At 41.1% G+C, this 141,875-nt stretch overlaps 6 protein-coding genes across 26 annotated transcripts; 3 read left to right on the top strand and 3 right to left on the bottom strand.

The window, feature by feature from the left end:
- The first annotated feature begins 52,254 nt into the window (after positions 1–52,254).
- On the top strand, positions 52,255–58,147 carry KRR1 (KRR1 small subunit processome component homolog). Of its 2 annotated transcripts, XM_030479813.1 has the most exons (10): positions 52,255–52,363; positions 52,789–52,967; positions 53,792–53,926; positions 54,141–54,266; positions 54,363–54,446; positions 55,051–55,107; positions 55,551–55,721; positions 55,893–55,970; positions 56,107–56,200; positions 57,495–58,147. In XM_030479813.1, the coding sequence occupies exons 1-10, from the start codon at positions 52,282–52,284 to the stop codon at positions 57,632–57,634; spliced, it is 1,146 nt and encodes a 381-aa protein (XP_030335673.1). In that variant the 5' UTR covers positions 52,255–52,281; the 3' UTR covers positions 57,635–58,147. The 2 variants fall into 2 exon arrangements, with proteins under 2 accessions (XP_030335673.1, XP_030335674.1); XM_030479814.1 differs by lacking the exon at positions 55,551–55,721.
- Positions 58,148–61,699: 3,552 nt separating this feature from the next.
- Positions 61,700–70,919, bottom strand: LOC115605649 (glioma pathogenesis-related protein 1-like). The gene is made up of 6 exons (XM_030480403.1): positions 70,618–70,919; positions 67,068–67,313; positions 64,930–65,039; positions 63,858–63,940; positions 62,715–62,741; positions 61,700–62,631 (listed from the first exon to the last, which is right to left on the bottom strand). The coding sequence occupies exons 1-6, from the start codon at positions 70,795–70,797 to the stop codon at positions 62,483–62,485; spliced, it is 795 nt and encodes a 264-aa protein (XP_030336263.1). The 5' UTR covers positions 70,798–70,919; the 3' UTR covers positions 61,700–62,482.
- A 2,122-nt stretch (positions 70,920–73,041) lies between these two features.
- On the bottom strand, positions 73,042–79,265 carry LOC115605648 (glioma pathogenesis-related protein 1-like). 2 transcript variants are annotated; one of them, XM_030480401.1, is made up of 6 exons: positions 78,972–79,265; positions 76,590–76,835; positions 76,048–76,160; positions 75,190–75,272; positions 73,878–73,904; positions 73,042–73,790 (listed from the first exon to the last, which is right to left on the bottom strand). In XM_030480401.1, exons 1-6 carry the CDS (start codon positions 79,149–79,151, stop codon positions 73,564–73,566), a joined length of 876 nt encoding a protein of 291 aa, XP_030336261.1. In that variant the 5' UTR covers positions 79,152–79,265; the 3' UTR covers positions 73,042–73,563. The 2 variants fall into 2 exon arrangements, with proteins under 2 accessions (XP_030336261.1, XP_030336262.1); XM_030480402.1 differs by lacking the exon at positions 73,878–73,904 and having other exon boundaries at positions 78,972–79,251.
- A 6,817-nt stretch (positions 79,266–86,082) lies between these two features.
- Positions 86,083–97,306, bottom strand: LOC115604884 (GLIPR1-like protein 1). Its single transcript, XM_030478435.1, has 6 exons — positions 97,136–97,306; positions 95,025–95,270; positions 92,446–92,549; positions 87,996–88,081; positions 86,428–86,454; positions 86,083–86,334 (listed from the first exon to the last, which is right to left on the bottom strand). Exons 1-6 carry the CDS (start codon positions 97,304–97,306, stop codon positions 86,180–86,182), a joined length of 789 nt encoding a protein of 262 aa, XP_030334295.1. The 3' UTR covers positions 86,083–86,179.
- A 136-nt stretch (positions 97,307–97,442) lies between these two features.
- On the top strand, positions 97,443–105,578 carry CCDC107 (coiled-coil domain containing 107). The gene is made up of 6 exons (XM_030478971.1): positions 97,443–97,699; positions 100,588–100,793; positions 102,040–102,106; positions 103,355–103,445; positions 104,160–104,269; positions 104,909–105,578. Exons 1-6 carry the CDS (start codon positions 97,531–97,533, stop codon positions 105,172–105,174), a joined length of 909 nt encoding a protein of 302 aa, XP_030334831.1. The 5' UTR covers positions 97,443–97,530; the 3' UTR covers positions 105,175–105,578.
- A 789-nt stretch (positions 105,579–106,367) lies between these two features.
- On the top strand, positions 106,368–138,600 carry CAPS2 (calcyphosine 2). 19 transcript variants are annotated; one of them, XM_030478954.1, is made up of 19 exons: positions 106,381–106,402; positions 108,232–108,338; positions 110,721–110,767; positions 112,073–112,118; positions 112,236–112,355; positions 115,478–115,651; positions 116,351–116,479; positions 118,122–118,241; positions 121,770–121,837; positions 124,197–124,316; positions 125,430–125,504; positions 127,014–127,109; positions 127,205–127,316; positions 129,262–129,377; positions 132,726–132,799; positions 134,268–134,422; positions 134,667–134,786; positions 135,827–135,923; positions 137,217–138,600. In XM_030478954.1, exons 2-19 carry the CDS (start codon positions 108,261–108,263, stop codon positions 137,390–137,392), a joined length of 1,923 nt encoding a protein of 640 aa, XP_030334814.1. In that variant the 5' UTR covers positions 106,381–106,402; positions 108,232–108,260; the 3' UTR covers positions 137,393–138,600. The 19 variants fall into 19 exon arrangements, with proteins under 19 accessions (XP_030334825.1, XP_030334830.1, XP_030334814.1 ...); XM_030478959.1 differs by lacking the exon at positions 106,381–106,402 and adding an exon at positions 107,317–107,738 and having other exon boundaries at positions 127,068–127,109; positions 127,223–127,316; XM_030478957.1 differs by lacking the exon at positions 106,381–106,402 and adding an exon at positions 107,317–107,738 and having other exon boundaries at positions 127,068–127,109.
- The last annotated feature ends 3,275 nt before the right edge of the window (positions 138,601–141,875 follow it).

Below are 141,875 nucleotides of genomic sequence, written 5' to 3'. Positions count from 1 at the left end.
AATACATGGTGGGAGAGAAAGAAGATGAAGGAGCCAGACTCTTCTCAGCCCCGCCCAGTAACAGGGCAAGAGACAATGTGCTGAAATTACATGTGAAATTCTATGTGAACAAGAATCATAGAATCATAGAATCATAGAACTGTAAGGGTTGGAAAGGACCTGAAGATCATCTAGTTCCAACCCCCCTGCCATGGGCAGGGACATCTTGCCCTAAACCACCTGGTCTAAGGCTCTGTCCAACCTGGCCTTGAACACCGCCAGGGATGGAGCATCCACAACCTCCCTGGGCAACCCATTCCAGTGCTTCACCACTCTCACTGTAAAGAACTTCTTCCTTATAGCTAATCTAAACTTCCCCTGTTTAAGTTTGAAGCCATTACCCCTTGTCCTACCACTACAGTCCCTAAGGAAGAGTCCCTCCCCAGCATCCTTGTAGACCCCCTTCAGATACTGGAAGGCTGCTATGAGGTCACCATGCAGCCTTCTCTTCTCCAGGCCGAACAGGCCCAACTCTCTCAGCCTGTCTTCATATGGGAGGTGCTCCAGCCCTCTTATCATCCTTGTGGCCCTCCTCTGGACTCGCTCCAACAGCTCCATGTCCTTTTTATGTTGAGGACACCAGAACTGTACACAGTACTCCAAGTGAGGTCTCACAAGAGCAGAGTAGAGGGGCAGGATCACCTCCTTCGACCTGCTGGTCACGCTTCTTTTGATGCAGCCCAGGATACGGTTGGCTTTCTGGGCTGCAAGCGCACACTGCCGGCTCATGTTAAGCTTCTCGTCAACCAACACCCCCAAGTCCTTCTCTGCAGGGCTGCTCTGAATCTCTTCTCTGCCCAACCTGTAGCTGTGCCTGGGATTGCCCTGACCCAGGTGTAGGACCTTACACTTGGCTTGGTTAAACTTCATAAGGTTGGCGTAGGCCCACCTCACAAGCATGTCAAGGTCCCTCTGGATGGCATCCCTTCCCTCCAGCGTATCAACCGAACCACACAGCTTGGTGTCATCGGCAAACTTGCTGAGGGCGCACTCAATCCCACTGTCCATGTCGCCGACAAAGATGTTGAACAGGACCGGACCCAACACCGATCCCTGAGGGACACCACTCGCTACAGGTTTCCAACTGGACATCAAGCCATTTACCACAACTCTTTGCGTGCGGCCATCGAGCCAGTTGAAAACACTTTATTTACTGTGAGGGTGATCAAACACTGGCACAGGTTGCCCCTAAAGGTTGTGGAGTCTCCGTCCTTGGAGAAATTCAAAACCCAGCTGGACATGTCCCTGAGCAAGCTGTTCCTGCTTGAGGAAGCGGTTGGACCAGGTGACCTCCAGAGGCCCTTACAATGGTCCTCAACCATTCTGATGCTCTGATTCTACCTGGTTACCACAAGTGTCCTGTGGCACATGCCCTAGAAGGAGATTTCACTTTTTTACACAAATCACTTCTTTCCCTATGTTCATGTAATCTCTCCCTTCTTTTACGTTTTCTCTCAGTTTGCAATCGGCTTGGTTGGTAGCAAGGTGCTTTAAAAAAGCTCTCCACTGATAAAGGGAAAAAAGTACACATCTCTGTAAGTATTGTTTCTCTCACAGGATAATCAAAAATGCCATATTCTGAGGGCATGCTTAGAAAATGTGAGGGCAGAAAGTGCTATTGTATGAATTGCGCAGGCCAAGCACACCTCACTGACAGCCAGCACGTCTACTTTGCAGAGCTTATTTGAGCAATGACCATGCCCAAATCAGTGGCATTTTGCTAGAACAAGGAGCAGGTCCTTGCAATTGCTTTTCAGCATAGTCTGACACTAAACCTCGTTCATGAAACCAGTCTGGGCTGCTATGTCACTAGATATTGTGAACCAAAGAAGAAGTGGCTTTCATGTAATCAAATCCCATCGACTTCAATGACTTGGGGAAAAAAAAAAACCTGTTTCAGGGGCTTTGACTTGTTTTTCAGGCTGGAAGAACACAGGCACTGGTATTTTCTATACTTCAGGTGACTGTTAGAGAATGGACAGTGGTAGGATCTACCTTGAAAATGTCATTTCTCCTTATGCAACTGAAACACACCAAGCAGCAGCAGTGACTGCCCTGTTTAGCTTTGCGCTTGTGTGTGCTGTGGTTCTGTCCACCCTGTACACAACGTGTTTAATTGATTTGCAGGAGAAATTACACTTAAACAAGTGGGAGAACCAAGTTTTTAACAACAGATACAGCTCAGTTTTAGAAAGAACAAAAGGGAAGGGAACGAAGGGAAGGGAAAGGAAGGGAAGGGAAGGGATGGGAAGGGAAGGGAAGGGAAGGGAAGAGATGGGATGGGAAGGGAAGGGAAGGGAAGGGAAGAGAAGGAAGGGAAGGGAAGGAAAAAAGAAGAATCTCTTGAACCTCCGAAGAATAGCAAAATAGAAAAAATCGTAAATGACTATTAGAATAAGCTAAGGCAGATTCACAGTAGAAATTACTCTGGTACTATGATGGAAAAATTGTGAGTAAAATAGAAAAGAAAATCTAGGGGCCCTACTGGGTCTTGTCCTGAGTTTATTCCCAAATGTGTCAAATTATACGTTTAGTAAAGATTTTGAATTAAAAGATAACAAATATCTCAGTTTCTTTTCAAAGCTAAGCAGCGTTCTCTGCCGAGAAAGATAAAGAAGCATATACATTAAAGGGGTATATGTCTGGTGTCTGAGGTTTGGCAAAATGTAAGATTTTCTATGCTAGAGTTATTAAGGAGGAATATTTTTATATTATACATTAATATAATTTATTCTTTCAGAGAAATATTCCTTTCTAGGAGGATATTTTATCCTCTGGCATCCTCATTATGTCTTTTAGAAAAAAACAAACAAGCAATAAAAAAAGGGTAAGTGTACATGAAGTTAGCTAATGGCTTCTGTTAGTCAATATAAACATTCAGAAGTCTGAATATTTACCAGACTCTCCTTAGTCTGGGAAAAGGGACAAGAACCTGTAGAAGAAATATTTTCCAGACTCCATAATTAAATCAACTTTCTTGGCTAGAGCTGTGGCTGTTACTTGCTGCTGTATATAAGGGAGTTCATCACTTCACTGGTACCAAAGCTTGTTGTCAGACACATAAATGCACTATCTATAAAATAAGGTAAAGCCAGAGGAGAGGGGTTGAGCTACATCAGCAGCCTCTCTCCTTCAGAAGTCTAATTTATGTTGGCAGCTGGGAGCTCCTGCCAGTTGTGTCAAAGCCCTCGCCATGCTGGCTCTGCATAATGCAGGATTCATTCCCAGAAGGGCACAACAGTCCAGGCAGATGGCTCAGAGGTCAGCTGTACTGCGAGCTGTTAGGGTTAGAAACACACAAACGAGGAAGAGCTGGAATCCCTCTATTTCAGCGGGCACAAAGCGTTAGCAGTTATAGCATATTATCTAGCAGTTATAAAATATTGATGAGAGTACCTTTATTAAAAGAAGCTGAAAGATAGCAACAGTAGGACATAGGGTTCTGTATTCCACTATCTTTAGCTACTTTAAATCAGCAAGCATCTCCCCCCGGTTTTCCTCTGTCACTGATGATATACAGCCTTCACTGCAGCGGTTGCTAATGGTGACTGCTGTAGCTGGGGCAGATCAAGGCACCTCTAAGAGCTCTATCACTGCTGTACTCGTTCATCTGCTTCGGGGCTCACAGTTCACTAGCTGCTGGCTTTGAGGTCACCGAGAGAAATATTTGCTTTTCTTCCTTTGTTTTATCAAGATTATTTTCTGGCTCTTCCAGATGATTGCTACTCTTACAATGAAGCAGAACAAAATAAATATGTGACTTCAAGTGACTGCAGAGCTGCCTGTGTTCCTCCAGGGTGATTTAATAAGTGGTAGGAGCTCAAAATAACATGCAAAAAAAGAATTTTTGTGGTGTGGGAAAAGGCTGATAGTGGTGTTGCAGGGCAGTCCTACTTCCAGGGGAAAGAGGAGTCTTTTCTCAGCCTTGTCATCAGTTCCCTGCTTGATCATTGCCCTATATTCAGAGCTGCTATCAGACTAATATTTGTAAAATTGCTTTGGGTCCTTAATATTATTCCACAAATATAAAGTAATATTGCCTCTGTGTCATATATACAGAAAAACATAATGAAAGGAGAAGGTGGATGATGAATCCAGCAGCACAAATACTGTGTTGGACTTAGTATACCCTCAGTTCTGTGATCTTATTTTTTATAGTGGGTTTCTAAATGCTAGTGATGAAAAAAATTCTCTCTTCATTTTTTTTGCACTTACAGGACAAAATTCAAGATGTGCTTTCACTCAACCTTCCTTTCTTTCACATACACAGAGACAGGCACACCACAATCTGGAGGCTGAGGGAGGAGGCATTAGATGTTAATTAGATGTGCTATGTTTCACAGTATTGGCATAGTCTAAGAACCAGTACAGATGTGCTCTATTGACAGGAGAGATTTTTCTTACTTTGCATCAAAGACATTTACACCGGGGTTTACAGAAGGATTTAAGAGGTTTAGGTGCCCAAATCCCATTGCAGCTTAGGTAGAATTAGGGCCCTTGCTACCTCCGGTTCTGTTGCGTATAATGGTACACGCACGAGTGCACTGTACTGGTATTACCAGGCATAATGTGTCCCTGGGATTAATGACAGAGCTTGAAATAGTGGACTGACCTCTTCTCGATCCAGAGCTTTTTTGCTCCAGTGAGTTTTTCTGATGTGCCCAGCCTGACATAAATCATCTGTAGTGCCTTTGCACTGCTGCTTGCAGCTCTTTTTTTTCCAGTGTACATGTATGTGAGAGAGGAGGAGAGACAGGGAGACTAAAGGATTCACGGAGGGTGGCTGCCTGAGCTAAGGATAGACAGAACACGGGAGAGCTCTGCAAGGCAGATCTGGGAAGGCTGGGGTAAAACATGATTTTGGAGCCAGGTAAATGAATATTTTATGAAGGCACTGATCCTTCCACTGCAGGGATAGGGATTTCATAACACGGCAAGGTACAGTTCACTCTCCACACACCAGCAGGCTCCTGCGTGAGAAAGCAACCCCCTTCACCATGCTTAATAGAATATAGGGGGGCATTTGGGAGAGAATGAAGAACATTTTCAAACTGATACAGTCTGAAAGATGCATCCAGTTGACACTAACGTCTGCATCTTCTGCCTCAAATTGCTTAAAATGTAGTAAAGGAAAAGCAGACTGAAGTGTGGAGGGAATGCAATTAAGGGAAGTGAAGTGCGGTGCCCATTGGGTTGTACCATGCCCCTCTTTCTGCCAGAACCTTCAAGATAAGTTAATGTCCTCGGGCTCATGTTCAGCTACAGCAGAGCTGAATGATGCCCGTGGTATTCCACCAGCCTCCTGCATCTACAACTACTTTAATTTCAGTGTTGCTTTGTGATTTCTTTGGCCTTCACATGCTCACTTCCACATGCAGAGCACATGGTCTTCTGTTGCTTTGCAGGTTGGAGGTTATTTCAAGAGCTGCCTGAAGGGCTCAGGCCCCCAAACGTAGCCCAAAGCTACATTTGCCCTTGTGCAAACTTACTTATTCTTAGCACAGCTTGTGATTACATCTATATGTGCTTGTATATGTGTGTAAAACTGAAATACAAAAAGTCACTATTTTCAGATGAATTGACATCAGCCTGGCATGCCTGGCAGTCAGTGTCTGAGGTTAAATACCCCTTTCTAATCACAGGGGCTAATTCCATCAGGCAGGCAGCCTTCTTTCCACAGGAGGCTCTGGCTCCTGCTTCTTAGGCTCTCTTCCCAAATTAGTGGTCTGTACCTAGATCACATTACAAACTGTCAGGCACACCCTGAGGATGGCAGGGAAATGGGGACGGAGCTGACACTCCGAGCACATGCAGGGAGGGATGCCCCTAGCTGCTGTCCACAGAGAAGCCCAAAATCTTATGTCCGACCCTAACCATATCTTTAACAGGGTACAACTGTGGGGCTGGTGCACTGCGGAGTGGGCTAGTGGCCAAACACCTCCAAGGGCAGAGACCTGGTGTGTAAGTGACCCTTAGCCCAGTGAGGACCTGAAATGAGAATCTCCACAGCTCAGCATCTGGACAGCTGTGGCCCTGCTGGCTCCTGGGTGGGATGTTAAGAACTGGGCAGTGGAGGCAGGAAGGAGACTGCAGGGTAGGGACCCCAGTGATCTCTGTTTACAACTTGCTTTATATCATCTGTGTTTTACAACATATTCTTGATCTCAAATACAACCCACTTGAAAAGCTAAAGAGAAGCTCTGCAAGCACAGATCAATACCTACGCTACTGCTTCATATTTTACTGCTCATGTGTAATCATCAAATTACTCGAGTGCTGAGTCAGACACAGTTTAGGCCAACACTGCTAAGCCTTTTCTGTTTTTCTCTGCAATTCCAATGGTCTTCTGGCCTGACATGCAGAATCTCTCTATCAGGCTATCACACAGTCTCTGGAACAGATTTTGTTACCTGTGCCAGCCCATACCCTGGCCACTTATGATTCTCTCTGTCAGAAATGGTGTTTCCATTACAAAGTAGAGTTTTCATGTGAAAATGTGTCATCTTCCATATCTGCAGATGTAGAAGTTATGTCTTCATGAATAATTCAAACATACAATGAGACTGGAGGGAATACACCTTAATAATGTGCATAAGCACAGAGCCCTGAAGCACACTGAACTTCAGTTTTGGTATTAGGAAAGCATCAACTGATTTGATTTTGATTTGATAGTAAGGGAATGTTTTATTTGTTCAAACACTAAGGCAATTCAAGACTTGAAGCGCCTGAAGCACCTCCCAGTGTGCAGGACTTTGAGCATAAGCCTCCCCAGGGGCACAGAACTTACACAGCACTGCCACGATGCTGAGAGGAGTTTGTGAGGCTGGGGAAATGGCTGAATGCAGAAACAGCTCCTCTCCTTTACAGAGGTTGTTGGTTGTTCAGAAAACTTCCTTTTGAAGAGTAATTTGGCCATGTAAATGTGTCATGTCTAACAAGGTTGAAATCACACATTTCTTGATGAGTATTTCCAGAGCCACATTCTAATTGTTGTTTTTTTCAAAGGTAGAGGTCATCCTAGCTCCTTATGCTATGCTGTAAGACTGACGTGTGGCCACTTACTCTTCCTGTTTGCAGATAGCCACACCAGATATGCCAAGGACAGTCATGGCTGTCATGACTAGAGGAAAAACAGGGACATAACCCATCATGCAGAGGGAGTCTTTCATTGATTACAGATACTTCAGATCACTTCCTAATACACTTGCCCTTTGTCATAGTTTCACATTTTGTGTTCCATGTTTTGGTTTTGGAAATCTTTTTATATTCTACATGTTGTCAAATGCTTTGAAAGCTCAGTCATTATTGCAGAAACACAGGTCTCTCAGCTCTGCCCTCCTAACTTTCTCATTTTGCAGCGTCACCAGTTTTGCTAGAAGTAATGCATTTGCTCACCTCTTTCATACCTGTAAAATTTGCAACAGCTAGGACATACTTTGGTAAGATTAGCTTTCTGTTTCTATGCAGGCATCTGCTTAGCTTATCTGGCGGGGCACTGGATGCAGACTTCCCAATATCACACGGCTTTATTTGTCCTGACCACCAAGGCCTTCTCAACAGGGTACAGAAGACCAGCACAGTGAGCTCAAGGCCAGAACAGGGAGCTCATGTTGTCTCATTTTGAACAATTTGTAAATAACGAAGGACAAAACTCAAGAGATGAAAACTGTATTGTTCTTTATTAACATGAGTCTACCACATCCATTCTCTTTTTTTTATCTGCTTGCTACTCCCTAGAAGTATGAATTATAAAACATTTTAGCAATGCAGTAATATTAATTTTCTCCATAGCCAGAACACTGCAAGCAACCAGCAGAACAATATTAGTCATGCCTTCATGACCAAAATAAATCACCATGTAAGTAGCCATACAACCAGAAGCTTTGAGAATATATTTAAGTTTTGACATTAAATTTAATCACACGTCTTATCCAGAGAGCAATACCTCGAAGATCAGATTTACATAACATGAAAATCAGTCATACCTCAAAACTGTATATGAATGCTTGCATTAGAAATCACTTCCTTCTCCAGTTACAGTATCTGACTGCATATTTACACAGTTAAATCAAATTTCTCACACTTCTTGTTGAACTGAGGAAATGTGCTATTAAGTATTTGTTTAGACACTTATACCTAAACCTGTGTACACAGCCAGCCCATGGCAACCATGCCAGCCTCATTCTGCTTCTTCCTTTGTATTGGTCATGTTTTCCCCTCTCTTATTTCTCAGCTTAATCTAAAGTTGTAATCTTGTGGGCAGATGAGTACCTTTAACACCTACTACCTCTAGCACAGTAGTCCTGGCATAATTTAGGTCTTTATGACTATGGTAGCACAAACATTTAAAGAACAAGACCTAGATTAAGAGTGCTAGGAAATTATTTCCCCCCTCAAAGATAACCACAGCAAGAAGTAGAAGGATTTGGCTTTCCCTAGCTGGTCTGACCTTAAAGAAAAGAGCCTTTCAGGGGACGATTATGTTTAATCTGGTTTGCCTGGCACTCTTCTGCTAAGGAAGGTCTTTCCAGTGGCCCTGGAGAAGCAGCTGGTCCCTGGAAGAACAAGCTCATGACAACCATCTTGAATTGCTCAGTGCAATTGCAATTTGTTAAGATGAAGTTCAGTGGAGTACTTTCATATAGCTCAAGGAGAATGACATCTTTGGAAAACTACATTAGGAACCTAAATAAGTGTGTGATCTTCAAGGCTTCAGGTTGCCTGCCACTCAGAGTAAATTTAGATAGTGTTAGGCAGGCCTCGCCATGTCTGAAAATTAAATCTGGGCTCATAGATATGGTTTGAGAAACTGAAAGGAGGCTCTATGACTTAGAAATGTCATCCAGTCTTCCTTAATTGTTTCTGGAGCTGTTTCCAAGAACTTACCAAAAAGATAGCTTCTTCTAACCAGAAGTGTAGGGTTGTTAGTTTTGTTTGTTTGTTTGTTTGTTTGTAAGTGCTTTTGGTTATTTTTTCTTCAAAAAACCCCTTTTTTCCATGCATCCATCCACAGCATCAAATTGAAATCCACCATCACTGGACAGCAACCCCGAAATCTGCCAAGCGGTATGACCCTGTAACAGGTCCAAACCTAGCTGGCTTCCCTCTGTGTGGAGGACACGAGGTCTGAGAACAGGGAGAGCCCCTTCTCCCGCTGCTTCTCCATGCAGGGCTGGCTGACAGAGGGAACAGAGTGTACCAGGAAGCAAGGGGAAGCCAGACTATTCTATAGCTGTGCCTCTATGTTTCTTGGCTGTAGCCAGTGTGGAGCAAGGGGATAGAACAAGCAAATGTAGCAGCTCCCAAAATTTCATCCACTTACCCACTATATTTTCCCAGTGCGACACGCACAGGCTGAGGCTTTAGAGAACATGCAGATATGAGAACTACCTCCTTTAAGGACGTATTTGTGCTATTTCTCTGGCTCCCTGGGCGGCAATAGCAATTCAGTAATGCTAAGTTACATTGCTGATGACAGTTGAGGGAAGGAGCTACAGAAGCCAGGTATCAATTATATGCAGGCATCAAGGGCATGACCCCAAGTGAACCCCATTCATTTTCTCAGCAGCTCAAATGTCATCAGTCTTAAAAATCAATATGTAGCACTGAATTATGAAGAGTTTTCAGGTGGAAAGTTTGAGAAATATTGATGTGGCTCTTGAGCAGTTGGTACCACAATATTAATGTGACTTATGAATCTAATTAGAGCTACACACATAGCAGAATATTGACAAAGACAAGGTTAAAGTATTGCCTGCTGCCTTTCAGAAAGAATTGGGTGATTTGCTTTAAATTTCAGATTTGATTTTCTCTAGGTAGGTTAAAAATGCAATTACAAAATAAACTAATAAATCCAAACCCAAAAAGCTGTGGTCAGAGAAGGTACCCTTTTCTTCTCCACAAGAACAAAGCATTTATAAGATTAAATTTGATTTTTCTTTTCTCTTGATACTCTCCATGGCCTTCCATCAATTGAAGTGACTTTGCTTTTTCATGTCTCTATTCAGACTTCTATCTGGTCCACAATTATATTTTCTTTTCTTTCAGTCCTGAGTGCATTTATACTTTCTCAATCTTTCAATATCTCTATCTTGACCATATATATGTATGTATAGCCCCACTGTTAAAGAATAAATATCATGCATCACCACCCCAAATAATACAGGAGAGGCAGGAGAGGAGCTTCTTGTTTAAAACACTTTAGAGCAGAGAAGTAAATGACAAGTAATTGTTGTACTTGGTCCTTTCAGTTGCTGGTGGACAGTGGGAGAGGCTTTTCCTGGATGGCACAATTACTGGCACAACATAGCACAAGTCCTACCAGCTGTGGTGTGGTCCTGCTGTGTTGTGAGAACAAAGATGTGTGCAGGCACTGTACATGCCCCAGCCCATGAATACCTTAGGCTGTTACAGCAAATGGGATAGGAGGAAATTCACTTATAAATGGAGACTTGTTTTCTTACCATTGTCCACAATAAACATTTTTGTAATTCAGTGGTGTAAGAAATCACAGATATTCAAGAAAAGCCTGTTTGTATCTCAAACATGGTGGACAATGGGTGAAATTCAGTGCTAAACACATTGGAGTCAGTGGCGCTTCTTCTTCTTTGGGCTATTATTTATGGCCAGTTGCCTTGTCTTTACCTCCAGATCACTGCTGTGGAGCAGGCTGTGATCAGCACGCTGTTGGCTCAGTGGCCATGCTGGTCCTGCTTTGCCTGGCGTGGCACAGCTCGCAGCACCCACTGCAGCAGGGACACTCTGATGGCATCTTTCTGTGTCGTACCCCCACCCTGCAAGGGCTCGCTTGCCTCTCAGGACAGTTTGACCCAGGAGCTGCTAAGTATGACCTGGAGGTGCGTGTACATAGAAGGGAAGTCCTGTTTTAATGCAACCACCAAGTGCCTTTGCAGGGCTTGTTTGGTTGGAGGCAGGCAGTGCTTGTGCCCTGCAGGGAACAGGAGGGTAAAAAGTCCCTTATCGGGATCAAACTGCTATCTATGCCACTTTCTATGCCACAGCTCCTTCTGCTTTGGCTGCTTCATTCCAGGAGCTGAGCTTTGTCAGAGCTACGAATCACCCTGCAGCCAGCGTAGGGATGTCCTGCATCTGCTCACAGGAATACCTAGATGCTCACATCTCCAAATAATGCCTAAAGTCCCTGCAGGACTACTGTTGGAGGCCTGTGCCCACGCTCTGTCGCAGTGGAGGTACTGTATCCTTTGTAATGGACGTGGCACGAGCTGATATCCAGTTTGCCAAGCATAGATATTGTCATTGTAACAGTGCTCTATATTACCCTGTGCAATTTAGCCTGATCCTATTTTGCATCACTCACTCTGCCTCCTTTGTTACCTGGCCACTTACTTGAATGGCAGACACTCAGGTGTCCAGGAGCCATCAGAGGAGACAAGCCAACACATTCAATTGAAACACCAATCTCAATATTAATGGAGTCAACAAGATTTCTCTTTTATTTTTCTTTATATATTTCCATGCAGCAGAACCCAATAGATGTCAGCACACGCAATACCTACTTTCATGGCTGTGGAATCACAAAAGGCCATAACTCTGGGTTTCAGGTTCACGGACAGTGCACCTGAGAATTCATAGCTGGCAGCAGTTCGGAAGAGTGGGGAGCTGCAGACAGCTACATTACAATTACTACTGAGACAGAATTATTTTAACAAGGTAGAAACACAGCTCTTAAAGTCCAACAGCAAATATTAATATCTCCAGAGAGAATGGCAGGGGAAAAATGATTAGTGATGTTGTGACTGCAGTTGTGCATCTGCTTTGTTCCCCAGTTTAAGTTTGCCTGAAGTGTGATAAAATATTTGTAAAATCTTGCTTTAAAAATCAGCGTAATACATTATTTTCCCCAAGTCAAGCAGTGTGAAATGATCTTCACCACTCAGGTGTGCAGCTTTGGTGGGGTTAGTACTAAGTTCACAACACAGATGGGCTGTCTCATATAGAACAAATGGGAATTGTCTTTATTACAGTATTTAATTGGCCATCCCCAGATAATATGAGTTAGGGCAAGGCGTGCTCCTCCATAATAAATATTGATGCTGGAGAATGATTGCCAAGCTTTCTAAGAGCTTTCCTTTTGTCTGAGGACTGGCTCTTCTTGATGGAATATGCTCTGCTCTCACCCTTTACCGCTTCAAAGAGAGCAGCTTCCCCTCCCCTCCGTCTCCCTCTCACATGCTTTCACCAGTGTTTGATATCACTGACCACTAATTCTGCACAATGTTGAGTGCAGAAGATGTCAGATCTGCAAATAAGCCAAGAAGGAAAAGCATTCTCCCCATTCCCTAGAACACTGTTGTTTTCTGACCCTTATCTTCTTTATTCAACTCAGCCAGCATGGGGGAGCCACCTGCTCACAATCCACCCTCTGCTGAGCCCTCAGCACAGCTGTGCTTAAACTCTGCTGTTTCCAGAGCCCCAGATCACTCCTTCCTCCTCAGATGACCTGCTTTCACTGGGAGGACAAAAGCATCCCATGCCTCCTGCCAGGGCAACATGGAGGTACAGGCAGTTGCATGCGAGGCAGTGGGAGGTTTTGATGTTCCTAAGGGAGAAGAGGGAGCTCAACCCATGCACTTTAGGCAGGCTGCCCTGCACCATCCAACCCTGGAGGTTCCCAGCACAGGAGCAGTTCCTGGGACTTTCCTTTTTAAAGAAAAAAAGCCAAATGCTGGGGGATGCTGGCACTGCCAGCACTAGGCAGCAGCTGCCATCTGGCATTGTGATTTTGGACTTCTGTGCCTGCAACTCCCTTGCAGCCCTCAGCTGAGTGCAGTTTTTGGTTGCTCTTACACAGTTGCACCCTCTGAGCAACTCATGATAGTCCTTTCAGACATACCTGTGCTTTGTTTTCAGTCCTTGTCTGAAGGAGTATGCATAGGGGCAAGAGGGCCACTGTCACAGGGAGATACTGCTGCTCATTGCCTGCTACTGCTCAACACTGGAGCGCAGCCTGGCAGAATTAACCTAAGAGATCGCAAATTATGCACATTGCAGCTAGGAGTATAATTGCACTACTATTATGTACATGATTTCTGTAAAATACCATTATTTTACTACTTAGAAATGTGCCCTTAGCAGCAGCTATAAATATGCCTGCATTCCACAGCGGGTTAATTAAGCATCAATTACAATTGATTGAATAACTTATTAATTGATTATAACTACCATGTAATATAAAAACTTGTTTAGAGATGTGAAATTAAATCTTAGACTTGTGCAGTTAGGGATGATGAAACTGGAATTTAATATGGTACGTTGAGACGAAGGAATCATACACATTTTTTAAGCTGCCTAATTTCTAAGCCCTGCTACCTTATGAAACATGAAGACCTGTTTAGATGGTATTTAAAAATATAGATGACAAATTAAAATGCTGCATAAGCATTTTCCAGTTTACTTTTTGAAGCAGCAGAGGTAAAGCAGGAGGTGCAGTATCTTGATGCATTAGAGTGCTATATCTGCTTTTGTGGGGGAATTGTTTGGTATGCACGACATACTAAGGTGCAAATTACAGAGAGGAATCTCTAGCAGCAGGACTCATAAATTGCGTTGCCAAACCCCTCCTTGATTGACATCCTCTCAATCAAGCTGGCCCTGCTTTCATTGCGGAGGTGGGAAGTATCCTCAGGGTTGCATGGCTTTTGGCTCCCAGCCTCCTCGTCTCCTTCTCTCACCTCAGCATCACTCCAGAATACCCTTTCCTATCCACATCTCCTCTGTTTTTCACCTTTTCTGTTTTTTATCCTGCCATATGACTCTCCTAACCAAACTTAACTTATCGACAGTGATCATAAAAATTAAAGCAGCACAAAAAAAAATATCACCATCTGTGCCAAAACAGTCGGCAGGTAGTTGAGCTGGAGACTAGCTCCTTCTGCTATTCCCCCTGCTTTGTTTGACAGAACTGTATTTTCAGATGTGTAACGCACAGGCTACTTCTGCAAAGAAACACAAAAGCAATAAAATCTGTGAATACTGCAATTCAACAGCCATGCGAGTAATTACTTCTGTAAGGTTAGACCTTTTCCTTTCCACCTCCAAGCACAGAATTATTCTGCTCTTGGTGCTGGTCCAGATTTCTAGCGTTTATTTTGAAAGCATTACTGAGAATTATCTTGTGTACATGTTGCTGTTTATCAGCTGCCACACTTTTAACGGTGAGGGATGTCCACAGGAATTAACACCATTTGCACAGAAGCAGCATGGGCACCACATTTGCAGCTTGCCAAGCTGCACCAGATTGCATGTGAGCGGTGACGTTCTCCAGAGACACACACGCAACCTCTCCCGCCTGTAAAAGATGTCAGTACCTCTCTGCAAAACTCAAACCAGAGCATTTTGCTTGCCTCTGGCTTGGGATTCCCCCCCTGCCCCTCCCAACAGCATCAAGGCAAACAATGAAATGACCTTTATAATGAGAAAAAAATGACAGGCAATTTTCCCTAGAAGGGAAAATATGATGCTATTACTGTTTCTTTCTTGTTATGCTTAATAGATTAACTATGCCTGTAATTTAGTAAAAGGCTGTTTGTGGAGGGCATGTGACAGGGAACAGATGCAGTGAATACTGGTTTTAAATTCTCTTCTTTATTCGGTTACGGAGACTGAGACTCTGAAAGAGATTTCCCCCCAGACCTCCACGGGTTTGATTACTGCATTCTGCTATTTTCACATGCTTTAGGCTGTAGTCACACTACTGTGCAGATTTTGGTGAAAATCCCCCTTTTTATTAGACTTTTTCCATTACTTAATATGAAGGCCCCTTTCCCGCTAACGTTGTGTCACAAACTGGGGGCAGAGACAGATTTCCTCATGTTTGGCTTGTACTTCTGCAAGTGCCTCCAGAATATTTAGAAACTGAATTTGGGTAAGTGAGCATCAAGCCTCCCAACTTTTATTGAAATCTTGCTGCCTTTGAGGTCAATGGAAATTCCCTTTTCCATTTCCAAAGCAGAGCTGAGGGTTTGTCCTTAGATCTTTTTGGCTATCAGAAAGTGTGAGGTTGGCTGCCAGCAGCTCTGGATTTTTCAACAGTACTTTTTGTGACGTGTGCTTTATTTTTTGAAGGTCCGTGCCTGTCTGATCCCATGATGCATATTTCCATTCCAGTCGAATGACCCTCACCCAAGCAGCTCATCAAAAGGCTTCCCCCGCTGCCTGGTTCCACCCAAATTTAAGGGCAGGAAAGTATCAGCATGTCTCTGACTAGATGCGAGAGCTGTTTGGTGGGAAAGACTTTGGTGTGGGAAGTACTGAGAGCCCCTGATGAGTAACTTGATCTTCTTCACACCAGATCAAGAGAGGAAGAAGGGAATCATTAGAACTGCAAGTAAGTGCCATTGGTTTAAGAAGTTATTACATGCTACTTGAGCACTGTGAGAAGGAAAGTGTATCTGCCTTCCATGCACACATGCAGAATTGCTTGTGAGGGTCCCCATGCGGCTGTGGTTTTGCTTGTGCAGTGGTCAGTGAGCAAGAGCTGGGTATTCCATTCCTGGGCTGAGCAGCATCCTTGGGAGCCAGCTGGGAAAGGGAAAACTCATCCGAGCTACTCTCTCCTGACCTCGTTTCAGCTTTACGATCCATGGGGGGTGATGGATGGCTTTCTGGAGCTGCAGGAACCATGACAAGCAATTTAGACAGATGAACAGTAACTCCTTTTCTCCTCAGATGCCTTGTCAGAGAGGTCCTGGTCCAAAACAGGCCCTCTGCAATAGTCTCGGAGAGCCAGGAACTTGGGGTGGACCTGGGGGGACCTGGAGGTCACAGCTTACCCACCTGCCACAAGCATAGCTGCCATCTAGAGCTAGGATGCAGTGTTTGTGGCTAAAGCTGACCCTGCTTCACCCATCTAACTGAGGTACAAGCAGCAGGACGGTGTGGAGACTCCTTGTGTTTTGCAGCAAAGTGAGAGTTGTCTTTTTCATCTGTTCCCAACCAGAGAGAGGAAAGCAAGAGGCATGAGGAGCCTGAAAAATGAGCCCTTTAGCTGCATCATGGGGACCGAAAGCTTTCGTATCCTCCTAATCCAAATGAGGAGTGAAACTGGAGACTTCCAGTTGTGGAAACCAAGCAACAATGACATGGTATAGCTGCCTGATCCCTGGAGAATCTGTCTTTGTCAGGGACTGGAGGCCGACTGTTTTCTAGCTCCAGCTTATGTTTCTACCAGGTATTGTCAATGGGTATTGTCAATGGGTATTGCCAACTGGGGGTCTGATGGTGGGCTCTCTCGTCTGCACTGAGCTGGGGAAAGCCAAGATCCCAACTAAACCTGCCAGAATAGAGCACCTACTTGCACACAGGTGTGGCTGGGTTTCTTCCTCCTCCCTTCTCCAACATCTCCTGCCTTCCAGCACCACGTTCTCAAGCCCTCTTCTAGTAAGGCTCCCCGGCATGGACACACCTAGGGTGGACATGGCTCAGCCCAATGTGGGATCCTCTAGATCCTCTCAGGGGAGAGGGTAGTACAGCAGTCCTTGAAGACCTACTGCCAATCTATTTCCTTTTCAGTACAGCTTTCCTGAGAATGGACAACCTGCTAGCTTGGACCCTGTTTCCAGGCCGCTCAGGATTTCCCAGCTCTGGTTTGTGGGGTCTGTGGCATTGCCTCATGCATCATTGCTATTCTCCCCTGACCAGAGCTTCTTCACTTGATGCTTCCTTGTGAGAACCAAGTTCTAATTGGTTTTCACAGCAAATTAGGAGAATAGAAAAAATAATTGCCTTTGCCTTCGCCTTCTCTTAAAGATGCTATTTGACAAGACCACGGCACAGGTGACTGTCTCTCTTGAGAACTAGAAACAGGAAACATCATTTTTGGTTCTCTGCTGTGTTTAGATCTTGCAGTAACCTCTTCTATTGCACTGGGATTTTCTTCTGAAAAAGAAACTGGTGGTATTAAGCAGGGAAGTTTACTGTTCTCAGAAGAGATCAGGTTAAGAAGTATCAATGTTTTAAGATCAGACAAAAAGGCAGGAAAGGGGCACCTGCATGGTAACTCTCATCCCTTCGTTTGAGCTTGACGTATGTCTGAGGGATGCAGTAGATAGCAGAGCTCTGTTTTTCAGTCCTATGTGGTATCACTTGGAGGACCAGCAGCTGCAAGTCCTGAGGTGTGCAGTGATCAGCAGAGTGCATCCCGCTTTCATAAGCACTTCATTAGCTTGGGCTCTGCACCAGGGCCTCCAGAGAAGTTCCAGGTGAGAGGAAGAGGGCAAGAAGCAGGCAATAAAGTCAGGTTTGAGGAGAGGTGGGGAAGGGATATGGGGGCAGCAGCAGGAGTTTGGCAGTGCTGGGGAGAGGTGGAGAGGAGTAAGAGGCCCAGAAGAGCAAGACTTTCCCTGTGCTTTGGTGTGCTGAACTAAGCATGCCATGGTTTATGCTGGTGGGGTAATGTCAGTTCATTTACAAGATCTGCTGACTGAAGGATTCTGCATGTATATATAGATATAGCTTTTGGCTTCTGGGGTGTTTTTCCCAAATAGCTGAATGGACAGAAAAGCCCTATCACAAAGGGGTATTTACACATTCAGATGTGCCCACTGATGGTTTCCTAATCGTAATCTGGAACTCTGCATATTTGTGTGGTATTTATGGACAGGAATCAGTTACGTTTCGGGAAAAGGGAACTACTAGCGCAGGAAGAATAACCACAAAAGGGGAAAACATAACAAAGGGGGGAAAATCAGAAGGAAAATGTGCACCATATTGACACAGTAGCTAACAGCTTTATCACACATGCTGGTAAAAAGAGTTTAAAAAGCAAAGCAGCCTTACTTCCAGGGTCTTACAATCCCCTGGTTTTGCTGGGATGGGGCTGGAATGCAAAAGTGAAAATAGGAAGAGGCTGTTTTGTCCCAGACCTCTGTCTTGTCCTTGTGGACAAGACAGGTCATGCCATATCACCCAGCAGAAGCAGCATGTCCCTGTCAAATCTTTCCTCTGGTTGCCCTTTCTTAACTCCTTCATCTGCATTGCCTTTTCCAATGAGTGGGTAATACTTGGTCTTCTTATCCCACAGGAAATCCTGTCATCCCAGCTCAGGGAGCGAAGCGTACATCCTTAAGTAAAGAGATAATGTACTTAGATAATATTGGTACACTTTAAAAGAAAAATTGAGGTGCCAGTCTCAGTCCTCCTGTCCTTGTGCTATCTACATCCTGCATGAATCACACACAGCACAAAAGGGCCCCTGTCTGATTTTCCTTGGCTCTGTCATAATAGAAGGTTAATGACAGTGGAAAACATGAACCTAAAAATCTTGCTAGCTAATGACATGTAAGTATTTATCTCAGAAAAATAGCAATGTACCTTTCTAAGCAAATGCAAATGAGCTTGATTAAAAAATCCTGCAGAAGGCTGGCATGTTTGTTCAGGCCAATGAAATTCAAAGTATTGCCATAATACCTGCCTTATAAAAATGCATGTATTTCTTCAGCTGTGTGTATTTAAACCTTTTAGCAGTTCTAATGAGCTTTCAGAATGAAGCTACTACAGCAATCAGCTTCTGTGTAACAAGCAACATTTAAATATTAAAAACGTAAATTAGCTAAGCTGGTTAATTACAATTTTCCAAATATTGCAAAAGTGCAAGTAAGACTATTAACTGCTTTGAAATTCAGATATCAGTTCCTCCCACTCAGGGAACATCTAGTTCAGTAGCGAAGATGAAGTTACAGAACAGTCTCCTGAGCTAGCCAAAACAGTATCTGCTTACCGGAACTAAAAGCCCTTCATTTCAGATGCTATTCAGAGATGGCAGAACTACACAAAAGGTTCTGAGAAAGCTTTAGGTTCTGAGAAAGCATTTTGAGTTTTTGGTTTGGCTTGAGTTTTTTTGGTTTTTTTGTTTTGTTTTGTTTTGTTTTTTGTGTGCGTGTGCTGTTGTGTTGTTTTGGTGGAAGTAGAAATGTCTTCCAGGAAACATCATTTCGGGGGAAACACAAGCAGATTTCTTCCAGAAAAGCTGGCTGTTTTCCTTCTTGCTCCCTGTGCCCATGACTAAGGATGCTCTGAGACAGGCCACTAGGGCTGGTCATGCTGGGAGCTGGGCTGGCTAGGTCCCACCTCCACAGCCTCCCACGACCATGAGGACCTTTCCCTCACTGAACACACAGAGAAGAAGCCATTTGTTTGGGTTTATTCACAGCTATAAACGGGGCAGCAGGCAGCACCCGCAGCAGAGTTTCTGTCCCACAACTTCTTCATAAAAGTTACCCTGGCAGCAAATTTGTACCAGCAGAATATTTACAAAAGCCAGTTGGTGAGGACAATCTCTTCATTTTCTTTTAGACAGCACAGGTGATTGTAGGCTAGCACTCAAACCCATCCTGTGAACTCATGTTTCCAGCTTCTTGCTGGAAAACAAAGAAAGGGCACAGAAAATTCCTCCTCCTCAGTCCTCACTAAACTGACCAAAGCCACAAGGAAGTCGTCCCTCCTAAAAGAGCTCTGAATGGTTTTAGTTTCAATACTGTGAAAAAAACCATATTATTTTCTAATTTTTTACTTTACACATTGTTACCATTCAAAAGATCATAAAAGATAATTTCTCAGAAAAACAAGGAAAATGTCTGATTACTTTATACTTCTTCACAGGAGTAAATGAGTGGTTTTTATTGTTGCTCGAGGAAATGTTTTCAGTGCTAGCTCTGCTGTTGTTATGCGAGCATTTATGTTTCTAAGGTATCTCAAGATTTTGTATAATCTTAATTTAAGTAATTTGTAATTTTCCATCTGTTTCTGACCCATCCTCATTTTGGCTAAAATTCTGGCTGGTTTGTTCAGCTTAAAGGTATAAATGAAAGTCCAAGCTATTTCTGGAAGACATCGTGTATAGAAGCTATCAACACTTGGTGGTATCTTTTCACTTGTAAGCCCCTTGTTGGCTTAATTTCGAGGTAACTCCGGGCAAACAGCTCTCAAAAGTAAGTGAGAAAATAAGAAGGTTTGCTCAATTGACTTTCAACTACTTTTAATAAGAATTGAACTGAGTAACACTTGTGTCACTCAAGCGTACTGTAGACTAGGACAGTTGTTACCATTAACATCTAAAAACCACATAATAAATACTTCAGCCAACAGAATAGCTACATTATACTAGCCTGAGTAATATTTCAGCTGAATTTACAGCAAGTTAGTCATTGCAATGATAATCTTTTATTTATGTTAGCTTAGTGTCTGAGGGTTTCCAGTCTTGGAAGACCCCCTGGTTCTTGGCATTGCACATAGAGTAAGAGACTATCTTCCCAATAAAGGTTATAAACTCTTTGGGAGTAGGATAAGCAAAGGAATTATTATTGTTTCCTTTTTACAGATGGGAAAATGAGACTTAATGGTATGAGACAATTTTAACAAGAAAGCCTGATTCAGACCTGGAGGCAACCTAGTTCTCTTGAATTATACTATCCTAAGCACCCCTCATCTCCACATGTCTGCTAGACATTACCTTGCTAGTGTATGGAAATAAAGATACGTGTGAAATTCTGTAAAATTTTTATTTTGCCTTAAGAATGCTTTTGTCATGGTATGATTTTTTTGTTGTTCTTGGGCGCTTGAGAAAAGAACATACTGATTGTAAAATACCACTGTTGAGACACTGGATCAGCTTTAAATTCACAGCATTTACAATAAGGTTGTCCTAGGCAGTAGAAGGGAATTTGGTATCTGTCACCTGCATGGAAGTGATTTTAAAGATTATCTTTGTGGTTATTTTAAACCATGAGGCAAGAAGGCCTGTTACTGAAGTCAAGTTCAAAAGGACTAGACTCAAAAAAGAAATAATTGGGCTCTATGAAAGCAAGAGCTGCAAGAGTCATGTTGATTTCTCTGCAGAACAGATTGTATCTAGTCTTCCTAGTCATTTCCCTTTAAAAGGATAATTTCAAAGATGTTTTCTGCAATGACAGTACTTCTGTGCCAAACTGCAGCAGCAAGGAGGTATCAACAAGTTCTTTATAGGCTGGAGAGGTATTTGTACGAAAGCATCCCCCACTCAATGTTTAAGAGAAGTCCTTAAAAAACATCCATCACTTTATTTGTTCTCAGATGTTGGCATCCTAATGGTGCTCTTTGTGCCTTAAGGCTCAGTAGCAGGCATAAAAGCCACAAAACTTTAAATAAACCCATCAGTGGGATGGAGAAATGCAGAGATGGACACTTGATGGCTCTTTGAAGCACTCCATGAGCAAACTAACCTCCTGACCAGTGCTAATTAAAATTGTTGTGGTTCTCCTTCCTTTCTCTCCACTGTCTTGACCATGATTTCTTTTTCTAGGACAGACAACTGAGTGGATCCATAACTATTTGCTATATAACTCATATTCGTGATTCTTGGCCAAGACCAAAATTGTGGCTTCATCAAGATACCTCTGGATTTTTTCATGCCTGCATTAGGTTAGATGCTCTTTCACTTTCTGCTTGAGGAAAGCATTTCATGTCTAAAATTACAAATCAACACGAAGTTCTTTGGGACAATTCCTGTATGATCATGAGCAGTGAGCAGTTTAAGTTCATTTTTTTCAGGGGTGGAGGGGGCAAAGGGGGAATTGCTGGTTAAGTTGGTTAATACTTGCTGTAGTTGTATGTTTACAGCAAAAAGTGGTGTTTCTCTGCCCAGAGGATGTCTCTGCCTGGAGAAGCCACCCTTCAACACACCTGCATGAAGCATTTCACAGCTTCAGCAGAACAGCTGCCTTTGAAGGATTTTGTGTTTTTGCAGGGGTGACTGAGTGTGACTAATAACAGCCTCTTAATCATCAGGCCTGATGATCAGAGCACAAACACCTCAAACCCTATTTGTTACCATTGTTTTTTCTCTGGTAGCAGTTCCAAGTCAGCAATCTGCAAGGAGAGCCCTTAATTTTCCTGAGCCTGATTGATGGCCCACTGTCAGTGTGCTCAGGGTGTTTACATTCTGTTTGCTATTCAGGTCTTTTGAGTCACAAACAAAAGTACAGGCTAGCTCCAAACACCATTGTCTTATGCCTTGTTTAAGACTGTGCTTATGATGCTTGTGCTATCTTTCTTCTCTCTGCTGAACAGAGGGTAGGACCAATGTACAAACCCAGTGCTATCTTAATGAGATATTTAAATTACTTTGAATGAGATCAAGCACAGTGTGTGGGATTGATCCCCTGCACCCTGAAAGAAAGAAACCACCCACCTGGGTGGGTGGAAGAGATGTCCCCAGCATAAGGCTGGCAGAGGACATAGCTTAGTGGCTCTCAGGGAAGATTATTTCCTCTCTTTTGTCATCTTGGGAAGCAAGGGAAACCCTTGCAAGTTGGCTGCTTTATGCTCTTTGGGAAGGAACCTGGAGGTGCCTATGTTGAAACAAGAATGAAGGGAGAGCACTGGGGACCTCCATCCTCACCAGCACCCTAGGGACTGCAGTGGCAGTGCTCGTGTGCCCCTCACAATCCCGTGCCAGGGAGTATAGCTGTGCTGTGCAGCTGAAGCAGAGCAAGTGGAAGGCGTCCAGCATCACATTGTGGGCATGGGTCAGCTCTGCAGCATGCCCAAGCTCTTTTCTCCAACTGTTGGGACTCCATCATAGTAAGAATGGCATCACTAAAGGGATTAAATACTTCCAAATCATGTCAGCGGTGCCTGACATCGCTTCCCAACCCACGGCAGCACAGTGCTCTCAGAGCATGGGAGAAAGGAGAAGGCAACTGTGAACAGAGTATTAAAATCTCCCGTTACATGCTGTTGTGCCTAGTTGGTGAATGCACTGTGGAAATGGTGGGGAGAGAAATTTCAGAAACAAAAAGGAGAGCATAGAGAAGGAATGACGTTACAATTATTTTGTTAGGTGCTTTAAGACCCAACAGAAGATCTGAGATGTGCAGTAGCAACCAGATCATTGAGGAAATAAATAGGATGCTGTGGAAATATATTAAGAGTACAGAGAAGAGAGGAATTGGTTTTGTATGTTGTAGATAAACTTGAATAATGGGGTCACATGCTGCAAGCTTTGTAGTACAATTTAATTTCCTTCACACGTCATTCAGTTGTGTAAAACCTATTCATCTAGTTATCTCATTCTAAATTTCCTTCTACTCTGCTGCAGCCATTGACAGCTTTTATCTCATTACCATATGCTTTTCTTCGTCAGGAAGGATTCTTTGTGGGCAAGATTACCCTGGTAACAAAACAAAACCGAGATGTATCATTCAATGTTGCTGTTTCAAAGATAATACTTGATTTTTTGAATATTTCCCCCCCCAGAACAGTTTTCATTCTCTGCAGTGAAGAAGGTAGCTTGCAGTTGGGATTTGGTACATGGTACATTCCCAAACAAATATTCACAGAAAAAAGTGGGTTTGTTTCAGTAAGAGCAGGAAATGAAACCTTGACTTTTCTGATGATTTTTCTTTTCTCCCCATGCATCTTGATATCAAAGGAATAATAAAAAAGAGGCTCCAGCACCAATTCCTGTAACTACATAAAACATCAAGTTAATGCCACAACCCCTTTTTTTTTTTCCCTACTTTTTTCTGCAGAAAACCTGAGTTTATTATGTTACAGTGTGAGGAATGTTTACGCTGGTAGCAGTTCTCCAAGGAAGGAAAAATATTAGTTCATTTATAGCCCAGGTAATAAGTGAAACCTGAATCTGAGCTATGTTTGGCTAAACATCTATCCCATAAAAATAAAATATCTTCAAATTTTAAGACAGCAAGCTTTCAAAATACAAACAAAGGAAATGTCTTGAGTGTCCTTTTAACTAACCTTCAGAACTGAGAGCACCATTTCTGAAAATCTATTTAAATTCCTGTAAGCATTCAAGTGACCAAGGGTAGACCAGGCAGAGGGACAGATAACAAAAATCAATACAGGCTTTTAATAAATGACAGTGGCAAAGGAGAAAGAATGTAAAAAAATCGTAAGGACAGGAAGCTTTCACCTGGTTGAACCTGCTGTTCAACCTCCCCTAATTAAGACAGAGGATTATTAAACCTCTTTCCAGTCAAGGAAAGTAGCTGAGTAGAGATGGAAGAAAGCAGCCTGCCTTCTTCTGTGGGCTTTTTAAAAGGCGGAGAACAATTACATTAAAACACTTTGTCATGGTTTAAACCAGGACACACTTCCTGCCCTTTTCAGGTTTTGAACAGAGGCTTACTGGGAGCGTCTGTGGCTCTTTAGCATGAGAAGGCCAGCAGTTAAAAATTACTGTATATGTAGAGCAATGCATTCACCTTGTGAGGGCAAAATATAACTAGTGGCTTCATGGCATCCTTTACACTGTCACTAACTGGAGCAGCCATTCTTGTCAGGACTTCCCGAGCATTGATCTCAGAGCTAATGACAACAGAGGCTCGCTTAAATACTTTAAATATTAATAATTCAGACCAAGCAGGACAGAAATGTGAGGAAGGTGCAGACATCTTGGCTTCTGAAAGCCCCCACGGATGAACTCAGCGCCATAGGCTTCTGCAGCTCTAGGCTGCTGAAACCCAGCCAAGCCCTGCTTGGGTTCAGGTGTCCATGGAGAAGACCATAAGTTGCATTTATGCTGCTCCAGAATCTGCCTCATCTTGGGATCAGATGGAGATGGCCATAATCTTGGTGCTGCCAGTGAAGCAGACCTCTGGACTGACCACAGTCAGCCACCGCTGCAGAGGTCCTGTGCGATGCAGCTCCCCACTGAGCATCCTCCATGCTGGAGTGGGACGAGATCATGCGCAGGCTGTGTGGAGTCACGCAGAGTGCATAAATCCACTGCCTGGCTTGAGATGAATTTGTGTATTTCTTCTACTGCCAGGTTGGAGCAATAGCCCAGCAATAGCCTCCTGCTCTACTTCCCTAGGCTGCATGGGGGCTGCTTCACTGTCATGGCTGCAGAGTTTTGAGCCCACCTCTGGAACCTGCTCCTACCCCATGCTCAGTGTTGGTGCCCCAGCACTTCCCATGAGCATCACCTCCAGGTCTGCACTGTGCTGGCTTCCACTGGAGCATGAAACCAGACTCGTTTTTTTTCCACAGGAATCAGTAGCTTAAAATCCTGTATGATGTGTGTGGGGTAGGGCAGGAAGGGTGGGCTCCAGGGATGTGGATTTTGTCTGAATGTGCAAGGAAGAAAAACATTTTGCTCCATTAGTCATCCCATAATGAAATGCCTGGCCTCCAGAGGCATTGAGGATGTCATGATCTCATCAGAGTTGCAAGGTGGGCTTCTCCAAAGACAGTTAATAGGATCAGCACCAGCTGGAAAAATCTTACTGTACAGCCTGGAGAGCAAAGGCACCACAGCAACTCAGGGGGATGTGATGCACCACTGCTGCCTAAATATGTGATATAAATTGTCCCCAACACTAACCAGCCCTTCTGCTCACTGTCAGTCAGCCAAATAGAGAAAGAAATAATTGATTCTGGGCACAGCTCCTTGGTGGGCTGGGGGAGCTGACCTCCACGCTGCTCATGGCCATGGCTGCGTGCAGCGAGCCTCCCTGCGTGTTTCCAATGCGGGCCTTGGGAGCAAGGTCCTGCCAGTACCTCTCTCCTGCCCACACTGCTGTGGGTGCTGTGTCCTACCTGTAAGCACTGGGCAAGCTTCAGCAGGGACTCCCTTTTGGCATGTCACAGCGAATTGTTCTTTTCATATCACTGTTATTGATTTATTCTCACTAACTGTACTGAGAGCTGCAGCCCATGGGGTTCATCCCTCTCCATAACACTTCTCGTGTCTCCAGCTGGAGGGGCAGCAGGCAAATTCCAAGTTTTAAACTGCTCTTCGCAGTTTGGAAAGCCACAGTTTTCAAGGTCATAGAAAGTGCCAGAAGGATAAGAAGTAACCAGAAGAAAGTAACTATTACCAAGCATATGCAGTCTCATTTGCTGCATTCACACTTGGGGGCTATAACAGTGCTTTCCCATGAAACATCAGTAAGTGGTCAACATCCCTTGAGGAACAAAGTGATAGGGTGGTTTTATGCTTCAACTTCCCTTCCAATGATTCCTAAACATTTCTCTGTGATTAAGCATTCTCATTAACTAGAATCGACCCTTTGCAGATCTAAACCTAATCTGTATGTAACCTGGTGCATTTGCTTATTACCACTCAGTGACAGTATATAGTTCAGTGGCAATGGATCTGCGGTTAGACAGAAGAGAAATTGGGAAAGAAGAGATCCCTGAACAAAGAGCCTGTGCTTGTGCCTCTAACAGAAATATGATCTTTTGCTTCAAAGGAACATGAAATAGATCTTAAAGCTTTGTCATCTTCCTGAAGGTTGCCAGTGATGTACAGATAGGAGAAACAGCAAACGGGGCACAGACAGCTCAGTGGCAGACAGCAGACTGAATCACCTGATAGTCTGGCTGCTGTTAAAAACCATGCACTTAATGCAGCCAAGCTCAAATCTAGACACCTGAGGAGATAGGTGCAGAGCACCCTTCTGGGGGAAGGGCAGCACCTCCTCCCAGGAAACTGCGGCAGGCTGGAAAAGAGCTGGGAGCCATGCTGAGCATGAGCTGCTAACCCAGCCCCTTCTGCCAAGTGATTAAAGGCAAGGGAATACTGAGTAAGCAGGATATACTACCTCCATGTTTGGCAGCAGCACACTGGCCAAGTCAGTCCATTTCTGGTGTCAGCAATTCAAAGAGGATATTGAAAAATTGGAGTGAATTCAAAAAAAAAAACCAAAACACCAGGATGACAAAAAAATGGAAAACATGAGAAAGCCTCAAGGAGAGGAGTCTGTTTATCTGACCAAAAGCAAGGCTAGTGCACTCTGTGAATGTCTACAGAGGAAATAAAAACTTATTAGCAGATAATTCTTCAGCCTAAAGGCGAAATATACAGCATCATCCGCCCAAAAGAGCCAAAGACAGAAGCACTTCAGATTAAAAATAAGGTGCAAGTGTCTAACAAAAAGAGCAATAAACGATTAACCTCATTAATAACTTCTGTAGATTGCAATTTTTTTCCTGCTGAAAGAGATGCTCTGGTTCCAACAGGGGTTAACATAGAAAACTGAAGTCCATGTTCTGCAAAATGTCAAACCAAATGATCTCGTTCATGTCTTATAGCTCTGCCTCTGAATCTTGTAACATATTCTGTTCCTAATTCAATATAGGAAAAAGGTTTCATTTCAGTATCTTTAATTTCTACCAAATGCTTTTTGCATTAATCTTCAGTATTTTCGATTTCCTGTAATGAAATTTTGGCTGATCTTTAGCTGTGTGTATAAACATTGCTGGTAGATAATGGGTAAGGACTTCTTTTGCAATCGGGCTGCAACATCCAAAGCTTCATAGGAGCACTCCATAACATCGCAGGCAATTATGAAAATAAATAATTAGATGATGAATCTGCTTCTGTGCCCTGAGGGAATTTCAGCCAAAATCCCATCCTTTTTAAAAAAGAACAGTCAGGCCTTTTACTAAGGGCTTGCAAAGTGGGGATTGGAAAAACAACTGGTTCAGCCCCATATATCACCTATTACTGTATTTTATCGTACTTACCTATTGCAGATGTGTAATGAGGAGTGCATACTTTAAAAAATAAATCTTTCGTTAATAGTTTGTGTGAGATTTTAATTTTCAAAGCCTTTAAGTCCATTTCTTCCAGCAGCCATGCTGTTACAGTGCTGGGAGTTCAACATAGCTTTCAAAAGCTGCAGGATCCAGACTGCTACCTGGTACTGCAATGAACTGAAAGAGGGGTGAGTGGCATGAGGAGAGAGAGGAGCTAGAAAGAGCAAGAGGGGATGATGGTAACAGCTGTGCTGGCTACTGGTTTGCACACTGGAGCACCAGTCCTAAAGGCACTGCACGGGTACACTGCGATGGTTTCTACAGCTGCAGGAGGGATGCAGGCATGCAGCAGCTCACAAAGGCATGTTGACTCACAGTGAAGCTGTTCTGGGCATCAAGGCCTGGTGGCATTTTTTGACGTGATGTGACACTCGTTTAAAAGCTGCGCTTGCTGAAATGCATCTCTCTAACCTGGTTTAGCATAGCCTTGTATGCTGGAAACTCCACGCCAGGTGAATGTTAAAAGCTACTGAGCTACAGAATGAATATTTTACATTTTTTTTCTGGGAGAGAAAGAACAGGGCAAGTATCTGAGCTCAGTTATTCTACTGTTTGTCACACTTTGTGTATGCCTTCTGCTTAAGAGAACTAAAATTCCCTTTTTTGAGGGATTTCTGGGTTGGGTCATTCACTGGATTTAGTGCATAATTGTCACTGTTTTATTACAATGATATTTTAATAATTACTATTGTTGGTGTTACCCAAAGAGTTTACAAGGCCATGACATGTGGACACATAATATATAGCGTTTATATTACCATTCATTTATGAACTGACCATGTGCACATTCTAAAGCAATAATAAAAAAGCAGCTATGTTTAAGGAGATAATGTGGCCAGATGCTGCATGTAAAATTTGAGGAAAGAAGATTTTTATTAGCATTAATTCGGGGTGTTTGATTGGTTTAAGATGTCTGGTTGTGAATGACTTGTACGACTCACTTTTCTGCTTCTGAGGCAGAGCAGTCAGAAGCTCTTCTACTTTCCATTTTTAAACAGTCTGGTATGTGTAGACACACATTAATAACTGAGATCAGGCTGATGAATTGGGGCATTGAACTCAAATGAACATATTTTCTCCATGAATTTGGATAGGGCAGGCACACTTGTTTGACCTGTTAACTTTGTATTTTTTTCAATGAAAATGGAAGTGAAAATCCAATGCAAACAGCACGGATTACTGTCTAGACTTTGAGGGCACCCACGAAAGGATTTGCTATTTACAGGGTTTTAGATTCAGCACTTCGGTGCTATCAGCTCCATCATTAAAGTCAAACTTTGGTTTTGGATTTACCATGCACAAACATGCAGTTAATACAAACCCTCTGTGTTTAAATAACAATAATTTGAGGCACTGATAAGCACAGACAAATTCTACTGAAAAACTCTCAGACCCTTTTTCCATACTTGCTTTAGAAATCACCCAGAAGCCTTGGCTCAGACTTGCATTTCTGCTCTTCTGAGAAGCCTAAAACACCATGAGCTCAAAACATGAACACCCTAAAATCAGAATTTGAGGCAAATTTGGTCTACAGACAGGGGGCTGAGGTTGAGTCTCCTGCCAGAAAAAGACAAGTCAGTTTGGCTTTGTTAGGTCAGTAGCCAGTCCGTTTTGGGTTCCCTCAATCCTGTCATATGAAGGCAGATGTGATTTTGGTGTTGCTTCCATTTCCTTATTTTTTTTTTTCTTTTTCTCCTTCCTGTTTCGTACAAGGTGCCTCATGCCCACGTCTATACTTCAAAGCAACACTCCCCACTATAGGTCGTCAGTGAGAAAGAGGAAAAGCCGTGGCCCTAATGTCAGGAAGGCAGATAATGATCTGGAATTTTTCATCAAATGCTCTTTCCCCTGATACAACTGACCCACTGGGAACTTAAATTAGACAATTCTGTGCTCTTACAAATTCACAAGCAAGCCCATTTAGTAGTAAACTTTTTCTAGGTTTAACCCTTAAATGTTTTTGAATTTCTGAGACTAAGTTAATGCTAAGCTTTGGATGAACAAGTGTACGCTGCAGAATTAACAGGGATAAGAGATAAATTAAATAGCTGCCTGTGTTCATTCTGCAATTTATGAAATACTAAATTCTGAGCTCTGCAGGAGAAGCTGTTCCTATTTCTGAATATGAAACTTCGGGGGGTGTAAGTTCATTCTCAGCCTGCCTTCCAGCTGGCCTCCCTGGTCTGACCCTGAGCACTTTCAGTGTCCTTGTTACGGCAGGCAGCTTTACACAACTGATTTTATAACCTTCATAATGCAATGATAAGACCTGCTTTGAGCTTGAATGCATATGAGTCATTAGTCCAAAGCTAACAAGAGTTTGAAGGAAGAAGAAAATGCCGGAATGGGTTTTTGTATGCTACAGCCATTGAAATGTGAAAGCAGGAAGAATAGCAGGAGTAAACAAAAATGCTGTCCCAAGAAAGTCCAGTCTGAGAAACCCTTTCAGATAAAGAATGGGAGTATTAATGAATGTATGTTTGAAGTATGACTTTGCACAGGACTTTATTCTGCACATGTGCAAGTGACTGAAATTGCTCTTATCTAATTTCTGCTGGAGACGCTGTCATTTGCTGTGAAGGTACCTGGGAGGTAAGTATTTCAGCCTCTTTTGTTCACTTGTATCTTCCTAAAACTTGTTAATATTTCATTAGGAGTTAAATGCATACGCGATAGAAGTGGAATTATTTCATCAGGACTACTACTAAAACGTCCTCTAAGGTTCATTTAATGCTCCCTGGTGCTTCAAAAATCAGTATAGGAGTATGATAACCAAAGTAAAGATGTGGTGTCTGTAAAGACATGGCTAAGCTGTTACTAAGAGGGTTATATCTCTTAAAAACAGACAGAATTCAGAAACATGGCTTTGCTCTGTGTTCATGTTCATGTTGAAGGAGGCTGAGGTAATTCAGAAAGAGGCTTTATTTATCCAGTAATGGCTCAAGACTAAAGAAGGATCCTTTAATTACACCCCAGTGACAGAAAAGTATGAAAGCACTCTTCATGATACCCTGGAGACCACATGATATCTTGGTGGCAGTTGTTCTGTCCAAACAAAATTATATAAAGGAAACTGTTCACGTTCTGTCTAAATATGCTCCTCCAAGGATTAATATTTGCAGAGGATTTGGGAAAAATTGGTTTCATATCAACACAGATTGTTTAAATGAGAAACTGAACATTACAGTAAGGGACAAAGGATCCCAGAAAAACATATGACCAGTGGCTGTGTTTGCTAGGACAGAGAAATATATGCATTGGGATTCAGCCTGGAGACCTGACTCTCAGGGGCTGGGTTTTGGCTGACGCTGTCCCCGCTGAGGTTGCAGATGTGGCGTAAGCAAAGGTGGCTGTACTCTGGGGAGAAAAGGGGCTATGGCTACCCTCTTTGAAGGAGGATGATGCTGGGGTTTTTGCAGTTGCTAGTTTGGTGAAGTTGCCTCATTCCTTTGTTTGAGAGAAACAAAGACATTTTGAATGTATATACCTGAAATCCCATTGCTCAGAATTACTGGCCTGGCTGGCAGGGAGCTGCAGCAGCCCAGAGATGGGCATTTGTTTTGTCACAGGCAGTTTTGGTAAAACACAAAGCTGATTTTCATGAGAAAGAAAGGGAAAAAATGATCAGAGTCATCTTTTATGTTCCTCATCAGGTTTGCGCTCTGCCCTCTAGGGGTTTTGCATTTTTTTCATGGGGAAAGCTGGGACCAGCCCCTGCTGCAGGCAGGGCAGTGCTCTACAAGGAATAGAGGGGTGAGCTATTTCGGTCATTTCCCATATTTAAAATGTGTAGCTTTGTCCGGATGGGTTTTTCTGAAGCCAGGGGGAGGGGGAGTGAGACAACCGCAGCCTTTCAAGGATGGAAGGCCAGTGGGAATTTTTGGTGTGCTCCCAAGTCATTAATTAGTATCAGCTGATGAGTCAGAAAAATGTGGCTGTCTGCTGACTTGTAACGTGTCTTAGTAACAAAACAGGTTCCTGTAGCAGCAGTTCACCGTTACTAATGCAGAGCCAAGCCCTGTGTCAGCCCCACATCCAAATAAAGGGCTGCCTTTTGCTTCCTGTTTGCTTGCCTGATCTCTTGGTCCCCCTACCGACCTCTGCGGGCAGCCCTGCGAAAATACTGTTTCTATCAAATTCTGCAGCATGCTGTATGTAAATATACATATATTCAAAATGTGCCAATAAGGATACTAGATTGTGTCATATTCAGTTAATAAAATGGTATTCTCCGTGTTTGACCTTCAGTATTGAAAACTACAGGGGTTTTGCAAAGCAATTTCACACTAGTGGTGAAGCACTCAAGGCAGGCACTGAAGGCACCCCTTACCCTTGCACGATGTGTCCCCCAGCAACCTAGCACTGGTTCTCCCTGCCTGGAGAAGCAAGCAGCAGCACCGACTGGGATATGGCTCTGCAGGGACCTGGCTGTGTCTGCTGGGAGGCAATCTGCTCCTCAGGGTCAGCCTGAAGGAGCAGACCTAGGGAAGGGCAAAGGCAGATGGCAAACAGGCTGATTCTGCTCTGACCATGAGGCTGGGCTACAGCAATGACCTGCTAAGGTCCCTTCCCACCTTGAGTCACCCTGTGACCCTCTAACCCACATCAGGACTGCTCAGGATAAGATACCCTCGCACCCCCTTGCCTGTGTCAAATACTTGACTCTCTGGCCTGTTTCCAGCCTTGGCTTCTGGCCACATATTTGTACCTGTAGCATCGTTTTGTGACTTAAAATTCTGTGCCACTCCTCTACATCTTCTGCATGTGCACAAAAAGAAAAAGACAGAGCATTTTAGGTTAGGGAAATTATCCAAGGCTTTGTTTTCTGGCAGATTTTTATGGTCTGAGATCCAGATTTGCTATCTGCTACCAAAGCTGAGAGACAGGATTGCCCTAAGAAACCTTAGGAACCAGGGCAAGAGGCGTTCAGGGAGCCTGACCTGGCAGACGCTAGGGTATTTGTCCTCTATGCTGGAGTGTGCCACACTTTGGTGCCCAAGACACGAAGTGTTGTGGCTATACTGGTCAGAGCAACGCTGTGATAATGTCGCTGTGAGAGGTCGGGCACATAGGTCCTTGGGCTGACAGTGGAGCTCCCAGCCTGGGGGTTGGCAGCATCATAGCCTTCCTTCCAGAGTAGCTGGGAAGCTGTGCTGCATGCAGTGGCTGGAATCAGGGGAGCACACCCACTTCAGGTACAACTCAAATCCATCACTCCTTTTCCCATGTTCAAGTAAATTAAGCCAATGGCTTCTGCTTTGGTATTGCTTCCAGTGATCAGAGTTCAAAAAACCACTAGTGTTGTTTTTTCCTAGCAAACTGGGGACTGAAGGGGCTCAGAAAGGCACATCCAGGGACATCCTTGAAGCTGCTGATTCACCTTCTCTGCTCTTCACCCAGAAGTACCAGGATAGACCTTGTTGTGCAGATGGGCTGATGCATCTTGTGAGCCATCCCCTCAGCCCCAAAGTCTGCCAGCGGCTGAGCAGCTTGGACACCAAGAGCTCTGACTGCCGGTCTTTGGACCAGTGTAGCTGTTCCTCTTCCCAGTGGTCTCCCATGCCCCTTGGCTGCTGGTATGTTTGGTCCCTAGCACAGTGCCTGCTGTGGAGAAACAGCAGGCAGGGCTCAGTGGGAACAGCCCTTGTGGAAGTGGGCATCCCTGATCATGTGGCAGGTCCCAGTGCCCACATGAGTGGTGCTGTACGAAGAGTTGGCATCCACATCCAATGGCTGCTGCGCTGGGAGGAGGGTGAAAAACCAGCTTTTCCTTTGCAGGTGACTTTTAGACATATCAGCATCAGGTAGTGATGCTGGCCATTGAAGCCCCTTTTGAGGACAACCTCTGCAGGGCTCCCCACAGCTCGGGGAGGCAGCAGCTCTGCGCTCATCACCGGCTGCTGTGGGAAGGGCAAAGGGAAGGGGGACCACCATTCACCACCACCGCATGTGCCAGGAGGCATCTGAGCCGTCCCCTCCACTGCCTTCCTGTCCCAGACATGGCCCCACCAGTGACACAGGCTGCAGGCAGCTTCCTGTCCATCACCCCGTGCATGCCCACTGTGCCTCCTCCCAGCTACCAGCCCATGGCAGCCCAGTGAGCTTGTGTCAGGTGGGGAAGGCTTCGGCCGGTAGCTCATCTCTCTTAACCTAATCTGACCCATGTCCTCGTGGAACTGTGTTGCAACAGGAAACCACCTTGGCCACAGTTTGATGGGGGGACAAGGGAATTTCTAAATCTCTGCCAACACGGTATGACCAGTATTTCACCCTGGGATTTTGAGCTGCAGTGTCCCCAGCCAAACAAAGACGCTGGAAACATGCTCACTCCTTCATATAGAGTAATGACTGCACATGACTTATCTAAATTAGTTAATAGCACTGACCAAACATATTTATCTGCTAATGAAATAAACAATTGCTAGGCCACAGCACGGTATGACAGCTTAGCAAAGGTAGCTGGGTTTCAGGCACTTGCCAGACATTGCCAATAGTGTTTCAAGACCTAATTGGCAAATTAATTGTTTTTTTAATGTGAACTGCTTTTTGGTTTTTGCTTGTCTGATTAGTCTTATTTTCCTCCTGGCAAAGTTCTTGCTATATGAAAACCAGTTAAGCTAAAAATCAGCTTATGAGGCTGTTCTGTTTAGCTTCATAAGTTTCTATCTTGCCTTTTTCTAGCTAGCTGGATATTTCTAATTGCTCCTGTTTGACAAGCTCAAAGGTAAGGGCCTAACTGTCTTTTATTCACATTCAGCAGAAACTCAGGCACATCTCAGTTTAATCATGATCACTGAATCTGGTTTGGAGGAAAAAGGCTGTTCAGAATACATACAGCGTCATGATGCGTGGACTGTTTCCTGTAAATATAAAGTGAACTAGGGGAGAGGGCAGGAAGGACACAAATGTTTTGACACAAATAGACACACAAAACATTTTTTACTGGTAGCTAATTTTCAAAATAGAAATCCTGTGGGATTTCAAAACAGAAATCACTTCTACGTAATTAAATCTTTTGAGAGGTTCATCTGCATGCTTGTCCCTGCTGCAGGGCTGGTGTTTTGCTGTCCATAATTAGGCACAACTGGTCCCTCCTGCAGCTCCCCAGCGAATTGGTGGTTCAGCCAGCAGCTCCCAATGTGTTTGTGGAGGAGGTGGCCGCAGCTCCAAGCCTCCACGTGCTGGGGAGGGGAAGGGCATTGAAGAGGACCAGCTAAAATAATGACAGGAATTATTACATCCCCCAGGGCCAGGGTTTCAAAGATAAGCATGCAAGCCCTGTTTCCAGCAGTGTTTCACATCTAGCCAGTGTTGTCCACCCATCCTTTCAGCCTGGAAATACATTATCCTAATGTAAAGAAAATAGAAATGATGAGCTCTTACAGAGGTTTATCACCCTCTCTGCTTGTACTCAGGGTGGGAAAAAAATATATGCTTGCAAACGTGAGTAGTACTCTGCACTAAAAATAACAGGTTTTGAGTAGGCTGCTTTCATATGTGCATCTCCTCTTTCTTCCTGTTTCTGTCATTAGGCTCCATGGATTTCTCTGCACAGCAGAGAACAACAGCCTGTTTTCTTTTAGACTGCCCCTGAGTTTAAGACCTCAGTTGCAGGTATCTTGGGTATAAATTATTCCAATGCACTGTGCCCAAGCCTGTAGAAGCAATGCAAATGTCTCTAAGCCAAGCAGTCAGCATCAGGGTGATGTGGGAAGGCATTTGCTCCAATGGAGAGGGTGATTGCTGGCAGACAGCCCTCATCCCCTGTTCAGGGGGGGAATGTGGGCAAGATGCTTGCAGAGGGGTGGCAGGACCCTACACAGGCAGCTTCCTGGGTGCTCCAGCAAACATGTTCCATGCACTTGGAGATAGATCAGTGCTTGCAGGGAGGCTGCGGAGAGGCGAAGCAGCACCCATGCCCAGCACGCCCTCCTGAATGAGCCTCAGACTTGGGCTGAGCTACTGCAGGGATAGGTGGTGGCTTTAGGTATGCAAAAGTGCACTGAGTGCTTCCTAGTGTGCTGAGTGTTGCACCTTCCCAGGAGGAGAAGGAGGGCCCAGGTGCCACCAAAGCACTGATCTGTGCCAGTGCTGTGGAGAGGGAGAGCATCAGACAACCACAGTGTTGAAAGCTCATGGAAACTTTCCAACATGGGGTTGCTCTGCAACAGTCCTGGATCCTGCAGATATCATTATAGAATAGTTAGGGTTGGAAAGGACCTTAAGATCACCTAGTCCCAACCCCCCTGCCATGGGCAGGGACACCTCACACTAGACCATATTGCCCAAGGCTCTGTCCAACCTGGCCTTGAACACTGCCAGGGATGCAGCATTTACCACTTCTTTAGGCAACTTTTTCCAGTGCCTCACCACCCATCTTTCCTCAGGGCAGCTACACAGATGCAGCTCCTCACTAGCACCACCATACACTGGCTTTGTGCTCATGGGCAGGAAGGAGCCGCCTGAGCACCTCGTGTCGGGGCAGGGCTGATTTTCACTGGTGCCTTTTACATGATCCAGGATCTCAGGAGTAACAGATGGCAGTGTTTATGGCGTTGCAGTGGTGTTCCCTGCCAGCTTCACACTGATCCAAGCCCAGCAGGGCAGGACAATCTCTCCCATTCATAAAACCCTGGGATTTCTATTGTTTCCTTTGACATTTGGTTTTTGAATGATCCTGATTTATGCACATGAACGTCCTAGTGATCTTGTGAAAAATAACACGGTGGCATGGGGTCAGGGGCAGGCAAGCAAAACCATTTTTTTTTGCTGCAGTTCTCTCCCAGCCTGGGTTTGAACTATGGTCTGCAGTTAATGATGAAGTGCTGAGGCTGCCGGGACATTCTGCTTACCCAACAAAAGGAACAAAGCACATCTTTTAGCAAAAAGCAATATTTTTTCGTATCTGAAAGACCAATGGCACCTGCAAAGCACTAAGGCTTTGAAGCTGGTGTTCGGGGGGAGGTTAAATGCATGCAGCAGTAAAGCTAACTGACAGCTTTAGAAGTAAGGACACCTAAAACCATTCTCAAATAGAACAGCAATGCATATAAACTGTCCCGGGTGGGGCTTTCATCCCTTTATGCGCTATCTTTTTACTCTTGTATTTGGATTTGAAGCTTACAAGTAAGAAAATTACTTCTGCTGCCATTGCTTTTTTAGCAGAAGTTAAAGATTATATTAACCATGTGTACAAAATGTGAAAGCTCATTTCAAGTGTTTTCTCAGAGATTGCTTGAAACATCCTCTTTCATAGTGTGTAGGTCTGACTCCTTCTCATAGGTGTGATTACAGCTGAGAGTAAATGACTGTCAGAATAAAATCACTGTCCTATTATGGCACAGTGCTTAAATGATCCCTTATGCAGCTACAGCACAGTTATAACTTAAAGTCCTGGTGAAAAGGGGACTGTAAATGTCAAGACCAAAAGGGTAATATGACAATATAATACAATTGCTCAGTACAAAAGCTTTGAATCTGTCCTGGATTTCATAAACATATGAATTGGTATCTTCTGGCATGGTAATTCAGAGAAACCCTAGACCATCAGGCTTCCCGGTGGGTAGCAGTAGCCTTGGATGCAGTTAGTATCCCCTGTGCCAGCACCTCACAGGAAGTGAGTGTCTCACTTCCCCTGGGAAAGCTGCTTCTCCCCACAACATGATAAATACCATGTCCTCCTCATTCAGCATTCTACGTATGGTCCCTGCCGTTACTGCATATCCAAGCCCTGTCCTCCATTCCCTGATCATGCTGGGTCATGAATTTCATTACATGGCCTCAGGCAGATGCAGTGGAGATACACAGCACTGTAACATCTACCATGGAGGGATAATAAGTAAAATCGAATATGATTTATGATGTAAGCAAATATGGCATATTGTTTACCAGGTAGTATTGAACATAATTTTCAATTTACATATTTACAGTCTCATTTTTAACTTCAGTTTTTTGTTTTCTTAAAATCAGTGTAGATTTGAAATTTAATTCACAATCATGATAGCCTATTTTAAAGTTACCATAGGGTATTAAAATAGCATGAACTGGATAAATACTGATAGATAATATTCAAACAATACTTGCTTGCTCTCAAAGTCTTTGAGACAGCTGGAGCTCTAGAAGAAGGTCAGTCACAGCTGACCACTTTGAACCAAAGTTTTATTGAGAAGATGTACTAGCTTTTGGCAGCAGCAGCCTTTTATCCGGGTACAGAAGGAATATCTGCTTTGCTTTGCTTTAGGTCTTTAAAATCCTTGACTATGAACAAGGCTTTCAGTAACCAAGCCATTCATTTCCAGTGCATAATGTAATGTGAGAAGAGTAAATGATACATATAAAACAAATCTACCTTAGTTTTAAGTTTCTGCACTTCTATTAAATCTCACTTTCCATCCAAAAACAGCAAGATGCAAAACTGAGTTGGCTCTTTCAGTTCTCATTTGCTGTTCTCTGTTACACAAAACGAAGAACCCAAGCAGTGTATATTAAGTTGCGTAGTGGCTTAAATATGTCCACCACGTGTCCTCCTGGACAGCAAAAACAAATGCCAAATTCTGTGCAAAGACCATATACAACTCCAAATCAATACATCTTTGTGGATAGTAATCAGTGAGGTCCTGCTGCTAATTCATATTGCAATTAAAGCCACAGATTTTAACCACTTTGATTGAAATGAGTCTATTCATATGCCCTGCACTCTGAAGATGCCTTTCACTGTCTCTCACTGCTAGAAGTCACAGATTTGGGTGGACGGAAATTTTGAGGAAAAAACAATTGCCCTTGAGCCCTCCGATGCAAGTGGAATAAATCTGAAGACCAAATCTGAAGCAGGACCCACTGGCTAGGCAGGCAGCCAGACTGGTCCTCATGTCAGGAAATGTTCCTGCTATGGGAGTGGGCAGGCATAGTCACGCTCTCTTCTCCTACCTTAAGGACCCGGTAGGAAAATGTTCCTGTGCCAAAATGTTGTCCCATTGCAGCTGTTGATGACTTCTCTGAGGCAGAGATAAGAGCCTCTCTGGTCCCTCTGGAAGGGATCATTGAAAGGGTAACATAAAATATCCTTGCTGCTCCATCTCGCATGCTACAGGAATTATTCATGAAATGGTATCTGCTCTAAGGTTCCTCATTCCTCACAGAGATGTCACAGCCTGTTGTTACCAAACACAGTCTCATAAATTATAAAGAGAGAAGTTTCCTTCTGGAAGAGAAGGAATAAATGACGCATTGCAGTATTCAAAACATGTAACCATGCAGAGCTTTGTCAAATGGGATGATGTTGCCTCACTGAGATTTTATAAAATCCCTTTAGCAACCTGGGGTCCCTTTTCTGACTTTCATTGCTGTATGCAGAAACCAGCCCCATCCTGCTTTTTTGTTCACCAAGGGACCAAGAGATGCTGAAGTACTCCGGAGACTCAGAATACTGCTGGCTCTCGAGGATGCCATTTCACCTGGGCTGCCAGTATTTGCCATGGTGCTTATCCCCCTGATTCTGCAGTCTCACTGACTCCAAAGTCTCTGTGCATCACCCAGTGCCTGCCCTGAAACATGATGCTCTCTTGGACTTTTAGGTGTGATACTGAGAGCTTTGCAAAACTGTTCTAAATGTTGAACTGATCACATCTGAAACCAGGGGAATTTTGCTTTGGTGTGGGAAGTAGCAGGGGCTTGTGAACATTTTGGATAAGGCTGTACGTAGACAGCCGTGTTTCAGCCCAGCTACTGAAGGAGAACTAGAACTGAATTTTCCTTTTAAAACAGGTGAACTGAAATAGCTGTCACTTACAGTTCCTGGTTAACTGCTGTTTCTGATACTGAGGAAGCAGCAAGAAACTGCTGGAGTTTGTAACTTAATGGGAAGCATTGCTTGTTTGCTAGCAGCCAATAAGAGGATTCTTAAGATAAGGGAAGAGCATCAACCCTAAAGTAATACAATACATTTCCCTGTGCTACAATTTGGTTTTGACCATCCTTCACTCAATGCTAAGGATTCTAATCTAAATAAATCTAAATAAGTCTGATCTAAATAAACAGTTCAGATTCTTTCACATTTTTATCCCATTCCCATTTACTCTTTGGTATAAGATTTTACATATTTTAAATATTTTTTATCACTGCTATCTAGCCATTCAGCTCCTACAATCTTTTGACCACCACCCAATTACAGTCTATTAGATTCCTACAGGGTAGATTTTGCTAAGTATGTTTGATTTTTTTTTTCATTAGAAAAATGAACCTCTTTGTAATATTATCCTCCTTTTTTTATTATTTTTTATTTTGTGTATGTGTGTGATGAAGCAGCCTGTGGTGTCAATTCAAATGCTGTGACATTTATAGCAGTTCAGCTGGGAACATGCTGCCTGCCTGTTCCTTTTATACCTAATTTGCTGATGATTTCCAACAGGGTAAGAGCACAAGCAAGGTCTCTGTTTGATAGCAGTGTCTACCGGTGTCCTTTTCTTTTTTTTTTAACCTTTATCTAATTTTGGCAGGACCACAGTTCCTGCTCTTAAACTTGATAACGGGATCAGCACATAGCCCAATCCTACAGCAAAAGGCTTTGAGACCACTTAGGCAGGATGTCTCAGTCCAGCACATGCTTGAAACGGGGTTATCTGACTCAGGAGATTGGCAGTGTCTTTTGGTCCTGGTGAGCTTGCTGGGTGCCAACAGCCCTAATAATCCCAGCACTTACTATTGCTATTGGCATGTCTTGACTTTCTTGCTGATTCCTTTCATTTCCTCACTCCTGATTCGAAAATGGTCTCAAATCCTAAAAAAGAAGTGCTGCTTAACCACAGTGATTTACAAGGATATTTTCTACTCTGTGCAAGCATTAATGTGCAGAACAATGTGAGGAAAGAACTGGAAGGGTCATAGACCAGAAGGCAAGAAAGGACTATTAGACGTAGCACAATAACCTGCAAGGAACAGCTCATTAAATTTTGCTTAAATGTCCATATATGGAACTAAATAACTTGTGTTAGACTAAAGTATATCACCCAGAAATGCACCAAATCTTCAGCTGATGCTGTCAGAAATGTTGGAGAAACCATTTATATCTCAGCCCTTTGATAATCGTCCTTTCTGAAAAATGCACTTGTGTAAAAAAAAATGCATTTCTTATTACTGCTACCTAAAACTGGTAACTTTTATCTTGATATTGATTATGTTGATAATTTGAATATTACCACTGAATCCTTTATCTGGATTAGTACTTTCTTAATACTATGCATTTTGAGACCCTACAGAAGCATTCTCTACAGGTTTTGACAAGCAAATGCCTTTTTTTCCCTGAGCTTTTGGAAATTTCCCTGCTTTCCAATTCTTTGGTGGGTCTTTTCTGTAAGTTAATTTTATTCTGTAAGAAATGTAGTCGCTACCTTGACATAGGTTTCCAGGATCACCTCACCAATGTCATATACAAGCATTTGTATCACTGTGTTGCTCACTATTTTTTGTCTATATATCCATATATTTATATATCTTTTTGTTGTGTTTTGTTTTGTCACAGCATTTTTCAGAGCACTTCAGTTATATTGCTTGTCCTCTTTTAACTCCCAAATACTACAGAGTCCTTTCTTTCCAGCATCCTATTTCCTACCATGCAAATCCATCACTCCTCCTTCCTAGATGTGTGGTTTTGCATTGCCTTGTGTTAAAATCTTTCTTGTTTGGGCGACTTGAGCTGAGCAACTGCCTCAGCTCACTCCTCTTAACTGCCATATCATAGTATATTTCCTTTGCAACCTGGGCATCTTCCACACATTGGTTTTGTGGTGTTCTTGTAACTGCTTTCAGGTGCTGAACAAAAAAAAAAAACACTGCCTTGGTCCTACACTATTGAGTCAGAAATCTGGCAGCTCATTTCATGACTGTTCCTCATTGTTAATCAGCAAGATTTAATCCACTGGCTGTGTCCTGTATTATGTAGTGCAGATATTTTGTTGATGTTGGTGGGGGTTTTTTGCGATAACACCCAGATAGCCTGTTACAATGAGTATGGGTTAGAAGTCTGAGGTATGTCCACAATTGCTTTTCATCAGCCAAACTTGTAAACAGGAAAAGTGAAAGATAGGTTAAATAATGCCAGTTTGTTCTTACAAAACATTGGTGGCAGTGGTTAAATGTACATCTTCTCGACCAGTGAACTGCACATCAAGCTTGTCTACCTATTTCCATGATAGTTTCACCTATCATGGAAATCAGCCAGCCAGTTTATAGCTTTCAACCAGGGACCTCCTACTTGTCCTGTTCAATAAGCATGTCATCATCTTGCTTTAAATCTTCTGTAATTCTCCGGGCACTTAAGAAGCTACTGAAAATCCATTCCCTTCTCAGGCGGCTCCTCTGGGACATTTGCGATGCACAAGACACACTCTGCTCTTGTTACAGAAGCCAGCATCCTGCATCTTCCAAAAGCAGAGAAAAAGCACTTAACTGCATGTTTTTGCCCTTTTTTGTCTCATTTGGAATATTCTTCTATCCCCAGCTATTGGAGGTCCTCATTCATTTTCAGTTTGTTTTGAATATATTTACATTTAATAATTTTCCTTGAACAAATGGTAGATTTGCAAAGTAAGAAGATGTGTCTACCTGGCATTGGCCATGAGATGTACTACTGCTACCAGGATGTGCTGTCCTTCTCCAAGTTTCTGGAAAATCCCAGCATGTCACTCACGTGGCTGTGGAGTGACGGGACTAACTTTGTATTGTTTTGGGGTGGGTGCAGCTTTGATGGTCTGCATGGAAACCTGTGTAAAGTTCCCCTTTCCTTATAACCTACGGGCTGTGTTAAAGGAAGGCTGGAGTCCAGCACTCGCTGCCTGCCCCATGCCCGTCCGCTCACTCTACTTCTTACTTTTGTTTGGAAGCTGCAACAGCAACTTTGTGCTTTACAAGTGTGAGTTCATTTGAAAGATTTCCAAAGCACCCTGCAGCTTTTCCAACCTGCTCAGACTTGGAGTCTCCTTGTATGACAGCCTTTTGAAATGGCCACAAATATGTGTTCTCACTACCCATTCATGTATTAAATACTCATCTCAATGATGAAATGCTTGCCTGGGTCTAGCTTAATGAATAAGTGTCAGATGTTTAGCACCAGTAGACTTTACTGCTCAAAGGCAAAGGTTTCTTGGAGCTCCTCTCAGTCACTTCCAGCTCTGTCTGACTGAAATAATTGGGAGGGGGGCGAGGGAAAGGAAGAGGCTGTTCCTGTCAATGGGATTCCAGCTGGTTTGCATATAAAATCTTTCCAGGACACCCAAAATGCTTCATTCATCAGTTGGACGTCATATTCCAAATAAAACCAATTATTTGGTTGACATCTACAGCCCTGCTGAGGTATGTGATAATGGTGCCCCTTGTCTGCAAAGACAAACACACGCATTCTCCCCACAGCGAGCAGCCAAGCGGCCCTCGCCAGCCTCGGTGGCAGAAGAATGCGCCCCTATTCCCTGCCGCTTTCCCTCTCTGCCTGCCTATCCCGGCAAGCCAAGCCCGTGAGAATACCCTGGCATAAATCCTTGGTGAGGACCATCATTTTTATGTTGCTTTTGGGTAAACTTCAATGACTCATCTTGTATTCATGCTCATCTATGGTTGGCTTTTTTATTTATTTATTTTTTTCCTTTGAATGTTCTGATGTGCCAAGCTGCGAGCAGTTTGCTTGACAACGTGCAATGCTTGGGGAACAGATGGGCTCTTTTCTTCCACCAGGTGGCATGCAAAAATGAAATTTTATCAATCAAACTTCAGTCTGTGACATTTTATTTGGAATGGTTGTTTTAACACATACTCTGCCACCCACCAGTTCCGTTATATTTCCTTCCACATCGAATACAACTTTACGACAAACTCGGTGTTTGTCAACTCCAGCAGTCTGCATTGCAGCGGTGCCTTGCACAGGATCATCTCAAATTGCCCTCCTCTAGGAACACATACTTGGAGAAAGTTCCTGCTCTTGAAAATTTACAGTCTAGGCAAGGAAAGTGGTTTGCCAAGCTTCACAGCAGCTCTGGTAATGGATAGAGCTGACTACACTCTCTGACCTCGCCTTTGCCAGGGCTGGTGCAAACTCACTATTACTTAACCTACAAACTCTATCTAAACCCAGATGAAACGTTTGTAGGAAATAACGGTTGCTTTTTCATATGCCATTTCATGAACAGCTGAGCAAAAAGATGAGAAGGAATGTTTCATGCTCTGCTGCTCCACTTGTTCAGAGACGGCCTTTCCACAAGGTTGACTGGTATAATTTTTTCCACTGAAACTTTGCTTGCTGCCATTAGGAAGCAATAGGCACATCACTCAAATGCACACTTCTCATCTCCATGAAATCCCAAGGGGAACAGCTAGCCTAGGACATCACAACTACTCAGAAAGTCAGATCTGTGACTGCTGCAGTGACATACACTCAGTCCAAAGGCTACCTATGCAAGAAGAAAGGGTTCACTCCTTGGTTGACTGGAAGACTTATTTCCCTGTGGGTAAAAGAAAATGAATGTAACAGTTTGGACATTCCTATACGGAGCTGGTGGAGTTCAGCTTCTTGAAGCTGTTGATGACTGCCACAATGCTTGCCTAGAGCAAGATCAGCACATGGACATGTTAGGCTTTTGCAAGCTTTAAAGATGGATTAAAGCAGAATATTCACAAAGGCTAATTATGTGACAGCAGCTGCTCTTCACAGGTTGGTCTGCAGGCAGTGAAGGGAAGGAAGGTCCCCAGGGAGAGACTCAGAGCACTTCCCTTCATTAAACTCTTGTTCTGAATCACCTCCTGGGAGAGCCTCTGACCCCCTCACACATGCCCCTCTCCACCATTTCACATGGCTCGCCTTTCCAGCTGTGTCCCCTGGGCTCCTCTGCTGGCACTGGGGATACAGGCCAGGGGAAATTGCTGTAAAATCTGTTGCGGGTGGAAGGATAAGCATGTTGTAAATGACTCCACAGGCTCAAATGGGGCTTGATCTTTCCAGTTATAAAACACAGCTTGCTAAATTCTGAGGTTTGAAACTCACTGTTAATATTTTAAAGTGAAAAACAATAGCCACATGGGATTTAGCTAGTCACAAGCTGGGTTATGATGAGCTGCTTGGTTTGTAAGTTCCCAGCTGCTACTTTGATAAATCACTGGGGGATTTCCTCACTGGCTGTGCTGCCAGCTCTCCCAAGACGAATACAGCAAACAAGAAGTTTTGTATTAGATTTTATGGGCTGGAGCCTTCAGCATGCCGAGTTCCCTCTGAGCCACATGAGTGTGAACCAAGGACAAGCTGACTGTGCTGTATGTCTGTGTATATGGGGATACAGTTCCCCACAGGCACAAAACTGGTAGAAACGCTGCTCCAGCTCCAGATTTCAGACACACGTCCTCTGGCACAGAGAGGTAGGAGCAAGGGAGATATGTGGGAATAGGGGTCCTCTGTGCCCATCCTCTCCCTGCTGGTTTCCTCTGAGCCCGAGTTACAGCTGCAGCAGAAGCTGCAGGTTTACAGCTGCTCTTACCGCTCCTAGGGCCAGCTGGCCGGCACCTACAGCTACGCATAGGCACATTCACTGATACATACATCTAACCAAGACACGAACTGAGGTCTTATGTACTCTCTGGCACAGAAAGTGTGAGAGTGTTTCAGGGTGAGCCGGCTGATTGCTATCGTGCCCTTCGCACAAGAGAGCCTTATCAGACTTTGCCCCCTGAAGCATCTGGCATCGTCGATAGCAGTGAGCTCGCTGCAGAGCTCGGTTGGACTCAGTGCGAGGAGCAGCCCTGCAGTTGGCTGTAAAAAGCTCTGTATCTCAAAATTAATTTGCCTGTGGTTCTGCTGACACCTTCTGATTATGCTGCTCTCCCAGTAAAATAAAGGGCATGCTGAAATCAATCTCCCGCCCCCTACTCCACTGCAGATAGAAGACAAAAGATATATTGCTAATTAAAATGTTCTTATCTGCTGGAAAGCAGTTTTTAGGATTGATATGAATAAAACTGATGACGCAGCCCACTCAGATCACTGGGAAATGACCTCTCTATTATGAAGTCCCAGAATAACATAGCAAAGCAATCTTGATTTCCTAAAATCTGTCAAAGGAAGAACTTCTCAGTCAGTTACAGCATATAATGTGGATATTCCTGAAATGTCCTTTGCTTAATGAACAGCTGATATTGGCTAACCTCGTGGAAATAAGAGAGAATTAGTACCAGCTGCAAAATGTATTCACTGGATAGTGAAACTGGCAGTTGGTATTATGCCTGCTATAAATATTTTTAATTAAAAATTGTTTTCTGTCTCTTCAATTGGTATAATAACGATAATGCTTACTGAGAGTTACTGAAGATGTAATAGGATTCCCCTTCGTATACAGAAGAGCTATTTATTCTGCTGTAATATTGCTATAGTGGAAATCTGCATAATAATGTCCAGATTCTAGTACAAGAGAAAAATATACTGAGGGAGTGTTTTATCTGTGCATTTGAGAATAACACAGGAGCACCATTGTGAAATCCTAAAGAAAAGCTGTGCTCAAATGCTGGTTGTTCAGGTATGACTCTAAAATTATTTTAACAACCTTTTTGGAGAAATTCCAGCTTCAATCCACCACCCCACGGTGTCGTTGAGATGCCATTGAGAAAGGGTCTGCTCTTTACAGGTTTACAGGGAGCAGGACAGCAGATGTCCTTCTGCTGCTCTGGCAGGGCCCTGGCACAGGGTTGTGCCATGGAGGACAGGACTTGGGGGCACTTCTCCTGCCCTGATTCAGAGAGGGGCAGCCCCTTTCCCCAGGGCTCCCCAGGCAGCCACCCACTGCCGACGGGCTGGGAGAGGCACTGGCAGAGGGGACCCTGCAATGCTGCCGCAGACCTGAGCCTCCAGGCACCTCATCCCCATGTGGTGCTCTCTTGCCACAGGTATCCATGGGTGAGGAGGGACACCTTCTCCTCTGGGGAGCCGAGAGCCACTAGACCAGCTCCGCCCTGGCAGGCACAGCCCATGGTAGGCATTACCCATATAGGATGGAGACTGGGACAGATGGAGAAATCTCAGTTAGCCATCCCTGCTGGGCCCTTGGGAACGAGTGATTGCTTTCTGCACTATGTGGGAGACATCCTAAAGCAGACAAGAGCCTTCACTTTCTAATCCTCCCTTGATTCTCTTCCCCTCTGAGGCTTTGTACCAATATTCTGATTTAGGCATTTCCTCCCACCACCTTCCTCAGCTCCCTGCCTTCCTCCTCCCCGGCTTCTGATACACCTACCCCTGACCAGCACTCACCCTCACCCTCCCATTTTTAATCTCCTGTGTGTGGCACAGCTTCCTACGGTGTTTGTTTTCTGACAACTCAGAGAGTCAAGACAAAAGCCTCATTCTGTCAGTCACTGTATGAATACATGATTAGGCACATCCCCTGCTCCAAAGACCTTTTGATCAAAACCTGGTGCTTTGATTTCATAATGATACTAAATTCCTTTCCCAGTTTGGCTCTCATCCCTTTCTTGTCCCCAAATTGACAGCAATTTTATTGCAAGCCAGTCTTTCCCCAGACAAAGCTATCATTTTTTCTACCCATTGGTTCTTCCCTCTTATCCTGGGTTCTTCCTTCTGCGACAAATTATCTTTGTTTTGCTTTGCCAGCTAGCCCTTTGAGATGCTTTTTGGTTTGCAGTCCTCCCATTTTCCAGCTCCTTGTTCCTCTTATGGTTCAGCACATGCTTTCCTCTCTGCTCTCTTTCAAAGGAAAGCCCTTACTAACAGTGAAGGTGAGTTTTTCTTTGTCCATCATGTCCTTGTGGTAAGATGCAGATTTGTTATCTGGTTAAAAGATAGCCTGAAAGGATGGGAATTAGCATATGATCGATCCTGTGATGACCAGTAAGTCTCTTTCTTTCTTTTGAAATTCATGTTTTCGACTCCCACCTACCTGTTCTCACCTCTGATGAGATCTGCCTGCATGGGCATTTCCTGTTCTCCATGGAGAAGGCAGCAGCGCCACTGAGGTGTGGTTCTTGCCTGACTGGGTTTGCAATGGGCACTGTTACCTTCATCTATCAGCACCTCTGCACATCACTGGATTCAACAGCAAAGATGAGAACAAAACAAAGCCAGAAAAGTGACTTATACTGCTGCCCAGGGAGAGAAAGGGAGAGGGAAGGGAGGAGGGGCGAGAGAAATTAAGTGTGCCCCATCTACCTAAGGGCACAGAGGTCATGTTTGCCAGATGGGGAAGGAATCAAAAGGGACTTTTCTGGAGGTAGCTGGGCATGGGGAGCTTCTGTTTGATTACTTTCGTTCTGCCAGGCTACCTCCCAGTGTCAGGTCACTCACAGACATAATTTTGTTCCAATAATGAAAGAACTCTGTATTAACAGAAAAAAGGACAACACATCTGTGATGATTATTTTTTCTCCATCCAATCCAATTAATAGGTTTTGGTGGCCAGTGTCAACTATATTTTGATCACTTCAGAGGTTTTGTATGAAATAACTCATAATATAAGAGCCAGTCTCACCAGAGCAAGCTCTCATTTGCCCGTGTGCCTGTTTCCTGCCCTGTTGTAAACTAAAAGAATTAAGAACACCCTAAGCTAAGATAAATTTGAAATACAATTCTCCAGTTATTTGAATCGAAAGGCAGTATTGATTATTTAATTATGTAGAAATGATCCAGATGTTGAGCATTTACCACAGATTAATGACTGTCCCAGAGCAGTTAACAGCCCTTCTCGCTGCCATCAACACAAGCTGCTTATTAATCCCTGGAAAATGGCTTGCATAACAATCATAACCTGCTGTTAAAAGTTTATAAATAGATAAAAGTGTCACATGGATTTATGAGTGCTGAGGCTGAATGGGATCTGTGTGGCGTTTCTAGTGAATGAATGCCATGCACATGAGCTCATCTGATTGCTTGAATTATCACAAAATCCCAAGTTGCTCTTTCGGATTGGAAAATGGCACATAAGAAAGTGCCAAGTGGCTGGAGTCTTATCTACTGACTGGGAAATAATTACTTTGCTGCATAATAAAGAGGTACCTTCATTCTAACAGCAGTGCTCTGCCCTTTCTATCACATAGCTTGAAATGCAAGTAAGGGAAGACGTGTGGCTGTTTCACTCATTTGCTTTATTTTTAAGAGGAAAAAAACGCTTGCACGTATGCACACACACAGAGCTGATCCAGGTCCACCCAAAGCCCAGTGATGGGTTCAGCAGGCATAGGGGTTTTGCTAGGCTGGGATCTGTATTATTCAGACAAAGGTCATCAAAGGAGCCCTTCGCACCTGGGTGTCTCTATCCCATACTGAGCTGTCGTAAACGAACATGGTATGCGCTGCCAGTGAAAGCTGCTTACAGAAAACACATTGCCTCTCAGTGCTGGTAGAACTGGGAGGGCACACAGACCTCGGGGGCCGGGGTGGTGGAGGGCAGGGAATCACAGTGGCACTGTGTCACGCCGGCCGTGCGGTAGCTCTGCCCCACCACCACACTGGCGCTTGCACTTCCCCTTCTGCCTGGGAGCTCAGCTGCTGAACCAGCATGTGGGAAATGCCACCCCTGTGGGGCTGTCACAGCACAGCCCAGCCGGAGTCACCTGGGCAGCAGCCTTTAGTCCCCCATCTCCCCAGCATCCCCTATCCTTCAGCTAGCTGTCCTCACCCTCCTAATCCCACCAGACAAGCAGTGGCTGGTTATTGCATTTGAGTGGTGACTAATTAAAAGGCTATGAACATGCTGCTGGCTGAAGCCTGAGAAGGCTTGCCCAGAGGAGCAATGCAGATCTGGGGGAGCATCTTGCCGCTACCAGGAATTAGGGAAATGGCTTCCCCATACCCAACCAGGCCACACATCCTGAGGTAAGGGGAAAGATGAGCAATTACTGTCTCCTCCAAAGAATCAGACAGGAAGGGACATGAGGGACCTTCCTGAATCAGTCCCCAAGTCTGTCAGCACCACTGCCTCTGTTTTCTGTTACTTTTAGTGGATCTGTCTCAACTGGGCAAAGACATGCTTTAGTGCAGCACTGCACCAGAGAGGGTTGTCCATCCTTTGAATTGGAGAAATTGGGTGCCATGAGGTCCCAGTTCCTTGGTCTTTACGGTCTGCACAATGCACCTCTCTCCTTCTCCAGCACAGAGGCTTGGGGGGCTTGGTGACCCCCCCCCACAGCAGCAGCCAGCATAGAGACTGTAATGCATGAGAGGAGCAGGCACATGAGCAGGCTGTTGCTGCCACCCAGAGCTGTGAAATATATATCCAGAGCAGAGCACTGCCCAACAGGTCAGCAGGAGAAAAAAAATGATGTACCTCACCCGAGACCTTTCCTCTGACCTTCAAAACTGCTCACAGCCAGAGGGCACACTACTGCAGAAATCTTCTGCCTCACCGACTGCATTCGTCGTGCCACCTTCTCCCTGCACCTCTCCTAGGCTCCCTCTTCTCTCTAGTTGCAGCCTATAATTTGTCTTCTCGCTCTGACACTTCATGGCCTGCAGCCTCTCTACCTCTCTCCTCCCATTCCAGTCAGGAAGCTGATTTCCACTGCTGGGCGCTGCCAGCATGCCTCTTCCACAGCCCATTCCTGTGATTTTTTGGTGGGTCGCATCTTACTCATAGGAGGAGTCAGGCTATAAACAAGTACTGAACTAAACTAGTTATCCTCTCTCAGATCCTTCCCAAATCTGCTTTGCTGTGCTTCCACAATACTTGGCCAGTGTTCAGATGAGATTAGCGCTGTGCACTTAACATGTTTCCTCTCCGAGGAGAAACGCCTCCCTGCGTCGCCCATCCCTGCCTTCGCATTGACCGGGTGCCTACAACCGGGAAGGACCCTCATCCTGAGCTCGTAGGCTGTGCAGCGCTAGGGAATACCAGCCCAGGAAACAAGAGCTGAGAGAAGCAAATTTGCCTCCCTGTGCACACCCAGGGACACTGCACCTCACTGTCAATGGCATACGGCATGCAAAGCCCGATGTCGGCGAGGCAGGAGCAGGACCCCAGCCTCTCCACGCAAGGCAGAGCAGCGGGGGCACAGGGAGCACGTTCCCCATCGCCTCCATCTCTCCTCCTCTCCTCCTTCAAGCAGAAACCACAGGGCGGGCGGCAGCTCCGTTTGGGATGCGCCTCTTAGCGTAGCGGTCCTGCCATCTAGCGGGATCGGGGATGGATAACCCAAAACTGCCGGAGGGACTCATCAGCATCTCGCTGCTTTCCCCTTCCCGGTTTTTATCCTGTTGTCCTCAGAGCAGGTGAATCCTTGGAGTGCCGTTCCGGAGCAGAGCCGGTGCGCCCCGCCAGGCCCCTCGCAGCCCCACAGTGGGATGCTCCGACCTTCACAGGCCCACAAGCGCTCCCACAGCAGCCTCCCTGACTGAAGTACGTGGGCAGACAGAAATTGCAATAAATGACTAAAACCATGCATCAACTCGATGGCAAACTTGCACGTGTGAGGTTTCCTGGTGTCCCGTTCTCTGTGGGAGATGGTGCTGGGGCAGGGCTGGGAGATGAAGCAAGCAGGTTCAAAGACAAATTGGGGGGGGAGGAGGGTATCCAAAATGAGTTCTGAATTAATACTTTATTTATGTGTAGATCAGATGATATAAATTTCTTTCTAATTAAACGCCCTAGAGTGCAGGCTTTTATAAACAGTTCTGATGAACACCTGCCAAAGACAACGCGGTCCTGCTGCAGAGATGCAGGTGTTCTTGCTCTTAAAGGTCTCTTCCCAGTTCTTCACTCCATTGGCTTTTCATGGTCCCTGCAAAAGAGTGAAGGCGGCACACTCTCGCTTTTTTACTGAAGAAAATGCTCAGTTACATATACAGGAAGGGAGAGAGAGGAGGATGCAGAGCATCCCCTTGAGAACCTTAAATTATGTTATTCAACTGCATAATTAGGTCTCATCAGGAACATGTTTTCTTTAGTTATGAGCACTCAAGTATTCATATACTTCAAGTATTTATCACTGTGCTTCAGTGTATGTTTTGATGACGCTGAATCTTTTTTCCTTTACCTTGCATAATACTGATGGAAAATTGAAAGCTGAAGAATGTGGCTGGAAAAGATGTTTCACATGAAAGAGGAGGAAGGTAGGAAGAGCCTTCGTTCATGCCTCTCACCTCAACCAAGGCACTAAGTTTCTTATGGCCTGTGCCTGTAATCAGAGCAGAGGCAGAGTCCCAGAGGTGCTGCAGAGCTCCCCTGGGGCAGCGAGCGCGGTCTCCAGCAGTATCCCCCCTGACCAGACCCCGATGGCTGGACACAAGACCCCGCTGCGCCCACAGGAGCCGCTGCCGCCCGGGCCAGGCACACCTTGGGGTAAAGCGACCCCGAGGGGAGCTGCGGCAACCCTCTGTGCCCACAAGCAGCAGGGCGGCAGCGGCCGGCGCTGCCCCTCGCTGGGGACAGAGCGCATCCCTGCCTGTCCCCACCCGCTGTGTTTCCACTCTGGCTCCCAGGGAAGAACAGCCCGACAGGAAAACGCGCGGTGCTCTGAGTACAAATGGTAAAGCCGCTCTCAAAGACACAGCAGCTGCGGCTGAGCAGCCGATTCCCCTTTGGCCCGCCGGGACTACCGCTCCCGGCATGCAAGGCGGCCGCGGTGCCCGCCTCTTCCAGTGCGCGCTGCTTCCGGCGCCGGGTGAGGGGTGGCGGCGCGTGGTCAGAGATGGCGGATGATGAGCTTGAGGGGGCCGCGCCGAAGCAAAAGGGAAAGCCGAAACATAGAAGCAAAAAGAAAGCGGCCGCAGGTAGGAGCAGGGTCAGTGGCCGCGCAGGTGTCTCGCCGAGGAGCCCTCGGGCTGAGGGCCCCCCATCCCGCGGGCTTGTTGCCCTGTCCCGGCGGTCCACCCGGTTCCCCCACAGAACCGGGGGCTGTAGGGCTGAGCCGCCATCCCTTGTGAGCGGGGAGGCAGCGCGGGGAAGGCAGGCTGCTTCCCGCCCGCCGAGCTGGGTGGCGCTGAGGCGGCACGCAGCGGGGGGGCCTGTGGTGGTGTGCCCCGCCTCACAGTGCTCAGCCGGGGTCCGCGTCTTGCGTAACATGCTGTCCATAGCGTGCATCTCAGCTGAGAAACTTCCTTTTCTAAATAAATAGCTTGAAGCAGTAACTTTTTTAAGGTCAGAAGAGATGACTCTTTTTTTTTTTTTTTTTTTTTTTTTATTCCTATACCTATAGCAGTTGATGAGTCCGAACTTCTCACTGTGCCGGATGGATGGAAAGAGCCAGCCTTTACAAGAGAGGATAATCCCAAAGGGCTGCTGGAAGAAAGCAGTTTTGCAACATTATTCCCGAAGTACAGAGAAGCGTACTTGAAAGAGTGCTGGCCACTCGTCCAGAAAGCCTTGAGTGAACATGTATGAATACTTACTGATTGTGAGACTACGTTTTATCTTTTAGGAGATACAGGTCTTACTTAAGCTTATAAAAGCAGTGCAAGTTGCTTTTCTGATACTGTATTTGTGTATATTTCTACTGTGCTTGCATTTAGAATTGGCAGTGTAATTTTTTATTGGTATCAAAATCAGTGAAGGTCTGTGTAGCCAGACTTGCCGTTCTTTACACCTTTCCAGGTGCTGGCAGCAAGGCTCTCCGAAGCACCAAGCAAGTGTCTCAGCGTGCAGACACTGCCAACTTTGTTGTGCCTGAATTCAGGGAGGCAAGGGAGGTGGTGTTTTAGGCCTGTGACACATATGTTCGGTCTTTATTCATAGAATCACAGTTTCATAGAATCAACCAGGTTGGAAAAGACCTTTAAGATCAAGTCCAACCATTACCCCAGGACTGCCAACTCCACCACTAAACCGTGTCACTGAGGGCCTCATCCGCACAGTTTTTGAACACTTCCAGGGGTGGTGATTGCACCACTGCCCTGGGCAGCCTGTTCCCATGCCTGAGCACCCTCTCAGTGAAGAAATCTTTCTGAATATCCAACCTAAACTGCCCCTGGTGCAGCCTGGGGCAGTTACCTCATGTCCTGTTACTTTGGAGAAGAGACCATCCACCTCCTTTCTCAAGGAGTGTGTGTGAATTTCCTTAAGCTGAAAGTCACTCAAGGAATTTTGGAAAATGGATCAGTATTCAGTATGTAGCGTTCTGTTTGTGAGCTTCTTACTGACAAAGATGAATTCTGAGGTTCTTATTTAGAGGCTGAATCACTATTTCTGTTCAAATATTGCAGTATGTGAATGCAGCGCTGGATCTAATTGAAGGAAGCATGACTGTCACTACCACTAAGAAGACTTTTGATCCATATGCAATCATCAGGGCTAGAGATTTAATAAAACTTCTGGCAAGAAGCGTTCCATTTGAACAGGTCTGAGTTAAATCCTGGGAGGTTGTATCAAATTCTGTCATAATACTTATAGTATGTTTTCAAAATGTGGGATTTCCAAGTGAGTCAAGTAAAATAAAATATATATTTAAAGTAAATATATTTGAAAGCAAAGTGAGAAGAATAAACTGAAGTATTCTTTTGACTCCTCCGAATAGTACATTCGAATGATATTGCCTGCTGCTTGTCTCCTCAGGCAGTTCGTATCCTTCAGGATGATGTTGCATGTGACATCATAAAAATAGGCACTCTGGTGAGGAAGAGAGACACTTTTATAAAAAGAAGAGGACGACTTCTTGGACCAAAAGGATCTACTCTGAAGGTATTTCCTATAGGTGTAGTAACCAGATAATTCTTAGATGCAAATTTGAGTAAGGTTTTCAGTTTATACTTACTTAATTTCTTTTTTTTTTGGTAGGCCCTGGAGCTGTTAACAAACTGTTATATTATGGTGCAAGGCAACACTGTTTCAGCTCTTGGACCCTTCAGTGGGCTAAAAGAGGTAAGGGGAGACAGGTGAGCCGTTTGTGTAGCAGATTTCTGTTCCAGGCTCCAGGGCAAAATCTAGCAATCTTGGGAATATCTCACTGACTTTTCAGCTATGTGTGAAATACTTCTACATGAATGTGTGTAGTCTTAGCATCTTAGCTGCTGAATTTTGCTTGGACTCTGAGATCTTTCTGTCTTAGAAGTAAAAAAGTATTTGCGAGCTACTGTTTTGTGGGGGGTTTTTAGCAAGACTTTTGGTAGTTTTGGATAAGAGGTGTAGGAATGAAAATTCTGCAGACTTCATGATATATAACCTTAAAAAAATATATAATTCATTTTTAATAACTATGTAGGAGAAATATGCTCATCAAAACCAAGTTTCTCATGACACCATAAAATTCATGGTAACATGGAAGCGATGTTTGTGAGGTGTGCTGGAGTGTATTAAAAACATGACAAGATTATTGATATTTCTGAAGTGCTGTGCTTTCCGGTTAACCATGTGTCTCAGCTTTTTAAATCTACCTACTTTGAAGGTTAGGGGCTGGGAGAGGAAATTTAATGGATTAGAATATGAAATACTTGCTGAGTTTTCTGTTCTTTTTTATTAAATACAGGTCAGAAAAGTTGTTCTGGACACAATGAAGAATATACATCCCATATATAATATTAAGGTTAGCATGGTCCACTGTGCATCTTTGCTTACAAGAAAGTACTATTTTTTCTCAGAGAGTTGTATGTTGATAATTTCCATGTTGCTTTGTGGTAGTCTATTTTTTGAGACTTGTACCCAGATATATTGCCATAATATCATTAACAGCGTCTCAGAAAACATCAAAGGAATAGCATCTATAAACTTTCCTCCCTTTGATTGTTTGCTTGATACTTGCTCATTTAAACTGAGGCACTTTCTCCAACGTATTCTGTCCGTGCTTTGAGACATACCTATCTTTCTGGTTCTGCTGTTCATAATTAAACCCCTCTATTCCTACTGAAGTGAGAGATGGAAAGTTCGGATGTAGCATATTGACTGTAAGAAAGTTTAGTAAAACTTGTAGTTTGGAGCTCTTGGCTGCTATTTTTTTAATAACTTTGTGACATTCTAAAACTACTGAAGACTTTGATGATCAAAAGGGAATTAGCAAAAGATCCGGAACTGAGGTCACAAAGTTGGGAAAGATTTTTGCCGAAGTTCAAGCGGAAGAACTTGAAAAAGCGGAAGGAGCCGAAGAAGAAAAATACCAAGAAGGAGTACACGCCATTCCCACCTCCACAGCCAGAAAGCCAGGTCAGCTGAAACTTTATTTGGTTATGCAGGAATATAGTACAACTTTAAATCATGTTCTTGCTAACAAGATTGGGAGGCCTTTTCTGTCTAGTTCTAATTTCCTGATCCTGTTCATCTGGCTTATAATTATAGCATAATTACCCGAAACTTCCCGGTACTTGTCTTATGCAGGTTGATAAAGAATTGGCAAGTGGTGAATACTTCTTGAAAGAAAGACAGAAGAAACGGAAGCGAGTGGAAGAAATAAAGGTAAAGTTGTTCTAACCCACTGTTCAGTTAAAGAATATTTTACTGATGACTTGGTTTTGTTTTGTTTTATTTTATTTTTGAGTTTCCCTTTTGCCCTGCTTTACCGATAACTTGACCTTTTTATTGCTGACTTTAGGCAAAGCAAGCAGATGCACTCAAGAAAAGACAAGAGGAAAGAAATAAAGCGTTTATCCCACCAAAGGAAAAGCCAGCTGTGAAAACAAAGAAAGGTAACTGTTGATTTATATTTTTTTTAACCATGTTCTGTAACCTTCTGCTGTTGATTCCTAGGCTGAGTGATTTTTGCAGAGGTACAGCTGTAGGAAATAAGAAAGGTCATGCAAAAAAATCCTAGTGGTTAGATCCATGCCTGTAGTTGGCAGGGACAGAAGGTAGATCGTGCAGGCTATAATTCTCTATCTACAAAATGATAGTTCTCCATAGAACATTTTCCTGATGGAGATACTGGGATGGCCATCTCAGTTGTTCTGGTTACCTCAATTTTTTGCTTTCAGTCTTGTAGTGAAGCTGCCATAACTTCTGCATTTAAATAGCTTTTCTGTTAAGAAAAAGAAACCCAAAAGCAATACTTACTTGAAAACTTACGCCATTGGTAAGTATTGGTATAAGATAGCGTAAATAGCTTTTCTCAAAGTTAAGCTAAAACCACACTGTATGCAGAATGAGAACTTGTGTTCTCAAATTATTTGGGTTTTATGCACTAAAGAAACAAGTCTTTAGTTTTCCGGATTCATTAATTATATTACATATTCATTCATTGCATTAGATACACTATGTGTCTTTTGTATTAGCTATACTACGTACATATTCTTACAGTATGTATTACACAATTTCTTAAGAACTGAAAAGTTCATGTATCTCAAAAAGTCTGTGTTCTGCAGCATTGATACAGTACTGTTTTGTGATAGCAGTAAATTTTCAGTGATCCTGCTATTGACTGCACCGCATTTCAAATACTGTGCTTTTCTAGCTGCTGTGTGTTTTTATGTGAAATCCTTGAAACTTCCAAGAGCAAGTAGTTTGTAGAGAAGAACTGAGATCCAAAGACTCTGAGATAGGAGAGTTGGATCCAAGCTCATGACTTATGCCCTACAGAAAAAATGCCATTGCCTAAACATAGATTAGGTTATTCATGTTGCTTGGCATTAAGTGCTTAACTTAAGTCCTCTGGCACTCCTTGTAGAAGGCTCTTATAAAGGCATTCATGCGTCTGGCATGTGGCATTTGTGTTCAAATGCAGCTGTATAGGATTTTTTCTGACTTTTGATTTTTATGACTGTTCTCCTCTGAATCTGCTGAAAGAAAGGTTTGTGTATAATACTATTTTCAACAAAAATGATTATTAGAATAGTTTGTAAAACCAACAGTGAACATAAAATGAGTCCTGACCAATGCTACTGGATGCAGTTTACTGTGTTTGTATATGAAGTCATCTTGTAGACTGTTAAAATTTAGAGAAAAGTAAAATTCATGTCTGTTGTCCTTGTATTTTTTACTATGTAGCCTCCACTGAGAAAAAAATTGACATCGAAGCCATCAAGGAAAAGGTGAAGAATGCAAAGAAGAAGAAATTAGGAGCACTTCCTGTGGAAGAAGTCAAATTAAAAATGGCAGCAGATGAAAAGAAAAAAAAGAAAAAGTAATTCACCACCCAAGATTCTCACTTTTTTCCTATGTTAATGAACACTTTCACACTCAGAAGATTTGAGACTTCTTGCTATCAGTATAATCTGGACAGAAACGACTAGGTAGAAAGATCATTCTCTTTTCATAAGTACAGTTTAATTAGCGCACCTAAAGCAGCTATGCAGAATTGCCAAGGTTGGTGAAGAAAATCTGTACTGCTGTGTTGTTTGAGAAAATAAGAGAGTGTATTTGGGTAATACCCATCTGCCTTAAGGGAAGGTGTTGTAATAGAAACATTCAGGAGCTTGGTGCAGGATGTTAAAACATTAGGGTCAGAGAACTTGGTGGGAGTTTAAGGTATTTCTGTGAAAGACTACCAGACTATATGCAGCCTTGGTTATGGTGATAACTTTTGAAAATGGGCAAGATTTATTACTATATTAGGCTTTTTTTTCTGTAAAAGCTGGTTATTTTTGCGTGTCTTGTCTTGGTGTTAATAAATATTTTAATACATTGTTCTTAAATCCTTTCATTAGTCATCTGCTGCACAACCTACATGTTGTTTTCCAGGAAACAAGCTCACAGCTCCGTGTAAGAATTAGATAAACCATGATCTTAATTGAATGCCATTAATAAACTTCATTTATTAGCAGTATTCTGGAAGGTGTTAGACAGAATGTGGTACAAAGCAAAAGCAAGTGGTTTTCCACATGGAATGTGCTGCAGGGAAAGCACAAAGTCTTGTTGTCTTTCTTTAAATATATTCTTAGACTTTCTTGCAAGCAAGAAATAAATTAAGAAAGTCTTTCTCTTTTTTCTTTTTTTTTTTTTTTTTTTTTTATTGTGATTTTCTTGGGGGCCCTTCCCCTTTTTTAAAGGAAGTTTAGAGGTTTTTAGTTTCCTGAAAATGCAAATTGTGATGAAGTTCACCGGAAGAGCAGATATTGCTTCTGTCATACCTCTGAGATTAAAGAAGCAAATGTAATGATTAGGAGGTAGTAGAGCCACACCGATTTCATGATTATGTTGGAGTGTTTGTGCCAGGTTTTGGGATTTTGATCATCTGCACATGCAGTGGCAATGATTATACTAGAATGCTGCAGATCGCTGCTCTTAGATTGGTGACCTTTTATTTGAAACTAGTAAGTGAAAACACAGCTGTTTCCTTTAATAAATGTATAAATAAGAATTTAGAATACACGTGGTTAAATAGCCAGTACATGTGCCTTGAAAATAGCTGAGATGCTTGCCCTTTAGGGCAGGGGACAACATTAGCCTTAGTGTGCCTTTCAGTTACCTGATCATTTATTGGCACATAATTGTTGAGGGAAAAGATGCTCACATTGCTCTGCATTATTTGTAAATGACAGTTTATTTACTTGTGGAATCAGGAAAATACTACTTTAACAGATACTTCACTGAGAATATCGTATTTATAAGTCACAAACTGCTGAGCTGATGGTTTTCGTGATAACAGCGCTATGGAAAGCTTTTTAGAAACACCAACTAAGCAGTAGTTGACTGTGTACTGTGTAGAGGGGAGATGGAGGTTAAGTGTCAAGTTCATTAGTGCAGATCTCTCATACAGCAAAAGGACTAGTTTCAGCAGGAGGCACTGCAGTACTGGAGTTTAAATGCCTGTTCTCACAGTGTGAATGGGTGCTTCAATAGAAGAGTGCGGAGCTAGAAGCCAGTAAGGAAGAATCTGACTGTAGCCAGGGAAGGAGCATGAGTGTCTTAGAGGAAGGAGAGTCCTTGGGTTTCTAAATTGGACTGGAAGAGGCCCCTTTCACTGCAGAGGACTAGCACAGGTGTTCGCCTGTTTGTTGTTTAAAAAGTTGAAAGCAAGTGCAGGGCTGGTTGCAGGTTGGCATTTCATTTCAAGAACCTGATTTAGGTGAAAGTACCCTACAAAAATCTGCATCAGCTAGGTGCCTGCTTGTCTTGAGTTGCAGTGCAGGAAAAGATAGCTCAGCTTGGTGGCAGCCTAGCCTTAAATTATGTATACTTCCATGGAAGTCTGCTTTTTTAAGTTAGAACCCACAGCTGAGGCATCTGCGTAGCTTTTCCTTCAAATCCCATCTGTGGTAAAACTCTTAACAGACTTCAGGAAGTCTTGTCCTTCTGTTGTTAGGAGGTGAAATGGCTTCACATTGTGTTTAATCTTTTTCGGTTGCTATGGTTGACAGGTTTCAAGGATTGTTGGCTGGACGTTTCTTTACTTAAACTGGAAAATCAAGCAAGCTTCCTCATATTCCTCTAGGCAAGTTAAACCAAGCCTAAGAGTCCATATCTGAATGGTAACTGGCTGCATGGCCTCACCGTTGGTGCTTTTGCAACAACTGTGGCTATACAGTTCTAACACTTATATAAAAAGTAAAGAATAGAAAATAAAATGGATTTGGAAGGGTGAAAAGGTTTTATTGGTGTTTTCAGAACAGCTTGAACTGTTGCAAATTATCTCCTTAAACTGATTTTAGAGTTTACAGACTTACAAAAATGTACTCAAAGGCTGTATTTTGCATTTATCACATGGAATTCATGGGCACAAACCATAAGGTAGATATGAACAACTCAAAGTGGCTTGATCATCAGAGTTAAATATCTGGATTTTTGGATGTCCTTAAAATGAGATACAATACTTGTTTAGCTTTGGCTTCTTGACTTTCAGGCTTTTTTTGTGTGAAAGATACCATGTTGTAAAGTTTGGAGATTTTTTTCCCCTAAGCCCCAGTGATTTACAGGTTTCTTAGCAAAGCTTTTTCTGTGGTATTTTCTTAGAGCTGCTGAAGTATAGTTAAATGACAATGCTGTGAATGTTTTGAACTTTAAGGCCTTTGTGTTCATTCTGTTTGCTGTCTTGGAGACCAAGCATAGATTAAGCAGGGAAGATTCCTGCTGAGCTCACTTTTGGTCCCTGGACACAGCAGTGTACGCTCTTTCGTCTCCTGCGTTTCCCTTGGCAATAGTAGGCTCTAACTGCACATGGCTTCAGTGGGGCAGACACTGTGCCAGGCTCTGTGCTGGTGAGGGAGCCCTGGGCAACAGAGCATGCAGAGTAGGTCCTGCTGTGCCCGTGTGCTGCTTGCCATCCCGTTTTCAGATGAGACTTCGAAGTACATGGAGCTTGAGGCTTTGGTTGTGCACAAAAGAGTGGCAAAAAGACAAATGGGGAGGAAAATAGCTGCTCTTTTTAACAGATATACTGATGTTCTTGCTTTTGCAATGGGGATTTTGTTTTTTAAACACTCTAATCTGCCCAGTTTGGAAGACAAAACAGAGCTTGGCTCTTTCACAGATAGGTTATTATGGGTACTGCCACCCTGGTCACTGGAGTGTGGAAAAGAAACTGCTCATCTCCTGTCTGCTACTGTGATGTCTTGCCTATGGAGGCTCTGGTAGCCAACAACCCAAATATAAAGATATATGAAGGGCAAAACTTGTAATGTTTTTCCACAGTCATATCTGCATTTTGAAAAATGATACCTGTTTAAGGAATGCTGTGATGCTGAGATGATTCTAGTGCAAGCAGTTAACCTTGAAGAATAATGTGAGAAACTTTGGGACCCAGTTCCAGTGTTTTCAGTTAAGACCTACCCCAGTGGTGGGGTCAGGAGTGGGTGTGCAGAAACACTGAGAGGTATACTGCAAGGGCAGTACCCCAGACAGGAAGTGGCAAAGGGAACTTCTGGCTTCCTTTACAGCAGAGCAGGTCTGTTTCCTGCACGGGGACATGGTGCAGAAGCATCTAATCACATGGACATGGATCACTATGGTCCAGCTGTGAGGCTGTGCAGCTCTGCTCCTTCCAGCCTTCTTGCAGCCAGTAGAGGACATGCCCAGCTGAACGCAACCACTGTCCCCACCGCTTTCTGCCTTCTCCAGATGTGCAGCTTCCAGGAGCCTCATTCCTTGGCAGCAGTTGAACCAGAGGTGTGACTACAGGCACAGCATGATTTTATTTGTTTTATGCCATGGCAAGGGGGTTGGAAGTAGATGATCTTTAAGGTCCCTTCCAACCCAACCCGTTCTGTGATTCTATGCCATCTTTCCCAGCATTTTGTTTCTCAGAATTGTGCAGGTTGGAGCTGAATGTGTTTTTATTTTATGCACCAGCAGTTAAGCTTTAACTCATATTGCAAATACACAATTGCCATACCTGGGAAGCAGGAAATAACGATTTATTGTTCGAAACAGCAGTCAAAAACTATGCTCACAAAAAAAAAAAAAATCCAGACAGGAAAGATTGCAGTCATATCTGATCATGTGTAAACACGGGTGAAACCATGTCTTGGCACAGGTGATGTGTTAAAAACCAAATCCTAAGCAAAGAGAAGTGCCAGTGGCCCCAGTGCAGGGCAAAACTGGGAAACACATTGCCTGCCCCAGGATGCAAATGCCAGAGGTCTAAAAAGGTCTTTAAAAAGAAGTTTTAATAAAAACCTCTCCAGGCACCTCTGCATCTTGCTGGAGGAACGTCCGAGGAAAGAGGGCAAGAGGAATGAGGGAGGTGAGTGCTCTGCCTGGGGGCAGGCTCCTGAGCTGGGCACCCTCCAGCCCTCCCTAAGAGAGTGTGTCAGACATCTGCGTGTGCCACAGTGTGCTCCCTCACCCACCGGGTCCTGCTCACACCGCTCCACTAAATACATGAGTGATTTAAAACCAGTTCCTGGCTCTGAGCAGTGAGAAAGCTGCTTATCAGCTCTTCCAGCTGCTGCCTGTAATGAAGGAGGTATTTCTGTACCTCTAAATCACCTGTGGAGGCAAACAATGTCTCTACCAATCTTTGTGCTGCCAGTAACTTATGTGCATGGAAGGGATGAGTTGACTCAAGTGTTTTTGGGGTTTTCTTGCATGTGTGTCACTCATTGGCAGGTATTAAGAGACCAGTATTTTGGTAGGAGCCAGGTGGCCAGAATTGTCAGTATAAGGAGTAATGGCCTTAAAGCAATAACGACGATGCAGTACTCGTCACATGGAGATCTGTCCCACTCTGGATACCACTTGGAATCACCTATGGACAAAACAAGTTACTTGTTTTCAAGTATAACTGCACCAAGGGCAACAAATGGAAGTAGTAATTCTGGTGGTACTTACTAATGACTTTGTCACGCTCTGCATTTTCTGGAGAGAGAAAAGAAGTGAACGTAAGCAAGCTTACACATTAAAACCAGTTTGAGCCTGTGTTTCTTTCCAGGAAGAAGCAAAGACCCACTGACTTTGGGAGAGCTTTGCAGTGGCTCTTGGGCTTTGCTGAGGAGCACTTGATCACACCATGCTGACTTCTCCCGCCAGTGGCTGGCCTAGAGAGGACTTACTCCTCCAAGCGTGCTTCCCTGGATCACTTTGGCTTTTGCCCAGTGATCTTGCACAGTGGCTTTTGGCTTGCATATAAGATCCCCATCTGTAGCTAACATTAAACAGCCCCATGTATCAGAGACTCCTTCTCATTCCTGCAGTGCTGGTGTTTTAACATCACCTTCCCACTCTGTTAGTTCACCTCAGGTCGACTACGGGGGAAAAGTGTGATCCTAGCCTACCCTCAGTTCCCCCCATCAGATGTCCACAGCACAGTGCCTTGTTCTTTTTGTGGGAATTGCAGAAAGTCTTCTCCCCTCCTGACTCCATCCAGCCATTGCAAAGACAAGTGGAGGAGATTCAGGTGGGTTGCTAGGGGCTCAGGCTGAGCACCATGTCTGCATGAAGAGCATGTCAGCCTGGCTCTCTCCTGGTGCTTAGGGGAAAGCAGATGGCCAGGATGATGTTCACTGGAGCGAGCAGCTTTGGCAGTGCCATGGCAGTTCTCCCCTCCTGCAGTGGCATGGCAGGTTGCTGGCTTGCCTGGACTTGCACCAGCTCAACCCACATCTCATGCATCAGATAATAACCTGGAGCCGCTGGGAGGGGACGTGTATCCCCTTCTGTGCTTCCCATTTCTGCAGGCAGTAACTTCTGGCAGGACAATAACATCTTAAGCTGCAGCTACTCTATCTCCTGCAACATATCCTCCAGCACCCAAAGAGCAGACCCCATCCCGTCACTCCCTAGGGTAGAAAACAAGCTCTTCCCAGCTTCCTCCCCACTCTTTGTGCATCACTGCTCACTTGGCTTCTGACTGCAGTTTTCCAGGCTATATTTAGGAACAGGAGGGTGCTGTGCCTGCCTCCTGCCAGTATCTTTTGTGTGCTCTTTCCCTTTCTATGTGTGCTTGGGGAGGAGGGCTGGTTGTCTTCTACTTACGACACAGCTGGTTAGAGCACCGCTCGCCGTTGCAGTCACTGCATGCTGCTCCTGTCTTGTATGGGCGCACTGGGTAATTCCCACTATGAAGGAAAGAAACACTGCTCTCAAACTGCCCTTGGGAGGGGAGTGTGAAGACCTGCCACTAATGAGTTTTAACCTGGGTTTTGCTTCACTTGTATTAATATAGAGATGGTTTTTGGATGTTCCCTCTCTGAGTGCCCAAGATACGCAGTGAAGCAGAAGAGGTTAAGTGTAATGGGGCACTCGTTTCAGAACCTGGAGACAGCAGTGTTGCAAACCTGGGGGTTAAAATAGACTAAAAGCTGGATAATTTATGTGTAGAGACTGTGGGTTCTAAGAGCTGACTCTAGCTATGGGAAAAAAAGGAGGTTTAGTTACTTGTGCATGTGCGTATTCATCCTTGAAGAGGAATCTCTGGTGCTGGAGAATCTTTCATAGGTATTGATTTCATCCATTTGTTGGTGAATTTTTTAGGAGAGATGCATGTCTCCCCCTGCTTCCCACCTCTGCCAGCAGCATGAGTAGCACCTAGCTCGATAGTCTGCTGACTATGCGTATGAAGGACCTCTGGATAAGATTTTGCCTTGAGCAGCTCCAGCCTCACAAGCAGCCCGCAGCTGCTAAGATAGCAGCTGCAAGCATTGCACACTTCAATATGTATCCAAACTATTGACCCAGAGGCTTCATTCTGCAGGCACATGTGGAAATGTTTTCAGACTTTTGGCTTGCACCTTGGCAACTGTCTGGGACCATCTTGGCGCTCAGGAGCAAGGGATTCATTTTCAACTGATCGCTTCAGTATTTTCATGTCAACATCTTATATTTTATCCTCTCTACCAGTGTCACTGCTTTTCGGCTCCAACACATGGCCCTCATCTAGCAAAAAAAAAGCTGGTTGGGCATCAGTATACCTCTTTCTCTATTTTGGGGACCATTTCCTACCATAAAACACACAAATAGATGGACTGATCTAATAAAGTTGCATGTTCTGGGAGAGAAGGGGTAGGACCCAAGCCCTGTGGAATGGTATTTGCAATGAAAACCTTACGCTGGCCCATAGTTGCAGGTGAAGTGTGCTGCATTGGTTGCGGAGGAGTACGCCACCCTGGGACAGAAGTGGACAGCACAGCCAACCTTGTAGCTTGTAGCCCAAACAACCTGCAAAGACAGAGGGGTACACAGGTCACAAAGGCTTTGCTTCAGGATCTGAAGCGTTATGGAGAAGACTTGCCTGCCTTGGTGTCGCAACAAATTGGCTGAGGACCACTCCTTGGGCAGGCTTCGTGGGGGAAAGCAGCAGTGATGGATCTCGAAATTATAGCTTGTTCTGAAAAATGCCTGATTGTTTTGCCCAAATTACCAGATATTGTTAAAATGACTCTGAAAGGAAGAATAACTGTAACAGGCAGTTTTCCTTTCTTCCAATGGAGAAGGTGAAGTATATCTCCTTTGCTTCAAGGTAGTCCATTAGCCTTCTGTCTTTGCTGCTGGGGGGAGATCAGGTCAAATCTGTGCTGAAAGGCTGTGTAATGTGCTATAGCTCCAAAGAGGGCTGATTGCTCCTGTACTAAATTCAGTGGGGACATACAGGCAAATTGCTGGAAGGCACTGGTGTTATGAGAGGAGCAGGGAGAAGGACAATTCAAGGTGGCAGTCCTGCCTTTTAGCATCACAGCAATGACTAAGATAATCTAAAGGCAAGGGCATTCCTTCATCTAGTGATCCTCTGTCTACCAGAAGCTGTGCAGTTCAATTCAGCATCCTTGCTCCAACTCAAAGATTACAGTGCAACCAAATATTGCAGTCCTGGAAAAACAAACCCATGACAGAAGCAGAGAAAGGATGAGGGCACAGCAGTACCTGAGGTGACACAACAGCAGCAATGACTTACTACGTGAGAGATGTGGAGAGATCCTGGCAGCACAAGAGATGAAGACACACATTCATGCCTTCACTGACTCAAAGAGGAGGCCTGGCCTTTCTGTTTGTGCCTTTTTGGTGCCAGCTCTGGGAAAACGGAACAATCCTCAGGCTCCTGAGGGTGTTCTCAGTGCAGTGGCAGAGCAGAGGCTGCTCCCGATGCCAGCCATAGACAACGGCATCCCTGAGGACCATGAAGTACCCTCTCCATCCCAAGTGGCCACCAGCTGAGGTATATGCTGGGGAAGTGTTTGTAGTAACTGCAGTAATTGTACCCGGAGGAAACTTCTCATCTCCACAGCTGGGAAGGAGGGAGAGGAACGAGGGGTTCCCTGGAGGTGCGGACCCAAGGATGTCCCTCAAAGCTGGCAGACACTCAGCTTCTAGCTACAGTCACTGGACCACTGACTCCAAATGAGAATAACCTTATTTTCTCATTCTCACCCATGCAACCGCCTGGGCTGCTCCACTGCAAACAACATGGTAAACAGCCCTGTGCCAGTGCCAGGTAAGGTGCATTCCACAGCAGTTCCAGATGCTGAATCTTGCCTTGTCCTTGTGAGCAAGATTAAAAGCATCACGCTGTCACCTCTCACACCACCTTCTCTGCACACAAGTACCTACACATGTTGTTCAGCCACCCCACTGGCTTCAGCTCATCTCTTCAAGTGCTAAATGCAGATGCATGTCTCTGCAGAAAACGTTAAATAGCCTCAGGTCAAAATCTAATCCCTAGAGCCACTGTTGCAAGCTGCCCTGCTTTCCCATAGCCACAGTTAGCGATTGCAGGGTTGCATGGCAGTGGCACTCCTCTCCTTCGCTTTGTCCACTTTCCTTGGGAATAATGGTTGGGAAAAATATGCACATGATGCTTGCAGAGCTCTTTATGTGCTGGTATTTCCCGAGCCCTTGGCATGCAGAGGCTGCCTGCCAGAGCTGGGACCTCATCCCCCATGCACTGCAGCCCACAGCCACTGCTGTTGCCTGTTTTTTGGCCACTGCTTGGCTAAATCTGACTGCTTGATGGCTGTCCTGTTTTCTTCGTGGAAACAAAATACAACTGTCATATCTAAAATAATAATAATACAGTGACTCTTTTCATCCCTGGGGATGGGGGACATAAGAATATCTTGTGAGAATATCAGATCTAACGTAAGACTACAGCACTTGGAAAACAGTTCACTGCCTCTTCAACAGAAATTGAGAGTTTCTTTGTCAAAATGGCAACACAGGTTCCTAGTTTAGATGGAGAAATACAATGCCTACCTGTGTGTAGTGGCCGCACACTCCTCTGCATTTGTTGGTGGCATAAGTGTAGGAGCTGACCTCGTTGTACCAAGAGGTGATGGCTCCTTGCACAGTAAAAATAGAAAGTGAGCCAGTCCAAAGGTTTTCTCCAACGGGGCTAAATTTGGGATGAGCCTGCCCTGGATCTTTCAGGTACGTATTATGTTCAAACAGGCACTTCTTTGCCCAAGCTTTTGCAGTCTTTGCCAAATCTGGGTCCCAACTCTGCAAAATAAAGACAACTAAAAATCACTTTGATACCTTAGCAGTGTAGTAATTCAGAGCAACTTTAAGGACAAGCTGGGTCTCAGTAGCATGTATGCTTCGGGTTCATTTGTTTTTTGTTTCTGCTGGGACTTACAGAGCTACATGGTAAATTGTCTTGTAGGTTAATTTCTGATTTGAACTAAGTTACTTAGTTATTTAGTTAGAACTGATTTTACTTAGTTACTCATTAAACTTTTGAGGTGGTGAGTAATTTGGCTGACTGGTTTGTTGGATGCCAAGAACTATACATCAGTCAGATACAGTGTTTGGAGTGCAATGTGCATTTCCAGGCTGTACTGTCCATGGGGGAATGTTAATGTAATTTAAACAGTGAATTTACAGGAAATCTGGAGATTGGGGTGTATGCTTACCTGAGTCTCATGCAGCCGCATGCATTAAGGCTACTGCTTGCAGGTCAGTTTAGAAGCACACATGGATTTTTGGGGCAGTTTAAACTCAACCCTTTGTTCTGCATCTCTGTGTTTGGTGGCTCCAAATGTTAGTGATGGATTCATATTTGTGGAATGACTAATTCACTTGCTGTTCAATCCTACAGAAAGTGGTTATTTAAGCAATTGAGTTATATAAATCTCTTTTGTTTGCAGTGGAGGTGGTGTCTGGTTTTGCTGTGCTTTCTTGTACACACAACTTGATTGAGCAAATACAGGATTGCATCTCCTGGAAAATGCAGTACCACAAGTGCATGACTGTAGCTCTAGTTATGCTTTGTGTTGTGTAAATGATGTTGTTCAGCACTACTGAACTATTTTAGATTAGACTTTCTTTTAAAAAGACACCTTTTTTATTTCTCCTTTTCTATACAGATCAAAATATCTCGCTTCTGCAAACAATAGAATCACTACAGAAATTGTTTTGAATGGATCATTAACAATGAGTAAAGAAAAATTAGTTATTATTAGTTAGTAATAATTTTAAAGGTTAGTAAGTTTAAATGTACTTTCCTTTCCTGTGTGAATGCTTAAAGTGACTGAGAGTTGAAAAAGCAGTACGCAGAAATTGACACTTTAGGATGATCTTTAGTTTAACTATTCGCTTATGAAATGTTGTTCATGCAAAAAGATAGAACTCAACCGCATGGGGAAAAATGCACAGAACAGGGAAGTTTGCGTATAGATATCATTGCTATTTCAGAAAATAGTAATTACAATTTTTTTCTCCCAGTGAATTATTTCTCAGTTTTGGTTGTATAACTCAGGTGAGATACTTTCTGATTTAGGGAGGGAAAACTGAACATGTGATAAGTGAAAATGATGTGAGGCATCTCTCAAAGGAGACTGTAGTGAACCCAATGAAACTGGTGAGACTCTTTCTATTAATTTTGATGAGCCTTGGAACAGACCTAAGCAATGTTTTGGGTGAATGGGAAAGGGGTCACATTTGTCAGGTAAAAAAATATTAGATCAGCATTCTCATAATAAATGTATTAAAAACATAGATGGCTGGGCTTTGTTACTTGCAGTTAAAGGAGTTTCTATATTGTACTTTCATTTAAAAACTATTTTTATAAAAGATGGAAATGCTTTGAGTTCAGAGTCTTCAGTTTTGTGTATCTAGGTGGACAGTTATCAACAGCAAACAGAAGCTCCCTGCGAAATAGAGAAGTCTTCTTCTCATTTTTGAAGTGCTAAAGGCCATTCAAAAATGAAGAGATCTACTGTTTTCAATTCTAATGCTTTTACTTTCATAACAGATTTTATCATGTATTACACTGCTTTCTCCACATTAAATTCTTCCTGGGAGAGGTTATACTTAAGTTTAGGAGGGGTTTGCAGTGTTTTAAAAGAAACTTAACATGATTTCTTGTTTTATTTTAACAATCTTCATTTGTTTGTTTAAGTTTTTTGTTTGGGTTTTTTGTTTTGTTTTGGTTTTTTTTTTCAGATTTCAGTTCTTTAATGTTTCAAAAGGAAAAATTAGGCATAATTTAAAAATATGACTATTGCTTTTTTAATACATCCTAGCAAGATTTCATTAGTATGGGGCTAGTAAAGCAATCCAGCAGTCTGGAGCAATATGTACTAGAAGTTCAGGATGCCCAGCAGAAGAAAGCTGAAGTAAAAGATACATCTAGAAGAGAAACTGAATTGTTTCCTGTCAGGCTTGCAACTGGAGCTTGCTCACTGCTCACTTACCCCTCCCTAATGGGCACTTTGTTGGTGTTTGACAACCAGAAATGGTAATTCAGCTTTTGTTTTCTTTAACTTTGGTTGGGGTGTTGCTAATTACAGATGTGGTTGTGTCCTCTTCTGGTGGTGACCATGCGAGATAGCAAGGAAGATGGTCAAAAGGAAGGAGATCAGAATTAGGACAGCCATAGAACCATACAACTGTAGAATGGTTTGGGTTGGAAGCAACCTTGACGATCATCTAGTTCCAACTTCCCTGCCATGAGCAGGGACAATTGCTATGGTCCATCCGAGAGATCTGTGATTATCCCAAGAAGAAACATAGAAATCTCAAGTATTACCCAGTCAAAGCACAAAAGGTGATGGATGTTGCAAGAGACAGCTCCCAGGCTGCTGGAATTTAACATCTCACGAATCAGAGCTGGGCTTCTCAGCCATAAGCCCAGCTTTATGCACATATTTACAGCTCCCTCCTTGCTGGGTTTTCCATGTGCCACCCAGCAGGGAGACAAGTGTCACAAGCCATCTGACATGAGAGGTGGCCACTTTTGGGTATATTTTGAATTACAACAGGCTATTTTTTGCACGGTGGCTGCAGATATTGCCCCCTGATGTGGGCAGGGAGAAGGCAGGGGGGCAGAGTGATGTGGGACCCGATGCCTCCAGCACTTGCTCCTGATGTAATTGTTGCTTTTTGGCTTCCCCTGCGGCCCCAGCACCTATGAACAGCTGCTCTGTTGGCTCAGCCCGTGAAAGCCTTGCAAAGAAAGCTTAAAGAAAGCTCTCCAAGAGACTTTCTGGCAACAGTCTGTGCCTGTGCTGACTCAAGTATGAAAGGTTGTGCTTAGGTCTGCACATAAATTACACCCTGGGCTGTTGAGGCTTTTCACAGCACAAAACATTAGGTTGAGGGTTGAAATCTTGGATTTCAAAAGAGGAAATTAGTCCAGGCAAAGTTATACACATACCCGAGCATATAAAACCACCTGATAATCAGAGCCTTTTTCTCTGCTTTAAAAAGAAACAGCTCTTATGATCCCAGGCAGTTGCTCTGAGAATTGTAAAGACAATCACAATGCTACACACTTGCATACAGGTTGTGAAGATCTCCTTACCATGTAGAGCATGTTGCTGGCTGATGGATTCACCCCGGACCGGAATCTGTTATGAGTTTGCACACATTCCTTAATGAACTCTGCATCTCCAACATCAGGCAATGACTGTGGTTCGTATGAGTCAGAGGAACGACAGAAGTGCAGTAAAGCCAGCACACAAGCAGAAAATCTGCTTGTCATGATTCTCAGACTCTGGTCTGGCGAGCTTTAAAAGCAGAGTGCTTCAGAGGTGGTTTTAGCCCCACCAGCAGCGTTTTGCTTGGATGGCTTGTGGGCTGGACCTATCTTAGCCATGGTAATTGAATATGGCTTTGTTGCAGGAAATGAGTCATATTTCACCAGCGCTGTTGCGAGAATGAGGAAATTAAGCTACAAGTTCACTTCAGAGCTGTGGCAGCTTTGTCTCTCTTTTCTTTCTTCTTTAATTGTGATGCACAAGCTTCTCTCCTGTCTTTTGGGCTGCTTTGGTTTTGTTTCTTTGGCCCCCTCCTTCCCATCCATAGCAATCGCTATGGATTGTAGTGAAGTTTTGGATAAATTTTCAGCATTTCATTAAAATAGCATTGCTGTTACGGCTGTTACTCTTACCCAAAATGCTATGAGAAATAATTGATTTGAACTTTTACTACAGTATGAATAATCAATTTGTTGTACTTGGAGTTATTGGAGGGGTAAGTTTGGCTGAGAACTGCAATCTAAATATGCTGCACTTACTGATGGGTTTGTCGTATGACCACATACTTGTGCTATGTGTTGCTATCAAGCTTCAGCAATTTGTAATTCATTCCCTGCAACCCAAGCCCCCAGCAGAGTTGGGTGCTATGAAAGTTGGTGCTATCTTGTGGGCGTCCAGTACCCACACTGGGTTTCACAGTCAGGAGTCGGGAGCGGATGTCCCATGCATGTTGCTTCGGATGCCCAACAGTCCCTGCTCAGACCCACCATCACCACCATCACCCTCTTCCTCACACTGCCCTTAACTATCACCCATCCACCAAGCTCAGACCCCTTCCCACACTCCCAACCTGGACATCTCTGTGGGAATGAAGTTGGATTTCTTCTCACTCCAGGTTCATCTAAGGAACACCTTAGAACATGTGTGTGCAGGTCCCAGTTATCACTTCTGCGCATGCATTCCTATGGGTGCCGGGGCTGGTGGCAAGGCCACAATCAGCACACATTAGGTCCCGTGTGTCACACACCTCCAGCTGTTCATGGGGAGACTGCTTACAGGCCCTCTGAGGGAATCACGGATGAGAAACGCTATGTTCACATCTCCCCTACAGACCACTTTTTAGAGCAGAATAATGTGGTGGGTTGATCCCTGATGGCAGCCAAGCACCCACACAAGCCACTCATTTCCCTTTCCCAGCAGGATGGGGATAGAAAAGAGGAAGAAAAGTGAGAAATTCATGGGTCAGGATGAGACAGCTTAATATGTGTGGAAAGTGGCGGTGGGAAACAAGCAAACAAAGCCCCCAAATGATGCAGAGGCAATCACTCACCACCCCCAAAGGCAGACTGATGCCTGGACAGTCTCTGAGCAGTGGACACCCTGGAAGCCAGCTCCCACCTTTCTTCTTCCTCTGCCCCAAGGATTTTTTTGTGTGTGTGTTGTTATTTTGTGTATTTGTTTGTTTGTTTGTTTCTGAACACAATGTTATATGGTATAGAATATCCTTTCAGTCAATTCGGGTCAGCTGTCCCAGCTGTGTCCCCTTCCAAACACTTGTCCAACCCCAGCCTATTCGTTGTTGCTACATATAAAAGATGGCAGCAGACAAGAACTGACAGTTGTGAAATTAAATATGTATCTTCTTACACGGTGACATTTTGCAGCATATGACAAGAGCCCAAACATCTGGAGCTCATTTTTATTCTGTGGGATGCCATGCTCCTTCAGACCTGCAGTGTGGCTCAGAATTTGGGTCACTGTGTTCCCAAAGCATCAGGACTACGATAAGGGAGGAGAAACAGCTTTAAATATTGATAGCAGAGTTATGCATTGCTAATACCAGCCAGCATCTCTTAGCTTGAAAACCAGGTTTGTTTCCCTTACTAGCAAATGTATATAGGAATAATAGGGGTTGAGGGTTAAATGTCTCTAAACCCAAAATGAATCTATCAACAGTTTGGGCTTTTTTAATGAGGCTGAGATCTTCCATTTCTGAACCAGAAGCTGCCCTGCGCCTATTTCATTTCCTCTCTCCTCTTTTTCCTCCCTGCTCCCCTGCCTCCCCTGTCTGCAAGCTCAGGATGGCTGTCATCCAGATTTTGTATTTCAAATTTTGTCACCGTCTCACATCCTAAAATGAAGCTCTCCTCATCAACACTCCATCTTAGTCCTTGCTCTATCAACTTCTCCTGGTATTCTAGCTATGGAGGACAAAGCTTAACTCTGAGAGGAGAAGAACAGAACAGTACAACTGACAATAGGGTAACTTTAATGGAGACTGATACACATAGGCGAAATATAGTAAAGGACAAGCTTTACTCCTTCTGTTCGTAAGTAATACATATAGTTAGATCTCCACTATCTGGGGAAAACGATGTCTGAGATAATTTAAGGTTAATGGACATGAGTTATTGCTTCTTTTCAATACAGCGTGCCACTTCAGACACGTCTCTGTGATGCCCCAGGTTTCCAGAAGGCTTGTTAGCATGCACAGTAATATATAGCCTATGTGGTCCCTCTGTCAGTCTACCCCTGAGCCAGAGCTAAGAGGCTTGTACAGACATAGAAGCGTGTCGCAGCTAATGACAATAAATTATACTAACTCTACGAACAGCCACTTATATCCTGCTTCAAGTGGAGAAGAAGCCTTTCCTAGGGTGGATAAACATCACAAGGATAATGGAGAGGTGACCAAGTGTTTTCTTAAATATGTTCAATTCTCTGAGAGTAATACAGAGCAGTAGGATCACTATTGGTATCTTAATAGATCATTATTCATTAAAAAAAGTGTGTGGAAACCACTTTTGTACTAAAAGAACAGCACCAGTACTCAGTACCAAAAACAGCGGCCTTAAAATGGAAACACTAAGACAGTATTGGTCACAAGAGGGATGCGGATGCTCAGCAGGTGGGATGTAGGTTGGTGTGGGAGGCCTTGGGGGCTGGGGCCGCGGGGGCTGGGGCTGTGTATCCCAGTCTGGATGCCAGTAGGCATAATCTAAAACAGAGTGAAGAAACAGGTATTAAGACCCATCAAACGTAGCCATACTTATAGGAAAGCAATTAAGAACAATTTGATACGTACTTATCAGCTTCTCACGTTCTGTATTTGCTGAAAAGAGATCAGAAGAGGAAATGAATGTGATTATCATTAGGTGGTGGCTCTTAATGTAAAAAGTAAGCCATTACTAGTGCCTGGATGGTTGTGGTGACGATGCCAGTTGGTGCCTAAAACATCCTGCAAGGAGGAAACATGCCAACAAGAGCAGGCTCCCAGATGGCGTGGGGCTCATATTTTTTATTAAATTACAAGAGATGCAGGAAAGAGGTGGTTGTGTCAGGAAGAATTTGTGCCATGGGAAGGAGGGAATAGCAAATAAAAACAAACCATGGAATTTATTTAAAATTGATAAACCAAATTTAAATAGTCACAGACAAATATAACTACTAGATTTTTCACAAAGGTACACCTTTACTAAGAGCTTTGATGCATTTGCAGGATCGCCTATGTGCATCCTATTGGAATTGCTGATGTGCCTTATAGGAGAAAATGGTAAAATGGGTTGTAAAATCTAGCACATCATAATTTTTAAAAGCTCTCTTCTTTCTCTCCCTCCCGTTAGTCTTTGAGATGTTTCTCGTTTCCTGTGATGCATCAGTCTGAGACCTCAACATGAGTCAGCCAGGATATCACAGAAGGAAGTAAGAGTACCAAATGCTCAATTATTTCTACAGCTGAAGCTGTTTGAAGCCTGGGTTGTAGAGACCATCCTCATTAAACCTCTGTATAGAATTCATATTTGATTTAAGACATTGTTGCATGTCCTTTAACTTCTGTTTATTTAAAACACTGTTTCTGAGTAATCTGGGACTAAGTGTAATGACATAAAGGTCCACAGCTGCAAACTGCTGTGGAAAACAAGCTCTCACTGCTATAGTTCAGAAAATTGCAGAAGTTAGAAATAAGTGGGCTTTTCAGTATAGTCTTACCATTGATTCAGAACTATAATCGCCTGGAAAATGTGGCAGGACATACTAAACAAGCAAAAAAGCAGAAGTTAATATACAATTTCTGCTAGCAAAGAAGAACCAGATGGGGAATATTTGTTGGGGCTGAAGTTTTAGATTTGACTTCCTGATCAGATAAAAGGCAGAAAGTAGTCTGACTGATATTTCTTTTCATCAGAAACTCTGGCTTCTATCTCTAAGAGCCTTCAATAGAAAAGCATTCTATGAATTCCTTCTTATACTATTCTTACCAAGGTTTGGCATTGTTCTGTACTGTGCTACAGACCCACTATGTACTTACTGAAAATTGTCTCATCATCACATTTCTACTCATTATTATAACACTTTTATTTCTATTCAACTTCCTTAGCTGATCACTTTGGTCTTACCACAGAGCTTGTCTACGCACTTCTCATTACTGCATCCACTGCATGGTTGTCCTACTTTATATGGTTTTCTTGGGTAATTCCCCCTGCAAAGCAGAAGAACAGTATTATGCTAGCTCAGTCATTTGAAAAGCAATTTAAACACACGGTTTCATCAGACTGTTAGGATAATTTATCATGAAAAGCTATTATGGTGGAGGAAATCCCTTTATGCAAAACCCGATCATTGCAATTGTTTGAAATTCCTTTTACATCAGAATAAAGCTCTCACCGGCATGGGGAGCAGCTCCCTGGTGCCACTTGAAATTAATTAGACTTCTCAGGAAATACTGTATTATTCACTGTAAGCACACAAGAATCTGCCTCTAGTCCTTCCTTTCCCGCCTGTATTTTAAAAGCAAATATGTAAAAGGCAAGTCCAGAAATTGCAAGGTATGAGATAAACTACAGGACTGACTGTGATTTCTTCAATTAAAATGTCTTGTTTGAAGTTTGGGTGGGGCCATAGAAAGATGTAATCTTTCTGAAGTGGAAAGCTTGCTTCTTTCCCTGCAGTGACTGAACTGATTTTATTCCACCATCTTGGCTATGGTGAGTGCTCTCAGACGTGTTCTCTTCTTCTGCCTTTTTAGAAAGGGATTTTCTGCAGCTGTGGCTATGTCCAGCAGCTTCTGCTCTCAATGGCTGGGGGAAGTTTCCCTTGAATCAGTGAGATGTAGACACAGCTTCTTCTGAAATTTGTTACAGCTGCTCCCACCATTGTTGCATCTGATACCAGGTCAGTTCTAGGATATTTTAATAATAGTAATAGTAATAATACTACTACTACTAATAATGATGATGATGTTATGAGTAACTTACGCTGGCCCATAGTCACAAACAAAATGTGCTGCTCTGAAAAGTCTTGGAAAGTTTTCAACTGTATTGCAGAAGTGGACTGCACAGCCAACTTTGTAACTCTCTGCCCAAACGACCTGAAGGGCAAAGGGAAATATGTAATGCACCTGTTCAAAGAGTGAAAATACAACAGCATTGAGGGAGGAAGGAGAAGGGGAGGATCTTGTGGAAGCTCAAAACAGCTGATACAGGAGCAACATTGACAACCCAAACAGCAGTTGAGAAAAATGACTGAATGATAAATGTTTTTCCATTTATTATCTGGCTCCCCTGGGGATGTGAAATTGTTAGGGGATATCTCTTTCCATCATTACTGGAAAAAGGACTTGGACTATATATAAATATCCCTGGGATTTGGAATATTTATTTCCAATCTCATGCAGCAATAAACCGGGGAGGGGGGCAAAACCCTGCTGTAATTCCTGTCCAAACAGTCTGTTCCATGCCTGTACTTGGATTTTATGTGTAACCATTAGATTATAAACTGTTGGGCGCGTAAGACTCACCTGGGTGTAGTGACCACACATGCCAGTGCACCTATTGCTGTCAAAATTGTAGCTGCTGACTTCGTTAAACCAGTCACTGAGAGCCGCATCCACAGAGAAGATGGTGGCTGTGCCAGTCCAGATGTTTTCTCCAATAGGGGTAAAGGTGGGGTGCACCTTCCCAGGCATTTTAAGGTAAACATTGTGCTTAAACTTGCACTTCTTTGCCCATGCTTTGGCAGTCTTAGCTAAAGCAGTGTCCCAGGACTGTAGAAAAGGAAAAAACCCATAATATAACATGCACAGCAGTGACTTAGCTGAATTTAAACACTTTTAAACAGAAATTTGTAAGGATTCTTTTCTGCTTTTCTGCTTCCAATTCCTGCATTCACTTTCTTTCTCTGACTTGACATTCCTATTCCCATGCAACTTTTTTTCTTCTTTCTCCCTTAGATATTGCAGGACACATAGTATCTATCCACTTACCTGAGAGTAGGTAACTGGCTGAAATTCCCAGCTGTAGAGGGTCTTGAAGGACTTTGTGTCTAGGAGCTACTGGCTGTCCAGGGATTTGCACTTTGCAGTTAACTCTAGACCAGATAGAAATTCTGCTGGCCAAGACTCACTCCCCTCCCCAGCCCCTTCTGCCTCTTTGCTCTTCATTGAGAAGTGTGGCCAAAGCAAACAAAAGGCACACTCATCTCTCCTGAGCTGAGGAGGAACCATTCCCACCCTAAGAGGCATAGTGAGAATTTGAGAAACCAGTCTGGGAGACTTGCAGAAAGACTTCATGCCACTGAATAACCAGGCAATAAAATAGCAGGTAAAAATGTAAAATTCAGTACAAAAAAAGTAAGTTAAGGGATGTGAGAAAAAAAAAAAAAAAGGCAATTTTGACTCTGTGCTCATAATGACAAGTTTGGAGATGGCTATTATTGTAAATTAATATTTAATAGTAGTCTAAAAAGCAAATGAAGTGTTAGAGATCCTTGAGAAGAGATGGAAAATAAAACCGGATATATAATTACACCACTGCAAAAAGTCCTGTTAAATGTTGTGTGCAGCGCAGCACAGCACCCCACCTTAAGAAGTGGACACTAGAACGGGAAAGGGCAGAAAGAACATGGAGGGTTATGATCATCCTCAAGTATGTAGGGCTTTCATAAAGCAACAGAGAGTGCTCTGCAGTTTTGATTAGAGACAAATGGGCATCTTGTATGAAGTAATAGGTAAATAAGCAGTAATTACTTGCTCCTTCCAGTACAAAGACCAGAGATTATCAAAGGAAACTAAGAATTAACAGGACCAAATCAAATGGAAGGAGATATCTTCACATAACTTGTGGTTAGGTTGTGCAGCTCTTTGCTACATGATGCTGGAGATGATAAAAACTTGCATGAACTCAAGGCTGAAAAAAAACACATACAAGAAAAATCCATCGAGAGCTTTTAAATACAATGCGATACCTTTGATTCAAGAGGTTTCTATATATTTGTCCTGCTGTTATTCCAGGCTTGCTGGATCTTTGGTCTGAGCAGCTGAGTTTGTTCTTGTGCACTAGCATTTTAAATTAAACATTGATTTTTAAAGTGGCAAGAATTAAAATCATGACTAGTCCAAGTTACCCCTTCACTATGAACTTCCTTTCATAGAAATGATTCATACTGTGCATGCGGATATGCATTTAACTTCCTTTGCAGCTATGCAGTGCTGCTGGAGGGCTCAGAGGAATGACATGGACTGATTGGGGTTACCTCCTTCTGCTACCTATCTACCTTCTTCCTTATGTATTTCACTGAAAAAGCTGAGACTTATCCATAGCCTGTTCTACTATTCATTGTATTTATAGGAAGCTCTGCCTTCCAGCCCAGATATTAGTATCCCCACTCTTCAAACCCTGCTACAGCAAACGATGAGCAGGCATCTAGATGGATGTCCTGGCAAATCCCTTTCTTCAACATACATTCTAGATTGAAAGAAACAAGAGGAGATGCTAGATTTGCAACAAATCCTTTTGTGACAATTGCCTATTCAGGAGCTCTTTAATACCAGCTTCCCTGTATGAAACCTGGACTAACATAAAACAAATTATTATCTCTCTTAGAAAGAACCAAACGAAATGCTGAGAACTGAATACCATATTTTTGCAATACAGCCCTTTGTTCTGATTGAAGTTTAAGTAGTAATCCATCCCTAAAAAAGGAATCCCCTTCAAATTATTAAAACCTTACAATACTGTGAAAATTAATGTCTTTTCTATTTCTTATGAAGTACTAACATATACAGTACATAAGCCATTGACAGTCATGGAAAGAAAAGCACAAAACAAATGAAGAATAAGATGGGCTAAATCAGCAGCACAATCTCTATTGATTTTCAAACGGATCACGAACGCCGCCTTACCATGCGAAACATGTTGCTGGCTGGTGGATTCACTTTGGATCGAAATGTGTTGTGAGCTCTCACACAGTCTTCAATGAACTTTGGATCTTCTATGTCAGGCAAGGGATATTGTAGATAAGCATGACAGCAAGCAAAGAGATCCAGTAAGAACAATGCAGCAGAGAAAAATGTGATTTTCATAATTCTTCAATGCTTTCAGTGTTGTTTTTAAGTTTCTAAAAGAAATCAGGTGGAGATAATACTGGCAAGAAGTTCTTCAGAGGGTGTCCTCTGGGTGCGGAAGCACTTGAAATTGTCAAACTAACAGGAAGTGAAATTGCTTCATAAGGTATAGCTGTATCTGACATCATGGCTGGCTGTCATTGGGTAAACCATGAAAAAGGCATCTGCTATGCATATTAGCAAGGAGCAACACTCCAGGTTTACTTCTGTCTTTTCTCTCAGTGTGCTCCTCCTGGTTGACTGCCAAACCATTCTGTGATTGTAGGTCTTACCTGAAGAGGTGCTGCAGAACAGCTTCCCTGAAACCTGCGTCAGCCATAAAATTTGACAGAATACAGATCTGCTGTTCAGCTGATTTTCCTACAGTTTAGCTTAGTAATACCAGCTCAGTTACGCTTATTTTGCAGGACCTTGCTTCCGCTTCAGAATTACTTGGGGAATAAACAGAATTAGGAAGACTGCACCTCAGCAGGAGAAAACCCAAAAGTTCCTGAACAGCAGCTTGCTGCAGGCCAGACCTTCTAACCTGGTTTGGTGTGGAATAAGAGTACAATTTGGAAATCCTAAGCTTGAGTATGTGTTGATTCTCTCCTACCTTAGCCCTTTGCCATTATCTGATAGCCTGAAATCACTGGGGGAGCTTCCTGTGCTCCTGGAGAATGGCTATAGGATTAGCACTCCTGTGTAATATTCCAGGACTGATCACTTCTTGGGGCAGTTAGGGTGTGCTATTTGGGATTGGGATTTGTATTGTCTCACCAACTGTTCTGCAAGGTGGTTGAGGCTTGTTCAAACCTAAACCAAGTTGTATAAACATGTAAGAGTGTAAGAACAGCCGTATGTTTTAAAAGCTAAGGTCTTGTGACTCAGATTTAGGTAGGTTTACAGAGAAAATACGTTGTAGATTGTAAACAATAATCATGAGTCTCACTCCCTGATCAGTTTTGCAGGTCAGGCCTTATCCTGCTGAACACTTGTGAAAATTATCATTCTCGTATTGCATGATGGCTTTTCCCTGTTAAATAATACCCTTAATTTGCTTCAGAGAGTCTTGTAACAATCCATACACCTAATTCAGGGAGGCTGAAGGATCTGAAGTCCTCCAGCACCATCACAGCTATACCTATTTAGGCTATTAACAGAAGGCATATAATGAAATATTTCTCTGTGTGTATGCGTTTATGGATGTCCATGCATTACTAACTCTCCACACCCTTCTCGTAGCCCTGCCATGATTTTTTGACCAATTTCATGAAGGTAGGGGCAGCTGTAGGAGGCAAAAAAGCTGGGGGGTAAGGGATCCTAATGCTTTGGATCTTTTGGGGAAGGAACATAAAAGGGACTTCCAATTATCCTTGTTGGACAGGCTTAACACAGTCCTTACCAATAAACAGCACTCAGAGGCACAAGAGACCTGGACAGAGATGGAACTGAACAAGTATTATCTTCTCCTTTTCTTTTACAATAGTTTCCCCTATTTTGAAACTCTCCCAGTAATACCACCATTTTTTTCTCTAATAAATTATTTGTTTAAAAAAGACCAAGCTGAAGCAGCCAGTGAGAGGAAACTGGCCACTTTGTCCTTCTCTGTGGCAAGAGCAACCTGTGTGCAAGAAGCTTTTGGTACATCAAGGTACTGTCCTTGATGATGTGATAAAGAGATGCTTGAGGCACTACCAGTCATCTCGAACTCTCACCTCCCTTGGCAAGTAAAGAGAAGTAGGGGTAAAGCACTCACCCTGACACAACCCCAGCCCCAGGCGGTAATCACACTTGCAGCCCAGCCATTGGCTTTTAGTTCTAATCGCTTTACCTGCTCCTCTACCAGTCGTTGGCTGTGGCTTCATTGGCCTCCAGATCATGTATGCGATGGTCATGACCTCACCTACGCTTACTAGATCCACCTGCTGACTCTGCCTCCTGGTGTATGACTAACAGTGCCAAGTTCCCTTGTCTACCAGATGTAGTTTCTGTTCTCTTCTGCTGTCACGGTTTATCCCAGAAACTGTGTGTGGACATTGGCAGAGGTGACAGGGCCCTCAGCTGTGGTGGGACATTTTTGAATGTACAGGAGGATAGACCCTTGCTGGCATTGATGAGTGTTGGTCAAACTGGGATGGTGAAGGGGATCTTGTGAGGGAGGTTTCTTCCTGTGGGTGCCAATACCTTCCACCCTACCAGAGGGCAGAGGTTGTTCTCTCCTGTCAGCTGCTTGCTTCTGGGTTACAAAGACCCTCCGTTCCACCATGTGCACTCCTGAAGTCCACAAGGTACCTTCCAGGTGCCACTGTCAGTATGGCGTGCCTGTGGAGCACCAGGTAATGGAGAGATACTTAGATCAAATTATGACAGTTTACATCATTAGGGTGATCGTCCCTCTCCCCTGCTTCTAAACTGAACATAGGCAGCCTGTCTGCAGTTTTGTTCCTTTGAAAGTCACCTTGCCTCTTTTCTAAACCAGGACCAAGTTCAGTTTACTGCCAGTTATTCTTTCTCCAGCTGAGTACTATCTTGAAACCAGAAAGCATGTTTTCTCTTCCTGTTTCTTTCTTAATAATCCTGTACAATCTAAAGCCTTTGGTCAGCTAGATGTAATGTAAAACCATGATTATATTACAACCACATGCAATTTGCACTCAAAATGCACCATTAATTTAGCAATGCAGTGATCTTGCAGTTATATATGCATGCAGTTGAAATTCTGTGCTTGGAAGCTGAACCAATAAGCTGAACCATAAAGCTGAGATCTTTATGAAGCAGTAAATTTTGACATATCCAGGATAGTCCAGGTTATAAAATGCTTTCATGAAGAGATGGCTCTGGCTCCATCTAGTGATTCTATCTATAATTAAAGAAGAAGTCCAGCCTGCACTCAAGCATCTATAACAATGTTTTCACAAAAAGAGTTCCAACCCTTTGCCAGTGTTAGTTAGTGGATCTTGTAAACGAGATGCAAATTAAGCTTTGGGATTTGGGAATCACATTATATTTGTCCAGACAATACAAACATTGCCTGTCCCTGCACAGATCTCAAGTGAAATTTAGCACAATGGGCTGGGTATGGGCAGGAAGCCGTACAGCCCAATGACTTTGAAAAGATCCGCATGTTTACATCCCTCTTTCTCACTTCATACCTGCTTTCAGTTTAAAATGGCTGGAAAAAATAAGGCCTCAGATTTAAATTTCCCTAATGTATGATTCAGTCAGAGGACTGAAGGTTGGTGGATTACAGACTATTACAGGTATCCAAGATGCCTGGGAATCTGTAAAATTACATTTAATTTTGTCCTCAAATCATCAACCTCCCCACATTGTTACTTGTGTTGGGAAGAGAATCTGTTCGTCTTTTGGCTTACTAGGTTCAACTGATCAAACACGGGTGGGTCTGCTGGGTTTTCTTGCTCTGTCCACAGGCTTAGGCAGCTGCGAGGTCACTTGACCTTCCAGACCTGTGAATAAACTAATATTCTGACATGCATTCCTACTTCTATTACACAGTCTCACCTCAGGGCAGTAAACAGATTAAATGAAAGGATGGTGGTGGTACCTGAATTATTTTGTAATAAACTATTTTTTATTTATTAAAAGCTAAAAATTCTTGCAATTATTCTGTAATAATGAGGCTGTGATCAGCCTTACAATTAACGGGGGAGGCCATCAGCATGCAGTTGGACTGCAGGAAGTTTCACTGTACTTTTGGTTAGGAGAATTTGTACAGTGGTGCTGAATAGTGCAACTGTGCCCCTTGGCCTAACTGAACAAAATCACGCTGCTCTGCTTGCAGTGTTCTCTCAACAAAGTACTGGGATGTCACATGGAGAAGCATAAGAGGTTGTTGGAAGGTGTTCCTTTCACTGTGGTGCCCACCTCCTGCCAGTTAAGATGGCCCTTTATCACATCTACTATGCCCCTCAAGGACAGCCCATGTCACTCCCTTCCCTCAACCAAAGGTTAAGGGAAGTGAGAAGCACTCACCGAAGGCTGGCTCCTCCCTTTGGCAATAGCTCTGCCAGACGGTGTGAAGGGAAGATGGATAGGCAGTGATAATGCCATGGACACAGCAGTCCCTTAAACCATGTAAATACCTGAGGGGAGGGTGTACAGAAGATGAAGCCAGGCTCTTTTCAGTGGTGCCCAGTGACAGGACCAGAGGCAATGGGCACAAACCAGAACACGGGAGGTTTCCTCTGGGCATCAGGAAATGCTTTCTTACTGTGCGAGTGATCAGGCACTGGCATAGGTTTCCCACAGTGGTTTCAGTCTCCATCCTTGGAGGTATTCAGAAACCATCCGGACACGGTCCTGGACACATCCAGATATAAGTGGCCCTGTTCGAACAGGGGTGTTAGACCAGGTGTTAGACCAGGTGACCTCCAGAGGTCCCTTCCAACCTCAACCGTTCTGTGATTCTGTGATTCTTGATGGGAGCCAAAGCTTCTGCAGGTTGTGCAGGACAAAGGATTTAGCACAATCTCAGCAACAGAGATACAGGAAGCTTGTTACAGAGTACAAGTATATGCCTAGCTGGACAGGACCTCTGGGTATCTTCCTTGCCCTTCATATATGACTTAAATTTCTTGAACTTAAATTACTATCATTTATCACATTTCTTTCTTTTTAAATTCAAGGCATTTGAAAAATGAGGCAGCTTTTCTGATGTCCATCCTAAGTCTCTTTTCACAGGATAAGTGAGTAAGAGTAAGCCCCTTTTCCCTGGAAGTATTCCAGGCCAGGTTGGACAGGGCCTTGAGCAACCTGGACTAGTGGAAGGTGTCCCTGCCCGTGGCAGGGGGGTTGGAAGTAGTTGAACTTTAAGGCCCCTTCCAACCCAAACCATTCTAGGATTCTATGATAACACCAGAAATACTTGGTGCATGGCAGCAGTACAGAAGTGTGAAAGTTCAAGAATCACTACAGTACTATTGGAATATTACAGAATACTGCTCAGGAATCTCCTGAGAGAAGATCCAGCAAGCCTTTACAGTCCACATTCTTTTTAGAAAAGGGATCTTGGAACCACCTTCTCAGCTACCGATAGATTTCCTCCCAAAGACACCAAATTCTGGAATGGGGCAAACTGTATGTATTTGTGTGGACACCGTAAGAATCAGCACTGAGGAAAGAAACTGAGTATCACAAGTTCAAGTAGGTAGAATGAAAAAATACTTTCATGGATGGAAAACTACTTCATTTATTGGAATGGTATCTGATGGCATCACCATCTGCACATCACTCAGTGTTGCAAATTCCACACTGCTGAGCTCAGGACAAACAATAGCTATGTGTCAGATGAAAGGACTATTATCAGCCTGGCATAAATATGGCTGAGGTTTTAAAGAAAAATGAGGTTTTTTTCTAAAGCTTTGGGACACTGCAGAGCTCTCTTTCAACTTTGCCTTCTCTCCAAGGTACACTGCGACTGTTAGTCCTAACTGTGATAAAGTTACTAAATGACAAGAACAGTTATTCTAAGGGCTAGGAATGACAGATATTAATTTCTTTTGGGCTATGTCACAGCTACAAGAAGGAAAACTTTTTTCCTTACAGATGTCTGAAATTTAGCTCTGAAGTGAGTTTTTCAACCCCAATGCTGCATTTAAATAATGATTTTATCTCCAGAGATGGTGAGTATCAGCAACTTTCAGGTAAAGCAATGGAAATAACTGCTGCTCAGGAACGTTAATAGTGCACCATTTTCTATGTAGGAGCCACCTACTTACGGTTTTAGGTATACAGTATTATGCTTCTGGATTTGAGAACGTAATCCAAGTTTTAAATACTAAAACTTGTATTTGAAATGTCTGTTCTGTTTTTTAGTAATTTTAGAATACTTACAGAAGAAATAGTTAGCACATGCCTAATTTTAAATTAATCTACAATAAAAGTCTAGTTTATTTTCTTTGTGACTGTTCCTAAAGGTGAACTCATGGAAGCCTCCTTTAAGCTCAATTTGAGTTCTGAACAGTAAGAAAATAGCAGAATTTGACTTTGTGGGATTTTTTATTTGTTCATTTTACAATAATGGTAAAACATTACCTAATAATAATGAACTTTCATACAGTCATATTGGCATTCACTAAGTAAGACTAAGACACAAGCAGGAAAAAATCTAGTTTGCTATACCGGTAAGAAAAATAAGTGTCAGATTCTTGTATAAATTTCATCTCTCTTTTGTTGGAAAAAATGAAATTAAAGCATATTAATGAAGACTTCATGTCTTGGATACAGAAGAGTGAAATCTGTTGATTAAATGGACTTCAGCAATTTTCAAGATTAAGAAAATTTATTATTGAAACTTCAGAACACTTACTTACAAAACAGGAAACATGCTATGCATAAGTAACTACACATTAAAACAAGGATTAAAAAAATAAAATTAATCACAAGGTTTAGAGGAAGTTAGGAACAAAATAATAACAAATCTAAAGTGTCACACTTTGAATGAGGAGCAATAAATGCATTACAAGTATCTGCTCATGCTAACTTCACAAACAACAAGACTTCTAAAGAACGATCTTTCTATAAAATCTTACTTATATGTTTTATTCAGAACATTCTATCACTCTAGGAAACAGGCCTGAGTACGTAATATGACACTAGCTTCCTCTCGGCATCGAAATTAAGCAATTGTGATTTCAAAGACTGGCTTAGTAGGAATTGTAAGAGTTGTTTAATTGACACATACTTTTGTCCTTGAATTACAGGAATAGAGTACGTCACAGTCTTGGGAAATCTGATATTTAAAAATAATGCCCCAAACCTTACCAGATACCATCTTCAGCTTAATATTTTCCCAATATGGGTTTTACCCACATATAATTTCACTTTTTTTTTTTTTTTGGCATGTTAGGTTTCTCTAAGGAGCATAAAATAATTAATAGAAACAAAATTACTGTCAAAGTTGTCTTTAATGTCAAATCAGTACGACTTTTTTGCTTATTTCATTAGCAACTATCTTCAGAAGATACTGTGTGTTTCAAATCCAATTAGGTGTTTATAGGCATGTCTGTAAAGTAGTTTCTGATAAAATAAACTGAGACAAAAGCAAGAAGTAACAGTACTATTCTCAAAACCACAAGACCGACACAAGCCTCATTGCATGTGATGCTGAACTCCCAAGGGGGGTGCCATCCTGAATAATCTATAAATAAGCATACAGATGTAAGATTTATTTGGAGTATATATTTAAAGTAACTGAGGAATATAAGTAGCAGTGGAAAACTGTAATACGTACAGATAAGTTTATCGCGTTCTACATTTCCTGGAAAAAGAGAGAAAATAAACAGTTTTACCAGCCAGCCAGGATTTCCCTCTCCTTAAAACTCCATTATCTAACTAAAACAAACTCATCAGATTTACAATCAGTAGAATTTGAAAAATTCTTTACAATTCCCACTGATAAACTTTACAATGAAAATAAAAGCTAGAATGTTCTGATAAAAATGAAAACCGATACTTCATAATGGTAATGTCTCCATAAAACTCTTATTGTTTATAACAATGACATGGGTGGGGAAAGGGACACATTATACAGCCCCTTTATTTTCTCTTTGAACCCTCTCTCCTTTGTCTTTCTCAAAATAATAAATACTGCTTAATATCCACAATGTACACATGAGCTAGTATGTACTATCAAATACAATTTGATGGATGGGAAAGTGAGACAGACTGATTCCTAAGTAGGGCCTGATCCTGGGATCAACTATAACCTGGTATTCCTTGTAGCTGTTTTTCAGACATGTCTGCTACCTAAAAATTAAGACCTGCAGGACTGCTGAATGTTTTTAAAGCCATACTAACATACATATTGAGCAAATATAGTAACTAACTGTTAGACAGAAACCATAAACCTTACTTCCAGTTTATTAAATGAAACTTAAAAACATATATCCTAACTTTAGCCAGAGGAAACTGTTTCCTTGTGACTTCCCAGCAGGTGGAAGTCGTCAAGTCTAGAGCTTTCTGAAGACAGACAACCTACTGTCTCTTCACGTTTCACTCCATCAAAACATGATGCATACTTAGCAATTCATGACTCTAATTCATTTTCTTGACAAGAATAGAGTTAAAGGAATTACCTAGTTTAAGGAAAGGATTTTATTCACCATAGGGAAAATACTTTATAGCTAGAGAATTGAATCAGTATGCAGTCCCTTTTCACACAGATATAACCAGGTAGGAAAGACAATGGGCCTCTCTGAATCATTTCTTTTACAACTCCAGCACGAATTACAAACCCAGAATGACCTTCTCACAGTTACTGTGACTACTTAAAGAGTACAGATGCATCAGCTATACTGAAGCTTGAACGTAATTTTGCTGTGGCTGCCTGAAACAGTCACAACAGACTCAGGAACTGCAATTTAAGTATTTCAGTCTAAATGTAACTGATTAGTAGCTCTGCTGTTCCTGAAGGCCTATGAGCCTACTCAACAGTTGCTGCTAAATGCTACTCTGAGAAGTACGTAGCTAGATGCTGATTTCTTTGGTATGATTAATAAATTTAGTCAGCAGACTATGAGAGTGCAATAGAAATAGTAATACATTTAACTAAAATCATGACTTATACCTGTCTATAATCAAATGGAGACTTCATAATGATCACTGAGGCCCAGACTCAGTAAAATATGAACTATTTGTTTCCTGACTGTAAATGGCCGTAAGGATACTTTTTAATTACTTGTGAATTGGACCCAAGACAACACCATCAAAGGGTAAAACAAAGCTTACAATACTCTTTATCAAATAGGCCACTGTATTTTTTCCTTTTACATATTGCATTTTACATTTGCTTTTACTTACTACACAGGTTATTTTCACAGGTGTCCCCTTTTGCACAATGACTGCATGATCTTCCTTTTATATATGGTCTTCTTGGCAAATTACCACTACAAAGGAAAAAGAAGAGTTTCATACATAATTTTAAATGATTTGTTAAGTACCTTAAGTCATTTGTTGAAGTAAATACTCTGAAAATACAACAAATTGCTGACAATTCATTAAAAAATCTCAGAATAATTTTCATTCTTTTAATTTCAACTGTTCTGTCCCTGTGAAAGAAAGGAATCTTAAAAAGCTGTTATTTTTGAGAAAATACTCAGGCTTTTTATTCTATTATTTATACTAAAACAGAATATTCTGGATGGAGCTCGGTTTTAACTGAGGCAAAATGAGGATTTTAGAGCAGAAACTTTTAAAGCTGAAACACTCCCAAATAGCTTAAACCCAACTATTTACAAAAAAATTAAAATAAAACCTTGTGAGATTCATTCCACAAAACACACATGTCCAAGAATAAGTACCCGGTCTTAGTGAAGACACTGGGATCCTTACATGCTTAAGGATCTCATCCAAGTGGAGACGAAGTGTTTAAGTATAAAGATTAGCCTGCAGGACTTACCATGTACATTCTCAGAAAAGCTCCTTACACATTGTAACTGCTGAAAATAATAATGCAGTTACCATCGTCCTGGCTGCCTATACCATGCTATTAGGTAATGGAAAACACAGCACCTGGTGTATGCTGCATTCATTCAAAAAGATGAAGCAGTGCTATATTTCACAGCCTAATCCTGGGAACTCAGGGGCAGATTTAGTCCCCTCAAAGGACTGTGGGCTATTACAGTTAGGTTTGTTTCTCACTCTACTCACCTCCATAGTGGGTACTGCTCAAAGGGGATCATTTTCACCAAAACCCGTGATACATTTCTTCTTCGGGATTCTAAGCCTGTATTTACAGCCTATATCATCTGTATTTATAAACAAGAGCTACTCACCAGACATACAGAGGTAAGGGTTGCTATAATGCTGTTGTACAAGATGGATAGTGAAGAACAAAACATTACCTGTCACTTACTTGCTACTATTCTTTGAAATGTATTTTATATACACTGCCTACAAGTATGCTGTTCGCCTAAGTTTTACCCCAGCAGCATCTAGAGTGGTATATTGCAACCGCATGCCCTGACATGCGGTCCAGGCAGCAATAAAATTGAATGGGGATCTTCCGATCCTAAGAATAGAACATAGATTTTGAACTTGTCAGAGAACAGCAGGAAAGAGAGTTATTTTAATATGTATATGTATATATAAATATCTCAACAGTAAAATGTTGCAGGTTAAGTAACTTACCTTTTGGGTGATCTTCCATATATACATTCACAGCACGGGTGATTCCCAATAGTAGCCCACACAGTTATCTTAAAAAGTCTCAGAATCCAGAATAAAAGAGACTGAAGGACAAACCATTGCTTCTAGAACCTCTGGCAAGAGCATAATGTCTTCATAAGGGTGTGAAAACAGACACACTTGGTGACTGTGCACATTTCAACTGCAGGAATGCAATACAAAGAAGCTACAGATATTACCTGAGCTGCAATTCAGCAAGTCTTTCTTGGTATCAAAGACTTTTACTGCATGTGATAATTACATTTCACAGAGCTCATAATCACTGTGAAATCCCCTTTGAGAGAACTCTCAGCCACAGATCCAGAGAGATGAAAGTCCTTGCCTTTTTCTCCAAGAAGCCCTATCTTGTAATTACAAATAAGTAAATCTATCTATCTACAGATTGCTTAACACCTAGGTTGTAGAGTGCTGCCTTATTGGGAAGGTGTAATGAATGGGAAAAAAAGGCACAAATTAACTTCTTTGGGAAAAAAAGTCACTCTCACATGGAACTTCAGGTGGCTTCTGAAGACTACGCCACTTAACTGAAATAAAATATATGGGAGACTATCACATGGGCTTTAATGTCACTTGTCTTGCTGGTTTAGGCTACAGAAAGTAAAAGGCTCTCTTCCTAAAAACTGACATTGTTGTGTTTTATATTTTGCTTTTCTCATTAGTCATTACTACTGTTTCATTTCCTTCTGACAGCTAGCGAGTATTGAGCCAACATTCTCCTTGGTTTTACAGGTGACAGCCTTTTCCCCCCGTGTGTATCACTCTGTATTTACTTCCAGTGATTTTCATTTACCCAGCAGTGGAGACTCCAGAAACTGTGAGATGTCAGGAGTTTTCTGACATCACGTAAATGTCAGAGCACCTATATTCATGTAGTCATACAACACTTAGTAATTTGGTATTTGCAACTGTTACAGTATCTTGTAAAGTGATAAATCACCACAGCATCTATCTAGTCTTCCCTTCAGGATTCATCAGGCTGTTTACAATTCTTGCCTTTACCCATGGGCAAAGAGCGAGATGTGAGAGAGTGCTCAGTTCTTCTAGTTTGGACTCTTCGCCTATGGTGCAGAAAGTGAAGAGGTTAAAATAAAATAAAACGAAACAAAATAAAATAACCTAGGTAAATGAAAATCACTAGGTAAGAGAAAATGAGCAGTTGGGAAAGCTCTCTAGGATGGCTGAGAAGAATGTCCAGTAAAGCCATGTGACATCCTACAAGACCCTTTCAAGGGTATTTCCAAGATTCTACTACCCTTCAAACAGAATACTAAGGACCATCTTAGAGCCTTAGAGCTCTAAAATGCTCAACCCTTAGAGCTAAGGGTTTCCTGGACATAACAGACAAGGATTCACCTACCAAGAGAAAGGTAGATAGAAGACATGAGAACAGCATGATGAACAGAGCCTGGTAGCAGGGATGTGGCAGCTAAGTTTGAATATGACAGTGACAGGATAGCGCACATTCCAAAATACTGGATGCTTCTCTTTCAGTTGGGAGAAAGATACTCTGGGCATCTCAGACATGTATGGTCCCAGCAGCAGACCATAAATGGTCTATAAAAGGACCACAGTGTAAACTGCTACACTGAATGAAGTAATTTTGGCAAGATGGCCCTTAAACTGGTGCATCCTTAACTCTGAAAAGGAACTGCTTTCCAGCTGTCTTCTAGGGTAACTGAGCACTAAGGGTCCAAACCTTCGGAAGAAGTCATGAAGATCTAGTTGGAAAAGGGTGTTCCAGCATCTAGAGCTGGAAACAACATCTGGTGATGTCTTCCGGCAAGGTTCAGGTTTATTTATTTTTCCAGACATAGAAAAATGGAAGTTTAGGAAGTTTCTCTTCCAGTTTAGGAAGAGAAAAGGCTTTTAGAAGATCGCCTGTCTGCTCTAACTACACTTGTTTCTGTGACGAGATAGAGATCAGTTCCTGGTATCAAGTAGTGGACAAGAGAACAATGACATGTTAGACCTCATTCTTAAAACAGCTGTTCAGCTTAGCTATCAGCTCTCCAGGATGTGCAGACCACCACAGCAAAACAACGTGGTATGCTGTTACAGATCAGAAAATCTCAAGTGATAAGTCTTACAGACCACTGTTGAAGCCAATTAGTCATTATTCTGCAATGGCAACTGGCAACATTTTAGTTCAGATTTTAAAAAGAAAACAACAACAAAGTTCTATACCCCAGCAAGTTTCAAAATAACAATTCAAGTACAAGTCCAGTTTTGTCGTACAGGAAGAGAGATGGGCAGGGCTCAATGAATTTTTTAGTTCAGGCTAACTGAACTTCCCAAAAGTGGCCTGGGTTTGCTAGAAGAAAAAGAAAAAACAGTTGTCATGCAAGCTCACAAGCTATGGATGTTTTAAAAATGACAAAGAGATTGCATATGCATGCGCTTGATTATGGACTGTGCGTTATTACGAGACAAAATATATTATTTTAGAACTACTGCCTCTGTGTCTTCAAACTCCTCCTGCTTTAGGAACAGCACCAAGTGGTGCCTATGTTTTTTCACAGTATCAATTTAAATGTAAAATCACATGCTGCTGTTAGCTTCTTCTTGCATTGATCATTTTCTGTTTTCTAATGTTCAAATAATGTGGTGTATCACAGCTATTAAACAGGCAAGAAATGATAATGAAATTTATTTTACTGTTACAGAGAAAGAAAAAGCAACTGATCTAACAGTCATGCTATTATTTCTGTAATTTATAAAGAAAAAAAAGAAATACATTGTAAAAAGCTAAAGTGCAATTAAAAACATGTATAAAACTGGAAATTGCCTGCAGCAACTGCTGCCATTTCTTTTGTGTCATATGAAAAGAAATCAGTGGAGCATGAGTAAGTTTGAGGTTCCTTTTCTTAGGATTGGCAGAAAATAAGATTTATCAGTAAAGTTAAGAGATGATGGAAAACTTTGCAAGTATATGCTCATAGCTCTCTCGATAACTGAATGAGACAACCATTGTTTTCTCCAATAAATAAAGAACCCAATTTATTTTCAGCTAAATGTCATGATAATTGTTTTCTTCATTTTTTTAATATTTAAACCAGTAACCTACCTTGGTGCATAGTTGCAAACAAAATTTGCTGCATTTCGTATTCCTCCAACTTTGTTACACGGAGTAACAGCACAGCCTATTTTATATGAATAGTCCCAAACAACCTAAACAAAGAAGGTTTTAAAATGAATTAAAAACTACACTCAACAGTAACCTAGTCCAATACTTAGAAAGTTTACGTTATTTTCAGAAATCCTACTTATTATTTTCATTTGCAACACCTGATCTTCTTATGCATTCAAAAATACTGGTGGTAAGCAAGCTTTTTAAGATGAACTTCTAAATATTCACCCCTCAAGATGAAGTGACCTATGCTGCAAGTTTCCAGAATCTTCTACAGTACCATTTTAATAAGAGTCACTGACTTTGTCACGCAGAGGTAGATTCCATGGAATAAAAGGGAAATTAGTGGCAACTACCCAACAGCTCCTTTAATTAATTTCAACATTCGTAACTCAGGTCTGCAAGAAGCACTCCTCTGTGCTAGAAGTGGTCTGGCTGATTAATACTGTAAATTTAAGTCTGAAAGCTCTAGCACTGCACATGTTCAGACTAATGTGTGTTATCTGCCATATTTAATGGAAGATGGTTTATTATCACTTACAGTTCGGGTATCTCCTTTTTCCTGGGAGATCCTAGCTACACCTTCTGCATATGACTAACCAAACTGTACTGAGTTCGGGTAAAAAGGTTTAACTATATACCTAGAACATCTGGATGATCATACATTTCACTTTTGGAAAACTTAAAAGACATAGTGGACTACTCTCAGTACCTCCCTAGTACGAAGAGTACAGGCCTCAGACTGACAAACCGACTTGAACATACCCAGAAGTTCCACTTCCTCAACTGTAACTGCAAGAAGCAGTTATGGTCAACAGACATAACCTTTCTTCAAAAAGGATCTTAAAGTTTAAAGTGTTTAAAGTTACCTGAATCAAGAACTAAGCATTTCAGGGGGTTTTATGTAACAGCATCATATATTTTTTTTTTTTAAGGTTTCCACCATTCTGAGATTAGCGTGTTGTGGTTCTCTTGGCAGTTCTACACAGCCTATCCACTATGATCTGTAAATTTTACCCATGTTCAACTTAGTGTCAGAGCCTTCAAGATTATGATGGCTCCTGGGACATGCCTGGTCTTTGATCATCAGTTTTGATGAAATATGTACTTTTACAGATTCACTGGTGTTTAACCCATGTACTCGACTTGTTTTTTTCCCCAGCGATTAGTTTCCTTTGTAACTCTGCCTGAAATACTGCCTGAAATACATGAACATTTTGATATGACTTAACTATATATAACAAGAAAGCAATATTAATCAAACAAGGACAAAGGACAAAGAAAGCTCAGAAGTGAACATTATTTGAAGAGAAATGTGCAAAACCCGCCAGAAGTAGACAAGGTTGAACAGTGAATTTTAAAATGCTAGAAACTACCTTGCTATATCATTTTTTATACTTTATTGTGCCAGAATAAAAGTGAAAAATACTTTCCCAAGATGTCGTCTAGTTCTAATCTTCTAAAAGATTTACTGCCCAATAAGCAGCAAAACTTACATCCTCCAGCCTTGCTTTTGAGTTTGTTAGAGGCAGAATCAAGACCAGGAAACAAGAATTAACACTTGAGGGGAAGTGAGTGAGAAAAGACATAAAAGAGGTGCAAAAAAGACCCAAGCAGAAAATGCTCTGTAAATGATTCTGGTAACTTAAAGCATTTTCATTTCACAATCCAAAGTTACTCAAAAAGAACCTCGCTGCTACTCTGATATCTGGTATCAGCCGCACTGTAAGTAAGTATACTGCACAGTATTTTCCTTTGTAATTTGCAGACAGAGCAGTCTAAGCACCTTTGATACTGATAAGAAATTAGAGTCACTCTTATTAAATATCTACTTGACATTAAAACTATAATCTGTTTTAGATCAGTGAAATATTATATATTTGCTCATAGATGAAATTAATTCTACTGCAAAGTTTATTTTTAAACATGGTACTTAATACATCCATTTAAAATATTAAGTGTTCAAAGAAAAGCTTTACTTTCTCAGCAGAATTAAGACTGTCAGAATTACCACTGAGAAATCAGATATATATCATAAACTGCTTCTTTTGTTGTTGATGCTCTTTTTCTTCTCTTCCTTTTTTACAAGATTTGTAAAGAATACGATTTACTTTGGCTGGATTTTCTTCTTCTGTTAACATTTCTACTAAGGAGTACCACAAACATTCTGCAATTACTGTGATTATTTTGGACAGCATCTCCAAACTTACAGAATTCAGAACTGTGTGGCTTCAAAGCTGCAGAACTTGAAATCATTATTTTATGAAGTTCAGGTAGTACTGATACAATGAGGCTTTTAGTGGGGCCAATATTGTGGACAATAAGAATGGGTTATTATACACAAAACAGATGAACCAGTGCAAGGGTAACTGACAGAACAGACATGTCTTGAGATTACAGAAGCCAGTAAGCTGTCAGTCACTACAGACCATGTATATAACTCTGTATTATTTACAGCCCCCACTGATTCATCCAGGAGGCACTATACAGGACATTTTACCAGAGATGACTCTTACCTGAAGGTAATGACCGCAGACCTTAGAACACTTATGAACATTAAAAATATAGAACGCGACCTCATCATACCACAATTTAATGGCACCAGCAACACTAAACGCTTGAACACTTCCAATCCAAATGTTCTCTCCAACAGATGTGAAATTAGGATGGCACTGGTATCTCTCTGTTAAATATACATTATGTTCAAAAACACATTCTCTTGCCCATGCCCTTGCAGTCCTTGCCAAAGCTGCATCCCAAGTCTGCAAAACATGAAAGGTGAAATAGTTGTGCAATGTTAAGCTACTAACAGATCTTAAATAATCAGATAAAGCCAGTCAGGCAATAAAGTAGAGATACTGTATGCTGGAGTTTCATAAAGAAATACTTTCCCTTATTTAGGCAAGTACCAGTGTTTTATTTTCACTGCCTTTTCCTGTTGCAGCATGGAAATACACCTAATTTCATTAGACTAGTTTTTCGTCCCCCTTCACTGTTGAAAATTAACTTTGTAAGAACACTTGCTACCAAATGAAAAGTTGTTTGAAATGCACTTATATCTTTAGGTAAGTAATTATTGTCATACTAATTAAACATGAAACTTTGTTTTTGTTGAACAGGTCATTAAGGATTTCTACATGGTACATAAAAAGTAATTCAAACTAAAAAAGCACACTACTGTAGATTCTGATCTATTGTAGATTCTGATCTACATCTGTTTTAAGGGAGTCTCCAGAAACACTTATTCCTCCTACAGTAAAGCTTTAAGTTCACATTGGAGCATTTTACAAAAACGGGTTCATGAGGTAAACATGCCAATGTTTGGCTAACAACTTATTCTGTTACCTCTTAGTTCTTTGTAGCCTGCCACCATTAATAAAACTTCTGATTCCTGAATACAAATGATCTTTGGTATTTGTTTTCCAGCCACAATTGTTTTTCAGACAGGTTCTTCTACCATTAAAATACCTGGGTTTATGTCTTATAAAAGATCCTGTGGTTTATTGCACAGGTTTATTGGTGTTCGGACATTTCAGTTCACTTAGTCTCTAAGTGAATCTTAGACTAAGAATCTTACTGGATCCTGCTAACTGTTTTGTCTCTCAGGCCTTTAGTTTTTTCTAACCATATTTCTATGTTAATACTTTTATTCGTAATTTTTGCCGGTTTTCAGGAAAACACAATAAAGATAGAATCATATCATAGAACCATAGGATGGTTTGTGTTGGATAAGACCTGAAGGATCATCTAGTTCCAACCCCCCTGCCATGGGCAGGGACACCTTCCATCAGACCAAGTTGCTCAAAGCCCCATCCAACCTGGCGTTGAACACTGCCAGGGATGGGGCAGCCACAGCTTCTCTGGGCACCATCAAACATCCACTTTTTCTGCATCTTCTTCAGTTTTGTTTAACCCTTTCCAGAAAAATAAATAAAAATATAGCGCAATTTGTTTTGGTGATGACAAGCAAAAATTCTTCCTTGCCACCAGAAATTCCCTTCAGCCCCAATACTGCAGTTCATGTCCTTGCTTTTGATGAAGACCTTCTTCTGGATCAGTCTTGCTGCTCGACCATTGCGTCTTCCTAAGGAAAAACTCCTGGGGGGCGCCTACAAGAAATCTGTAGAGAGACTTTTTACAACGGTATGTAGTGACAAGATAGGAGAAATGGCAGGTTTAGATTAGATATTAGGAAGAAGTTCTTCACTATGAGGGTGGTGAGGCCCTGGCACAGGTTGCCCAGAGAAGCTGTGGCTGCCCCATCCCTGGCAGTGTTCAACGCCAGGTTGGATGGGGCTTTGAGCAACCTGGTCTAGTGTGAGGTGTCCCTGCCCATGGCAGGGGGGTTGGAACTAGATCATCGTCAAGGTACCTTGTATGATTCTATGATCTGCAGCTGGCCTGTGTCACTGCATCCTCATCCTGCATGCCTGTTGTTCCTAGACTCACCTGTCTACAACTGACTCACTGGATTTCCTATCAAATGAACGTGATGGCATCTGAACACAAACCAGTGATTTCATCCTGGTTGCTTCACCCAGGGGCTACCAAGAGACCCCTGGCCCACCGTCCTACTGCCGCGGGCAGGAGTCTAGAGCCACTCGTGCACCCCTAGGCCTGTTCCTACCATGTACCGCATGTTGCTGGCCTCTGGCTGGACCTTGGAGCGGTAGTCATTGTGGAGGCGCACACACTCCTCCATGAAGGCTTTATCTGTGATGGTCGGCAAGCTGGGCTGCTGCCCTGTCGCAGCCCCCAGCACCACCCACAACGCCAGCACTATCCCCCCTGGCCTCATGGCCCCAGCTGCCGGGGTCTCGCCTGAGGAACCCCAGGCCCACTTCTGCCTGCCCCGGCCTCTTCCAGAACCTTCTCCGCCAGAGCACGGCCCGCCGTGCGCTGCGGCGGCGTGACGCGAGGAGCCCGGCGGGGGGCGCTGCGGCCGCGGGCGGGGCGCGGCGCGGCGCGGCGCGGCGCGGCGGGCGCGCTGGGCGGCGGCTTGGTGTCGGGCAGGCGGCGGCCATGGTGCTGTCGGCGGCGCAGCAGGTGGTGGTCTCGGTGGTGCTGGTGCTCTGCGTCTTCGTCGTCATGCCCAGGATGTTCGGGGCGGGCGGCGGCGGGCGGGCCGGGCGGTCTCTGCGGGGCGGCAGGGCCGGCCCTGGACATTACGATCTCCGTCAGCACCGCAGAGGTAGGAGGCACAGGGGTGGCCGGGCCGCGCTGCCGGCTGCTCGGAGCCGGCCCCTGGCTCGGGAGCGGAGGCCCGGCAGCCGAGAGGGCTATGCCCTTACCCGACGGGAGCCGCTTGGTCATTTACAGTGGCTGTGAAGGGGCAGGCCTTGTCAGGCGGCTCCGGGCTGGCCTGCATGCCTCCCCCTCTCCCCGCCGCCCTCCTTGTGTTCTGCTTCTCTAGTTCATGACTATTTTGATTTTTGCCTGTGTCGTCTTAAGCAAATAACTTCCAAATGCAGGTAACACCCTGTTATGGGAAGCATATCTCAGCGTGGCAGTGTAAGGAATAGTGCCTGCAGAGCGGCACTTAGTTTCTCCGGCAGCGGAGTAGGTGTGAGGTGTCAGAGGAGGAAATTCACTGCGCATGTTGGAAGTGCAGTAAGGAAGCCGAGCGTTACTGTCAGTAAACATGAGCACACATCGTGTGAGTTTTGACCGGCAGTGTGTTGGAAAGAGTCGAAGGTGCTTGTTTAGGAAAGGTATCACTGAATGGGCTAGAGAGCTTACTTCTTGTTACAGCCTGGGCAGTATAAATGTATGTTAAACTATGTCACTGTACGTCAGCTGAGGATTTAGCTTAAGGTCCAAAGGTCTGCTTTCACTCTGGAAAATAACAAAAAGCCTGCTTGCTTAAGGTTGCTCTGCGATTCGTTGATAATACCTTCCAAAGCATTGTAAGGGATAGGTAGCCGCTGTAATGCTCCAAATTATGCGTCTGTGTTTTTCCCGGGAGGCAGAAAAAGTGAAGCTTGAGCTGCTACCATGTTTTTCCCAGCTGATGTCGAGCTTACTGTGTGCTTCCTAGGCTCTAGTCTGGCCTGTTTTGCTTGATTATGTTTAATTTATATGGTAGCTGTCATTACCTGTAAATCAAATTGTTTTAAACCTAAACCTTAAAAAAAGGCAACACTTCACATGCTGCTGATTCTGCCAATGTATTGGCCCAGCACTTCATAAAATAAATTTCAGGCAGATCTGCTGTTCTCACCTGTCTGGGTGGTTCTTTTCTCCTGTTGGGTCAGTAACTCTGCTGTTTCTTCGGTGCCCGGAAGGTGTTGATCCCTTCTCTGTGCCAGGAAGGTGTTTCCTATATCTACATTCTTACTGTATGACCTGTGGAAATTTTGTCATCGTATTAAGTATTTTAGTGAATTTCACTTGGATTAAAAACAAATAGAACTGACAGTAAGAAAAAAAGAAAGAGTGCAAACTTAAAACTAGTAATCAATAGGAAACATTCTGAGAGGAGGAAAACTGTTAAAACGTGATTTCCAAATTAGTGCATTTGTAGTAAGTCTAAACCTGCTTGTGTTGAAAGGAGAATGTCTGCCTGAACTTGCATTAAATGATAAAGGTAGCTCGAGTTCTGCTTGTATCAGTAGGGTCTTTAATTTTCTTGTGTAACTGTCCAGTTCTGTTTCAAGTTCCAGTGAGCAAACATACAAATAAAAGGTCTTCTCCAAATGGGGATGTTGCAAACTGATCAGTTACATGTAGAAGAACTTGCAGTGATACTTGGCACGGCTTGACTGCAGAGCATCAGCTTACCATCAGTTTGCTATCAAGTAAATGTTGCTACAGTCAGGGTCATCCCCGTAACTCTAAAAAACTTTTCTGTCTAACTCACGTTAGACAATTCTAAAGCAATGTTTGAGATCTCTTATCACAAAGTACCAGCTTAGGTTAGCAGAATTAGAGTCCTTTTTCTCTTGTATTTTGAAGAAGATGTAACAAAGAAGAAGAAACAGTAATTTCACTGGGAGTTGTAACTTATGTTAATGTTTTTTTTTTCTACGTGATTGTGGCTGTCTCTTGCACCCTTGAGTTATGTTGCTGTAAATTCATGAAATGCCACTATTTCAGTATTCAGTGACAAGGAGTGATTTGCATAATGGTCTTTTGTTTGGGAGTTTTTATAGAACGTGTATCTTGTTTTACCCATGCCCAGTTCTGATATATTAAATTATGATGAACTAAATGTTCAAAGGGATTTGAAAGTGTAAGTCTAGGCAGTCAGTTGAGACACCAGTGTAAAACTTCACCACCCCCCAGTCACCCGCTGTCTGTCCTTGCAAGCATCTGCATACTTTAGCTGATAGCACTGTTTCTCATGTGCATGGCCCATGAACACCAAATTTAACTACCAAATAACCTAATTCCTAAGTCGAGCAATGACACTGGCTTTTTCTTTTACCTGCTCCCTGTTCTGGCAGGCAAATTACATGCAAAAATACTTCAGACCTCCAAGGTTGCATCTCTTTGCTATTGTGCAGTCTCCTTCTGCTAAATATTTGATTTGCAGAGGTACAGCACTTACGAGCCTGTGGGAATATCCAGCTAACACTGAATTTACTGTCAAGATAACAAAATCAGCACACAGCATGTGTATTTCAACAAAATAATCCAATTTGTACTTAACTCCTTTGCTACAGAGGAAAAATACTAATTTGTAACTGTGCTCAGCATTATCAATAGTTTCTCTGGGTACTCTTTAGTTTCAAGATTTAAGTTGTTTCTTGTTACATCTACTTTTCTGCGGTTTACTGTAGGTTTGCCAGTATTGCTGTGAAGAAGCTTAAAACTTGTATCTTAAAGAAACGTGGAAAGGTAGTTTGAGAGTCTTTGCTGTCTAGATTTAACTTTGCATTCTATTCATGAAAGAGTGGTTTTTAAATTTTTTTTTTGGTAATTTTTATTTGGATGCAGGGCTGCCCACACCATCTTAGTGGAGTGATGAACAAAGATAGTCACACAAGAAGAAAACAGTTTAATGCCAGTTGTGAAATTAATTGCAGTCTTAATTTCCTTTCTTACTTTGTCGTCTTTCTCTCAATTTAACTTCTTAAGGTAGTCCTCAGACAGTTTATCAAGTTCACCGGAATCCAGGAAATTCTGATGGTAATACTTACCAGAGTATTCAGCAGATGAGAAATGCAATGGAAAAAGAGATAAAGAGTGAGAGAACAAGAGGAAATGGTAGAGAGTTAGCATTCACCCTCATGCCGTTGTATGCTCTTGGAGTGGGAGTGTTTGCAGCATACAAATTTCTTAAGGTAAGTCATAAGAAAAGCATTAAATTATTGAAATTGGAAGGAAATGTAATTGGTTTGGTTTGTTTTGTGTCTCTTCCCCCTACCCCTCAATTCTCAGCCCATGTATATTGTTGTCCAGAAGCGTTTTCTTGCTCAGTTTGACTTTGTGAGCTCCAAAGTTAAAATTTTAGCATTTTTGATTCTTCCTTATAAAGGTTTCTGGCTTACTTACTTTAGATACTTCTATAAGGATCTAAACCAAGGTGAGAATGCCCCCCTCCCTCCCAGATAAGAATCTGAGAATCTAAACAGTGCTGTTACCTGAAGCTGCAACTTAAGCCTCATCATTATTTCACTTCCTTTTAATTCTTCAGAATGAGATTAAGTATGGGAATGAGGTGGACAGGTGGATGATTCCTGCAGAGTAATAGTCTTAGATTAGCAATTAGATAAATAGTGAGTAGACTTGGGCTTTTATTTGACTTGACCTTTTATTTGAATTTCTCATTTGGTCATGCAGCTGCAACGTAGACTTTTATCCATGAAATGTGATACCTTTTCTGCCATTTTTAAATCAGAAAAGGAGAAAACATGATCAGTTGGTTTTTAAATATATATTGATACATATTATTTATAGTAAGAGAGATCACAGCACTTGGAATGTTGGGAGGGCACCTGGAATATTGTTGCTTGCCTTCAAGAGAAAAAAAGCCCCAGTCTGAACAGGGCTGGAGACAGCATCTTCATTTCCATACTCATTTTATATAATCTCCTATATGAGAAAAGTATCACAGCTTAGCAAAGTGAACATGGGGGTTGACCAGTTTCGTTTTAAAAATAAATTTAATTAGGTTGTAAATAAGATTTAAAGATAATAAAACCAATATTTTGGGTGTTACAACTCTTTACACATGAGCTTGTGGGATTGGAATGTAAATATTTTTATAATTGCACCTTTATTACTTGAAGAAAGAAGTTTTACTTCCTAGTTAATGGTAGGAGACTGGATCCACTAACCCAGAAGATTCCTTCTGTTCGTTTTTGAAAACTGGATTTGATATAGCAACTACTTTCTTTTACAACTTTTGTCAGTCAGGTTGCCATTGCTTAAAATCAGAATTGTTAGTTTAAGATATGAAGAAGGCACAGCTGAAGAGAGTTTCATTAATGGAACACATTTTTGTGGTTGCTCTTTACCTTCAGTAAATTTCTAAATGCATTTTTATTTTAACACACAAATAGTGATGAAGTCTTTTATTTATTAAAGATGAAGTCAAATGAAGAAAGTCTCTCCAAAAAGGAAAAAAGTACAGAAGACAAGGCAAAGGAAACGGGTAAGATACCCATTCAGAATGTGTATTTCCTGCTGGAACAAAGCTACATATTTTCATTGATGGCAGCCTGGCTAAATGAGAACAATCTTTTAAGTTACTTAAGTGCAGCTGGGAACCTATAAAAAAACACTTCATTAGTCTGTATGTTTGAAACACTCGTTAGAGGTTTCTTTGAAAACTCCAGGTGGTAATATGCTTTGAAGTAGTATAGTAATATAGTATGATTCTCTGCCTTTTAATGTCTGATGTTTTTCTGACTTAAGACCTGTTTGGTTTTCTTCAGTAGAATAAGATGTTTAAATAGGATATAATAATCTTTTTTAGGTTTTAGATCTTTAGGGTATTTAAAAGGGATATAATGATCTGCTTTAGGATTGAACTGTATCAAGAGTAGAACAGTATGGGTAAACAATTACAGAGACTGTTGAACTTCTAGGCCAAATTAGAGACCCGTCAAAAACATCGAATGTTTATAGACGAGACAGAATAAATGATACCATCTTTTTCTTCATTATACAGAGTACTCTTGACTATCTGATTCAGTCTATTCTGCATATGCTAAGAAGTGGGCTTGCTTTTGGAGAAAAAATTATGGCACATCAAAGTTGAGCAGTTTTTGTACTTCATACTTCTTTTGCCCCTTGTATGGACACATATTTAGTCAATTAAACAACTAGCAGCCTCTTTTGGTGTCTCCGAATACCAGATCTGTAATTGGGTTCAGCAATGATTTGCTGTGCTGCTCACTCACAATCCCTGTGTGTTGCATTCTTCTTTCTTTAAAGTTTAATAATATCGTAGGATGAGTAAATCCTCTCGACTCTAGTGCATTAAGTGTTGAATATATTTGTGAGGTGTGAGTGGGCAAATTCATGACAGTATATTAAGTATAAATACACTACTTATACCTCATGGAGTCTTGAAATTGTATATGTTTGAGGCTGGGAAGGTGACAGCCACATTCTTACTCTGTTTTTACCAATGTGTTCTCTGTTTGGGCACTACTGGAGACAGCTTATTGGGTAAAAGGGACTTACGGTCACGCATAGTAAGGCTTCTGTTCTTACCCCAACCACTTCCTTTTCTTGTTCCAGAATTTTACAGAGGAAAAAAAATCCTGTTTTTTAACCTGCCCAACTGAAAATACAAAGTAACATCCTTTTGGTATTGTAAATACATTTCTTACAATGTTCTCTCTCTCCTGCCCTCCCTCCCCCCCGCCTTTTCTTTTCTTCTGTGTTTTGTTAGAGCATCAGCTTTTAGAGCTGGAGCAGCACCTAGCACAGACAGAGAAAATGCTCAATTCTTTATTGACTCAGTTGGATCCACTGTCAAACTGGTGAGTGTTTCTAGAACATCTCAGTATTGTTTTATGTAAATTGAACCTGTAAAGTTTTTGTGGGTTTCAGGGAAATAAAGCTTCCCTGTTTTAGTATAATAAGAGAGTAAGTAATATAACCTTGTAGTTTTAGAGAAGTTCTTTTCTTAAGAAGCTAGAGCCTTACCTCAGTACTAGAAAATGCAGTCCGTTTTGTGTAGACTGACATCCTTCATGAAGCCTAGTTAAAAACATGCAAAATTTCATGATTGTTCCTTTAGTGTACTTCTGAACTTAGTATGTGCTGAAACTATTAAGCAGCAAATATACTGACGAGTTTGCATAATAGATTTATGGTACTGATGAGGAGAAGAGAGAGTAAACAAAATCTGAAATAAATGAGAAATGCCTCTAAACTGTAAAGTTCTGCATTAAGCATTGTTGTACTAAAAATAAAATTACTTTGGAGAATTGTTTCTTTCAGTAGTCATTACTCAACCTTAGCCACTGGGGCTCCAATGTTGGAATTCAGTGACTAGATTATTCTGTAGATGTACGTGCTGGGCTCCCTACTTCTCAAGAGGCAGTTCTCAAAGAAAATGTTGACCTAAACGTGTTAACTCAACTATGGTGCTTATGCACAGAGCTATTGCAATCTTGTGCATTGTTATCAAGCACTCACTTCCAAGGTAATCTTTCAGCTGTTGACATCTGTCTTTTTTTTTTTTTTCCTAGTGTTAATGCTTTAGCTTGTGAGCAGAAGGATGAAATAATGACACAGCTCCAATCAATTAGACGGCTGATGAAAGAAAGTGGATTGGATAAATCAGAAAACACAATGAAAGGTACTTTAATTTCCAGCAGGATACGTAACTTTAGTTTATATTTTAAAGGAATAAACTGTAGTTTATTTCTTTAAATATAGGATTCCTTTAAGTATAAGATAGTATATAGTAATGTTCAGCTCTTGCATCTTAGGTAAGGTGTGTGGAATTAATTTTATTCTGGAGGAATGTCGTCGTTCCTGTTTGAGGTGTGTCTAATATCAAATTTTGGAATACATCATGATTTTTTTTAAGAACAGGTGCTAAAAGATCTAGGATAGACCACACAGTCATGTTCTGCTTTGTTAAAATGAGCTTCTTGAATATGAGTTCCTAAGCAGTCTGTTAGTACTGGACTAACTTTAGTCTGAGGATTCCCACACGGGGACATCTGAGGCTGCAAAATATGCGAAACAGAAAATTTTTTATTAGTTTCAACTAGAGACTTTCAAGAGGTTCGTAGTAGTCCAAAAGAAATCTTAAATGTTAAGAATAGCTTACTAGAAATTTTGGGGAATTTTTGCATTAGTTGAGTCTTAATAAAAGAGAGAGAGGAAAAAAAAAAAGCTACTTCTAAACTGATGCTGAAATTTGGAGCCTTTTTAGTAATTTAAACTTTCTTTTTAATTTTTTTTTTTTTTTTTTTGTGTGAATTTTAAGATCTTGGCCACATTTGTAATGAGAAACTTGAAGATCTCATTCAGTCATTTGCTGAACATTCTCAAGAGAAAGAAATGGATGACAAAGAAGATGACAGTAATGAAGATTTGCTTGAGTATATTGATAATTATGACAGAATAGAAGAGCATGAATTACATGATGAGTGTGAAGAACATCAGTTTGAGCAAGATGTGGTAGAAGACCAAGAAATAATGAACATTGCATCAGAAGAGATGGGATTGAGGAGACGTAATAGATATGAATGAAATCTGCACATATAAAACTTTCAAAAGCTTATGAATTATTTTTTTCCTCTAATGTTGTATGCACTTTAAACTGTTTTGAATGGAGTTATGTGCGCTGTTGTATGCTTTAAAAAGGGGTGTGAAATACTGCCTATGCTCCTGTCTATGACAGTTCTTTATCTGACTTCAGTGGCAGCAGAATTTTACTCAGGATGTTTACATATTTTTTTCTATTTATTTTTTTCCTATAAAAAGTATTTCTGTACTCTCTATATAATGCACTGTAACTAATCTGATGCTTCACTAAGATATTAGAATGTCTTGTAGTAAAACTCTAAAGAATGGATGTTTCATAAATGTTTTGTAACTAATAAGGATGTTGCCATGTGACTTTCTTGAGTTCATTAAAGAGCATGCACTGATGAATTCAGCTCTTTGTGGAAAACTTTATCCAAAGAAAGTATAAAAAGCAGTTAGCAGTAAGTCTTAGAGATGCATTCATAGTCAAGTTTCTTTATTTGGACAGAGAAATTTAGCCAGAGACGCTATTTAGAAATAATTATGTCTGCGTTTGCTGTCTCCTCACGAATTATGTATAGTTTTGTAGGTCAGTTTGAACTTTAATAATTCCACTGGATCATTTAATCTGTTCCCCACCTGTCATTGGTTAAACTCAGCAGCTACATCATAATTGATTGATTGATGCCCATTAGTACTATGTCCCTATTTCGTATTTATTTTAACACAATAGAACCTGGCCTTTTGATTTGTTGCAATACACTTTTTCTTAGAACAGTATTAACAGATGCATTGCTATTACCATTCCATAACTGTGGGGCTTTGGAGGTTCTTTTTTAAGTACGTCGTGCCAACTTAAGAGTGGCTTTTTTAGGTCAGTGTTAAGAAAAACATTTATTTCCTTTGTCAGAATAATTTTTGTCCATACCTTTATTTTCTACTTATTTTTTGTTCACTTAATGCTTATGCTTATGGAACTGCCATCCTTTAGTGACAAGAATTACATCAGAGGTAGGCCTGACAGCACGATACTGTTGCATTTCCTGGTTTATAATTGCATAGCTTTTAAATAGGCCAGTTACAGTGCCTGAACTCTTGCCATCTTTATTCTTAAAGGATAATAACATAGATTTGGTTTTATGTAGGAAATCTACTGTAATTAAGGGACCAACCCTGTTACTGTGCCACTCACTGGAACGGAATGAATTGCTCATTCAGGTGTAGAAATGTGGTACATCTTTGGTTCTACAAATGGATCACATAGGCTTGGAACAGTATCCAGAAATACATCCTTAGCATCAGTGTATTAGGCAACATCTCAGTTATTGCAAAACTAACTTTGGAAAACTGATTGACCAGAAAGCCAGGTTTCTCAAGAGGTGACAGTTTCCCACAAGACAGAATGGATGAAATTGGACAGAATTTGATTTTTAAAAATAACTGATGTAGATCTGGTCATTCAGGACAACTGGGAGTGTTAAAAAATTAATTGTATAGATATTGTCCTCTGAGATAAGTCTAATTAAAGTGAGCTGAAATTTCAAAGCCATTGGTCAGAGGGGATGAAGGAATGGCACCAGGGGTGCTGTGCTGCTGCAGTGTTTGCTGTCTGGCTCTATCACTCGCTCTGCTGTGAGCAGCACGGGTGCACGTCAATATTGCTGCTGCCGCCACTGTTGCTTTACTGCCTTGGACAGTGTTTGAGTCATCAGCCTCTCAGTTCCTTGCTCTTTGGCTGCTGCTGCGACTGGAAGCCCTTGCCTATGAGGCCTCGAGCAACCGTTCACCCGTGAGCCTGTTGCTGCTATTTTGAAGTCTCTGGTTTCAGCTGCCCGGATCTGTGGAGCACACTGACCCGTGCAGCGCCCAGGGGCTCAGCTTCCCTGGCGGGGGCTGCGGGGGCTGCGGGAGCCGCAGAGCGCTGCCCGCCGGGGCGCGGTCGGTGTGCTCAGGGGGCGGTGCTGGGGCCCGGCATTTCCTCGGCAGGGGGTCCAGGCAACCCGCCTCGCCGCTCAGCGGCCGGGACTGGCCCCCTCCGCGCCGCGGTACCCGGCGAGGCCCCGCGGGTGGGGCTGCGGCAACGTGACAGCGCGGGCCGCGGGGAGGGCGCGTGGTGGGGTGCGGTTACCATGGAGACCGCACGGGCGTGGGGCGGGCCCTTCCGTCTGCCGTGCGTGTCCCGGCGGTGAGACCCGCTGAGACCTCGGCCGTCCCCGCCGGCGCCCCGGGCCTCCCCTGCGCCGGCCTCACTGACTTCCCGGGAGCGTACAGCGCTTCTCTGTAGCTGCTTCTTACGGCGTTGTTCTCTGTGGTAAAGTTACTTCAGCGCGTTAACCGTTCAACGCAGCAACGCTCCCTGCCCCCTGTGCCTTCAGCTGGGAGAATACTGCCTTCCGCCGAGAGCCGTGCGACCCTGAGAAGGTGTCGGCTCCTGGTTTTAAGAGCCCTGAGAAAGGGGGTTCAGATAGAAGGCCGGCCGGTTGGTAAGCAGCTGGGTGGCCATCTCCGGTCCAAGTAGGCCCTTCTGCTTGCTAAAGGAAAGGATACTTGGGAGGTAAACCTGCTCAGTAAGTAGAAATGTGGTCAGGTTTGTGAATGGTGATTTGAAAACAGAGTGTCTGGTTTCTAGGAATTAAATGACTGGAGGGTGGCTGTGCTCCAGGAGGGCCCTTACCTCTTCCTGCAAATACCTGAACATACATGGTGCAACTGGGAGCCAGGCAGCAGCTGTCAGTGAAGAGTAAAAGAGGTTTGATGCTGTCAAGGGGTAGCAAGTTAGTACTGCTGGTATGAGAAGTTATCGAGACGGGTAAGGGAAAGAGGGAGTTAAACTTGAGGCAAAGATGGAAATTTGAGCAGGAATCTGGTTAAGCATTAGTAAGGAAAGACTGAAATTAAGATGTGGTGAAAAAGGAAAGCCAGTAACATTTCACAGCTTGCTGAGGACAACACCCAAATTATTGGTGATAGACACGTTCTTTCTAATGCAATAATGTTTTTTTGCAGAAGTACTTACATAAGAAATACATTATTTTCTCAATAGCCTGTTCTGTTTTTCAGTTTATTCTGAAGGCTTTCATTGACTTTGGATGGATTTGGAAGTTAAAGGGGTTGCTGCATCCCCTCGAAGGCAGGCTCAGCTGTCAACGAGGGGGAAGAAACATCAGGTATGTTACAGAAGGCTTGTAGTTGTTTTCCTTCCTTTCTTTGACATATTAACAAATATTTTAATCATACTTCAGAAGGTTCTTAGTTTGATGTTATAATGCGTTCTGTGGAGAAGGAAACTTAAAGAAATTACTTTTGTCAGAAACTGATAGTTTATCATGACAGCTTCTCAAATGAAGGTGAGAATTGCCAATTAAAACAGCTGCCCTACAAAACCTGGTATTCTGGGTACTTGTCAGGGATATGGAGAACTTGGGAACAAACTAGTACTTATGATTTAGAGCAGCAGAGGCTGGATCCTGTACTGTGTGCTGTCTCAGGCTGTTGGTGAAATTGGCAACAGATTCATCTGGTTTTGTGTTTCAAGACAGCAATAAAGTAAAGCAACCCCCAAAACATAATTACAAAAGGCATGATTTGAGATTGATGTGTAAAATGAATCCCAGTGCTCTGCATTCAGTCTGAAGAGGAATCTTGTTTTCCAGATATTCCTAATAGTCTACATTTTGAGGTAAGGTGGGTTTGCAACCCTCACAAGGTCACTGTAGCAGAAGCTTTCAGGCTAACTTGAAAGCCTAATTAGTATGAATGTGATCTTCGATTCTGAGGGCCACTGTTTTTATTTTAGCCAAAGTAAATATTAATCTTGTTAGTAACAGTTGATTTTTCTCACAGATAGTGTGTACTTTATGTCCATGAAGTAAAGTTAATTAGTAATCTTCACTCAGCCCCCCAGCACCCATTTAACTTCCTTATTTGCTGGGTGACCCCATTAGGAATTCTTGGAATTTGACTGCCAAGTTGCCCTTTTCCTTTTATGTTTGTTTTAGAATGAAAAAGGAGCTTTTGTAAATTATATCATATCAATGTTATAGTGTTAGCTTTTAACCAGTCTTTTGAGAATGAAATACCTGTGAACGTCAAGAACCTTTTGGGGCATTTAGTGTAGGTTGTAAAAGAAAAGAAATGTCTGTTTTTCTCTAATCTCTCATCCCTTTTTTCTTCCCTTTCTTGCCCCCCTCAGTTTCCAAATTTAGACTCCCTAGTCCATGTGATTCTTGGTAGCTTGCAAAAATAAATCATAGATTAAAATTAGTTTGAAACTGTGTGCTTGACCCTGTAAATTTGGACAGTCCAGGATGATTTTTGTTTGCTTTCTTCCTGATTTGATGACTTCTGGAAAAGAAATTACATTCAGACCTTAACATATAGAATGTGGTATGTTCTTTGTCTTACCACAGTTGAAATGGTACAAAAAAATTATATACTTGTGATTTAATGCTTTGCTTTTAGTCTTAATTGTGTTAGATCTCTTAACTGCTTTTTACATCTTTGACCACAAGGTGGGGGTATTTATTATGCGCGACCTTGCTGGAGAAAAACTGTTGGTTTTAAATTCTCTTTTTTGAAGGCACTAGAGGGTACTGTTGCTGAACTGTGAACTTCTTTTTCAGGAGCAGGTTTACAAGGGTGTGTGGCAAGAAAGGAATTACAGTTTTGTGGCTGCTCTCAAACCGTGAAAGGTTTTAGAGCACCACTGGAAATAGGACGTCTGCTCATTTCAGACTGTGATGCTGAGATCTCTGAGCTGAAGAGTGTGAAAATAAAGATAATGGCCCTGGTTTAGAATATCCCTGAAACACATATTTTTTTTTTTCAGATTGGGAGGCCAGCTAGGGGAATTGTTACTGTGTGCTTGCCCAAGTCAAACAGTCTTCCTTAGGGATTTGTTGTTGTCTTCTCTTTAGAAAGCTATAGTGGAGTAGATGGAGCTTTGTCTTGTCTTTTGTCTTGCCATGTTCTTGCTCATTTGAGTTTGGAGAGCCATGTGGTACACAGCCATGCAAAATAAAGTGTGAGTACAGAAACTGCCTAGTCACCATCGTGTACTGCTATACTGAAGCTGAGGTCACACAGTTATACCAGACACGAGGCCTTCTTTGGGGTCTGAGCTGGCTCCTTGTGAGCCAGCTGGCTGTTGGTATTGTGGTTTTGGTTTAAGGGTTGGCTGAGGAGTTGGTTCCCAGCCAGCAAGGACAAAGTGACGTAAAACCTTGTGAGTGATGATTGTACAAAGCCTCAGGAACATAGATTATTTTTAATGCATTATTAATAGCTGATGTGGATGATATCTGGATTCTTAATGGCTGGAAATCTTTCTGTCATGATGAATATTCAATCTTTTAGTCTTGTGGTCCGTAAGAATCAACTTTCAATGGAAAGTTTTTGTTTTGTCCTTTTGTTAGTAGCACCTCAGTTAAATCTGTCAGAGAGATACTTTGAGGCATTGGTTTTAAATATTCCAGTGGAAGTTGAAAGAGAGAACTATGTATCTTAATCCTGATCCCCACAGGTATGTAATTAATGTGTCATTCTTTTAGGGCTGGAGACCAGATACACGGGCTACTCGTGGTCCTCGCCCACCAGAGTAAGTCTGCTTCTATTTCTGATCAATTTGTTTAATTCTGCATTATTAACACAATGCATTTGCATTTGTATTGATATGCAACTCGGTGCTCCATTAAATTTGTCATCATAGGTTTGTTTTCTATGATTTATATTTAGAGTAGAATATTTGATGCATTATTTACATTGGAATTAAGTTGATTTACATTTCTTTGAGCTTACCAGTTGAGTTGTACTCAGAGCTTTCACATTTATACTTAGTCTTTCTTGCATATTTTAATATAGTAGTCTGCAAAAGGAGAAAAACCTTGACCTTCTTTGCAGGTATTACAGTATAAATTACAGAGCAACTGTTATGAAGGGTTTTACAAGCAATGGAAAATTTTGTACAGTGCTTATAAAATGTAAGTGACTTCCTCAAACAAGCAACCTCTGCTATTCCAAGGACCATGTTTGACAGTTTAGTTTTTTCATTTACTAGAATGCCTTACAGCCAATGTAACCTTCTACATTATTTTACAAGTATGTGTGACCACAACCTTGGATTGTTCATATTGAACATCAATTTCTGTGTACTGTCAGTCATTCTCTAACTTAAAAACACTGGAAATTAAGGAGCTCTCTTATTCCAAGAAGTAATCTTGTTATAATAGGGTCGTTTGGAAATACTGGTGGTAAAATTAAAAAAAAAAAAAAAAAAAAAAAAAAAAAAAATGCATGGTCCTCCAGGATATAGCTGGAGTAAAGGCAGAAGGCACAGAGATGCTTTGGTGAGTTGGAGATGCTTTAATTTCTTTAAGCAGAACAAAACACTGAAGTATAATTGGCTTCCATTGTGTTAATCTCTTACAAAAAGTTCAGAAGGTTTTCATCCCAAGGATCTATTGCTCCCCTGCTGCCTCTCTGTTGACTGATTATAGGGGGATGTTGGCACAGGCCTGCTATGGAAGACAAGATTTATGGTTCTTTTAAATCAATAAGGAATCCCTGATTTATGATCTTGTTGCAGCAGATCCTGTTGGGGCGTGAAGAGAAGCCAAGGTGGCCACGCTGGGAGTGAAGAACGGCTTTTCAGGGGCCCTTTTTGGCTGCCAGTGCACTCTGCAACTGGGAAAGAGGAAAAGCTCAGTGGCCAGTTCCTGAGCTGAAGCAAGAGGGGCTAATAGGAATTTGCTAAGTAGGCCATCTCTAGTTGTAGTGAAACTGTTCATAGCTGTGAAATTTTTTTGGAAGGAGCTAATAATAATAAGTAAAAAGCAGTTTGCTTTTACTGTAATTGAAAAATAAGAGAATGTATTGCTATTAAAATGGTTTTAACTTCCTGCAGGGTGCCATGCCTGGATCTAGGGAGGCTGGGAGATTCTGATGAAGAGGTAATTATAAATCTGTCTTGAATAGTTTTTAGAATTCATGTGTCATGGGAGTTTATAAAAATACCACTCTGAATATAAAACAATTATGATTGCTTGTCGTTTTTTCTGTAATTTTAGGATGGGGACTCTTACATACCATACAGTGGAAGTTATCCTCATGCATGCCCTCAAGATTCATCTTCAGATTGGAGAAAATCATTACAAAAGCCATATGCACAGCATCATCAGGCTCAACAGGTCAGTCTGTCGCTACAAATATCTTTAAAATATAATAGCATGGGTTGGGTTGGGAGAGACCTTAAAGATCATCTAGTTCCAACCTCCCTGCCACGGGCAGGGACTCTAACCACTAGAGCCGGCTGCTCAGAGCCCCTGTAGCAGTAATTTAGAAAAGCATACTTAGCTTTCCTACACAAATCTCTTTATTTTTTTTTTCTATTTTTTTTTCTTTTGGTTAAACTCATATCTCCAAATGCTATTGGTCCAAAATATTTTTGGAAAATACTTTTTACTGAGAAGCCTCTAGAATATTTTAAAAATCCCATTTTATTATGTACCTTAGCTCTTTGTTGGTTGATACGCTCATCCTTTTCATTGTGCTCATATTTGAAAAGATGTATTAATAGCCACCTTTATGAACAATTTGTCAAAGCAACTGAAAAATGTAATACTTTTGAGGTAGCATGTAACTTTGGTTTATCTTCTAAACAAAGTGGAACTTATAATAAAGTTAAGATGGATAGTAGTCAGTAACTGTATGATTGAACACAAAACTCAAGTTTACAAACAGTAAGTATTATTTCTATGGAAGAATAGTTACTTTTGGTGGACATGAAACTTTAGAAGTTACATACACCCATTTCATAATGGCTTTTTCTTAAGTCTCTTGTCTTTAAAACGGAACTGTGATGTTAACTGTAGGATTATGGCCAATTTGTTGGATCGCTTTTATTGTTAAAATTTCTTGATCACATAGCAGCATATTTTTCCCCTGGATGACTAAGAAACTTAATCACCACTAATCTTAGGTGCTTTATAAGGGAAATCAGTAGTTCATATGCTAACACTCTGGTTTATAGTTCAGTACAGCACTGAGAGGGACTCTTCATCAGGGACTATAGCTGTAGGACAAGGGGTAATGGATTTAAACTTACACAGGGGAAGTTCAGGTTAGGTATAAGGAAAAAGTTCTTTACTGTGAGGGTGGTGAGGCACTGGAACAGGTTGCCCAAAGAAATGGTAAATGCTTCATCCCTGGCAGTGTTCAAGGCCAGGCTGGACAGAGCCTTGGGTGACGTGGTCTAGGGTGAGGCGTCCCTGACCATGGCAGGGGGTTTGGAACTAGATGATCTTAAAGTCCTTTACAACCCTGACTATTCTATGATTCTCTCTATATAAATACCTTACATAATCATAGTAAAAATCTTACTACTAGCTTTATGTGTTTATTTGGTTAGTGTGCAGGAAATACCTGAACTTAGCAATGTTATCTCCTTTTGGAAGAATTGGAAAACACTGTTCAAAAATCTGTTATTTCAAAAATATTTAACTTATGTAAACCTAAGAAATCCTGTAATGAGTGTGTTTAAAACAGAAGTGTAGCTAGAGGGGAAAACAATTATTAATTAATTTGTACATAACCTATGCCCCTTGAAATGAATAATATAGCATCAGGGCAGTATTCCAAACTGGCTGGAGCTCAAGGTGAATCTTCCAAGATCATAAATTTATATGTTTCCCTATATAGCCAAATGGTTTTTCAACATAAAAAAAAACAAAACAAACCAAAACAAAACCAAAACCCAAACAAGGCATTTAAATAAAAACTGAATTGGTTAAGTTGTGGTTTTTTGTTTGTTTGTTTGTTTATTTTTTTAAGTAATGGACAAAGATATTCTCAGAATATCTTTGGTTTTCTCAGATATTCTCAGAATATCTTTCTGGAGAAGATTTTCATTCTCAGAATATCTTTGTGCTCAACATAGGTATTTATGCATGCCTCAAGGTGTATCTGAAAACATGTAACTAGGGATAGGTTAATTTCCTCTGTACTGCATTGCAGACATGTGAAGTGGAAACATACTTGAGTTGCTGTCCTCTTTTTAGGTCTGGATGCCTGTAATTTCACTGCTTGCTTTACCTTTTTTTTTTTTTTTTTTTTTTAAATATAAAGGTCATAAATATAATTCTGTTTAGTTGCAGGAAGGCTAATGGAAGGTTGGTATGGCTTTGTCTGTTTCTTAGGGTTTTCTCCCTTTCTTCTCTGCTTTTCTTTACCTCTTGTTGCTTCCTTTCTGCCTTCATTATGCCTTAAATAGTGAAATGCTGAATATGCAGGAATGTGTCTTCTGTTCACTTACCCTCTTTTGCTCTTCTTCTTTCTCTCTTTTTGCCTGACTTCCCCCCTTTCTTTTTTGTGGAAAAGATTTTCAAGCAGTTCTAAAATATTTTAATGTATTCCTCTGAGCGACCTTTATTTCTGCATTGCTTGCTTCTGGGGCCCTGACGAGCATTCCTTTAGCAAGATATATTCCAGCTTCTTCAATAACAGACTATGTAAGTAAATCTTCCCAAAATAGGTCACTTTTTGAAGAATAATTTAGATATAATCTTACCATTCAGCAGTTAACCAATGAAGGGATGTGGATCCTCTTTTGAAAGAGAAACCTGCCCTTTTGAGAACACAAATCTTCTGAGGTTTTGAGAAATGGTTTTCTAGAACAGGACTGTTACACTGCTGTTGCAAGATGAGATGCTAGGTAAGGCCATCTTAGTTTTGTTAGTGTTGAGGAGTATCGCAAGTATTGAAGGTGTTGGTTATTTAGGGAGAGAAAGAATAATGGAGTCTTGGCCTTCTGTCATTGCTGCTGTTCCTACTCATCCAGCCTCCATTGTGTCGAGCACCGAAGTGGACATAAAGTTAGGAAGGTACTTAGCCTTGTCAGCTGATGTTGTCATAGGGAAGGAAGTCCAAATACTAATACTCATCTGCCATCTCAGAATTAGAACTTTAGATTGAAAAAATCCATGAATCCATTTTCAGCCATCCAAAATCGAATGTCAGAATTCCCATTTTCGTAGTCTGTAACATTATATTATAGGACAGAACCACTGAATCTTTACTTCTCTCTTTAAATGTGATATAAACCCATTTAGGTGTGTCCTTTCTAGATTAAAAATAGCAGAATATGAAGAACTCAATGAAAATTAAGCCTGAATATGGAGTCACATTTGCATTTTTTCTGCATGTGAAATAGAGTGTCAAGAAGCTTTGGAAGTTATACTGGATGGGAGTTATTATAATGCTGTTCTTATTCAGTAGATAAACCAGAGGCTTTGATACTGATTTTTTGCTTTAGCATTCTGTTTTGGAGCAGAAGACAATACCAGAAAATCTGCCATCCCCAACAGACAGATATAAGCTGAAGTATCGGCAGTATGAAGCAGATATGAAGGAAGAACATAAGCAGTATTCTCAGAGAATTGCAGAAAAGAAAAATTACCTCCTTCAGTGTCCAGAAGCTTCAATAAAGGTAGAAGCTGGCAAAGAAGCAATTTCATTTTCAAATAGCAAACATGCATTGGTATTTCATTACAGTGTTTGGAGAGGTTTGCATGTGTGTATAATTAATTTCTTCCCTGTTTTTATTGTAAAGAAATAAAAAATGTGATTTCAGCATCTAATGTGGTGTAGGAAATAAAATATAGGAAGGTTGTTTCAGTTGTTCCAGAGTAAGAAACTGAGGTTTTCTGATAATCTAAGTATGCTTGTATTCTCTGTTAAGAAATGTAACATTTGCCCTCAGTGCATCTCTAGCCTGAGCATGAAGATTATCATGATTGATAGGGAAAAGTTTGCCACCTAAGAAGATGAAAGACAGCGCGAAGATCTTGACAAAATGTTATTTCCAAATATAGAAATGCATTTAAGCTTTTTTATTTTTTAAATGTAGAAGTATATTAATTATTATTCTATTAAATTATGACTGAATATAGATACAAGCGAACAAAGAAGAAAATTAAAAATAAAAAAATAAAAAAAAAAAAAAGAAGTGAAAAATGTAGTCTGTGCCTTAGAGAACTGCTAACACTGAAAATGGAAAGGAATATGGGGTTAAAATAATGAAACATATTATCTGTACTTTTTGCTTTGACATTATGTAAGATCCAGTACTGTTGGACTGCAAGCTGTATTAATTCTGCCAGGTTTCTTTTATGTTTTTAAATTAAAACTAAGATGCAAACAAGGGAAGATCAGTGGAGAGAAACTGGAAAACAGAGGGATGAAAAAACCCCAACTTTCTTCTTGTTCTGGAAGAAATAGTGGGGAAGGGTGGTTGCAGAGAGCAAGGTACATCATTGTAGGTGTAAGGAAATAGGACAGACAAGTAAGCAACAGTTGTAAGGACTGGCCGAATGCTGGACAGTGCTGAGGGTAGATGACCATTTAAGAATCTTAATGAAAAGTTAACTATGGAAATGTTAAAGGAACATATTGTGCTCGTTGCTTTTTAGAGAAAAGGTTTGTGATGAGTAACGAGTTTACTGATTTTATTTGCTTAATGTTAAGTAGAATGAAAAGCAAAGGTCTTGTATAAGACAAAGATTGTTTCATGTATCGTTATTAATGTTTTGCATGTATTGTTGATAGTTTTAAAGGGGCTTTCTCCTCTTATAGTCATGTTTCTAGTGTTCAGATAATAGTTGGAGAACCTGCAAGTACCTATAAGTAAACATTCTGTGAGTAAAGGAGTCGAGTGGAAAAAAAAGTTCTGCTTTTTCTTTTCTTTTTTGTGTTTGGAGGCAGTTAAGATTGTCAGTTCTGGGGATTTGTTGTAGTGTTACCTTTTTTATTAGTAATTCAATTCCTGTGTACAAGTCTGACACCGTCCTGGTGTCTGTTTTCCAAGGAGTGACTGCTTTATATTCTGTGCTACAAGCCCATCAAAAGGGTATTTACGGGAGCAGCCAAATTACTCTGAAACTGAAGAAATAGGTGGCAAGTGTTTCATGTGAGAGAAAAAGCAGGACTGCTTATTCTGGTGATTTTGGGTTCTAGAAAAATACTTGCTAAGCACTAGAAGCCATTAGTGTCATTTTTTTACGACAGATTTTATTGTAATGTCTATCACAATGATTTTCTGGGTTAGACATTATCACTACCTGATTAAATTAATAAATCAAAATTTCTTTACGTTTCAAGATAATTACTATTTTATCTGATTAGTGGAACTTGTAATAGCTTCTTTTCAGAGAAGAAAAGTTGCTTGCAGAGGAGCATAGCTAACAAAACCTACTGGTGTGATTTTTTTTTTTTTTTTTTTTTTTTTTTTTGTTCCCTCCTTCCTGACTTCAGTAAACAGTGAGATTTTCATAATTTCTTAACATTCTTCATGTAGGAGAGATTTTCATAATCTCCTCAGGCTGATTTACAAGTAATCCACGACAGTCTGTTAGACCCAGTTCAGCACTATGCTTTGGCTTTTCCCTGTCTAGACTGTATTTAATTTTTTTGCTGGTCAAAAAGCAGCATCTTTGCAATGATGAACTTTGATCTGTATGCATGATGGCAAATCATAGAACCCGTCAGCTTCTCTTGGCTGTCTTGAGCAGAACAGAAAGGATGAGTTCTTGCCGTCTTCAGGGAGGTGCTAACAGTCTGCTTTCTCTGACTTGCTGCTGATTTTTCATGAGGTTTGTACAAACACAGTATTATTGAGAACTTTATTATTTCAGTATGGTTGATAGATGGTAAGTATTCAAAAGATATAAGGAAAGACTAGAGAGCAAGATTTGTAAGTTTGGTTTCTGTAGAAAGCTAGGCTTAAAAACCCCCTTTTTCTAATTAGCTAGAAGTGGAAGAAGTAGACACTTTGAGGAAAGAAAGAAAAGTAACTTTTAAAGAAAAACTTTTAAAAAAGTTGTTGAGGAAAATGTGTTGGGTTTTCGTTTTTCTTACAGTTAATTAAAAGTGACTTATGAGAAGTGTGTATTTTTGTGTAGGGTACACAGCTTGAAGATGGACATGATGATCTTACAGCTCTTGATGAGAAGGCTCTCCTGCAACAGTGCTATACAAGCAAGCCCTATAATATGCAGCACAGTATAAGGAAATCAGAAGCTGTAAGTGTTTTGGCTGGTATTATGCTGGTAACTGTCTAGATTTGTAGAATGACTTCCCAGATGTTAACTGAAGTTAGGCCTTTGGTGATTTGGTCCTAGTATGCAATTGTACCCATTGAAATCATGGGAGTTTAAGCATTTGTTTCAATGGGAGCTGAACTGAGCAATCCAGTCTGCAATGCTTGTATTTTACACAGTAATGTATATAAATAAGAATGCAAATTATGAATAATAAATATATACATACAACTAAGATTAACTGTGAGTTGAGTGAACCTAAGTAGTGTTACATTTCCTCTGGTCTGTAGCTTGTACCTGAGCCTGTATTCTATGATCCGTGGATTCCATCAGCTCTTGCTCTGACTTGTTTCTAGAGTAAACAGGCTGTTTTCCCTCTTTAACTCCTGAAATGGAGGATGTGGTGAGAACTCGTTTTGTAAGCTGTATGGGCTCTATTGCTGATGTTAGACTGGGTCAGCCACGGCTTTGGATGGAAACTCCAAAGATGGAGTTTCTGAAATATCTCTAGGCAACATCTTCCTGTGATACACTACTTTCCTTGTGAAGAAGTTCTTCCTATTTATTATCCATATAAGCCTCCCAAGGCTCAGTGTGTAACCTTTGCCTCCTGTTACACTGCCAGTGTCAAAACCCGTTTGGTTCTGTGTTCTTTGTAGCTTCCCTTTGGTTGTAGATGTTTTTTCAGAATGCCTCATAGCTGCTGCTTCTGCAAACTAAACGAACTCAAGCTCCCTTAGCCTGTCCTTTCAGTTGCTTTGGCTCTGATCCTCTGTCAGATCCTTTCCAGGTTCTTCTCATCCCTATTGATCTTGAGAAGGAGGGAGCCCTGAAAACTGGAACCAAGTATGGCCTCACTTGCCTGCGTAGAAGGGATTTAAAACTTAAATGGGCATACCCAATATATTTATTTCATTTCTTACATAGAAATGTTTTTTATTCTTTTTAGGACTGGACAATAGGAGTCCTGCCTATTTAGGCTGTGTTTTGAATTTAGGATTACTTACAATGATGAAGAACCTTGAGATTTGATATTGCATGATTCAGTATTTGCATATGCAGTCATGGCTTTTATAACTGTTTTTTTAAGGTATAGCTGAACACTGCATTCTAAGTTTCTCATGGAATACTAAGCCATGAGAAATTTTATGAGATTGTAAAAGTAAATAATAATTTTTATTTATTTTGTTTGCTCATCACTGTGCACTGCATTTTGCATCAGTGCAAGCATTTATTTGATTTCTAGTCTTGTCAAAGTGAATGTGGATGTTGTACTACTGAGGTCGCAATTCACTTTCATGATTAAAAAAATCTTTTCAGAAAGCACTTTTATGAAGAACTTCAGGAACCTTGTGTTTGTTACTTTTAGAATAAATTAAAAAATTGAAACGATAGGGTGAAGATAATGGAAAAAAGTTCTGAAGTATCATTAGAGTAACTACTTACTGTTAAATCAAATAAGCTGAAAACATTGAGAAAGGGAGCAGTGCAGGACCACAACGGGTACACTGCAGCTGGCATGCCTTAGGAGGAAGCCAGCAGGTATCTGAGCAAGATGTCACTGGGACCTTGAGAAGCCCTTATGTTATTGCTTAGCACTCATGGTTGCACAGACTGTCTGTCTCTTTCTAGGAGCATCTCTTAGGTTCTCTCAGGTTCAAGCTTCTGAGAGTGGTAGGAATAGTGGAGAAAAACAGAAGTAGTAACTGCATACCTATTAATTCCATTGTATTCCGTTTGTAAGAATACACAATGTTAAAATTTCCCTTTACTGTAATCATTGCAGAAAACTCCAATGTTGAAGTAAAATGTCTCAAGTTTTCTGTAGTTCAGGATGAAAGTTCTCTTTATATATACTGATTATAGTACAAGTATCATTGCCAGTAGGTGCTATAGGTGCTACATATAATAAAAGTAAGTTTTGGGGGAAGAAGGTTGGTTTTCTCTGAATAATTGTATTTTGTGAAGAAGAGGTACTACTTTTTAACCAGTGAGAGCTGCGGCAAGTTCAATGTTTACCTCAGCAATATTGTAAGTTCACAGTAGAGCTTTTGTCGAAGAGCTGAATGGAAGATGTTCCATGGACGAGTACATCTAGTGACCTAGAATTCAACTGAAAATCAAGGTGTAAGGTTTCTTGTTTTTTAAAATGCAGGTTCTTTTCAGCATGCTAGCATGTTTGGCTCTGTAAGTCAGGGTCCGTGGTATATGTTGTGTTTTAACAAACATTGCTCTATATTATCACTGTGTCGTCCTTTACATAATGCTTTTTAAAACATCTATTGTGACAGTTGATGGGCAAAGATTCAGTAACTCAGAATAAAGAACCCTGTGGTTCTGATAGATACAAAAATTAAAGGTGAAAGCAAACTAAAAAGCCTTCTATCTCTTGTAATTCAGAAATCCTTTAAGGCTTAAAATCAGTTTGGAATAAACACCAACTAGTCTGGTGTTACATTATTAATTTGGGGTTTTTGGTTTAGTTTTTTGTTTGTTTCTTTGGGTAATGCCAATCAGTATTTACTTGAAGGTTGTGAATTATGCCCAAAACATCTCTGTAGAATTAGGGATTATCCCTTACAGTTACTTGGTGTCTTGGAACCAACTTCCAGTTCTTCTTCAGGCATGGGAAGGCCTGATGTATCTAGAATTTGGTTGGCACATAAGAATTATGTGAAAAAAATAACCAATCAGAAAAATATCTTAATTCTTCAGTTTCAGAATACCTACAGAGTTGTCAAAAAGCTTGCATAAACCCCCACAGTAACAATATCTCTGTATTCTCATATATACAAATTATTATTTTTTTTTTTTAAAGAGGCATATTTAAGTGCAGTGAAAAAGTTCAGAAATCTGGAAGATAAAATGAAGAGAGATGCTGGGGCCTGGTGGTTGCCAGTGGCCTCCATGCTGTCCTGGAGCCACGCTTTGGTTTCTCTTTCTGTGAAACAAATTATGATCAACGCCTGAGCACGTTACAGGGAATGACAGAAAGTTATGGTTCGGTGTTACTCTAATAAAAGTAATAAGATCATGTTAAATCCCTTTCCCCTTAGGACTGGCCTGTCTCAGCAGAAAGTTATTGTGGCATGCCGCAAATAAAAAATGTGCCTTGAGACTAAGTTTTAAAATAATTTTTTGACTAAATATTGCTGGAGGTAAAGTTTTATTCTCTGAGTTGGAAATTGTATCAACCATGAAACCTGGAATAGCGTGAGTTTCCTCATGCTCTATTGTACTTACAGAATTTATTGGAAAAATGCAGAGATAAGGATGCTGTCTGTCAACAGAAATACTAGAATTCTTGTATTTAGTGAAAACTAAGTATGCATAGACAATTTGACTGTGTAGCAGAGAATATTATTTGTCTATTTGTTATGCAAATAAAAATATGGGGAAAAAGATTAATTGTGATATTGGGTAAAATTGTGACCTCTGAATGCTGTCTTAAAAAGTAATTCATTATTTGAGTTGTCTGGTGTTATATATTTCATTTGCTCTCACTTGCAGGAGGATGTTGCTGCAGAGAGGAGAAAACAGGCTGTGGTAGAACAAGTGATGGTGGATCAGTTATCTAGGTAAGTGAATTTATAATGTAATATTTCAGTTTTCCCTACAGAAGAATTTGTATCTGTGTGGATTTTCTTGCTTAAGAGGTATTTTGATCATCTTGTTCAAAGTCTTATGCACTCTATGTAGTGTTATTATCTGCAAAAATTCTTTAAGTGAAAGGTCTTTTTAATTTAACTTAAAATATCAATTTAAAGTGCTATGTGTAAGTCCATTTTTTTTTTTCTGAGAATAGTTTTTAATTTTATACCTGAATCTAATTTAAGAACTTTACAATAGCACTAGGTCTCAGCAATAACCCTCTTGCACCTCTGCAAAATATATTGATGCCTGCTATTACAAATTACACTTCAGTATTTATTGCCTTCTCTAAAAATCTTAGGTTTATTAATATACCTTTATTAGTATCAACACAACATCACTGAGGCATAAAGGAATATTACACCAATGTTGAGAAGGTAGGGGAAAAAAGGCACAATGATGGATCGAGTTGATCAATGTTGTGTAGGAAGGCTCTCTTAACTTCATTGCTATCCCTCTAGCTCCAATGAAACATTGCTTCCATGTGTAAAGATCCCTTTATATTTTCAGGAAAAAAAAAAAGTAACTTAGAAGTAAAGATGAGTATAGTAAAAACATTTTTCTTTATTATCTTTATTATTATTCCCATAAACTTGTTCTTATTTTTAAGCATGCTTTGGCAATTCAGGGCTTTATCTAGGTTGTCTGGTTACAGCAATATAGGATGGTGCAAGCTAGTTTAATACAGTTTCATGTTACCTTACCCTTGGTAAAAATTATCTGTGGGTAGGTCTACAGTATGTTGCATTCTGTGCTTAGTTTGCAATCTCTGTAGTCATCTGTACTGATGTTATAGCCGATCACATCTTAAGACTTCAAGGTTGAAATATTGTTGCACTTCAACATTTTACTTTTTCATCACTGCATTCCAATGTTTAAATGACCTGCGCTGTTTAAAAGTCTGTTAATGCTTTTACACTGTTTAAAAGCTGAGATATGAAGAAAGCTGCCTGAAGAAACAAGACTGTCATGAAACACAATGTTAAATTCCAAATGACAATGTAGTAGGATTTAAAATATGGAAATGTTCAGTGCAGAAATCCTCAATTTTCAACGAAGTGGTTGTTCCATATCATATCTCTACAAAGGTATAGATAAAACAAATGATTACAGAGATTATCTTAAAAATGTGCTGGTTGTGTTGAAGTGTTTCAGTTCTTCTGATGTTGGATTAAACATACTAGTTTGTGCATCTTGTATCGCGGATGTTCATTTTGTGCTTAACCTCCTTCAGCTGCTTTGCCTTATTTTTCCCCATGCATTCCTTCTCCTATTCTGAACCCTTCTGCTGTCAATGTCAAAACAATATTCAGGAGTGCTGCAGCTGCATCAGGATGAACTTTTAATTTAAAAAACCTCTCTGTTTATGTTCCAAATATAACTGTGCCAGTACTGCCAAGCAAATTGGTATCAGAGAGCAGGATGTTAATCGGAGAAGATTAGTTCAAAACTGTTGCATGAAAAAATCTATTAAAGGAAACACAAAGGTGTTTTGATCTTTTTTTTCCATTATTTTTTTTAGTAGAGCCAATGTCACAGTTAAATCAGTGTAACTGATGTGTGCAGAGATGGATCTCCGTAGATCAGAGAGCGAGTTTATAAAATTATATTAGCAGTGCAAAATTATTGTTTCCTTCTATGAACTATTTCAATAAAGAAATATAAGAATCTAATTTCTTTTTAAAGGGTGTCTTCTTTTGTTAACTTATTAAACTGATACAGAGAATATCAAAGTACTCAGAAACCAATGAATCTATTTAGTTTCTGCTCAGTGGGAGTTTGAGATCCTGTGGGCAGTACTTTGCAAGAGGAAGTGCCGATGTTTTTGTTGGATGATGTCACTGGCCAGTACTAGTAATCTGCTGTCAGACAAAATCTGCTGTCACAGATTTTGCAGAGAGACATGGATAAAGAATGTCACTGGTGGAATATTTACAGAAATAGTGGAAGTGAGAAAAAACCACCTTCTGTAATCCTCTAAGATTTATTTTTCTATATACCTATCTAAAATATACTTTAAATAATGCATATATCCATGTGAAGTTATTGTGTAGAATATTATTGCATATAATCAATTTTGAGTAATAGACCTCAGAATTGGTAAAAACAAACAAAAAAAGAAGCCCACAAATTTATGCAAGCTTAATGGATAACTCCCAAGATTTTATTGCTGTGTTATTCGTGTGTTTCGGTTTTGGTTTTTTGCTTTCTTGAATAAGAATATGTAAGATCTGAAATTCAAATTTACTAATAGTCAGAGGGCTTCTCCCTGCTCTTTCTTGTCAGAGCTGTTATAAGTGATCCAGAGCAGTCTATGCCTGCTGATGTTTACAAGGAAGCTCGAGGACTTCTTCAACTTGGGACGGCACCGATGCGTCTTAGAAAAAGAACGCTGCATGAAACAAAGTAAGTTTTCTCTAGCAAAATACATTTCCTGTTGTATTTTTACTGGTTTGGGCTCTGCAAAGTCTGTTTGCTTTTCCGGATGTTTTATTTCTGGCTTGGATACACCAGTTCTATGTGAGGCCTTTTTTGTAGCCTCCCCATTCTTATAATTGCCTAGTGGGACCTTTTATATGGATACTCTGTGTATAATGATTGATTCACAGGGTTTATAAAATCTGGGAGAACATTCTTAAGCTTATGTTGATATTGTTCATCACAGGGTTTTGCCAGCCTTTTCTGAGCTGTTGAATGCTTGCAATCTTGTCATATCCTTTTAGAGATTCCTTTCCTGAGGTGCATAAAATTGCATAAATATGCATCTGTAATGCTAATGTAGATCTTCACAATATAATCATACTTTTCTTTCATGTTTTGATTTTTGATGCAATAATTAACTGTGTTGATGTTTAAATGTCATTCCTGGCCTGTGAGCATTGAAACAGTAACTCCAAGGGCTTAAGAAAAACTGAGAAAATACTGTGATCCTTAAGATGAAGGGAATCTGCAGGTGTGAGTTTTGTTGTGTTAATCCTCAACATGCAGGCAAACACCTCTGCTTTGTACATTTTAACATCCTGCTCTGAAGTCTTTCTCAATAAACATCATCTTTGTATTCTTTGTATTTAAAAGGGGGGGGGGAGGGGGCAACAAACCCAGTTTCAATCTCTTATATCCATCACATGGACAAATCTCCATGTCTGGAACTAGTCATATGTCCAATATAAAATATCTAGGTGGGTAAAGTAGCCCAACTTGGATATTTGTGCAAAAAACCATTGATTCATGGAAGTATGCTGAGTGGCAAAGGTTTAATTCTTTATATAAGTGCGTGTAAACAAAATACCCCATTCATATCTATGCCTTCTGTGAATGTACTCTCATAATATATAATTACAGAACACCTTCCACAGTACAAGTCTGAATTGCTTTCTAATTCAACTATGCAAGATCATCTCAGCCAGTTGCCAAGGATACTGCATTTCACATATTTTGCTGTTTTGAAACAGTTGCTTTTTATGTAAGGTTTCTCTGTGAGCATATAGGTATCATTAACATGCTGCATTATTTTCACAGAATACGGACCAAATCAGGATTAACTGAAAACATGCTCTCTAACAAGTTACGCTTTGATAGTAGGATTATATCAAGGTAATTGCAAATTCTGTGAAGCTTTTTAGTTCTATGATTTTATGAATGATGATCTTTACTCTCCTGCACTAATCAATTGCACCAAATGGTTCTGTTCTCTATGTTTAGAAAAAAGTATGTGCTGTGCGGGTGTGTGTATATATATATATACACACATAAATGTATAGTACAAATCGTGACATGGATGGTGCATAGTGGCTTTACAGTCCTATTGTACAATGCTGAGATGCGTAAGTAATGTTACGTTACCATCATACCCGTACCTCCATGTAGGACAGTTAGCACAGAGGCTGTTTAAAATAGTGCTCTTAGTTGTTGCACCTCGGTTGATGAAAAATTACTTTAGCCTGTGCTTTAAGTCCAGCTGGTAACTCAGCACCACACAGTTGTTCGCTCACACCTCTTTTTCCCACCACTGCCCTGGGCGGGATGGGGATGAGAATCGAAAGAATGTAAACCCCATGGGTTGAGGTAAGAACAGTCCAATAACTTAAGTACAATATACTACTACTACTAGTGATAAGGGAAATAACAAGGGGAGAGAATATAAAACTAAAAGGGCAAAGGACAAAAACAATAAACACAAGTGATGCTCAATACAATTGCTCACCACCTGCTGATCAATACCCAGCCTGACCCGAGCAGTGAGCTGGGCCTTCCGGGTAACTCCCCCCAGTTTATATACTGGGCATGACATGCTGTGGTATGGAATACCCCTTTGGCTAGTTTGGGTCAGGTGTTCTGTCTCTGCTTCCCCCCCTCCTCCCTGGCAAGAGCATGAGAGACTGAAAAATCCTTTATCAGGGTAAGGACTACTTAGCAACAACTGAACCATCAGTATATTATCAGCATTGTTCTCAGACCAAAGCCAAAACACAGCACTAGGAAGAAAATTAAATTAGCAGTACCAGACTAGAAAGAAAATTAATTCTATCCCAGCCAAAACCAGGGCATAGCCTTGTCTTAGTATGTGGCAACTGCTGTGAATGGAAAGGGTGGCTTTGTGTCTTGTTTGTAGGTCCTTATGTATTAAATTTGCAGGCTTAGGGCATCTTTGAAAGTGCTCTGAATTGAGTAGCAGTGGCATAAACATTCTTCAGCTCTGAAAGTGGCATTTTTCTGAAGAAGTGAGCTGTATAGCTGTTAGACATAGCTGGGGATTCAGCCACATGGCTTCGTATACCACAGTAAATGCAGTAGTCCTGGTGTAAGTAATCCTTTAGTTAATGAGTGAAAATTACATTTGTATACTAAAACATGCAGCCTTGAAAGGTGCTTTTAACATTATGGAGAATGGCATATTGCGTTAAAATATGTCTCCAAATCCAGAAGTCGAAGTCCATGGTGGGTTAGGGAAAATAGCCAGATACCTCTTTCAAAGAAAAATATTTTACAATATGCAACATTGGGAATTAACTCACATTTCAGAACAAATGTTATTTTTGTTTAGATTGATTGGATTTATATAGATGCAAAAACATTAAAGGTGTTTTTCATTTTTCCTTCTAGAAATGGTCGCAATGCTTGTAGAGAGTTGATTGGATTTTTTTTTGCATGTGACAGATCCCTGACTGTGTATGAATTTCGGCAATTTGGAAAAAATAGGTAGGATAAATTACTCTTATTTTTTTAAAAAAAAGGCTTTAGAAAATATTTCCCCCTGTATCTAAGAAACTTAAATTTAATTGTTTTAATAGCAGTTTTGAATTATTTCACAGAACAAATGCCTTGCCTTTCATTCAGAAGGGAGTTTATCAACATCAGCGTGGACAAAAGAAGGAAAAAGCTTATGATCTTAGTGACTTCTATATTGTAAGTGTTCTGCTGAATGTAAGGCAACATTGGTTGGTGATTTGAGAGTAATATTCAGATATTCGAGTTGAAAATTGTGATCTGCATTTCAGGGAAGACCAAAGGTCTTTCCCCTTGGTTACATTTTCAAATTAAAGATTTTCAGAGGTCTGGATTGTTTTGCTGTTCCACGTTTTAGACGTGCCATTTTTGGTTTTAAATTAAGCTGTAGTTTGCAATTTTCCCACTAGAGGGTACAAGACTGCAGACAGTGGAGACCTTTTGTGGGAAAAATGAACAATTCGGGAAGGAGAGTCCTGAAGAAGTAGTAGACCAAAGTACTTGTTAAAAATTAGTAATCTTTGCAAGGTCTGCTGGAATTTTTGACACGAGGCAATGATGAAATATTTTTTAATCATGAGGAAATTGAAGGTTGTTTTTAACCTAAAGTTTGAAAATGTTTAGCACCAGCTGTTTAGAGAAAGCTTTTGAAACAATGGTAAACTTCATATACCAGCTAGTCTAATGACTGAGTACAAATCATACTGCATCTTCTATACTGATGTACTTCTGTAGTGGGTTAAGTGCTCCTGATTTATAAGTACTTGGGCAATTTTTCAAGTACAGAGTGTTTCCACTGAGTTCTTCACATCCTCCTGCAAATCTTAAGTTTAGTGCAAAAACCATTTTTGAATGAAGTATTGAAAATAAAAGAAGACAACATTACTTTTTAGAGTACTTAGACTAATCACCTGCCTAATCCTAACTATTTACATGTGGCTATGACATAAGAGTTTCCAAGATGTAATAGATTACTTTCTTTACGGTATGGAGGTTGAAGCTATTTTTTAAATGTTTAAGGGTTTTTTAGAACTTATTTATTGTCATGTGTATCTTTGCAACCTGCAGATAGAAATGTGCAGCTTCTGAATAAAGCTGTGAGTTAAAGCTAGTAAGAAAATGTATTGTGGCTGAATTTGATAGCTCTTTGGGATGATGTTATACCTCTCAATCTCCATATCTGCAAACTGTGTTTCTGGGCTGACGTTAAGATGTACAAATGTCTCACAAAGTGGAAATGGTTGAGACACTTGCACAATAACTGTGTCTCTGTATCCTTCCCATTTATAAGTTTTGGAGGCTTCATAATGCAATCCTGCATGGATATTATAGTTACACCTATTGCTTTTTTTTTCTTTTTTTTCTTTTTATTTTTCCCAGTCTTCTCAGCATTTTTTGCTTTTAGTTTGCTGCTTTTCTTTATCTCTTCTTCCTCCTTCTTCCAAACCAAGATGCATCTTTAACTTCACAGAATGTGTGAGGTGTGTCCTCTGTCCTCAAGAGAGAAGAGGAATTTTGGTACTCAGACTATATGGGTAATAGAACTATATGCTACTAATTACATATTTTTGCTCAATATTTATTAGTGAAATGCAACAATTTTAAAGAATAACTTTATAGTTAGGCATTGCAGGAATTATTTGACTTTTGGGAAGGCTACTTTTCAGTTGTTTATCTCAAGTATGATTTTGGATTATTGAAAGTAACTGTGGAGGGTTTCTTCTAGTCTGAGAGAATTTTGCTCTCATGGAATCAATGTGGCACCTTCTGCGACTCTCTTCTGTGGTCCAGTGAGATCTCATAAGGATGAAGGGAGAAGAAAAATTGAAAAGTAGAGCCCAGATGAGGAAACAATATCTGTAGTCTCATGTTTCTCAGCTGTAGATTAGACAACAGTAGGCCCTCTTGCTAGACAAACCAGTACCTAGAGAATAATGTGTCATCTTGGAGCCTGCAGCTGTTTTTATTTGGTACTAGAAAAGCTCTTTTAAAAACGTTAACTGACCTTAGCTACACTTTTCCATCATTTCATACCAAGGCTTTTAACAATCACTTGGAAGTCTTGCAGAATGTATTTTATAAAATACACAATCTATCTGTAAATCACTGTATGCTTTACCAACAGGGAGCTAACCTAACTTTCCAAAGTGCTGATCATAACCTTCCAGAAAGCGTTAAGCAGAACCCAGTTCTCACCCTTCGTGTGATCAGTATTGATGAAACAGCTATGGATTCTCTAAAGTAAGTGCAGCTGGTTTTCAAATGACCTTTCCTTCCTTAACCAAAAACCATTTTTTATGATCAGAGCTTCTAATATCTTACTACTCATATTGCTAAAGAAAAATATATTTAGGCTGTTATTAGAGACATTAGTAATATATGAATGTTCTGTAATTCAGTAACTTTCTAGAATGATGAGTAATTTTAAAATAAGAATTATGAAACTGTCTTGCTTTGAAGTCAGATGTTTTTATATACAAATACGGAAACTTATGTGATGAACTAAAATTTATGTTTGGGAGAAAATGCTTTTTTTGTCATCAGCAATATTATTATTGAATCTTTTGTGAAGCTTCTGTTAAAAGCTTGTATCCCTCATAGAATCATAGAATGGTTTTGGTTGGAAGGGTCCTTAAAGATCATCTAGTTCCAACCCCCCTGCAGGGGGGAGGGACTCCTCCCACTAGACCAGGTTGCTCCAAGCCCCGTTCAACCTGGCCTTGAACATTTCCAGGGGTGGGGCAGCCACAGATTCGCAGGGCAACTTGTCCCAATGTCTCACCACCCTCACAGTAAACGATTTCTTCCTTACATCTAACCTAAATCTCCTATCTTTCAGTTTAAAGCCATTCCCCATTGTACTGTCACTACATGCCCTTGTAAAAAGTCCCTCTCCATATGTCTTGTAGGCCCTTGTTAGGTACTCAAAGGCCTCCCCAGGCTGAAAAAGCCCAACTCTCTCAGCCTCTCTTCATAGGAGAGGTGCACCAGCCCTTTTATGGTAACACAAGTGTGTGAACACAGGCAGGGGAAGGATTGGAGGTTTTGCTTTTTATTTTTTATTTTTCACTTTCTTTTTCCTCCTTCTTCCTATCCTTTCATTTTTCCAGAACCACGTTTGCCACATGTTGAAGACTTCAGGCACCGGGACAGGATTTCTGCACTTATTCTTTCAAAATAGGTTTTAGTTAATTATGTTGTTCCATAGTCTGAAAGATGGGAGTCTCTTAAATAATTTTCACATGATTAGGTGGATGATTAACTTTGAGTTTGTGTTAGTTTTGAAGGTATTTTTCTCATCTCAATATATATACTGAAGTAAACTGTCTAGGAAATGAAGCATCTCTGGGGTTTCTGGTTTTTACTGTGAGTGTACTGGTTCTTAGCACAAATAAAATTTTGGTATAAAATTTGTCAAACTGCTGTGTTGCCTGAATATGACAGTTACTTAACAGTGTTGGAAATATAGTCAGAGCTTAGTTTGAGACTACTCAAATTTTGCTGAGGAGTGTTAGCCAATAGCAGGTGTTATAAGGTAGAAATTTTCATAAAATCATGGAATTGTAGAAAGGGACCTCAAAAGGGGCATCTAGTCCAACCTCCCTGCTCAGAGCAGGGTTTACTACAGCAGGTTGCTCAGGGCTGCATCCAGTTGTGTTTTTAAATATCTCCAAGGATGGAGACTCCGCAACCTCTATGGGCAACATATTCCAGTGTTCAATCACCCTTGCAGTCCAGAAGTGTTTCCTGATGTTTAGAGGGAACCACTTGTCTTTCAGTTTGTGTCCATTGCCTCTGGTCCTGTCACTGAGCTCCACTGAGCAGAGCCCCTCTCAATAGTCTTTACTCCTTTCTGTCAGGTATTTATAGACTGATAAGATCCCTCGAGCTTTCTCTTCTCCAGGCTAAACAGTTCTAGCTCTCCCAGCCTCTCCTCATATGCTTGAATCCCTTCTTCACTAGGAACAGCAATAACAGAATCTCAGTTAAATACCTTCAGTGTCTACTTTTCTAGATAGACTACTTCTGTTAGCACAACTTAACTCTTACTTTTGTTTCTGCAAGTGTTCAGACACATGAAGCTTGTTCTCAATTATGATAACATTCACTTTAAGGTCCCTTTACACTGAAAGATTTGCAAAGGAGCCATAGTCAGCTAGCAGTACCTAAAGCAGTAAATTCAAATGTAATTGATTATGGAAATATCTAGTTGTATGATGCTTAGTGCTAATTGTTCCCTCTATGCAAGGTTTCCACAAAATAAAGCACAATATAATTTAATTTCAGATGGTTTATGTAAGACATTTTACATCTCAAAAGTCTGTCATTCTGGTAAACAGCTTGTTCTTTCATTTGTTGCTAATCTTATACCTGTGAAATTTGAAATTGATGCAGTGTTATCTCTGAAGGCTCCAGGAAGAAGACCTGCTTACTGATCTTTTTGGATTTTGCTGCTACCTGTCGTGGAACAGATTCTTTTTTTTATAGTTGCTCTCTGTGTTCTTTCCATTAGTGACTAAATTTCAGACTGTGAAGTCTGGCTTTTTCTTCTGAATGGGGGTATTATTGAGCTTTGTATTCTCTGATGCATAACTCTTGAGTCCTGTTATCTCCATTACTGCACTCACAGAGAATCCTGCTCAGGTACAGTCTGGAAGGTCAGTTTTAGGCTTTCAGGAACACCTATGCCATGCTGTTACAAGCCATGAATCTTCTGGTTCACATGTGTTTTACAGAGAGTACACTGTCCTTTGCAGGTGGTTGCTGACTTTCCAGTTTAGGTGGTTTGATATAGGCAAACTTTAGGGACTTCATAAAGGGTGGTACCCAAAGGGGAGATGAAAAGTCTTAACAGACAACAGAGAGGTAAGTCTTTGGCCTCAGAAAGCAGAAGGAGGAGTCGTCCATGGCAAAGCACTGATGAGCAAGCAGCTCAAAGCTGACAGTAGTTCTTTTCCATTCGGCTTCCTATTCTGATTAAAATAATTGGAACACTTTTTTTAATTTTATTCTTCTACAATTTTGATTTGTTCTTCCACAATGATGATTTTTTTCATCAACCTTTACAGTAATTTCTGATGGGGGGTTCTGGGAAGCCCTTCTCAGTAGGGGACTTGCCAGACAAAACGCAAAATTTAACCATAATTCCTAGGTCACACCTAAAATACACTAATCTAGCTTTTGATTGCCACCCTTGCTACATATTTTCTGAAGAGAGATTGTAGCTACTTGATGTCGTTTAGTTACCAACAAGAAAATATAATCGCTTTAAGCAGCCTGAGCTGAAAAGTAGGACTGTGTTGAAATAAATTTTTGGAGATTGTAGACACAGAAGGAATTATCCATGATAAATGAAATAGTAGAAGAGCTGTGAATGGAATATTGTCAGAAAGGAATTTCTGCATATCTACAGCTATTCAGCAAGGACTTTTGTGTGTCCCGTCTCAAACTCAAGGAATTGGATCCTATGCTTATATTTAATTCTTATACTACCTGTATAATATTCAGTATGGTTTTTAATACAACTGTTTTGAATTCAGTAATATTACATATAATTTCACCAATATATGTTAATTTTTATTATTTTAGAGCTTCTATGGAATTCAAGCAAGAGTGTTCTCAGCAAGTGGTTGATGACAGCAAAGTTTTCAAGAAGATTCAAGGTTTGTGTCTGCCAGAACCCATCTGATTTTAGTTTCTGTATCTCTATCTTTACAGCTCAATGCAAAGAACATTAGTGACATTACAGAGATTTTACTAGCATAAATGAAATTAAACAAAATTTAGATATTTAACAGAATATTGTTAGAATCTAATACCAGCATAAATCAATCATAAAAATACTTCCTCCTCTCTCTTTCTTTAAATAAACAGTCTGGCCTGACGGTAGTGGAGACACTACAAAATAATTGTGAATGTAATCAATAAAACGTTAATCTCTGCATTGACATAATCTCTAAAAAAAATGCTGAAACATAACACTGATCCTATGTTAAACTGTCATTAAGTTGAAAAAGTTATTGGCAAAATGTACAAACAGAATCTCATTTCTTCAGTTAATTTTGTGCCAGATATTTCTTTTGGCCATTATTTCTATACACCTTTGTAACCCATGGGCAACAAAAACTGTTGAACTGAAAAGCTTCCAACTTGTAGAAACTTCACTATTTACTATCATTAGCTAGACCTGTTTTAAGCAAACACTCTTTGGTCATTAAAATCTGTTTGGACATTTACTTTTAGAAAAATTATTGGGCTAATAATTAAGGATATTGTTTGAGCTTTAATTACTGCATTTTCCCCCCCCTCACATAATAGACACAAATGGATTTCTGAATTATCTGACTACATCTAAGGTTCGCAGGTGTGGCTTGGAAGAAGGTTACATGTATATGCTTCAAGACATCTTTTAACATATATCGGAGTTTGAACCTCACCAGAAAAAACTTCCTTCTTTCACCCTCCCACCTATTTTGCATTATAATTGTAGATACAAGTAATTGTAGATACAAGTAACAATATACAATATAATTGTAGATAGAAGATAAATATGATAATAGCAGATGACTTATGTTAACAGAGTATGCTGAGAAACTTCAATATACTTAAACCTGCTATCTAAAGATTTTGACAAGGCAGTTGTAGAAATAGTTCTCTGTGTATCATTTTTGAACTATTTTGCAGAATTACTTATATTTGTTATTGTTCCCATGTGTATTTAACATTTGTACAATGAAGGAGCAACTGTATCCCATAATGGCATGTTTGTATTACCCAAGTAGTGTTCCTAAATTGTATTTTGAATAATGGTATGTAATGAGTTCCAGCAGAAGTAAGCGGTTTTATAATCTGAGCGTATAGCGGGTGATAGCTGTTCTTCTTTCTGTGATCTCAAGAGTTTTGTTAGATGTTGCTGCTGCTTCATATGATTACTACTCAAATGTTAAGTAACTGATAGCTTAATTTTGAACTGACATTCTCCCGTCAAAATGAAGAAGCTCGGATACATGGATTGTGTCATTTTAAGCAGCAGTATCATAAGTAGTTGTGGTTTTCTTTGCTTCTGTATGAGCTCCATAACAAGTGGCTAACTTCATGTAAACATTGTCTTCTATTTCTCTAAATCTTTAGGTATGCTCAGAGAGACACTAAGTAAAAGAGGGGTTCGGGTTATAACAGGCATTGGAAAGTATTTCCGACAAGTAGACAAGAACAGAAATGGTTTTCTCTCTCAGGCAGCCTTTAAAGAAGCTCTAAAACTATTCCATTTGGAAATTCCTGAAGGGGTAAGTCTAGCTGAAACTGTAATCTCAGGTATTATCTTACTTAAATTGATGGAATAATTTCTTTGCTTAAATCTATGGTTTAATAGCTGTTTTTCCCAAGTTTGCTCCCCTCCCTCCCTTGTGGCATAGTGGCATTTCTGCAATCAGTTATTTTCTTGTGATAATATTGTAATTTCATATTATAGCAATTGTTTTATTCTAGGACATGGTGAACAACTTTGGCAAAATATTTTTTAAATTGCAGGACTTTAAATCCCTATGGCTTATTCTTGATGATAGCAGGAGTGATAAGGTCGACTATGGAGAATTTACTCGTGCCATATTTGGAGAAATGAACGAATACAGAAAAGCTTTTGTAAGAAAAGTAAGTTTTGTTGCAGATATTCTAATTGTAGATATTTTGCAGTTTAACTTTGGAGTTAGTTACTGATCATGTTCTTGGGTTTTTGTGGTTTTTTGTTGTGCATTGTATGCATATAGTAATTGACTCTTTAAGGTTTCAATGAGTTTATAAAAATAAATGTAAATTAAGGTACTGCATGCTGTTCCATTATTGAATTAGTTAATTCTAAACTCTAGAATTAATTCCTGTTTTATTTTGAGTTTATGCATATGTGTGGTATTCTTACAGTCGGTGCAGTGTATAGACCATCTGGCACCCTGAAAATATCTCTTCCAGAAGTCTGTTTCCTTATTTTGGCAGATCACTATAGCTATACGCAGATTTTCTTTTCCCCTCAGTGTCTGAAATAGGAGGCAATAATACTTCCCTCCTTTGAGATCTACAATTATAGTCATTATATTTCTTAGACTTCTTGTATTTGAAATGCCCCTTGTTATATGTCTATAACGTAATGTGGAGCCGTTTGCAGTATGAAACACTAATTACAAGCTAGCCAATAGAGTGCGACTGGATATCAAAATCAAGAAAAATGCCATATACTTTCATACTTTTAGTAATGGAGGATCTGACTCTCCTAGCCTTATGGACTGAGCAATGTGTATTTGAGTAAACTGAAATGAAAATGAAGCTGCTGTTAGCGTGCTGAAGAGGCTCTGTTGAGGCCTCTGTCGGAATGACACAAGCATCTTAGTAATTGGATGAGACAGAAGTTGTTTAAATTCTGATTCTAAGGATGAGTTAGAAATTTTGGAGAGAAGACAATTTTTTTTTTTTTTTTTTTTTTTTGAGTTTGTGAGGGGATCATATTTGATGTGAAAGCCTTTGAGATAAAATAATCATGAAACTACATATTCTAGAGTAATTTTCTGGTATCTGTTGCCTTACGTAAAACCGGTAAATTGATATAATCCATTGCACAAGCTCTAAAAATATGTGCTAGGTAGTAAGTATAGTTGATCTTTACATCTTTCCACTTTTTTTTTTTTTCCCTTCCTTTATAGGCTTATATGAAACTAGATTTCAACAAAACTGGGAGTGTGCCTATGGTAGATATCAGAAAATGTTACTGTGCAAAGAAGCATCCTCTAGTATTGGCAGGTAATTTACATCAACATCAACAACAACAATAACAACAGAAATCTGTAACAACTGAAGTCATCTTGTTAGCAGAGATACCAGATCCAGAAACTGGTTGCACATACAAACTGTTTTCATATTGGCTCAGACTTGAGCTGTTAGGGAAAACTATTTTCCTCTGATGACCTCTAATGTGTCTATTTAGAACACGACTATAAATAGTAATGGAGTACATATACACAATTTTAACACTTGCTTTTTATCAAGCTGAAAATACTGCATATATGCAGAGTAGTTTCTTTCCCTACATGCGTAGGATTACATTTAAGCAGCTATTTCTCAGCTTGGGTGTGCAAGTTACCAGTGACACATGATACTAGTAGTTTTCACTTAGGAGGATACTTTCATTTTCATATTACTGTTTTCCATCAAAATATGCAAGGTTTCCAACTGACACTGAATATACTCAGCACTTAAAGTTCATTCTGAATAAATTCATTTATTTCTGGGACAGGATTGTCATCCTTTAAAGAGGAAATGTTGGTTTCTTCATTATTTTTTCAGGATTCTCAAAAATGTTTAAACTCTGCCATTGAAAAAGTAGAAATTTAAAAATTTGTATGTCAGTTTCTAAAATAATATCTCTGTGTACCCAGCTCATCATTGTGAAAGTCTCACTAGTGTCCTGACCCTTCCTGTTTTATCTGTAGAGGAAAAGATGGGTTTTGTATTGGCAGTGATTTTAATGGTAACAAGTGAAGACACATGGTGGCATAGGGATGTTCTGCATACAATTTTTCCCAATACTGTAAAACTACATTTTTCCTTTCTTTTTTCCTTTTTCTCAATGCTATGAAATTGTGTTGAGTATAATCTTTCAGTCGCTAGAACACACACATAAATCGCAGAATGTAAACTTGTATCTTAAGTTTTTCCTAGCACTTTGAACTTGTACTACATTAAACATATGGTTTATTACAAGAGAACTTCTGAATTCAGAATTAAATTTCTAGTTTACAGATGCATTATTCAGTTTTTGCAGTCATTTGAAAGAAAAAATCTTCACGATCTCATAATTAGTTGAAATTAGTCTCAGGTTTCTGCTGATACTTAATGCTAAGATGTGCTATTAAAGTAAGAGGATTTCTGCAGCTGGTATTAAGCGAGCCAATGACTTAATTCTGAAATCAGAGTATTTGTTCAAGAAAAAATATTTGCAAGCTAAAATTTGAAAGTTTCTTGGCTGAAGTATATTAAATTCTATGTATTCACTGTTCTTGAAAAAGTATTTAACAGAAAAATATACTTTCACAGGCAAAGCTACAGAAGAAGAAATTAAATCATCATTTCTAGAAACATTACGGGAGTCCTGCAGCAACCCCAATGAAGTGTCCTATTCTGAGTTTGAAGATTACTATGAAGGATTAAGCATTGGAATCATGGATGATGATGATTTTGTTAATATCTTAAGGAACCCTTGGGGAATTTAGAGTGGGAGATGACAAAAATGAAGAAGAGACATTTTCTAAATAAAGAGTGAGCTAAATAAGGGAGGATTTAGTCTTGATGTGCATTTCTTCATAATTAGTGTCTTAAACTGATTTCAGGCTCTGAAAATTTTAGCTGCTTGCAGAATCATAGATAGCAAGTTTCTTAAAGTGTCCGTTGAGTCATGCTAACCACTTTTGAAATTTATAAATGCTGTTCATTCCTTTTCACTGGAAATAATGAAGACTGTTTCCCATACCAAAAGGCATAATTTACTTGATGCTAGAATGAAGTGGCCTATTTTAAAATAAGGAGGAATTAGAATACTAAAATTCATGAAGGGGTATATGTAGGAAAAAATTTAGTTCCATGATGCATTGTGAAAATCTTTAGATTTAACTGTATAAATATCAATGGTGTTTTTTCTTCAGAGTTTTCTTCTTATAAAAGTAATATGTTTATTCTTATAGCATACCTTGTCTCGTTTCTTGTTTCTCATGCTGGTACTTATCTTGAAAGAGAGCAGGCGATCCTTTTCCAATTTCGAGGATGTCTGCAGTACTCAAAGTGCAGAAGTGTTGACACCATTTAGCCCTTCAGCCTGTAGACCTTCTTGATCTTATTTTTTCATCTTCGTCAGGCATCTGAAGCTCAGCATTGAATCTCAAAGGTTTCAATGAGCACACATATATTTTGTAATGCACTTATTCCTTTCCTGTATTTTGCTAGTGGTTTTCAAAACAAATAATTTATATTTAAATATCTGGTTTCTTTATTTTCTATTGCTGTGTTTTTTGGTTTGGTTTTTTTTTTTTAACTTAGCAGTGATATCTGTTGTCAAACTGATATATAGCATTTCCTGTCTGCTGTGGAAGTATAGAAAATGAAAGTGTAAAAACAAAATCCCAAACCTAACCAAACCAAAACAACCACCTCTGTCACCAAAATCACCAATCAAAACAAGAAAAATAAAATAATGAATTAAAATATTCCTTGCTATGTCAAATACTCAGCCAGATACGCTTTTCAATGTAATACATCTCATTAATTATGTAAAATTCTTTGTGTTAAGAAATAAAAAATGTATTATTAATTATGTAGAGAGAGATACAGATAGCCTTTGGTTTCAATATGCTGTCACCAAAATTAACTGTAAATTGAACTGCATTTCTTAAGCCTATGCAATTAAAATATATTAGTGTCCTCTGTGCTTGTCTGCCTGGTTTTGAATTTATAGCCTGTGGTTAACAGAACCTTCCTCTGAGACAGAATTTGTGTTTCATAGGAATTTAAGGGCAGTGATGAAATGAATGCTGAAATGAGGGACTGTAGTCCCTCTGTGGCTGACTGGTTTATTCTAGATAGAGCTCTTGTTCTAATAGCTTGTGCGTTATTTTGATTGTTTTTACCCTGTCTTCAGTTGTAAGTGGGATTGCAGTTTCTGCTCTAAATCCTCAAATGAGGGATTTTCAGGGGTTCTTTTGGGGTTGCAAAAGTCTATATGTTTTACATAGAAAGGCAAAGTCTGTCAATGCTTATTTTAAGCAAGAATTCTGATGTGGCTCATTAGGATTTTCTTGCTCCCCATTCCTGCTGGGATTTCTCTTGCTGGAAGGATTTTGTTAATTAGTGTTCTTGGAATTGGTGATTCTGAGAAGGGTAATTTCAGCTGGGTTTACAGGGATCTGCTTGTTAATGTGTCTGTCCAAATAACTGAAAAATGCTAAGTGCCATTTTTATTAGTTTTTCGAAGAATCACCTGCTCTGTTTAGACTTGTTCACTTAGGAGAGTTGTACCTACATATAAAACTGTAGCTCAATTTAATAAATGTGAAAGTGATTGTGAAATGATGCATTGTCACATTTCTTTTTGCAGTGCTTAATTTTATTGTGGTGCTTTTATAGATTATTCCGTGTTATCTTATGGAGTGGAAAAATTGATGACAAGTGGATTTATCCTTCGTGGGTCTGCTTATCAGCAGAGGCTGTATAGGTCACATCTGCTCCAAATTAAGTGGGTTTTATTTTGTTCCTATCACTAAAATTATGTGCTGTTATAGGAATATTAGTTCCATAGCTTTAGTAGCCATGCTATTTTATTCTTAATCTGAAAGCAGGTCCTTAACAGGGTAATCTGTGATAAATTCTAAAGATCAGAAGTTGCCTGAAAATACAAGTAGGTACTCTGGCAATTACGTAAGACCTTCTAGGTATGTGATTTCTATTAACTACAAGGTCAGTTATGCATCAGTGGCTGCTTCAAACCATTGGTATGATGTCTATTGTGAATTTTTAACAGAGTTCACACATGTCCCTTTCCATCTGGCCACTATTCTCATTGTCTAAACTTAAGAAGGTGGCAAAGAATTCCAACCAGCTTCCACTCAAGGCTGGCCCACCATGCTTGCAGTTAGTGAGAAAACACAGAAATTGTGTTCCAACCAGGGTGTGCAGTGTCTGGCTTCCTTTCATTGATAGCGGTCTCAATACCCTGATGAGAATTGCATTCTGATTTGCTCTTATTTACTTGTAAACATTTGAATCTCTGTAAACCTGAATCCTTTTCTTTGATCAATGCTTTATACCTGTGAAACTGTCTGGAGTGTCCACTGGGGTTTTCTACCTTTTAAATGTGTTTCAAACAAAACTTTTTCTGCATTTGTTACCTTTCTTAGAATTGTCCGTGTTTTCTGAATTAGGATGTGTTCTTAGTTAGAAGTGGTGTTTTTGGAGAAGCTGGCTGGCTTTTTTCCTGAAACTCATTACTTAATAAAGCTAGTTGTCTTCATGCCACCCTGATTTACACTTCCACTAAAAAGTCTGAGCAACCCACTATAATACAGAATATCAGAAGTGCATTATGCTGCCAAAATATTTTATACTATTAGATGCACACGCTCCCAGAAGACAGGTGGAAATTAATGAAGTGATGTAACTCCTCATGCTCCAGGTCTATGACCACTTCATCAAATGAATATATACTGGTAATGTTATCTGGAATATTTAAGAGCATTTGTAAAAAGCAAAACACAGACACGTGCAAACCTTCAGTAGCTTCGCTTTGTCAGCTAATGAAAATACGGCAGCTTCACCTGGGAGGGATTTGTTGCTGAGAGGAGGTATTCTTAAGGATTCACACCCACAAACTCTCTTTGTTTCCATGAGTCTCTGCCAGATGATCAAATTTTATGGGTCTTTGGGGCCAGAGAAACAAAAAGATTAAAAATCTGTCTCTTACTGCGTGTTTGTAATGGGAGGTGCTGTTTAGTTTTGGGGTTTTGGGTATTTTGGTCTTGTGGGGTTTTTATGGGTTTGGTTATTTGGTTTGTTGGTTGGGTTTTTTCTTTTTTTTTGAGCATGATATCCCTAGATGGGTAAAGAGAAGGCCTAGAACTGATTTCTTACGTGTTGGTCTGTTAACTCCATAGAAAAACAAAGCAGGTTTTTCTGTGGCAGAAAAAGGGAAGGTAGAAAATCACATGCTTTGTTTTCTGGATATTACTCTAATAATTTATCCTTCCTTTACTCTCCTCCTTCTGCTTCACGCTTTTCATACTCTGAGACTGAGATAATTCTGTGCTTGCTTTTCATGTTGTTAACTGTCTTTTTGGGAAGCTGAGTTGGATGGCCTCTGGTAATCATGAGGCATCTCGTGATGAAAGAGGCAAGTAGAATTTCCTTACAGACTTATTTAGGCTAATTTTTCCACAGAGAATGTTTCAAAATATTAACCAAACCATAAGGTACTTAGGAAGGAAATGTGGTAAGAAGGTAACTACATAATGACCCTATGTAATACTTTGTTTTGTGGCTCCTATACTTTTGCTGCACCCCTTTTTGATTGTGGGGAGCCGGAGGCTTAAAGATGAGCAAGTAACCTTCAGGAAAAAGTAACAATAATCTGTTTATCACAAGTTTCTTATGTTTATTATATCATCTGTTGTGTTTACCTGGAATTTATAGTATCTGGGTACCTGTTTTCTGGCCTCTTCTCAGTCAAGTGTTACAGTTTGAATGGAATTAATTGGATTTGTGCGTGGAAACTCCTGTGTTTCTTGCTACTGGCAGAATTTTGTGTTTCCAGCATCCCAAGAGAAGCAGCTTTAAAATAAAAGTAATGGCAATTTCTTTGTGGATTGACTTTGTTGCAGCATTCTCAAAAGAGACATTTAGTATTTTAGGATCTTTTGCTGGCTTGTGTATTTTCTAGCTCGTGTTTTCTGACCTTTTGCTGCCATTTCTCCTCTCAGTTTTAGGAGAAAATAGGAATCTGAGAGACTCTAGAAAAGGCAGAAAAAATGGTATTTCGAAGGTGTGCTGTCTAGGTATCTAACTAACGAGGATTCTTCTTATAGAAACCTGACACTGCTTTCAAACTGCCCTTTTGAGTAATCTCAAAGAACCTCTTTGGTGGACTCCTTCCAAGTAGGCAAAATCTTAAGAGGTTCTCCTCTGAGACAGCTGGGAGAGGTGAAGGTACCTGCT

This window comes from Strigops habroptila, chromosome 3 (genome assembly GCF_004027225.2).
Source record: "Strigops habroptila isolate Jane chromosome 3, bStrHab1.2.pri, whole genome shotgun sequence".
In the NCBI taxonomy this organism is placed as follows: Eukaryota; Metazoa; Chordata; class Aves; order Psittaciformes; family Psittacidae; genus Strigops; species Strigops habroptila.
Note: the sequence above shows the minus strand (reverse complement) of the source record. Positions and strands in the feature narration are given on the sequence as shown.

What these genes read in the sequence shown, in the direction of transcription:
- LOC115604884 (XM_030478435.1), bottom strand. Translation starts at nt 97,306, where the DNA reads ATGAGGCCAGGGGGGATAGTGCTGGCGTTGTGGGTGGTGCTGGGGGCT. An exon ending in CCAGCAACATGCGGTACATG is followed by an intron (nt 95,271 to 97,135) that starts GTAGGAACAGGC and finishes CATGTTTTGCAG; the next exon opens with ACTTGGGATGCAGCTTTGGC. An exon ending in GTTTGCAACTATGCACCAAG is followed by an intron (nt 88,082 to 92,445) that starts GTAGGTTACTGG and finishes TTTCCTTTGTAG; the next exon opens with TGGTAATTTGCCAAGAAGAC.
- CCDC107 (XM_030478971.1), top strand. Translation starts at nt 97,531, where the DNA reads ATGGTGCTGTCGGCGGCGCAGCAGGTGGTGGTCTCGGTGGTGCTGGTG. An exon ending in TCTCCGTCAGCACCGCAGAG is followed by an intron (nt 97,700 to 100,587) that starts GTAGGAGGCACA and finishes TAACTTCTTAAG; the next exon opens with GTAGTCCTCAGACAGTTTAT. An exon ending in ATCAGAAAACACAATGAAAG is followed by an intron (nt 104,270 to 104,908) that starts GTACTTTAATTT and finishes GTGAATTTTAAG; the next exon opens with ATCTTGGCCACATTTGTAAT.
- LOC115605648 (XM_030480401.1), bottom strand. Translation starts at nt 79,151, where the DNA reads ATGAAAATCACATTTTTCTCTGCTGCATTGTTCTTACTGGATCTCTTT. An exon ending in TGTGTGGTCACTACACCCAG is followed by an intron (nt 76,161 to 76,589) that starts GTGAGTCTTACG and finishes TTTGCCCTTCAG; the next exon opens with GTCGTTTGGGCAGAGAGTTA. An exon ending in GTGCGTAGACAAGCTCTGTG is followed by an intron (nt 73,905 to 75,189) that starts GTAAGACCAAAG and finishes ATCTCTTTTCAG; the next exon opens with CAAATACAGAACGTGAGAAG.
- LOC115605649 (XM_030480403.1), bottom strand. Translation starts at nt 70,797, where the DNA reads ATGACAAGCAGATTTTCTGCTTGTGTGCTGGCTTTACTGCACTTCTGT. An exon ending in TGTGCGGCCACTACACACAG is followed by an intron (nt 65,040 to 67,067) that starts GTAGGCATTGTA and finishes CTGTCTTTGCAG; the next exon opens with GTTGTTTGGGCTACAAGCTA. An exon ending in AGAGCGTGACAAAGTCATTA is followed by an intron (nt 62,632 to 62,714) that starts GTAAGTACCACC and finishes TTTTGTCCATAG; the next exon opens with GTGATTCCAAGTGGTATCCA.
- KRR1 (XM_030479813.1), top strand. Translation starts at nt 52,282, where the DNA reads ATGGCGGATGATGAGCTTGAGGGGGCCGCGCCGAAGCAAAAGGGAAAG. An exon ending in CTCCACAGCCAGAAAGCCAG is followed by an intron (nt 55,722 to 55,892) that starts GTCAGCTGAAAC and finishes TGTCTTATGCAG; the next exon opens with GTTGATAAAGAATTGGCAAG. An exon ending in AGCTGTGAAAACAAAGAAAG is followed by an intron (nt 56,201 to 57,494) that starts GTAACTGTTGAT and finishes TTTACTATGTAG; the next exon opens with CCTCCACTGAGAAAAAAATT.
- CAPS2 (XM_030478954.1), top strand. Translation starts at nt 108,261, where the DNA reads ATGGATTTGGAAGTTAAAGGGGTTGCTGCATCCCCTCGAAGGCAGGCT. An exon ending in CGAGGGGGAAGAAACATCAG is followed by an intron (nt 108,339 to 110,720) that starts GTATGTTACAGA and finishes TCATTCTTTTAG; the next exon opens with GGCTGGAGACCAGATACACG. An exon ending in ATCTTAGTGACTTCTATATT is followed by an intron (nt 127,317 to 129,261) that starts GTAAGTGTTCTG and finishes CTTTACCAACAG; the next exon opens with GGAGCTAACCTAACTTTCCA.